Here is a 144,179-nt window from a genome sequence, read left to right on the forward strand (position 1 = left end):
GTCACCATACTCTTGCTCGTACTCCTGGTGGTGGCGTACTTCATCTTCATGGCGACCGAAGTGGCGTTCGTCGATACGTTGTCGTGCATCTCAGAGATTGTTGAGGTGCACTCGGATGTCCTGGTTGACCTCATGGTCATGTTGGTGGTGATGTTTAGTGCGGTTGCCCCTAGCTTCACCCTAGAGGAGTTGCCTGTCATCGCAGTGCTGGTCGGTGAAGCGACTTTGGCAGCGATCGGTTCTTATGGCGACTGATCGGCGAATCAAAGTGGCGGAGTATGAAGGTCTCTGATCCCGGCAAATCTCATTGACCTGGCAGTGCCTCGCTTTAAGCATGGTGGTGACCTTGATGAGCTCGGGCATCTACAGGAGGTAGGCAAGCTCATTGGCGGCCACTGCCAGATTGGCGCTTGGAGTCTTGATGACATCATGGTCATCAACGTAGAGAAACTCTTCGTCATGGTTGTGCTGGAGTGGCCTTCCTTGCGAGTCGAGCTGCTGCTCGGCCATCGCAAGGGCATTTTCGTTTGCTTGGTGTTGTGCACGGTTAACATTTTGGTTCTCACGAGCGGCACGTTCCTCCTCAGTCTTGCCGTTCCGAGGGGCTGTCGATGCTAACGTTGAAGATCACACCACCCTAGAAAGGAGGGAGAGGAAGTTGCTCAGTGAAGGTTTTGGCGAGGGTCACCATAGAGCCTTGGGACTCGGAGACTAGATTCTCCTCCGGGATGGTCTGGAGGGACGCTCTAGAGCATCGGCCGATGTGGAGCATGTTGATGGCCGGCGGAGGCTGGTCGGTGATCTAGTCAGCGTGAGGATGGATGTCTCCCTCATGGTTGGTGAATTTGCCCCTTAGGGTGTCTTGGAAGGTAGCGGCGACATTGGTGAGCCTGAAGGGCAGAGCCGCAACTCCTAGAGTTTTCCAAGCAGCCTCTGATAGATTTGGATCAGAGGGTGGTCAGCGATGAACCAAAGTGTCCAGAGCTGATTCGACGATGAAGAGGCAATCGACGAGCTTCATACTGACCCAATCGATGGATTTGATTAGATCATCGTTGTTGATCTGCCTCCTCTGGTAGCGAGGAAGCGGGCGGCGAGTTGCTGATAAAGGCGACCTCAGAGGTGGTTCTGAGATTGGATCAGTAGTCATAGGTTTAGGCCGTCAGTATGATGTAATACCCTACTCCTGTGGTCTATTGGTTTGTATTAGCTATTGTATGATATTGCATGAGTTTGGAGGAGGTCCCTACCCACATTATATAGTCCGAGGAGCAGGGTTACAAGTCGGTTAAATCTGAGAGATAACTGGAAAGTAATAACTGATTACAGGAATCTTGGAATCATACATATCCTAACAGATCTTGTAGTATCTTTAAGATATCTTCCAGATGTCTTGTGGGAGGTGCCGAGCAGAGTCGTTCCCTGCAAGGCTTCATCTTGAGGGCTGGGCCGCCCCTAGGTGCGCAACCCATGTGGTCTACCGTGGGTATCTGGGGTCATGCCCCCACACCGTCCCCAACTATACATACCTCAAGCTGAAGATGCTAGGCCCCCATGGGGTCATCACCATTGGCACCTCCTTCTAGCTAGCCTACGAGTGCAAGGTCGAGTGACACGGCCATGCCACAGTAATCGTTGCCTCTAGAGAACTCGCCGCCCTCAAGGAGGAGATCACCAAAGAAGTGCCCAACGTGAAGAAATCGACCAGATCATTCAAATTGGTAGAGGGCTTCAAGAAGGTCCTCATAGATCCCAATAGCTTTGAGGGTAAAATGGTATGCACTGGTACCATACTTTCCTCCAAATAGGAAAGCGCGCTCGTTGACTTCCTCCATGGCAACAAAGACTTCTTTGCGTGGAAACCCTCGAATACGCCAGGCATTCCAAGGGAGGTCGCTGAGCATACCTTGAAGATCCATCTAGGCTCCAAGCCGGTGAAGCAACACCTGCATCGCTTCGACGAGGAGAAGTGTAGGGCTATTGGTGAAGAGATAGCAAAACTATCGGCGACTGGATTCATCAGGGAAGTATACCACCCAGAGTGGTTAGCTAATCCCATTCTTGTACGAAAGAAGAGCGGAAAATGGAGGATGTGTGTTAAGTGACTATACGGGTCTCAACAAAGCATGCCCAAAGGATCTGTTTCCTTTGCCGCACATAGGCCAAATAGTCGACTCTACCTCGGGGTGCAAAACCCTCTGCTTCCTTGATGCGTACTCTAGCTACCATCAAATTGCGATGAAAGAGTCTGACTAGCTCACGACGTCTTTCATCACCCCTTCAGATCGTTCTGCTATGTTTCAATGCCATTTGAACTGAAGAATGTTGGGGCTACGTACTAGTGCTGTATGCTTAGATGCTTTAGGGACCTCAATGGGTAGACCATTGAGGCCTACATTGACAACATCGTAGTTAAGTCCAAATGGGCTGACCACCTCGTTGCCGATCTTGAGCAAACCTTTGCGAAACTCTAGGCAAATAGCATCAAACTCAATCCTAAGAAGTGTATTTTTGGGGTCCCGAGGAGCATGCTACTCGGCTTCATCGTCTCCGAGCATGGCATCGAGGCCAACCCGGAGAAGATCTCAACCATCACAAGGATGGGCTCAATTCAGAACATAAAGGGGGTTCAGCGAATCATAGGGTGTCTCGCCGCCCTTAGCTGATTCATCTCACGCCTCGGCGAATGAGGTCTCCCCCTTTATGGACTCTTGAAGAAAGTCAACCTCTTCGAGTGGACATTCGAGGCCCAGGAGGCACTTGACATGGTCAAACTGCTTCTAACAAGGCTGCCAATCCTAGTTCCTCCAAGTGATAGAGAATCCCTCCTGCTATACATAGCGGCCACCACGCAAGTGGTCAGCGCCACCTTGGTAGTAGAGTGTGAGGAATAGGGGCATGCCCTCAAGGTGTAGTGCCCTGTGTAATTCATCAGTGAGGTACTATCTAACTCCAAGACCCGCTACTCCCAAATCTAGAAGCTCCTATACACCATCCTCATCACCAAGAGGAAGCTACGCCACTACTTCGAGTCACACCCTGTGATGGTCATGACGTCATTCCCCCTCGGTGAGGTCATCTAGAGCTAGGATGCCATGTGAAGAACCACGAAGTGGGCACTCAAGTTGATGGATCAAGGCATCACATATGCCTCCCGAATGGTGATCAAGTCCTAGGTGTTGGTTGACTTCATCGCGGAATGGACCGAGGTCCAGACACCACCGATGATCATCGATCAAGAGTACTAGACGATGTACTTCGATGGATCACTGATGAAGAAGGGCACCGGCATGGGGCCGGTCTTCATATCACCCCTTAGGGTCCGCATGAGGTACATGGTTCGTCTCCATTTCCCCTCATCAAATAATGTGGCCGAGTATGAAGCGCGCATCAACGGCCTACGAATCGCCATCGAGTTGGGCATCCGACGCCTCGACATTCAGGGCGACTCCTAGCTAGTTGTCAACCAAGTCATGAAGGAGTTGAGTTGCCATGACACCAAGATGGTTGCGTACTACCAAGAAGTCCGACGGCTAGAGGACCAATTCGACGGCCTCGAACTCAATCACATCCTAAGGTGCCTCAATGAAGCGGCCGACGTGCTTGCAAAAGCGGCATCTGGTCGAGAGCCAGTGCCAATGGGTGTCTTCGCTAGTGACCAACACAAGCCCTCGGTACACGACAAAGGGTCAGAACGGGCCGACAACGGTCCATCCTATCTAGCCTTGGGGGCTAACCAACCAATGACTTCGTCTGGCCCTAAGGTCATGGAGCTTGAAGAGGATCCAGCGATAGAGCCCAACCCTCTAGACAACTAGAGAACACTATACTTCGACTACCTCCTCCATGACACGCTACCGATGAACAAGATGGAAGCTCGATGATTCGCACGTTGTGCCAAGTCCTTTGTTCTTGTAGAGGGCGAACTCTACAAACGAGGCCACACCAGGATCCTGCAGCTCTGTATCCCCATTGAACAGGGAAGCTTCTACAAAGCAATATTCACGGTGGGTTCTATGGTCACCACGCTGCGCCTAGAACCTTGGTTGGGAATGCATTCCGATAGGGCTTCTACTAGCCCACTGTAGTAGCCAACGTCGAGCAGATCATACACACCTATGAAGGGTGCTAGTACTATGCTTGATAAACTCACCTCCTAACCTAGGCACTCTAGATGATCCCCATCACATGGCCCTTCATGGTCTAGGGTCTTGATCTGGTTGGGTCTCTCAAGAAGGTGCCTGAGGGCTACACCCACTTACTTATCACCATAGACAAGTTCACAAAATGGATCAAAGCTTGGCCGATCTCCGTAATCAAGTCTGAGCAGGCTATGTTGTTCTTCCTCGACATCATCCATCACATTGGAGTACCAAACTCCATCATCACGGACAACGGCACATAGTTCACTGATAAGAAATTCCTTCGATTCTGTGATGAACAACACATCCAGATCGATTGGGCCGCTATCGCGCACCCCCGAACAAACGGGCAGGTCGAGCGCGCAAACAGCATGCTCCTACAGGGCCTCAAGCCTAGGATCTTCAACCAGTTAAACATGGCGCACACTAGGAGCCTGAGGACAACTCTCAGCCGGGACACCGGCTACATGCTTTTCTTCATGGTCTACGGTTCCGAGGCCATCCTCCCAACCAACCTCGACTATGGAGCACCAAGAATTAGAGCATACGATGAATAGGGAGCCAAGGCATCCCATGAAGACACCATGAACTAGCTAGACAAAGCTCGCGACATCACCCTCCTCTGTTCGGCCAAGTACTAGCAGGCGCTGTGTCGGTACAATAGCCGATGGGTGCAGGATTGAGCCTTCAATGTTGAGGACTTGGTTCTCCGCCTCGTGCAGAGCAACAAGGACCATCATAAGCTCTCCCTGCACTAGGAGGGGCCATATGTCATCATAGAAGTACTCCGGCTAGGCGCCTACATGTTGAAAACCATCGATGGTGAGGTCTTCACCAACGCCTGGAACAATGAGCAGTTACGTTGTTTTTAACCTTAAATAAACACATACTTTTTCTTATTAGTTTTTGTCCTAAAAATCCCTGATCTTTAGTGACATCCAACTCCTGTAAAGTGCGAGGGGTCGGACCTCACTCGGGGGTTGATGTAAGTATGATTATCTTGCAAACACTCTATGTGTTATCTTTGCAAACATTCTCTAAGTTTTTCCTCTATTCTCATGACAAGTCCTAAGGGCTAGGATTTCAGCAACAAAATCTGTGTATAATTGGTAGGACTGTGGGAAACCCACGCCCCAGCAGCTACGGCCTCCTTGCTCACCAGCGTGATCAGAATTGGCTCATCCGCACTCTAAGTTTTTTGCGACCTTAACTATGGGAAGGGTCGGAAGGCACCAAACCTCTTTTACAAAAAGAGGGAGAAGAGCTAAAAAGCTGTTTGCCGTAACGAAAGTTGAAAACTTATTCATTTTTTGCACAAATTCATCGCTTACAAAGTGATTTCATCATGAAAAGACTGTTGTATTCATAAATACAAAAGACTGTTCACATGAAGGTTTCCCCATGATTTATTCGATTATAGTGTCTGACCAGTTCTACTATAAGCACTACTATGGTCGCCGCGCTATGCTCTCCATCGGCGACGTCCTACCGCTCCACGAGATCTTCAAGGGCGCCATCGTCTGCAACATCGAGCACCACACGCGGTGACTGTGGTGCCTTTACTAGGGTGTCTAGGGACTATGCCATCATGATCAGCCACAACCCTAACAACGGCACCTAAACGGGGGGCCCCCGTCGAAGAGATTTTTTTAATTTTAACACCTTTTGAAAGCTAATTTTAAATCTAACACTGCCTATTTTTTTAACTAACACTTTTGGCCACACCTATTATCCTGGCATGGCTAAATGCCTATGTCGTGCCATGCACTGTGGAGTGGAAGAGGGCTCATGTGGTGGCGACCGGATTCGCTGACCATTGATGTGGTAGGGCCTGCCACGCCATCGACCTTGGCGCGGCAGTGCCGCGCCCTGATCTGTGGTGTGGCAGAGCCGAATAAAACCCCATGGCCAGTCCCGCCTACCCAAGTAGCAAGCCCGCCTGGCCGCCACGCTCGCCGCTTGCCCAGCGGTACCTGGACGGTTTAATCGGAACGCGTCGCGTCGATAGTGGGAGTTATTCTAAGTATTGCTTGACGTAAAATCAATAGTGGATTTATTTATGTCTTTTGTTGTATTTTTTTCATGACCGAATAGAGAATTTTATAAGCCAATGATTTTTTCGTCTTTCATAATACGGTTACCCAACATGCTAACTAATCGATTACGAAAAAATTAATCGGATTGAAACGAGTATTTTTTAAGGGAACTTATTTATTTGGCTTTTTGGCCCCATATTGTAGGATCGGCGATCACGCGACCATGGACCCCGGCTTCCTCGACCCCTCACGCAAGACATCAGCCACCGGCGTCACGATACCCTGAGACTATCGGTTTCTAAACTAGTTGCTACTTAATCTCGCATGTAGTGATGCCGCGACGCATTGAAACGAATATGAAGCAAATAAATGAAGTCCATGCGCAAGTTGACAAGCTACCACATAACATTTTCATTGGTTTGATATAAGTTTGACATAACATAACCAACTAAGCCTACAGGTTTCGAACGCCAATAATAGTTCGACCTAACAAACTAAGACCTAGGAGTGTAAGGATCCCTCGGACGCCTCTGTCTCTTCGGATTTGTTGGCAACACATTAGGAGTGTAGCCAACGTCGGTGTGGTCGTGTCGCTGGTGCGTACAGCTCGTACCCTGCAAGTATATGATATGCACGATTGCTTAGAATTCTTTATGATCATTCATTCATGTAGCATATGTATTTAAAGAAACTACCTTTGTTAGTACCTATGAGGCTCCTTGGGTACCAAGCGGGTCCCATGTATCTTTGAAGCAGGGCTCTCTGTAGCTGTGTGTCCTTCCTAGTGGTAACATCGTACACATCTTCAATGACATCTTCCTCCGAGTCCTCGTCAATCGCCTCCTCAGTGTATGGGGGCTTGATATGTGTCCTCGTAGACCTGTGAAGCCACCATAGACATGCCTATCTCGTCCTGCGGCCAATCGTCCCACTGGTCATGCTATTTGTGGAAGCCTAGGGGGTCATCGTCATCGTCATCATTGTCCTTGGTTGTAGGGTCCTTTCCAATGCCATGATGTGGTGGTGTACGCACTGTGGAAGTGGCACCTATCATCGGCTGAGAAGAGCCGGCTGGTGTCCTTAAAGGGGCTGAAGACGTGCCACCCGACCGCGTCGGGAGTGGCGGTTCCTCATAAGGAGTGTCCATGCAGCTCAGCTTCTGAGCTAGCTTCATGCTGCTCTTCTTCACCTTCTACATAAATAGACGTTAAAGTTAGTGCATTTCCCAAACGCATATACACTAAAGAAATATTTTTGGAACAAACTAGTTTATGTTTACCTCCACAAAAGCCACGAGAACGTCTAGCCCCTGCCCTCTAGACTCATGAAGCTAGAACACTGCTTCGTTAGCCATCCTTAACAATTGTGTCACCTAGGTATAGAAACGCGATTGGACAGTTTTAGTACACATACTTAATACCAAAAGGATAACAAATTGTACCATTCAAGTATCTTACCACGTATCTTTGAAGCAGGGCTCTCTATAGCCGTGTGTCCTCCCTAGTGGTAATATCGTACACATCTTCGATGACATCTTCCTTCGAGTCCTCGTCAATCACCTCCTCAGTGTATGGGGGCTTGATATGTGTCCTTGTAGACCTATGAAGCCACCGCAGGGTACTCGTCGAAGGTGTGCTGGTCACCTCTACATCGTTGTCACTCAAGATGTGTGCTCGGTGCTGGTCGTCGTACTCCACCTCAAGAATGGGGTACAACATGGGTGCTGCGTGGGAGGGGCTATCCTGTTACATAATTGATAAACAAAGCGTTAGAGTATTTAAATTAACAAAATTCAAATTAACATTATGTAGCATTGCAAAATTTGAACTACTTGTTATGCAATACGAACACAATATGAAAGCACATGTATATATTCAAAGTAACATTAACAGACATATCATGCACTAGTAACATAAACAACTTCACTAGGAATATAAGCATTTGACAAAACTTCATGAAGTCATCAAAATCGACTGTATCACCGCTCCAAGTCTGGTCAATATCGCCTGCCGTTGACCAGACCATATCATCGCCGGCTGTTGACGAGCCTCGAGCCAAGCGTAACTACGACAAGCAATACAAGAAGATCCTCGATGGCCTGTGCCCTCTCCACAAGAATGTCAAGCATAAGATGAAGGATTGCCTCAGCTTGCCTAAGGAATTCCAGGCCAAAAAGCTAGATGACGACAACTGATGATGGCACCAGAGGCCGCCAACCACCTAGGGGCAATAACAATGCCTTCTAGGATCACGACAATGGTGGTCGCCACCATCTTCGTGGGCCTCGCCTTCACCGAGAGCAGAAGAGAACGGAAGCACACCGCCCACCGGGTGCTCGCCGTCAATGCAGAAGACACTACCGCCAACCCTAGCTATCGCCCCTGGTCTGAGGTCTCCATCACCTTCAGTAGGGCCGACCAGTGGGTGGACATCCCCTACATAGGGCTTTTCCCCCTCGTCCTCGACACAACTATCTAGAAAGTGCTTTTTATAAAAGTGATCATCGACGGTGGGAGCGCTCTAAACCTCCTCTTTGCTGGAGCCCTAAAGGAGTTGGGCCTCAGGATAACAGATCTCACACCCGTCAAACTCCTCCTTCTAGGGTGTGGTACCTGGCTAGGGCATCCCAACCTGCTTGGAGAGATCACCCTACTAGTACAGTTCAGCACAGGCAAGCAACTACCGCATCGAGCTGCATCAACTTCTACTGTCGTTGACTTCAACACCGCCTATCATGCCATACTTGGTCGGCTAGCTCTAGGCAAGTTCATGGTTGTACCACACTACACTTATCTAGTGCTAAAGATGCCTTCGCCTATAGGAGTCCTGGCCTTGCTGAGTCAACCTCTCCATCGTCTACTGCCTGCGAGACAGAGAGTCTTCGCCCTCGCCGAAGCCACCGACCTCTCCATCTAGATGGATAGTGTGGTCACCGATGCCAAGACGGTGCCCACCGATGACCTGGAGATCCCATCGCTAGAGCCTCCTCGCACCTCCATGAAGTCCTAAGGAAACCAAGTAGGTTGGCCTCGGCCTCGACTGACCCCTCCAAGACCAGTGAAGTGAGGCTCACCTCGACCCCAAATAGGAAAGCGCACTCATCTCCTTCCTATGTGCCAACGCCGACGTGTTTGCTTGAAAACCTACAAACATGCCGGGGTACCATGGGAGAAGATCGAGCACTCCTTGAATGTCTCGCTGACCGCCAAACTGATCAAGCAAAAACTCCGATGATTCATGATAGACAAGAAGGAGGCAATTGGGGTAGAAATAAAATGGCTCCTAGCTGTCGGATCCATATATCATCCTGAGTGGTTAGCAAACCCTGTTCCCGTTTAAAAAAGAATAAAGAATGGAGAATGTGCGTTGATTACACTAATCTTAACAAACACTGCCCTCAAGACCCCTTCAATCTATCTTGGATAGATGAGGTTGTAGACTCCATCGCCAGCTGTGAACTGCTCTCCTTCCTCGACTATTACTCTGGCTATCACCAGATTTCCCTCAAGGAAGAAGACTTGATCAAGACGTCGTTCATCATGCCTTTCGGTGCGTACTGTTATACCACCATGTCCTTCAGACTCAAGAACACTGAGGTGACCTACCAAAGGGCAATCTAGATATGCCTTGATCAATAGATCAGCCACAACATCGAATCCTACATCGATGATGTGGTCGTCGAATCTAAGACCGCCAATAATATCATCGCCGACCTCGAAGAAACTTTCACCAACCTAAAAAGGTACCGATGGAAGCTGAACCCTTCAAAGTGCATCTTTAGAGTTATGTCCAGTATACTCCTAGGCTACATCGTCAGCACATGTGGCATCAAACCCAACCGTGATAAGGTCTCTGCCATCACCAATATGAAACGGCCAACATACATCAAGGATATTCAGAAGCTTATAGGTTACACGGCTGCTCTTAGCCACTTTAGATTGCGCCTTGTTGAAAAGGGACTACCTTTCTTTAAACTCCTCAAGGCCTCCAAGCGCTTTTCCTAGTCGAAGGAGGTAGATATAGATTTCGAGCAGCTCAAGTTGTTTTTAACAAAGCCTCCGATCATGACAGTGCCTTGACCAGACGAAAACTCTACTGATCTACATCGCCGCCACTTCTCACGTCGTCAGCACAGCTATCATCATCAAACATGAGGAGGTCGGGCATGCCTATAAGGTGCAACATCCGGTCTACTTGATCAGCGAGGTTCTTAATGAGCCCAAAACACGTTATCCTTAGGTCCAAAAGCTGCTATACGCCATTCTAATTATGTCGTGTAAGCTCTGCCACTACTTCAAGTATTACAAGATTGCTGTGGTCACCGAGTTCCCTCTAGGGGACATTCTCCGCAACAAAGAGTCCAATGGCTGCATCATCAAGTGGGCTGTCGAGCTCAGCACTTACTCCATCGAATTCAGAAGTAGGCCTACCATCAAGTCTTAGGTACCTCACCATCGCCGCTACTTGCCCCAAGCCCTGGGTGATATACTTTGATGGTGCCCTCAACATCAATGGTGCTGGTGCGGGCACTTTCTTCATTATGCCGACCAAGGATAAGCTCCAATATGTTCTCCGAATATATTTTCTAGCCTCCAACAACACCGCCGAATATGAAGCATGTCTCCATGGACTCCGTATAGCCATTGAGCTCGATGTCAAATGCCTCATGGTATATGAGGAATTCGCGTTGGTCATCAACCTAGCTCAACAAAGACTGGTCCTGCTCCAGTGAAAAGATGGAATGCATATTGCACCGAAATCATGAAGCTTGAAGGAAAATTCTATGGTATCGAGTACCACCACGTGGTACGAGATCAAAATTAGCTCACCAACCACCTATCCAAGTTAGGCTCCTCTCATGCTATGATTCCACCAGGGGTCTTCATTCAAGATCTTTTGGCGCCATCCATTAAGGAAGAGAAGGAAGTTCAAGAGATTCCCCCCGTCGAGCAGCTAGTACTTATGGTACCTTTGCTGACTACCGATTGGAGGGAACAGTTCATTCAGGTACCTCACTAGCGCCGAAGTACCCACCGACAAGACCTGTGACCGAAACCTGAACGCCTAATCCATCGAAGCAAGCATTATGTGCTGGTGGACGGCAACTTGATGAGGAAAAGTGCCTAAGGAAGGGATACTGTAGAAATGCATCACCTAAGAAGAGGGAGTGAAGCTACTTCTCAAAATTCACTCTGGTTCCTACGGCAACCATGCGGCCTCGAGAAACTTGGTCAGCAAAGCTTTTCAATCTAGGTTTTTACTGGCCCACGACCATCTCTGATGCAGAAGACCATGTTCGATGTTGTGAAGGATGTCAATTTTTTCGCCTAAGAAAATACATGTGCCTGGCACAAGAACTACAGACCATCCTAGCTTCCTAGCCTTTTGCATGCTAGGGACTGGACATGATCGAGCCATTCAAGCCAGCGCTAGGTGGTTTCTGGTATGTGTATGTTGCCAGTTGACAAGTTCTCCAAGTGGATCGAGTATAAACCGCTTGTCTCGGCCACTGCAAAGAAAGTAGTCGAGCTCTTCGAAGATATCATCCACAAATTCGGTCTCTCGAAATAGCATCATCATCGACCTCAGAACCACATTCACTGGTCATCATTTTTGGGATTTCTATGAAGACCGATGCATCTCTGTTAAATACGTCTCTATTGCCCATCCCAGAGCCAACGACCAGGTCAAACGAGCGAACGGCATGATCCTTGATGCCCTCAAAAAGAGGCTATATCAGAAAGAAGAAAAGCATCCGGGTAGATGGCTCAAAGAGCTACCAACTGTGGTTTAGGGACTGTGCACTCAAGCTAGACGTAGCACCAATGTGTCTCCATATTTCTTGGTCTACGGCTTAGAAACCATACTACTAGCAGACATTGTCTTCTGAGCACCTAGGGTGGAACATTATAATGAAGAGCAAGCCATAGCTATTCGGATAGAGGACGTCGACTGGGCCATAGAAGAACGCCTGATCACCTACGTCCGCACAGCCAAATATCTAGAAGGCTTGCGGAGATACTACAACCACAACATCAAAGGTCATTCATTTGTTGTCGACAACCTCGTTCTCCGTAGAAAGCAAAAAATCGAAGGGATGCACAAGCTCTCCTCCCCCTGGGAGGGGCCTTACGTCGTCAAAGAGGTTACCCGACCAGGGTCTTATCGCCTATATGACTTGGACAGGAATCGATATCCCTAATTCATGGCACATCGAGCACCTTATACGTTTCTATCCTTGAAATGCTCCTAGATATGTATTCTCCACTCCATGGTGAATAAAGTTTTGATCAGCCATAATTTGTCTCCATTATTTCTCCATTATGATTTAATCTCCACTTACGGTCACCTGAGCTCTAAGCTACTCCTTAATGAACTCCAATATGAGATCGCCATAACTGCTCCGCCACATTTCTCCATATCTCCAACATGTGATCGCCATGAACACTCCACCACATTTCTCTATATCTTCGAAATGTTTTGCTGACCACCGAGCAACACATGTTCTGTTATGTGCTCTATAGAGAAGACCCAGTCTTTCAATCTCTCCCTACACATGCTACTGGGCTTCGTGCTCTACATTATGGGTGAGTCAGCTGCAGTTCCTTGGTTACGCCTATTCCTCCTACACGTGCATGGGCTCCAGTGCTCGATGTTATGGACTATGGGCTAGCCAAGGCCGAGAGCTCAGTGAAGAACTAACTGCTCGATACCACTTATACTATGTTTATCTCCAAGTTATTTTGTCAACCGTCGAGCAGCACACATGTTCCGCTTTGTTCTCTATGGAGAAGACCCAAGTCTCTTATCTCTCCCTACATGTGCTATGGGCTCCGTGCGCTCTACATTATGGGTGGTTGACTGTGGTTCCTTGGTCACAGCCTGTTCCTCCTACACGTGAACGGGCTCCAGTGCTCGATGTTATGGACTATGGGCTAGCTAAGGCCAAAGAGTTTAGTGACAAACTAACTGCTCAGGACACTACTTATACTACGTATAATTGTGTTAGGATTAATACTACAATGATTTTTTTCACCGCAACATCAACAAACTGCATAAACATGCACTTGTTACTTTACAACATTTATACATATCCATAAAAGTTTATTTATGCCCCTAGCGTGTTCTAACTACTCTCTCTAGTTAATACAGCATAACTCTCTGAGTAGATCACCGAGCTTCACCATCGCCGTCTATCTGCCGAATAGGTCGATGTCGCCGGCTAGCTTCTTCACCGCATCTTCCACCTCATCTTCTAGCTGCTGGTTCTCTACCTTGCCCATCTCTCTAGCAAAACCTACCCCTATCACCTAAAGGTGAATGGCTGGGTAGTGGGACCGGACCACCACAAGGGCATGAGTAACGGTAGTAACAATGACGTCACGGTTGAAGCTCTTGAAGTTCTCCCACACCGCCTTACACCTCTTGATGATGGTGTCCGGACGTGGCGGCCTACCTTCGGGTTGAGGAGACACCTCTAGGTCAATGCAGTCGAGCATTAGCTTGATTCCAGTAACCACATCATCGAGTTTGTTCCACTGGGTTCTGGCCTCCTGATCTAGCACATCAAACTACGCCTTGACCCTTTGACGGTAGTCTACAGGCATTACACGCATCATCAAGCAAGGAAATTACTCCAACAGTAACTCTGACCATGAAGTACTCACCCTTCAGCTCCTCGGATAGTTTGCCCACACACCCTGACTCTTCGCCGTCTCCTCTTAGAGTTGTTCGACGGTTTGGTGCAGCTGGCTGAGCTCCGCATCTTACTCAACAAGCACGACGGTCATCAGCAACAATAATACTTCAGCAACACCAAGCAAATTCACTGATCTGCCATAGCTTTCTTCTGCTTAGAGACTTTCCATAGCTGCTCGGACTTGGTCTTTAGCTGCTTAGAAGCAGCCGTCAGCTGCTCAGACCTACCACATAGCTGCTCGGACATGGTCACCAGCTGCTCGGATAGGATGCCCTTCTGGTACTCTAGGTCCCACACGTTGGACTCAGCAAGGTCTCGCTCGTGCTGGGCCCTCTAGATGTTCTTCTCCATAAGTTTCATCGCCTCTTTGAGTTTTTCATTCTCCTCGGTGAGGGGCTCCATCCTCTTTATCAATAGGCGCCGCTGCTCGATAGTCCAAGTCATCCCCTACAAAAACACCAAGATTAAGAAGAAGAATGATCTCCAATGTCAAAGATGAACATTACAGATGTAGTACTGACCTTGATCTGCTTTATCACTTTGGCAAGGGTGGACTCTAGTCTCCTGAGCTCCCTGGTGGTGTCCTCCACCTCAACAACCACCACCTCATCACCATGTTTGTGGAGGATTTGGACAGCTTGGGGTTGAGATTCCTCACGTTAGATCTCTTCCACCTCGTCCTCCTCTGTTGTAGCTAGAGGCACCACCGGGGGGCTCTGTGGCCGGACAGTGTGTCTGACCACGCCCTTCGACGCCTCAGGGAGCATCGTCTGCTCCTTGGGCACTACAGGTTTCTCTACTCTGGCCTTCGGTGCGGCATCGACAACTCTAGCCTCCGCTCCCGAAGACCCGATGGCTTCCACTATTGCCCCAAGCACCGTTGTCGACCCGTCCACCATCGATGCCAACCTCTCGCTGCCACCAAGTCCATCAGCAGCAGCGACCGACTCCTCCACCGATTGCCGAGCACCTGGGGACTCTAGGACAGGAGACATCGACATTGCCTTTGCCTCGGGACTAGCCCTCGGCTGCTCGTTAGTCTGGATAGGCAGGGTCAGATCCTCCACATGCCTCGTGCTGCATTAGATCAGCTTGTCCGTTGCCAAAAGAGATAAGGATACGACAACAAAATAACTCCAAGACAAGGATACTTATGTGTCGGCCTACCGGTATACTTTTCTAAACCAACATTGCCTACTCGAGACCCTAGCCATAGCCTTAGGGTCGATTCCTGCGCCTTGGGGTGGAGGTCTCATGGTCTCCACCGTCGGCCTCTCCTTCGCCTACCGCTCTGGGACTCCCCTCGCCTGCTGCTCGGGGACTCCCATCGACTACTACGTGGGGACTCCCGTCGCCTGCTGATCGGGGACTACTTTCCCTCCCTTCGATTGCCCCTCCATGCGAGTGTTGTGCGGAGGTGCCTTAGTGCTTGGTGGAGGAGCCACCATCACTTCATCATCATCCGACCACTCAGACATCGTGGTGCTCCGTGTTCGAGTGGTCTGTTCACCGCCAAGCGGGATGCCGCCTAGCTTGAGGGGAGCAGCACTCGCCGTCTTTCTCTTCTTTTGGGCTGGCTCGTCTGCCACTGCCCTCTTCCCTCAGACTTTCTCTGACACTAGGGATTGACTCTCCATCCGACCAGTGTCCGTGCCTCCAGACTCTGACAAGACGCTGATGGCTCCCTCTTTAGGCTACGTTGGTGGCCGAGCATCCACTGCCTGTGGCCAACTGCCCCTCAACACGCCCGAGAAGTACACCGCTCTTTCCTGTGAATGGATCTTCGCATAAGTGAATCAGTCCACTGCTCGGCAACAACAAAAGATAAAAAGTATCAGGAACAAACAATTGAGATATTTACCTGAGGAGGTGTATTCTTGCAGTTAAAGGGCCTCGTCATCCCTAACACGTTGAACGAGGCAAATAGAGCGAATAGCTCCACAGCTCGCTCTTGCACATCGTCCCTCGACAGCATCTCCGTCCTCTCCCAAGTACCGTCCGTGTTGCTCTAGAAGTCATAGCTCGTGTGGGCCCTCTCCTTGAAGGGCTAGATGTGGCGCACTATGAAGCTCGCCGCCACCAGTCCACCATTGGTTCTCACGCCCTTTATTAAGTCAAGGAACTCCATCACCTGCTCCATGTCAGCACTACTTGGCCTCTCCGACCAGCTTTTCTGGCTCTCTGGGATGTGGTCAGCGTCGTAGTGGATTGCAATGTGGCTCTGTTTCATGTAGAACCACCTGGCGTTCCACTCCTTCAGCGAAGTATTTAGCGATACAGTGATGTACTCGCTCGCCATCCCATCCTAGAGTTGTAGATATACGTCACCGACCACCTTGAAAACATTGCTGCCTTTCTTCTTCAACCAGAATAGGTATCTAAAGAGGTTGAAGTGCAGAAGAATCCCCAGATACGCTTCGTAGAAGTGGATAAAGATCGAGATGTGTAAGATGGTGTTTGGGTGGAGATTGCATAGACTAAGTGCCCAGAACTCCAACAGATCCCTCAAAAATGGATGAATAGGAAATCCCAACCCTCGCTAGAAATAATCCTCAAACAACACTACTTCATCAGTATGAGGCATTAGGAAGGGCTCACCGCTGGCTGGCCGCCATCCGGTGGTGACGCGGTCAGGAAGAACACTCGCCTCCACCAATCTATTGAGCTCCGCCTCCCCCGTGCGTGACGGCACCCATTCTTTGTCACGGCTGGCTCTGACGCTCGCCTTCATTGGGCTCGCCTTCTTTGGGTTCGCAGCTCCCCTCTTAGGTGCCATCTCTTAGATCCGGATGGAGACTGGTGGTGAAAGTGCGTGTGGATGTGAATCTAGAAATGCGAGGGCTGAGGAGGAAGATGAAATGGCAAAGTGGCAAAGGTGGGAGCATGGGGTGCGGCGGCGCAGTTATAAAGTACTCCCCCACCCTTTCGCATTCGAGGGTTTTGGGAAACCATTACCATGATTGGCGCCTCTCTGAATTCTCCGCAACAGCAAGGTGCGCCGTTACCTGGGCTTTCGTGCAACCGTGGTCCGTATCACCGATTTATCTCCACAATTTGTTACGGCTCGCCGAATATTCGCTGACTTCTCCGCAAACCATTGCGGCTCAGTAATTACTACTGTACAACCATTACTCCGGTATTTTCTCCATGATTTAATTTCTCCAAGATTTCCTCTTGTGGCTCGGGGACTGCGTCAGCACTACGTCTCGGTTCCTCGCCATATTGGGGACTTTCTTCTGTTGACTACTATTTCTGACCCTGGCACCACGTGACCATGTCACCTAGTGTCAGGCTCGGGAACTAAGTGGGCACACTTCACCTTGCGGTGAATGTGCTTTTTTCTCATCTCGAGGCTATGCCCGGGGACTGGTTGTCTACTCGGCTGGTCTTCTGCTATTCTTCTACTTTGGACCCTGGCACCACATGACTGTGTCATCTACTATCAGGCTCGGGGATGAAGTGGGCACACTTCACCTCGCGGTGAGTGTGTTTGCTTTAATTTGGAAGACGCCACACCTCTTGAAGCTGAAGAAGACTATCTTCCTTTCTCATGGTTGGACTCTAAGTGAGCACACTTGGTCCACTACGAGGAAATTTTTGATTTTGAACTTGAGCTCCTTACACCCTTATGGCAAGCCATACTTGGGTTACGCCGATCGGCGATGGTTGACGTTGCTCGGCGATGGTTCATGTTGCTCGCCGATGGTTCACGCTGCTTGGCCATGGCTCACAACTACTTGACAACTCATCACGGTGGTCAGGTCATGAGTTTGACTGCTCGGCTTTGTTCGTACCTGCTCGGACAAGCTCAAGACGATGTTGTACAACGGATACAAGACGCTCGGGGATTAGCTGTGGAGGGTACGACCCCGGATACCCACGGTAGACCACATGGGCTGCGCCCCCCGGGATAGCCTAGCCCACAAGACGAAGCCTTGTGGGGCACGACTCTGCTCGGTGCCTCCCACAAGACATCGAAAATATATCCTAAAGATACTATGAGATCTGTTAGGATACGTATGATCTCATGATTCCTATAATCTGTTATTACTTTCTGGTTATCTCTCAGATCTAACCAACTTGTAACCCTGCCCCTCGGACTATATAAGGCGGGCAGGGACCCCTCCAAACTCACGCAATATCATACGATAGCAAATAAAATCCAATAGAACACAGGAGTACGGTATTACGTCATACTGATGGCATAAACCTGTCTAACTCATATGTCTCTGTTGCCTTCTTGTTCTTGATTACACGCATCTCTGTCAATCAATCTACCTTCGTGTGATACCCTCAGAGGACTGCCGACAATATTCTGTCGACAATCTCTATTTATATCAATATGAAGGGATATAAAAAGTCTCTACGAAAGTATATAAAAAGTCTCTTGAAGTCCATCTCTCCCAAATGGTTCCTTTAGATAAATTGCCTACAGCCTAGATAAATTGCATCGATTGTGTATCTAGATATTGTATTCAAAATACAAGAGAATTGAGTTTGCCAGAACGATGACAACAACAACACTATCTGCGAACACAAGGTTGATAAGTACCCTTGTGTGTTCGTTTTGTGATGAGTGATTGTCAATGTGATCCATGAAGTAGGTTGAGTGGTGACTAACCCTACCATGGTGAAAGCTATGTGTGCGACATGTCTTTTGGCTTGTGTTGTGTAGGTGTGGAGCTCGGATGCGGTGGTCGACGAAGAGGTGAAGGTCAAGGAGGACGTGCCGTGCCGATAGACCAGGAGCGGTGAAGGACGGAAGTGAGGCTTGGACCGAAGGACCCAGAGGCCGGGTGACTACCCACGGTGGCTAACACTTGGGACATCGACAAGTGCAAGAAGACATGGAGTGACGGTGTTGACCGGGTCAAGACGGTGGACGCGTGAGTTGAGCGAGGCTCAGGAGGACTTGGTGGGCTGGCCGGTTAAGGACAGCGGTGACACGCGTCGGATGGCGGAGGACGCGTATGGAGTACGCTACTCGCGGACGGTTTGATGGTTTGGACCTCAAAACCATCGGATGGACGGTTTACGGGTTTGGGCCTCAAAACCCGGGCGGAGGTTCCGAGGAGGGACGGATGGCACGTGGCGGCATCGGGGAGTTCGCGTCGAGGCGAAGCTACCGATGAGAAGGTGCGGTGGCCGTCGGATCAAGATTACACCGGGTTGGACAACAACGCCCTTGGGCTTAGCGGTTCAACTCATTTGTATCCAGGGGCAAAACTAGGAATGTGTAATAGCCCTATTAAATAGGATGAGGGAGCCCCCATCTCCCTTACCTCCTCCAGTTTTCATTTTCTCCTTTAGGGTTTCTTCCTCTAGTTTGCTTCCATGTATGAGAGAGGTCCACAACTCAAATTGTGACTTGGTTTTGAAGAAATCGGTGGCCATAACCACCGTATGCCCTCCGGGATTCATGATTTAGTTGTGTTCTTGATGTGATTTTGGTGTTCTTCATGAGCTCCTTTTGTCCCCTCTTGTTTTCCCTCTTGTTTCTTCATTTTGGGATGGCTTTGGTTCGTTCTTGTTGCCTTGGATCGATCAATGATATGAGTAGAAGCTTTCCACTGAAGGAAATCCACTAATTCCTCACGAGATCGTAGATCCGAGCAATTTAAGTTATTGACCTATTTTTGGGGGGATTCTTCAATTCCTTTGATTCACAGAGTTAGAGTTTGTTTCGGGCCATGATCCTTTAGAGGTTGCCTTTCTACTCGCTTGTGAACCCTTGTGCAAAGTTTCAAGTCATTTGGAGTTGATTTGATCAAGTTATGGTTTGATTTGATTTTTCCCGAGAAACTGCTCGTTCATACCGGACGTGTCTGATATGATCTAGGATGTGTCCGATATTTCTCACTTTGGAGTTTTGAGCTGAAATTTGGTGGAGACCTTCCCTTGGTGTCTAAAGAGCTATGGTTAAAATTTCATGATTTTTGGACACCATTTGATGGGGTTTTGGATTTTTCTCTTTTGGTCAGCTTGCTGCTAAAAATACCGGACGTGTCCGAGATGATACCGGACGTGTCCGATATAATACCGGACGTGTCCGATATTTGCAGGAGCAGTGCTATTTTCTTTTGGGAGTTTGCTTGTTTAGGCTTCGATCTGTGTTCCGTTTGCTCTGTGGTGACCCGCTGTGTTCTGAGGGAGCATCCACCCTTCTCTAGGGTCGTGGTCATCAAGTCTTTCATGTATGCTTTTTGGGGATTGATGTTGGGACAGTGGTCGAAGATTTCAAAAGAAATTTGAGGCTCCCATTCACCCCCCCCCTCTGGTCGTCGTTTCTGGTCCTTCAATTGGTATCAGAGCCGGTTAAGGATCATTCCACCTTAATCGGTCCGTGATCCATGAAGGCGACATGGAGCGTGGTTCTGGCAAACCACCGCACTTTGATGGGTCCAACTATCCTTATTGGAAGATTCACATGTCTGCGCATCTCCAGGGGATTGATTGGCTCGTCTGGGAAATTTGCGAGGATGCTACTTACGTTGTGCTCCCTATTGCGGCCCGTACCACCCAGGATCACAAGGATCGGCACAATGCAAATAGCAAAGCTCGCAGTGTGCTTTTCTCGAGTCTTTCGCTTTCTGAGTTCGAGCGTGTCTCCGATTGTACTACAGCTCGAGAGATCTGGGTGAGGCTTCAGAGCTATCATGAGGGGACCGCACAGGTCAAGACTAGACTCTACGAGACATACAAGTGCGAGTACGAGAACTTCTCTCAGTTTGATGGCGAGTCCATCGATGCCATGTTTTCCTGCTTTCAGACTATCGTCAACAAAATGAAAGCAAACAAGGCCAACCTACCTTATAGTGATCATGAGAGGGCGCTCAAGCTTCTCTATGCCCTTGATCAAAAGGTATGGGATGTGAAGGTGTCGGCGATCATCGAGTCGGCCAACTACAACACCCTCACCGTCGACGAGCTTTTCAGCAAGCTCAAGTCCATAGAGATCGACTACCAAACCCAAGCCAAGCTCAAGAATCCTTCTGCACCAACCATGGCTTTGTTCTCAGGTAGTGGTTCAAGTTCATTGACTAACCCTTCACAAGCTTCTTTCTCTTTGTCGTGCTTGATGTCAGTCACAGAGGAGCAGCTGGAGTCTCTTGGGGATGATGAGTTGGCACTCATCATCAGTCGGTTCTCTCGGTTTCACAACAACCGTTTGAACCACCAGCGCAGTGGTGGCCCGAAGGAGGGATGCTATGGATGTGGAGATCCGGACCACTTTGTCGTGCACTACCCCAAGAAGAAGCCCTTCACCAACAAGTATGACTCTGGCAAGCGCAAGGATAAGCATGACTACACCTCCGGCAAGCACAAGGCCAAGGGCGGCTTCGACAAGGAGGCGATCAAGAAGGCATACTGCAAGAAGGCCAAAGCTCAAGAACGCGCCTTCCTCGCCTCCCTCAGCGACCTCGACGACGACTCCGACGATGATCACTCTTCTTCTCCCTCGACCGACGATGAGTCCGAGAAGAAGCGCGAGGACAAGCTCAACGGTCTCTGCTTTATTGCCAGTGCAAACCGTGGTGGGTTTTGCACTATGGCGGTTGACGGTGGAGCAAAGCTCAAAAAGGACGTCGACGTCGACGACAACGAAAATTAGGTACCGCCCACACTTGACTCACTTATGCTTGAACTTGATACTACGAATGATACATTGATGAGTCAAGATAAGTTGCTTAAGCGTGCTACCCACGAGAGAAAAGAGTTTAAGGACCAGCTAGAGGTTGCTTTGAAGGAGTTGGAGCTTGCCAAGAGTGGTGTAGTGGTGTCAGAGGAGGAGGAGTGCAATGAGTGCGCTATACACATGTCTAACCTCTCTGACTTGCAATCCAAGTATGCTGTTTTGCTTGATGAATGTGATGAGCTGAAGTCTTGTTCTAGTTTGCTCGGTGCATGCAAGTCCTGCTCAGGCTTGCAATCTGAGTTGGCAGAGAAGGTTGCCAAACTTGCTGAGTTTGAGAAGGCCAACTCAGATAGCACCACCACTACATGTGTTCGATGTGAAGCTTTGGTGTTGGAGCTTGAGTCCTGTAGGCACGACAAGATGGGAACTGAGGAAGAAAACACACAACTTCGGTCCATCTTGAGCTGGGTGTCGTGCAATGAGCCTCAGTTGGGCATGATGGTGAGCCAGTTCAGGTGGGGAACTAACTCATCGGGAGTAGGCTTTGCTATAGGTGGGAAGGGTGAGCATGTCTATGGCAAGGTTGGTGAACATAGTGGTTTGAACCCAAGTGAGAAACCCACCAACACTCCCAAATTGATCAAGATCCCTCCACCAGAGTCTACCAAGCCTATGATCAAAGATGGTGTGTTTGAAGAACCACCAAAAGCTCCACCATCCAAGCAAGTTTGGGTTCCCAAATCGAACCACTTTCAGAACTCACTCGATACTCTACCCAACATCTCTAGTGCACCCCTTCCTAAAGCCAAAAAGCCTCAGAGAGTGAACCACATCCACAAGAGAGTGAGTCAACCACCATCCAAGAGAGAGGTGAGGTACCACTGTGACTATTGCCATAGAGATGGTCATTTGGCTGAGTTTTGCTTTAGGAGGAAGAGAGATGAGCGGCGTGAGTACGAGTTGAACAACCGGAACATGTACCATCCTCCCCATGGCGTACATGTACCGCCTGTTCAGAGGCACAGTGTTAGGCCTAGAGGTGCAATGCCTCAAGGTGCTAGGCCTCAGGTGGTGAGACCACGTGGTGGTCATGCCCGGCGTGGCCCAAGTCATGATCTATATGACTCTGGACCTCGCAACGGTGGCTTTCAGTCCCACACTCCTAGCGGACCACGTTTCCCCCCACGTGGTGATCGCTTCTCTCCAATGGGACATGGCATGTATGGTGTTTTTCCTAACACTTTTCCAGGGCAAATGACTCAACACTGGTATTCTCCTCATTTCACTAACCCCAGTGTTGTGCCATTTGCTCACACCCTATCTTTCTATTGATGCAGAGCAGAGGCCTAGAGAACACGTGGCTTGTTGATTCCAGCTGTTCGCGCCACATGACCGGAAGTTCCAAATGGTTCTCCAGCCTCGACCCCATACAATACAAGGAGTACATCACATTTAGGGACAATAGCAAAGGTAAGGTGTTGTCTCGTGGGACCATTCGGGTCAATGAGTCTTTTATCTTGAAGGACGTTGCTTTGGTTTCAAGCCTGCATTTCAATTTGCTCTCTGTTTCGCAACTCCTTCAAGATGGGTTTGAGGTGCGCTTTAAGACTGGACTTTCTCGTGTGCTCGATTCTCAGGGACATCTAGTTTGTCAGATCGTTCCTTTTGGCCGAGTTTTCAGAGCTGATTTCTCTTAGTCTTTCGGTTCTTCATGCTGTTTGGTTGCTAGATCTTCTTCTGATTTGTGGAAGTGGCATAGGAGACTTGGTCACTTGAGCTTTGATCTCCTAGTGAGGTTGAGTTCTCTTGACATGATCCGAGGATTGCCCAAACTTAAGTTTGAGAAGGATCTGGTATGCCATCCCTGTCACCACGGAAAGATGGTGGCTGCTTCCCATCCTCCAGTGACTCAGGTCATGACCACGAGACCCGGTGAGCTACTCCATATGGACACTATTGGTCCAGCTCGGGTTCGGTCAGAGGGAGGGAAGTGGTACATTCTTGTGATCGTGGATGATTTTTCTCGTTATTCTTGGGTGTTTTTCATGGAGGGCAAGGATGAAGCATTTTCTCATGCTCGTGACTTGATCTTGAGGTTGCAAACTGAGTTACCAAAGAATGCCATACGAGCTATCCACAGTGACAATGGCACTGAGTTCAAAAACTCTCAGTTTGACACCTTTTGTGCTTCCTTGGGTCTTGAACATCAGTTTTCTTCACCCTATGTCCCTCAGTAGAATGGTGTTGTTGAGCGCAAAAATCAGACTTTGGTTGAAATGGCCAGGACGATGCTCGATGAGCATAGGACTCCTAGGCGTTACTAGGCCGAAGCCATCAACACCGCCTGCCATGTTTCAAACCACATTTTTCTTCGTGCTTTCTTGAAGAAGACATCCTACGAGTTGCGGTTTGGGCGTCCACCCAAGGTGAGTCATTTTCGAGTCTTCGGTTGCAGGTGCTTCATTCTTAAGCAAGGTAATCTTGACAAGTTTGAATCTAGATCTTCGGATGGTATATTTCTCGGTTACGCTTCTCATTCACATGCGTACTGTGTGCTTAATCTTGAGACTAACCGTGTCGTGGAGACTTGTGAAGTCACCTTCGACGAAACCATGCCCTCTTCTATTTCGGTCTTTGAACGTGTAGGTGATGAAGAGATGGGTGACAGCATTTTCATTGAGGATGACGATGACGTCGATTGGGATGATCCCAAGCCATCTCAACCGGCTGCCCCGATCGAGCCAGCTTCGACCACTTCGGCTCATGGCCCCGAGCCCTCCACCTCTACTTCATGGGGTCCGTGCGAGCCGCTTCCTCAATCGACTGAGGAGGCCCTAGCTGTGGATGAGGGGGAGGCAACTTCGTCTTTGGGTGCACCTCGACATATCCAGCGACGCCATCCTCCTCAGACCATGATCGGTGACATCGACGAAAGGGTAACGCGTTCCAAGTCTTATCATATTTCCCATTTTGCTCATTCTGCTTTCGTAGCTTCTTTTGAGCCTCGAGATATTGGACACGCACTATCTAATGCCGATTGGGTTAATGCTATGCATGAGGAGTTAGAGAACTTTGAGCGGAACCAAGTGTGGATTTTAGTTCCACCTCCACCAGAGTGCCACCCCATAGGTACAAAGTGGGTTTACAAGAATAAGCAGAGTGAGGATGGGGTGGTGGTGAGAAATAAGGCGAGATTAGTGGCTCAGGGTTTTTGCCAAAAAGAGGGAATAGACTATGAAGAAACATTTGCTCCTGTTGCCCGTCTAGAAGCCATTAGGATTCTTTTAGCATTTGCAGGTTCGAAAGGGTTCAAGCTGTATCAGATGGATGTAAAGAGTGCCTTCTTGAATGGGTACATAGAGGAAGAGGTTTATGTGAGGCAACCCCCTGGCTTTGAAAATCCAAAGTACCCCAACCATGTTTTTAAACTCCACAAAGCCTTGTATGGTTTGAAACAAGCCCTGAGAGCCTGGTATGAGCGTTTAAAAGCTTTCTTGCTTGATAAGGGTTTTAGGATGGGTTCCGTAGATAAGACTTTGTTCCTCCTCAAGCAAGGCACAGACATCCTTTTGGTTTAGATATACGTGGATGATATAATCTTTGGTGGCTCTTCTCATGCTCTTGTTGCCAAGTTTTCAGATACTATGAGCAGGGAATTTGAGATGAGCATGATGGGCGAATTGACTTTCTTCCTTGGGCTGCAAATCAAGCAAACTCGTGAGGGGACGTTCATGCACTAAGGCAAGTACACCAAGGACGTGCTCAAGAAATTTGATATGGGTGAGGCCAAGCCTCTTTCGATGCCCATGTCAACCACGATGGCCCTAGATGAGGACAAGGAGGGAGAAGCCGTGGACCAGAAGGAATACCGAAGCATGATTGGGTCCCTGCTGTACCTAACGGCGATGAGACCAGACATCCAGTTTGTAGTCTGCTTGTGCGCGCGCTTTCAGTCTTCGCCGCGCACGTCTCATCGTCAAGCCATCAAGCGGATCCTCAGGTACCTTCGTTTCACACCCAAGTTTGGTCTTTGGTTTTCAGCTTCCTCCTCTCTTTCTCTTTGTGGGTATTCTGATGTGGATTATGCTGGTTGTCGTGTTGAGAGGAAGTCCACTTCGGGGACTTGTCAGTTTCTTGGATCTTCTCTTATGTCTTGGTCTTCTCGCAAGCAGTCTAGCGTCGCCCAATCCACCACAGAAGCTGAGTATGTTGCTGCTGCTGCTTGTTGTTCCCAGTTGCTTTGGATGATAGCTACTCTGAGAGACTTTGGGTTAGAGTTTAGACGAGTGCCTTTGTTTTGTGATAGCACCAGTGCCATAAGTGTAGCAAAAAACCCAGTCCTTCACTCAAAGACAAAGCACATAGAAGTTCGCTTTCACTTCTTGCGTGACCACTATGAGAAAGGTGATATCGATTTGCACCACATTAATACCCAAAACCAGCTCGCAGATATCTTCACCAAACCACTTGACCAAGCCCAGTTTGCTCGCTTGCGAGGGGAGCTTGGAGTTTGTTTCCCTTTTTAGAGGAGGGGAACTTTGGTTGTTTTATTCTAGTTTTGCTTTTCTTTGTAGTGTAGCCTTTGTTTTTGTTTTTATATCATTCTTGCATATCATATCATCATGTATCATATTGCATCCTGAGCTTCATCCTTATAGTAGCTAGATTGACACTATGCTCTTGTTGGGGATGTTATGGATATACAATGATGTGCTTTTGGCTTAGGCTCCTTTTGATCAATTGATACATGTTATGAGCTAAGCTTGTTTTCCAAACTGTGAACTTGATTAAAACTTGTTGAAACATGAAATGTGTTCACCACTACTTGTGGCACTAGCATGTGTAGAATGTGTCGAGATCTTTTTCTTGCTTCATATATATGCTTAGTTGCTACGGCTCATACCTTGAGTTACACACTTGCTTGAGAAACTTGAATTTGTGCTAAAACTTGAAAATCAAACTAAGTGATTTGAAAAGATCAGGATGGGTCTGTACTATCCTATGTCAGAGTATCGAGACAGCTCCAACTTGCACTTATTGGTGAACTTGAGCTCTGTAATGGATACCGAGATCATTGTCTTAAGCTTCTGATTGCCTTTGGCATAGGCTTGACATGGTCGCTAAGTCAGGTTTTGATGGCACAGATAACCTCCCGCACACACTTGTCTGACAAACTTTGGTAATAAGCTACATAACTCCGATAAATTTCAATTGGTGTCTAAAATTTGATCAAACCACAAGTTTGTCTCGTGACATGATGTGTGAACTTTGTTTGGGGTAGTTCACTTTGCATACATGTGTAGCACAAGGTCAATCTCCTGTCTACTTTTGCTATGTGCTCCTTTGGTGGTGAACCCTCTTTTAAAATTGCTCAAACTTGATCAAAATTGCTTAAATGCCATATTTCATCTCATTTGGTCACTTTGAGCATTTGCTAGCACTTGTATGTGTTGCTATATATACATGACAGCATCAACTAGAGCCTCTTTTCAATCTACTTACTATAATCTTGAAGCTTCTACATTCGTGCATTTCTGCATTCATAGCATGATTTGAGGGGGAGATGCAATCTTTGGGCTCTAGCTTGATAAGTGCATGTGTCAACAAGGGGGAGAAGTTTTCCACACTCACAATGACACAAGGGGAAGAAACTTCTAATTTCACTTAAAGTTGAGAGATATGCATTCATTTGAGAGAGATTGCACTTGTTCAGGGGGAGTTGCATTTGAGGTGTTTTGCTAGATGTGTTGAGCCTTTGCCTCTTCTGGAGGGTCTAGCAGTTTTTCAGTTTTTCGAGCTTTGCTAGTGGTGTTGAGCCCGTTGCCTCTTCTTGAGGGCTAGCTTTGTTTCACTTGGTTGCGTCGAGCCGTTGCCCATGTCTTTGGGGACCAAGTTTTGCTCATTTTCAAATGACCCGTTTCTTAGCTTTTCTTTGGCTTTTGGTCATTTGGGTGAGTTCTTTCTTTTCTCTTCTTCTTCTTTTTCTTTTGCTCAAGCTGTTCGTGTATTGGTGTTGACAATGCACTCATCAAGGGGGAGATTGTGAACACAAGGTTGATAAGTACCCTTGTGTGTTCGTTTTGTGATGAGTGATTGTCAATGTGATCCACGAAGTAGGTTGAGTGGTGACTAACCCTACCATGGCGAAAGCTATGTGTGCGACATGTCTTTTTGTTGTGCAGGTGTGGAGCTCGGATGCGGTGGTCGACGGCGAGGTGAAGGTCAAGGAGGACGTGCCATGCCGATAGACCGGGAGCGGTGAAGGACGGAAGTGAGGCTTGGACCGAAGGACCCAGAGGCCGGGTGACTAGCCGCGGTGGCTAACACTTGGGACATCGACAAGTGCAAGAAGACATGGAGTGACGGTGTTGACTAGGTCAAGACGGCGGATGCGTGAGTCGAGCGAGGCTTAGGAGGACTTGGCGGGCCGGCCGGTCGAGGACGGCAGTGACACGCGTCGGATGGCAGGGGACGCGTATGGAGTACGCTACTCGCGGACGGTTTGATGGTTTGGACCTCAAAACCATCGGATGGACGGTTTACGGGTTTGTGCCTCAAAACCCAGGCGGAGGTTTCGAGGAGGGACGGACGGCACGTGGCAGCATCGGGGAGTTCGCGTCGAGGCGAAGCTACCGATGAGAAGGCGCGGTGGCCGTCGGATCAAGATTACACCGGGTTGGACAACAACGCCCTTGGGCTTAGCGGTTCAACTCATTTGTATCCAGGGGCAAAACTGGGAATGTGTAATAGCCCTGTTAAATAGGATGAGGGAGCCCCCATCTCCCTTACCTCCTCCAGTTTTCATTTTCTCCTTTAGGGTTTCTTCCTCTAGTTTGCTTCCATGTATGAGAGAGGTCCACAACTCAAATTGTGACTTGGTTTTGAAGAAATCGGTGGCCGTAACCACCGTATGCCCTCCGGGATTCATGATTTAGTTGTGTTCTTGATATGATTTTGGTGTTCTTCACGAGCTCCTTTTGTCCCCTCTTGTTTCCCCTCTCGTTTCTTCGTTTTGGGATGGTTTTGGTTCGTTCTTGTTGCCTTGGATCGATCAATGACATGAGTAGAAGCTTTCCACCGAAGGAAATCCACTAATTCCTCACGAGATCGCAGATCCGAGCAATTTAAGTTCTTGACCTATTTTTTGAGGGATTCTTCAATTCCTTCGATTCACGGAGTTAGAGTTTGTTTCGGGCCATGATCCTTTAGAGGTTGCCTTTCTACTCGCTTGTGAACCCTTGTGCAAAGTTTCAAGTCATTTGGAGTTGATTTGATCTGCTCGTTCATACCGGACGTGTCCGATATGATCTAGGACGTGTCCGATATTTCTCACTTTGGAGTTTTGAGCTGAAATTTGGTGGAGACCTTCCCTTGGTGTCTAAAGAGCTATGGTTAAAATTTCATGATTTTTGGACACCATTTGACGGGGTTTTAGATTTTTCTCTTTTGGTCAGCTTGCTGCTGAAAATACCGGACGTGTCCGAGATGATACCGGACGTGTCCAAAAATACCGGACGTGTCCGATATTTGCAGGAGCAGTGCTGTTTTCTTTTGGGAGTTTGCTCGTTTGGGCTTCGATCTGTGTTCCGTTTGCTCTGTGGTGACCCGCTGTGTTCTGAGGGAGCATCCACCCTTCTCTAGGGTCGTGGTCATCAAGTCTTTCGTGTATGCTTTTTGGGGATTGATGTTGGGACAGTGGTCGAAGATTTCGAAAGAAATTTGAGGCTCCCATTCACACCCCCCCTCTGGTCGCCGTTTCCGGTCCTTCACTATCAATGAGATATGTTTTTTTTATAATTTCCATGTCGGTTCTCTATAAATTAAATTTTATCAAATTTTGAATAATTGGACTTTGGACAAATGTTAATTATTTCTTATATTTTAGGACACACAAAGTATTAATATTTATCCTATAAATTTGTTCACAATTTGATAGTTTTGATATTTTTCCTATAAATTTTATCACAATTAGATAAGTTTGACTTAAATAGAACTAAAACGACATACATCTTCTAAATGGACAAATCCAATCTACTTCCCTTCCTCCAAAATCTCAAAGCAATCTAACGGTCTGTCTCCCATGATCTTGTCTGTCATCTTCGTCGGTTCTCCTCTTTGTCTCTCTGTCTCTAAAGAGTGAAGGCCTATACTCTCCAATAACAACAATCGAATTGGTCGAGGGCAAAGTGAAGAGTTCGCAGGTCGAGCAGATAGCGCTCTACGAGAGTGTCAACAGTCAACACTTATTTTATCTGTGCAGCATTTGTCCGGTTCTCCCTCGTCTCTCTCTGCCAGGAGCTGGTGCATGCACTCGATTATTCTGTTCTAGATCAGTTTCTTCTTTCTTCTCCGTATAACAAAATTTCCCTGGATGAAAGGAAAATGTTCAAACGTGTGCGATCAAATGATTTGTAGTTGCATATGCTATTTGTTTTGACGAACATGTATGTATACACGATATGTACTATTCTCCATTCACCTTGGGGCTTACAAACTAGGACCAAGGACCAAGCGAAAAGGAGGAAGAAGGCGTCACATGGTCGCGCGAGGCCCTTTAGATAAGAATGGCCTCGTTTTCCTTTACACATCCTTTAGCTAGACATTTTGTTTCTCTTCGAGAGACTCGTGACAAACTTTTAGCCATTTAACTCGCCCTTTGCTACGCACAAGTGTTCGCCTCCGAACGGACGATTTCGGTTGCACCAATTGAAATATTTGCCAATCTTACGTACTACATCGTTTCAAAAGAAAATGATACTCTACATACTTTCCAGATCGACGGTTTCTTTTGTCACACTCACACCTGATCGTCGACAAATGGTAAGCCCAGCTTAGGCCCTGTTCGCTTGAACCTATGAGTCGTACCGTTTTAGTGAAATAGCAGTATTTTTCCTCTCAAAATAAATCAGTATTAGCGTCGGCATCTATCGTTTTTTTTGGCCAGCCCAACGTGGCCTTAATCGTCACTCGTCACGGACGACCTGCACACGGCACACGGCACACGGCACGGCGCCAATTCCTTCGTCCGGGAAGCCATCTCGTGAAGCAGGTAGGCAGACTGACTGACAGGTACCTCAGTGTAGAGAACTCCGTTCCACGCGCTAAATTTTAGTTCTTGTCACAATGTATGTTTGACACTAATTTGTAGTATTAAATATAGACTAATTATAAAATTAATTACATAGATTGAGACTAATTTACGAGACGAATATATTAAGTCTAATTATTCCATAATTTGACAATGTGGTGCTACAGTAAATATGTGCTAATGATGAATTTATTAGGCTTAATAGATTCATCTCGTAAATTAGTCTCCATATGTGTAATTAGTTTTATAATTAATTTATTTTAATTCTCCTAATAAGCATCCGAACTTTTGATGCGACAGAAACTAAACTTTAGTCCCGAAAGTCACTACACTTCCACATCAATCATTGAGAAACGCATAGAAAGCCGCCGTCGCTGGCAGTGACGAGCCCCCAAGTCACTGCACTTCCACATCAATCATTGAGAAACGCATAGAAAGCCGCCGTCGCTGAAAGTGACGAGCGCTCGCAAACAAAGGTAGCGGCGTTTTCTACCGAGGAAACGATAAAATTTTGCGCGGCCGCGATCAGCGCCGACTCCACCGAGAAATGTCGTGCACGGGCGGAGAAAAAGCCCGTACGGGTCGAGAAGATAGGAGCCAGGTTACCGCGTGCTGCCCCCATCCCTCTGCAAGCAAAGAAACCTCGCTTCATTCGTGGATTTCAGCATCAGATGGATCATGTCACCGTCTCAGACTGTGCAGCTTCGAGAACTATGCGTGGAGATCGATGCACATGCACATAGGAGTGCAAACCTCCATTTTGACTGACTTTATGCAATCGCTTAACGCATAAGAGAGGTCATCTGCTTTTCATTCAGATGAAACTCCTCTTTTTTCATGTAGTCATTAAATTTACTAATATGTCATAATATTAAATGCAAATAAAACTCCCACCGAGACTACTCTAAAATCAAAATCAAACCCAGAGTTCCTGCGTAGCATTGCGTGTTTAAGCTGAAGTTATACTACCATTTAAAACGGTACTTGTGGAAATTTTCTGCCAATCACGTACGTCACGCATGCATAGTTTATACTTAATTTCTTAAGGATACACTGCTCTCGTAGTTATCGTAGAGTAATTTACACGTCAAGCTAGAGACGAGAACGAGGAGAAAAGTGGTGCCATGACACATGAGATGACTAATTCTGCACTGGCAGGGCGCGATCCTCCTAGCTTGAGTACCCATGCATGGGTCAGCGTGCAAAGACGTCGTCGCTCCCCGCCTTGACGGCGCCGAAACCCCCGCGGCGCGACGGCTTCATCGAGGAGACAGCGCAGGCGCCGCCGTCTGGGCCGAACTCGCACGGCGCATCCTCGGCGATGGTGTCCATGGTCGCCGCCACGGGCCTCTTCCGCGAGGGGGCCCTGACGGCCGGCACCGCCCAGCCGACATGGCCTCCGGCGCTGCCCAGCATCTTACCGGCCCCGTAGCCGACGGCCTCCACCGTCGCCGGCTCCGGCTCCGCCGGCTCGGCCGCGACGCGGCGCTGGCGCCTGCTGGACGCGGCCGCGGCGCGGAGAAGGTCGTCGGCCTTGTCCGAGCTGACTCGGAGGCGCAGGGACGCGGCGCCGGAGCCGCCGAAGCCGCGCCCCACGATGCCCGCGGACGACCCGGACGGCAGACCGCGCGCGCACCCGGACATGCCGCGCACGTAGAGGTCGCAGGCCGAGTCGCACGCCCGCGACAGCGCGCGCATCGGCGCGGCAAGGCACCCGCAGCCGCCGCCCTTCTTCTTCATCCGCGCGCGCGTGCTGCGTGGACTTGGCTTCGGATCCAGGATCCCGAGAGAGACAAGGACGAAGACTGCAAGCTACTGCGAAGCTAGCGTGTCTATGACTATGAGGCGTGCCGATGAGGCTCGCGGCACTTTTATAGAGCAGCAGCAGTAACAGAGATGAGGTCCAGGCGCGCGATGGCTATAGGCATGTGTGGGGCCGGGCAGTGATGAGCACAATGATGGCAACCCTGGGTGTTTCCTCCGGGCTGCCAGTAACGTACTCGTCTAGAACGCGGCAAAATTCCTCCATTTCTTTTTTTTTAATCTGAATGCGGCAAAGTCCAGGACTCCACGTGCTGCTCTTGGAAAAGTACCAGCGATTTGCTTCGTTTGATGGGTCTGTGTACATAGCCTGTTCGTTTGGCTGTGGCATGTCGTAAATGATCGTAAATTTTAGCTGGAATAGTATTTTTCTCTCATATAAATTAGTCAGCAGTATTTTTTTTATGAACCAGCAACGATACGAACCAGCGAACAGGCTGATACTTTGTTTAACGTTGGTTCGCTTCGGCGAATGGCGTGGCCGCGTGGGGCCGGCAGTTTTCAGCAGGGGCCGTACAGGGAAATGGTCAGAATTCGCGCATATTCTGCTGGAAATCGAGAGGTGTTTGTCCACGGTTTTGGGACAGGGTCCATATCAATTGTGAAGCTGTTTGAGTTGAGCTGGCCGAAGAGAACGGGGCCGCGGGCGGCGGCTGATGGGCCATCGACCATTGGTGGCCGGATACGCTCATGTGTCGGTCGAAGTTGATGGTTTAGCGGTGCTACCTGATATCACGACTGTAGTAGTGTTGCCTGTAGGCGGTAGCGTTTCTTCAACGCTGGTACCCTAGTGTAGAAAAACAGAGTTGTCAAGTGTCAGTCAACCAATGAAAAAAAGAAATCAACGGCCCAGTTGGGGCTGTACTAATCATGCCACGCCAGAAATCGCCGTGAATTGGCCGCTAGTTTCGGAATTTTGAAGGGAAAGACTACACAGACAAATGGCACAGCCACGGTCATGCACGAGTGACAGTTATTGGCGTCTAATTTCAATCGAGAGGCGGACTTCGATATCCGACAAACCACTTGACAAAGCCGGAGGGAGAGAGACGACTTCTTTGTGTGCCAATTGCCAAACCATTTCATCAGAAAAGAAAAAAAAATTACGTAACCCCCTGAGATTTGGCACTCTGGCCGGTCCACCCAAGGAGCTTAAAACCGTCTAACCAGCATATTAAAGTTTGCTAAACCATTTAACTAACCCCCTGGAATTATTTTGGCAGCTGGCATTCCAACCTGGCAGACTATCGGACCCGTGCGACCCCAAATACGGGATTCCCCTCCTTCTCTCACCCTCTCGGCTCGTGTCTCTCGCCCTCTCCTGCCTCACTTGACTAACTGCATCAATTTTTTTTTTCCGTGCCCACCCACGGGTAAATACCTAGTGAAGAAACAACTCTACTTTTCTACTGGTTACTTTATGTTTTGTCTGACGAATTGTTTTTCTTACACTATTGAAGGCGCAAGCTTTGATTATTAATCTATATTACTAATGACAAAATATAGTGTGAAGTATGATGTAGATGCACATTGACAAACACTCATGCACTCATCCTATAAACACATTCAAAAGCTTATATTGAACCCATCACGATCACCTATCACTTTGGGACATTTAATTTTTTACCATCACAAGGAACACCAGCATAACATGTGTCACTGACACATGAATCACTGATATGGTATTTTATGTACCATCCGCCACCTTAAGATGCAAACCATGTAAAACTTCCTATCACTTTAAATAATTAGTTGAAAAATATAAACAACTACAATTCTAATTGCAGTTCGCTAATAGAAATGTGATCCTAACATGCACTCTAACTTCTACTTAACTTGAGCATATGTAACTAGCTTCAGAATTTCGTATCTACACACCCTTCAATATACTAATTATTATAAGTCTATCTAAGCTCCTTTCAAAATTTATTTATGATAACTATAGATGAGTTTTTCTTTATCTTTCATATTACTAATTACTCCATTCAATATGATGAGCAGCACTATCAGCTATGTGCGCAGATTGATTGGACTTGTCCACACGCCTCCTCCTCCTTTTTTGCTCCTCCGCCACCTTCTCCACCCCTCGCTAAATCCAAGGAGAATTCTCCTATGTCAGGGCAAGAGCCCTCGTCTTCATGGTATTCCGCCAACCTCGATGGCGCACTACCACCACCGCCATTGCTAATCCTGGACACTTTCTTTCTCCGGTCAATTTACCCTCCTCCTTTAGCCGGCATTGCCTAACTTATTAACCAGCCTCTCCCATCGCCGATGAGCGACGCCCCGCCCGCCGCCCCACCTTACCAACCGCTATCACCGGTCTGGTGGCCTCCGCTGTAGCCCCTAACCCCCGAAGCCTGAAACCTAACTCTGACAAGTGGTGAGGTCTTTGTCTGCACCCTCATCTCCCCATATGTGTTCCTTGTCTCCACCTATACAATGGGATCAGATGGTAGTGGTGTGCAATCAAAAGCTCTAAGATCCGTGCATCAAAAATTAAGCATTTCTAATTCAATATATTTAGCATTCATCTTACTTCCGATAATAACTGATGTGCAATATAAACATTGTGTTGCTTGACTTTAATTCACGTGCCTAAATTTGATCGGAGAGAGTATACAATTTGGGTCTGTCTCTGTGGCAGGTGACTGATGGTTTGCTTAACCATTAGTCATGTTTTGTGATGTATTTTTTGATGTTTGCATAATATACATGTTGTTCTATAATGTCGTGATGTTCACGTAGTATATATGTGATGTTCTATGATGTATTTTGTGATGTTCAAGTGATACACATGTAATGTTCCATTATGTTATGTGATGTATTTTAATGTTCAGTTATGTTCTTAGGTGGCTGCTAAAATACATGTGATGTTCTATGATATATTTTATAATGTTCTGTGATGTATTTTGTGATGTTCGGATAGTATACATGTGACGTTCTGCAAAATTTAACTGACAAGAAAATAAAATATCAAGCAACTACATTTGAGTAAAACTCATACAATTTTGGTTGTCTTGGTACTACTATTGGTAGAGTCGTAGAATCACTCCGTATATCATGAGCGAGCATCATGACTGTAGGCTTTTTTATGGGTTAATTGGATCTATGCCATTATAACTTCTTCATTTCTGAAGAACGCCATTACTATTCGCCTATTTGGAAGTATGCCATTACAATTCTTCGTTTCCCATAAAAATGCCACTGAATACGTATGGACATAGCCTGGGCCTAGCTGCAGGCATATACGAAGATGTATACTTCATCTCCCTGTCACTGACACGTGGGCCCCACATGTCATCTTCTTCTTCCTCCTCTCCTCATCTCTCTCCATCCCGACGTGGCCACAGCCACGTCCACGTCGAGCAGCACGCCTGCAGCCCGCGAGCGGCAGTAGCAGCACGCATAGCAGCAGCAGCACATCGGTAGCCCACGAGCAGCAGCAGCAGCATGCATAGCAGAGGTGGTCGGTGGCCGTGAGGCGCATGGCGGACTTGGTGTTCCGGTCACCGAGGAAGGCCGGCGAGTGGCAGAGGAGGAGCGGTCCACGGCGAACACACTGGTGGGGCCCATGACACCGGGAAGGGTACTGGTCATGGCTGTTGCTGCGCAGAGCAGAACTTGGCGACGACGGCGAGATTCGGTGAGGATGGAAGGAGGTGCTCTAGGCACGGATTGATGCCAAAGAGCTGCTGCTTGGATGCGTTGTCTCCTTGCGATGCCAACGGAGGAAGCGGCGAAGTGAACGGTGGTGTCTCGGGGCTAATCGAAGAGCTCGACCCCGGTGCGGCCATGGCGGCGGTGGCGCTTGGGAGAGCGCGGCAATGGCGCTGTGGGCACAGATCGACGACAAGAAGCAGTGGGGCGGTCTCGTGGTGTCGCTGTGGTGCCAACGATGGAGCGTATGGAACCGAAGGTGGTCTATGGTGGGAGGTCGGGGAGCTCGGGCTAGGCCCGGCAATGGTGACGCGGCGGCCTGGCGCTCGGGATGGAGAGAGAGAATAGGAGAGAGAGATTCAGAGAAGATGAGGAAGAAGATGACATGTGGGACCCGCATGTCAGTGATAGGGAAGATGAAGTATACGTCTTCATATACGTCTGCAGCTAGGCCCAGGCTATGTCTACGTATTCAGTGGCATTTTTATGGGAAACGAAGAATTATAATGACATACTTCCAAATAGACAAATAGTAATGACATTCTTCATAAACGAAGAAGTTATAATGGCATGGATCGAATTAACCCTTTTTTATCCGTATCCAATATGCATCCGTGCCGAACACGCACCGATCCTCGCCCCCACCTCACCTCACCTCACCTCCTTCGTCGGCCGCCACGCCCAATTTTTTTATTTTTAGACCTTTTTTGAAAAAAAATCACAAATATGCCCCTGGAGGTATGATTTCAAAATCTAGACCCTTAGTTCGGCGCCATCGATGGTGGCGCTGAGGTTACACGTCTCAGCATTATATATTCTGGCGTCGAGCTCAGCGCCACGTTGGTGGCGTGGACGCTGACATGGCAGCTAGCTCGGCACCGTGGATCTTGGCGCCGAGCTCGGCGCCAACAATTCTGACGTCAAGCCCTCTCTTACGTATGGGCCCTCCCTTCCGTTCTCTCTTCCTCTCTTTCTCTCTACCAAGCCGTTACCGCTGCCGCAGCATCCCCGCCCATGCCCACGCTACCCTGCCCGCCCCCGTGCCACAGCGCTCGAGCCCGCATGCTCGCGCCCTCGGCGGTCGTCCCCGCCCATGTCTCCGCTCCTGCGCCTACCGTCCCCAGCCCCGTCCGCACCCTCAGCGGCCATCCCCGCCCGAGCCCACGCCATCCTCGAGCCCTGCAGTGCCTGGTAAAAATTGTGAATATGCAATATAGGTACTTAGCTTTGATTGTAATGTAGTAGTTCGATTATTTGTTATTTACTAGTTAATGTGATGACTCAGGTAGTTGATTTAGTTAGTGATCTAGTGAGATAGATATATTGATGGATAGAAACATAGATACATAGGTACATAGATATAGTTAGATATGTAGATAGATAGAAACATATATACATAGGTACATAGACATAGCTATTTTATGAGTGCACTATATATATACATAGTTATTATCTTATTTACTTAGTTTGTAGTTAGAAAGTACTTGTTAGGTACTATCTATCGTCTAATTTGGACTAAAGGACATGTGTTCCATTATGTGTTTGAACTAGATGGACAACCTAGTGACCATATATCATAGAGGCACTGTTGAATGCAGTCGCTATGGATATGTTGAGTTTGTTGACATACAAAGCATGCCTGTGCTATTCAATGATAGGCCTTCATTTAGTGAGATTATTGCAATGGCTTGGGAGGAGTTGCATTGCCTTGGATATGATGATGGTATTGCAGTTGAGGGTGTACTGCACCTAGGTTCTCCCAACATCCTTAGGCGAATGTTCCCAATTGGGTGTGCGGATCAGTGGGAGAACTATGTGAGATCGGCTATAAAGAGCCATCTGCAATGTTTGGACGTGGTTGTGCATTGGGTGTTAGTTGATCCCATCCCTCATGGGTTTTCCCCACCAATGGGTCAGCGGGCACACTTTGACCTTCTTGTCCTAGAACCTGATATGGATGTGGAGGTTGCACCTATGGTTTCTGATGCTCAATCTGCCCCCAATGAGGTAGTTGAAGATGCTTGTCAGACTCATGATGTTGTGGTAGATCCTCCTCATGAGATCCCTTTGACACAGAATCATCCAAGTAAGTGTCTTATCTGCATGGTTATTGGGAGCTTACCCCCTTCCTTACATCCATTTCTTTTATTCTTTCCTTATTTTTCTACTTATGTTGCAGGAGACATTCCCGACAATGTGGATGTGCCCCCTGTTGCTACACAAGTGCACTGTGAAGATGGATTCCGTGGCTTCAATAGTGTTGAAATTATGAATGATTCGGAGCCATATGAGATGGCAAGGGCTCTTGATTCTGATGATGATCGCCCTATTGGAGAGCTGACAGAGAGTGATGTTGAGATGCTGAGGCGTATCTTTCCTGACCGCCATGATCCAAGAGTTCACGAGTTCAGCGATCTTGCTCATTCCGATCAGGCGTGTGCAGAAGGACGTGATGATGAGCTCATAGAAGCTCCTGAGGCTAGCCCTAACATGGTAATTGAGAATGGGAGGGTATTCAAGGACCTCCCTGCATTGAAGAGGTGGTTGTAGGCATTTATAGTGATATGAAAGAGACTTTATAAGGTCTTGCATTCATATGTGAAGCACCATTACATAGTTGTGTGTGACAAGGAACGTTGCCCATTGAGGGTTTGTGCAAGGAAGCAAAAGGTCACTAGAAAGTGGAAGATCACAAAAGTTGTCAGGCCACATAATTGTGCTGACCATGTGCTGACACTGAAGCATCAGTAGTTGACATCTACCCTCATTGCCAAGTGGTTGATGGGAATATTGTAGAGAGAACCCAACATGAAGGGTAGGACAATTATCAGGACCGTTGAGGCGTTGTATAGAGGTTATGTGATAACTTATGGTAAAGCTTGGAGGCTAAGCAGCAAGCATGGAAGATGATATATGGAGACTGGGAGGATAGGTATGAGCAGCTGCCAGTACTTTCCAATGCAATCAAAGCGGTGAATCCAGGCATGCATTATGAGTACATCCTAAAACTAAATGCATGGAAGGATGGGAGGCAGATATTCTTCCATGCTTTTTGGTGCTTCTCTCAGTGTGTCGAGGCCTTTAGGCACTGTCGTCTCGTCTTCTCTATTGATGGTACGTTCTTGATTGGCAAATACCAGGGCACACTTCTTATAGCCATATCCTATGACGCAAACAACAAGTTGGTTTCTTGGGCATTTGCTTTGGTTAAGAAGGAGAATAATGATAGCTGGGGATGGTTCGTTGTGGTAGAACCGCCTAATCTAATGCCTCCTAGGAGTACTTATCTTCCATTAGACACTAAGTACACAAGGAAAGACACTCAATTACACGGTTCCGTCGAGCACACCTCAAGGGAGAACCAAAAATCAACATTTTTCCATCAGGATCATAAATGAGAGAATAAAGCTTACAACATTCTTAAATCATTTCTTACATCACTTTTCATGCAGCATCAGAGTATAATATTTGTTGATTATAACAGCGAAATATACCCATGCTATTAGAGTTATGAATTATTTAATTTAACAGTGGAATATAAACATGTGATCAGAGTTACAGCGGAAATAAATATTTATTCATGATATGATGAAGCATTGATATATAAACTATGACAATAGATTATAAAACTTACATTTATAAAACAATAAATGAGAGTTATAAATAAAGACTATGATCATAGCGTAAAGGAATCCTCTCTGAGCCCATCAGGAGGAATCCACACACAAGAGTCAGCTCTAGCATCCGTCTGTTACCTAAAATAGGGAGAAATAAAACCCTAAGTACTTAATTATACTTAGCAAGACTTACCCGATAGGAGAAAATAAAAGACTCCAAGGATATGCAAGGCTATCTGGCTTGTGGGTTTATTGCATCTATATGAGCATTACTAAACGTGCGTCCTTATATTCAATTTTATTAGCAGTCATCATTAGTCATTAACTAACCATTCTATGTAAGCACCTGTGCTACTTTCAAACAGGTGGTAAGCAATTAGAATTATTTTACCATCTTTTATCTTCTAGTTCTTACTACGTTGCTAGACTATAGACAAGTCATACCAAATCGCCGATGATTTGTGAATCAATGTGCCCAGCTGTGTACCCCAAAACACACACCCCGCTTGTACCCTAGGCACAAGCAGGACTAACCCGCCACTCTCCTGTCATGAGGTCTAGGTCCCTGTCCAAACTTGGACTCTAAGCCCCCGCTCCTAAGTCTCGGACTCAGTGCGGTGCTTAGACCTCCACCATTCTCGTCTCCAATTAGTCGGTCCAAAAAGAGCCAGAACCCACGACAAGAGAGCAACAAGCCTTCTCTGCGCCCATACACAAGTATGTGCTCGGGATAATAAGTCTGTGACCTGCCTAGAACCCAATGCAACGACTGGTCTTTAACCGACATAGGCAGAACAAATGCAATCCGAGCCTCGCTCGAATGCCAAACCAAGTCTAGATCCAAAGTACCATTCCGCCCGATCTCCAATTATCATATATATATATATATATATATATATATATATATATATATATATTCCAGGTGATAATAACATAGTAACAACAATAATATATTTCCTATTTCTCATGAGAGGCAATCACTCGGCTTCTACTAGAATCTTATAGTATAGCAATCTACATGATCCTGTCATACTAGTAAGACTCATAGGATAAAGATATATATGCAAGTGGGTTCCATTTAACTCCTTAAAACTTAATGCACAAGCAAAAGATAAAGTGCAGAATAATAGGGGTTATGCACCGGGGCTTGTCTGGGTAAAATATAACCAAAAGTTAGTATTCAATCTTTGTGTCCTGATCCCTGGTACCATCTTTTTAGCTACTCTGTTTGATACCATCGATCCATCATCGTCCCTATTATGGTATGCAAAGCGATGTAGAGATGATACAATAATTAATTAACAAGGCAACAACAACAACTTTTAAAATAGGGTACATACTATGAACTAACAAGCTAGCTCTGATGATTAACGTACTAATCTGCATATCAACATCGTCGAGAAAGGTGTAATTTCCCAACAAGTGTTTTAGTTATACAAACCCAGTTGTTTTGTTATTCCATTCTATCGGTTTAATCTTTATTCGAAATAGGGCATCATTATCTATCTAGCAAACTAATTATTCTAGAGCTACAAAAATTACAGCGAGCAGCTAATAATATTAGTACTTTACTGTGAATTTTTTAGAGTCAACACTATCATCGATTTATCACAGAAATTCCTAAAAGTTAATATTTTAACAATACTAAACATTTTAAAATAATTAGGGCAACCCTGGAAACATTTTAAAACTAGATGAACCAATTACGCTAATAGATAGATCATGATTTTAGGAACTTAACAAAATTAGTTTCATAATTTTTGGACAACTACACAAATTTATATTGATTTTACAAGTTTATTTCTGAAACTAAATTAGCAATTGCTTTAGAAAACTAAAAGGGCCAGCGGGCACCAAATCGGCCCACGCGGACGCGCGGCCTAGGCACACAGCACACGCACGCGGCCCAGGCGGGGCGCCGAGCAGGCCACGGCCATAGAGGCGTAGGACGAGTGGCCCAACAGGCCAGCACACGCGGCATGGCCTGGGCACGGGCGCGCATTTTTGCAGAAAGGACCCTATAGTTTTACCAAACCGATCCACAGTCTAGCATACACTATTCATGTGAGTCACGTTAATACACTTAGAACCCTATATTAGTTTCTATTTACACTTTCTCACCTTCTCCCTCCTTAAAAACAGAGCACGGTAGGGGAAACATTCCGCCGACCGATAGGACGGCTCACCGGCGGTGGTGCTATCATGGGGCGGCGCGTGGGGCATCAGCGGCTCTGACCGTACCCGTGGACGGCAACAACATGACCGGGCGGGGCTGGTGGAGCACCTGCCATGCGCGTAGCGGCGAGGCGGCAGCGGACTGGTGCGACAACAGCGGTGGTGGCCAAGCTTGGGCTCGCGTAGGACAACGCTGCTGGGTGCTACAGTAGAGACGGAGCGGTGTGGGTGAAAGGTCCTAATGGCTAGAGGGGGATGAATAGACTATTAAAATTTTCTACAACAACACTTAACAAACCGGTTAGACAATTATGAGGCAAAGCGAGTGTTGGGCTAGCCTACTAAAAATACAAGCCACCTACCATAATTCTAGTTTATGTAGTTTCTATCCATACAATAACTACGTCACTATACTAAGTTAGTGTGCTCTCAAAGGCTAACTAAAGAGCCACACTAACCAAACTAACAAGCTCTCACAACTAGCTACACTAAAGAGCTTGACAACTAGTTTGTGGTAATATAGAGAGAGTGAGCAAGATGGTTATACCACCGTGTCGAGGAATGAGCCAATCAATCACAAGAATGAATACCAATGAAGACCAATCACCTTGAAATCAAATGATAACACAATGATTTTTTACCGAGGCTCACTTGCTTGCCAGCAAGCTAGTCCTCGTTATGGTGATTCACTCACTTGGAGGTTCATGCGCTAATTGGCATCACACGCCAAACCCTCAATAGGGTGCCGCACAACCAACACAAGATGAGGATTATACATGCCATGGGCAATTCACTAAAGTACCTTTTGGATCTCCATCGGGGAAAGGTCAAGAACCCCACACAATCACTACGATCGGAACTAAAGACAATCACCAACCTCCGCTCGACAATCCTTGCCGCTCCAAGCCGTCTAGATGGTGGCAACCACCAAGAGAAATAAACGAATCCCACAGCGAAACATGAACACCAAGTGCCTCTAGATGCTAACACTCAAGGAATGCACTTAGACCCACTCCCAATCTCACAAAGATGTTGAATCTATGATGGAGATGAGTGGGAAGGCTTTGGCTAAGCTCACTAGGTTGCTATGTCAATGCAAATGGCCAAGAGAGTGAGCTAGAGCCAGCAATGGGGCTTAAATAGAAGCCCCCACAAAATAGAGCCATTGTACCCCTTCACTGGACACAACACAGGGTGATCGGATGCTCTAGTCAGATCGACCAGACGCACCCTTCTAGCGTTCGGTCAATGGATGGTTGCCACATCACCCCTCTCTTTAAATATTGAGCGCCCGATCCCAATGGTCAAGTGATGACCAAACGTAGCATAGTGCCACGACCGGACGTAGGACCCCAATGTCCGGTCACTTCTAGTAAGGTTCTAGCTGTGACCGGACACGTCAGTTGAATCATGACCGGACGTAGGACCCCAGCGTCTGGTCATTTCCAGTAAGTCTCCACTCATGATCGGACGCGTCTGGTCATACTCGACCGAACTCACCCAGTGTCTGATCACTCATTGTCTTCTCTGTGCACTGCCACGTTAGTAGGACCGGACGTAGCCAGCCAGTGTCCGGTCATGAAGTGACCCAGCGTCTTCACTGCTTCCATTGACCGAATGCTCTGGTCTAGTTGAGACCAATGTTCGGTGCACTTTGTGGCACCCTATCTTCTCTGTATAGGGCGCTGATGGCACCGTCAGACTGTCCACACTCTACGGGTAGACACTCCGCTAGTGAAGTTTCTAACCCTTGCTCAAATGTGCCAACCACCAAGTGTATCACCTTATGCACATGTGTTACCATATTTTCATAAATGTTTTCAAGGGTGTTAGCACTCCACTAGATCCTAAATGCATATGCAATAAGTTAGAGCATCTAGTGGCACTTTGATAACCGCATTTCGATATGAGTTTCACCCCTATTAATAGTATGGTTATCGATCCTAAATGTGATCACACTCACAAAGTGTCTCGATCACCAAAACAAAAATAGTTCCTACCACTTATACCTTTGCCTTGAGCCTTTTGTTTCTCTCTTTCTTCTTTTCAAGTCCAAGCACATAATCATCACCATGGCATCACCATCATCATGTCATGATCTTCATTTGTTTCACCACTTGGAATGTGCTACCTAACTCATGATCACTTGATAAACTAGGTTAGCACTAAGGGTTTCATTAGTTCACCAAAACCAAACTAGAGTTTTTAATCTCCTCCTTTTTGGTAATTGATGACAACCCTTTTACAAAGATATGAATTGAAATTCATTTGAATCCATGTTGCTTGCCCAAGCTTATTTACCATGTGTAAAAGGATATGGATAAGTTTTATAAATCCCATATGTTAGCAATTGCTCCCCCTACATATGTGCTAAGAGTTTGGATTGTAGCTTGCACATATGCTTAGATAGAAAATATAGGAGACAATAACTACCAAATGATGCTAGGGTATAAAAGATGGACATTTGAAGCATGATACCAATCAGAGTGCACCAATATACCATCCTTAGCACCAAGGTTAGCTCGATACCACTTGGAAATGAAATCACTAGATAACCTATGCATGCTACTTTTTCATTTCATCATTCAAACCTACAACTAGCATACACCACACAAGCATGGATATTGAAATTTAAAACTTATGCCATACAAGCAAACATATGAAATGCACATTCAAATACACCATACAAGTTCATGAGCTTGCTCCCCCTACTTATGTGCTCAAAATTTTAATTGATCCCCTTCCTTTGTTATATCTCTCCCCCTATCACTTATATCTTTATTTTTTTGTTGTCTTTTTACTAATATCTTTCTTTTTCTCCCCATGTACTAGTATCACTAATATCTTTGTTTTTCTCCCCTTTGTCATCAAAGACCACAAATGTTCAAAATGTGGATAGGTTGAGAGTATCAATGTCAATCAACGGGGTAAGGATCATTTTTCTAAATTTGGTTCAATCTAGAATACTTGCCAAAGATATTTAACTCAGTTTGATCCAAGAACAAGCTTCTTCACACCTTCTTGTACCATGTTGAGTTAAACACTTAGAGCTCATTTTCTAGATCAAACACTAGGTTTATAAGCCCACAAACATGTCATATGCTACCACTAGATCAAAATAAGCATAGAAGCAATAGTGGTACCATATACTCATCAAATTCATTTGATTTTCATGAATGAGTCTATTAAATGTGAAAAATGACTAGATGCACTAAACATGTCCTTAGCAAGGATGTATGTCATGTCAATCAACTTCTACCTTGGATTGCTCAAAGAAGAGGCATGTCATATAAGTGGGGAGGTGCATCAACACATATTTAAGAAATCCAATATGTTCAACTCATTCCTTAGTATGCAAAACCTTTTCTCATCCAATGGCTTAGTGAATATATCGGCATGTTGATCTTCGGTGTCTACACTCTCAATGCAAATATCTCCTTTTTGTTGGTGATCTCTTATGAAATGGTGGAGGACATCAATGTGCTTTGTTCTTGCATGTTGAACCGGATTGTTGGTTAACTTGATTGCACTCTCATTGTCACACAGCAATGGCACTTTCTTGAACTTGATTCCAAAGTTACTCAAAGTGGTCTTCATCTAAAGTATTTATGCACAACAACTACTGACGGATATGTATTCGGCTTCAGCGGTTGATAATGCAACACTATTTTGCTTCTTTGATGTCCATGAAACAAGTGATCTTCTCAACAATTGACATATGCCCGAGGTGCTCTTCCTTTCAACCTTGCATCCTGCATAATATGAGTCGGAGTAACCAACCAGCTCAAACTTTGCTCCTTTGGGATATCACAAACCAATATTTTGTGTATGCTTCAAGTACCTCAATATTCTCTTTGTAGCCTTCAAATAACTTTCTCTTGGTGAGGTTTGAAATCTTGCACACATCTATACATTAAACATGACATCCAGCCTTGATGCGGTCACATAGAGTAGGCTTCCAATCATAGACCGATACAATTTTTGATCCACCATATTTGCACTTGCATCACTATCCAAATTGCCAGTTATTCCCATTGGTGTGCTAATGGCTTTGTTATCACTCATGCCAAATTTCTTGATCATGTCCTTGATATACTTGTCTTGACTCATAAAAGTACCATTTTTCAATTGCTTGATTTGAAGACCAAGGAAGTAACTTAACTCTCCAATCATGGATATCTTAAACTCATTAGCCATCATCTTTCCAAACTCTTCACAAAAGTCTTGATTGGTTGATCCAAATATTATGTCATCAACATAGATTTGCAACACAAATAAATCTTTTCCAATCTTCTTAATGAAAAGAGTGGTGTCAACCTTGCCCCATCATGAATCCTTTAGAGAGTAGGAAGTCCCTCAATCTCTCATACCATACTCTAGGTGCTTACTTCAAGCCATACAATGCCTTCTTCAACTTGTACACATGGTCGAGCTTTTTGTCATCTTCAAAACCGAGAGGTTGCTCAACATATACTTCTTTATTGATGTAACCATTGAAAAATGCACTCTTAACATCCATTTGATAAAGCTTGATGTTGTGGGCACACGTATAGGCTAGCAAGATTCAAATTGCTTCCAATCTAACAACCAGGGCATATGTTTCTTCAAAGTCAAGACCTTCAACTTGTGTATATCCTTGTGCTACCAATCTTGCTTTGTTCCTTACTACTATCCCATCTTGATCTTGCTTGTTTTTAAAGACCCATTTTGTTCTAATCACATTATGTCCCTTTGGTCTCTCTACTAATTCTCATACTTGATTTCTTGTGAAGTTATTCAATTCTTCATGCATAGCATTCACCCAATCAACATCCTTCAATGCTTCATCTATCTTCTTTGGTTTAATAGATGACACAAATGAGAAATATTCACAAAATGAAACCAATCTAGATCTTGTTTGTACACCTCTAGAAATATCACCAATTATAGTCTCCAATAGATGATCTCTTGCAATATTGGTTGGTTGGAGGATTGGAACTTGATTGATTGTATTTACTTGATCATTAGGTTGAGATGATGTACTAGCCACTTGATCTTGTTCATTGTCATGAGAGCCACTTGTACTAGTTTGAGTTGTATCATCTTGCACATTTGAGTTAGAGAGCACTTGTACTTGATCATCTTCATCATCATTCACTTGCTTAGGTCTTAATTCACCAACATCCATATTCTTTATGGCATTTGAAAGTTGAATGCCTCTAACATCTTTCAAGTTCTCATTGTCTTCTTGTGAACCCTTGGTTTTATCAAATTCAACATCATGAACTTCCTCAAGAGTACCACTATCTAAATTCTAAACTCTATATGCATTGCTAGTGGTTGAGTATCCAAATAAGAATCCTTCATCACATTTCTTGTCAAACTTGCCCAATCTAGTGCCTTTCTTCAAGATATAGCATTTGCAACCAAAGACCCGAAAATATGTAGTGTTGGGCTTTCTACCATTCAAGAGCTCATATGGTGTCTTCTCTTTCAATGGATGATAATAGAGACGGTTGCTACAATAGCAAGCCGTATTGATAGTTTTAGCACAAAAGGATTGACTCACATTGTACTCACTAAGCATAGACCTTGCCATATCAATGAGTGTTATATTCTTGCTTTCAACAAGGCCATTTGATTATGGAGTGTACTTGGCCAAGAATTGATGTCTAATTCCAAATTCATCACACAACTCATCAATTCTAGTGTTCTTGAACTCACTACCATTGTCACTTCTAACTCACTTGATGGTTGTTTTAAACTCATTGTGAATGCCCTTGACAAATGATTTGAATGTTGCAAACACATCACTTTTGTCCACTAGAAAGAATACCCATGTGTATCTAGTATAATCATTTACTATCATAATGCCATATTTGTTGCCACCAATGCTAGTGTATTAAGTTGGCCCAAACAAATCTATGTGCAATAACTCAAATGCTTTACTAGTGCTCATTATGTTTTTCTTATGATGTGTGTTTCCAACTTGTTTGCTGGCTCGACAAGAGCTACAAAGCTTATCCTTCTCAAACACAACATCTTTCAAGCCTCTAACCAAGTCATGCTTAACCAATCTATTCAATTGTTTTATTTCAACATGACCAAGCCTTCAATGCCATAACCAACCCATGCTAGACTTAGTGAACAAACATGTAGATAATTTAGCTTCACTAGCATTGAAATCAACCAAGTATAGATTCTCATATTTAAAGCCTTTGAAGATCAAGTTAGAGCCATCTACACTTATGATCTCTACATCATCTATCCCAAATATGCATTTGAATCCAAGATCACACAATTGAGCCATAGATAGCAAGTTGAAGTTTAAGCTCTCTACTAGCAACACTTTGTAAATGCTCATATCATTGGATATTGTAATCTTACCAAGCCCCTTGACCTTGCCTTTGCTATTATCACCAAATGTGATACTATCATAACCATCATTGCCATTGGTGTAGATTGAGTAGAACATTCTTGCATCACCAGTCATATATTGAGTGCACCCACTATCAAAAACTCAATGCCTTCATCCGGCTTTATAATTGCCCTATAAAAGAAGATCAATTCTTCTTAGGAACCCAAACTTGCTTAGGTACTTGAAGGTTAGTGACCAAGCTCTTTAGCATCCAAATGGCTTTCTTCTTTGAGCCTATCCATGGTTTACCAATGAACTTAGCCTTTACACCATTTGCACCCTTGGTAAGCATATATAAAGAATCAAGCTTAATTGAGGATATATTAGTATTTTTGCTTTTGTTCTTGCACTCATGCTCTTTATGACCAACTTGCTTGCAACTAGTGCAAAACTGACCATTGTTTTTCACAAAACTAGTCTTGTGAGGAGCAAAGGCCGCCTTGCCTTTCTTAGGGGTATAGCTCAATCCCTCTCTGTAGAGAGAAGCTCTTTGGCTACCCAAGCACATAAGCAAGCGGTCCTCACCACCATAGGCCTTAGCCAAGGTGTGAGTGAGCTTATTGACCTCCTTTTTGAGGTTCTCATTCTCAACCATTAGTGAGGCATCACTACTAGATAAGGTGGAAGTAGAAGTACTACAAAAAGGGTTAGCGGGAGCAACAATGATAGGCATAGATAATGATTCATCAATTATATCACAAGTTAAGCCTATATCACAAGTCTTAACATTCTTCTTTTTATTTTGTTCATTAAGCAATGAGGAATGAGATTTTTTAAGCTTCTTGTGAGCCTTGCCAAGCTTCTCATGGGATTCCTCTAGCCTCTCATGAGTTGCACTGAGCTCATCAAAGGCTTACTTAAGGGCTTTTAGTTCCTTACGCAAGCTTTTGCATTCCCTTCTCTTAATGTCAAAGTGTTCTTTAGAATCTTCTAGCATGTCAAATAGTTCATCCTTAGTAGGTTCATTATCATCACTATCACTATCATTTTCATTATCATGTTCTTCATCACTTCCATCATCATAAATCTGTACCTTAGTGGCCTTAGCCATGAAGCATGATGAAGTGTCAAAGAGAGAAGGCTTTTCATTGATAGCAATGCTTGCAAGTGCCTTCTTCTTGGTGGTTTTGTCATTGTCACTATCATCATCAGCACTTGAGGGAGCATCACTATCCCAAGTGACCACATACGAACCACCCTTCTTCTTCATGAAGGTCATCTTGTTCCTCTTCTCTTTCTTTTCCTTCTTTTCCTTCTTTTTGTTCTTCTTATCATCATCTTTGTCACTATTGTATGGACATTGAGCAACAAGATAATCCTTGCTTCCATAATTGAAGCACCTTCTTGACTCTTCCTTGTTCTTGGATGAAGATTTCTTTCTTCTAGCACGATAGCCCTTCTTCACCATAAACTTGCCAAATCTTTTGACTAAGATAGCCAGCTTTTCATTATCATCATCCCATGAACTATCATCTTCACTTGATGTTTCTTGCTTTGCCTTGCCCTTGGATGATGTGGCCTTGAATGCCACACTCTTCTTCTTGTCATCCTTCTTGTCATCTTTCTTCTCCTTCTTTTCTTCCTTCTCATTGTCACCTCTATATGTATCATCGGTCATTATATCTTTCAACACTTGGTTTGGTGTCATGATGTCCAAACCACTCCTTACTAGAATAGTGACTAATGTGCCAAATCTTGAAGGTAAGCATCTTAAGAACTTGTGGAAGAAGTCCTTGTCCTTCACCATTTTTCTAAGTGCTTTGAGATCATTGACAAGCACTTGAAGCCTATGAAACATCTTCGGCATACTCTCATCCTCTTTCATCTTGAAGCTTGCAAACTTTTCCTTGAGAATGTATGTCTTTGCACCCTTCATGGCTTGGGTGCCCTCAAATGATTCCTCCAATTTCTTCCATGCCTCATGAGCTCTCTCAATGTACTTGATTTGCTCAAATGTCCTCTCATCCAAAGCATCATGGATGGCACTAAGAGCAATGCCATTATTTTGGAGTAGTATTTCTTCGACAGCGGTGGGAGCCTCTTCATCATCAATCTCAATCCTGGTCTCTACGACCTTCCAAGCCTTCCTATTGATTGACTTGATATAAGTTGTCATCTTAGCCTTTCAATAGGGATAGTTTGAGCCATCAAATTAAGGTGGCTTCTTGGTGTTGTTGATTTGAGCCATTTTTACACCGAAGGTTGTTAAGCCTCAAATCACGGTGACCTCAGCTCTGATATCACTTGAAAGGTCCTAATGGCTGGAGGGGGATGAATAGCCTATTAAAAATTTCTACAACAACCTCCGCTCGATGATCCTCGCTGCTCCAAGCCATCTAAGTGGTGGCAACCACCAAGAGTAATAAGCGAATCACGTAGCGAAGAACGAATACCAAGTGCCTCTAGATGCAAACACTCAAGCAATGCACTTGGACTCACTTCCAATCTCACAAAAATATTGAATCTATGATGGAGATAAGTGGAAGAGCTTTGGCTAAGCTCACTAGGTTTCTATGTCAATGCAAATGACCAAGAGAGTGAGCTAGAGCCGACAATGGGGCTTAAATAGAAGCCTCCACGAAATAGAGTCATTGTACCCCTTCATTGGGTACAACACATGGTGACCGAACGCTCTGGTCAGATCGACCGGACGTACCCTTCCAGCGTCCGATCAACATATGACTGCCACGTCATCTCTCTCTTTAAATACTGAGCGCCCGATCCCAATGGTCAAGTGATGACCGGATGCAGCACAGTGCCACGATCGGACGTAGGACCCCAACGTCCGGTCACTTCTAGTAAGATTCTAGCTATGACCAGACACGTCAGTTGAATCATGACCGGATGTAGGACCCCAACGTCCGGCCATTTCCAGTAAGCCTCCACTCACGACCGGATGTGTCTGGTCATGCTCGACTGGACTCACCTAGCGTCCAAGCACTCACTATCTCCTCTGTGCGCTACCACGTTAGTAGGACCAGACGCAGCCAGCCAGCATCCGATCATGAAGTGACCTAGTGTCTGGTCAAAGACCGACGCCAGCGTCTTCACTGCTTCCATTGACCGAACGCTCTGGTCCAGTTAAGACCAGCGTCTGGTGCACTCTGTGACACCCTGTCTTCTTTATATAGGGCGCTGATGGCACCATCGGACCGTCCGCACTCTACGGGTAGACACTCCATCGGTGAAGTTTCTAACCCTTGCTCAAATGTGCCAACCACCAATTGTATCACCTTGTGCATATGTGTTAGCATATTTTCACAAATGTTTTCAATGGTGTTAGCACTCCACTAGATCCTAAATGCATAGGCAATGAGTTAGAGCATCTAGTGGCACTTTGATAACCACATTTCGATACAAGTTTCATTCCTCTTAATAGTACGGCTATCGATCCTAAATATAATCACACTCACTAAGTGTCTCGATCACCAAAACAAAAATGGCTCCTACCACTTATACTTTTGTCTTTAGCCTTTTGTTTCTCTCTTTCTTCTTTTCAAGTCTAAGCACTTGATCATCACTATGGCATCACCATTATCATGTCATGATCTTCATTTGCTTCACCACTTGGAATGTGCTACCTAACTCATGATCACTTGATAAACTAGGTTAGCACTTAGGGTTTCATCAATTCACCAAAATCAAACTAGAGTTTTCAGCGAGGAGGTGCGCGGCCATGACCAAGCTCGCCTGGCCATGGCACGGACTGAGGCGGAGCTCGACATGGTGGCCACATGCGGCCGTGGCAGGGGAGGTGACGACGGGCGGCCACGGCGCACCGGGGATGGTTGTGGTGACACAACCACAGCGGGGGACACGACATGGGGCAACGCGGGGCTCGGGAGGGGCAGCGCTGTGGGCCTACAGAGCGCTCGCACGTGCTCGCGAGGGGGTGGGGCGATGGGCGGACTGGAGCTAGGGTGCCTCCTCCATGACAGCAGAAAAAGAGAGGGAAGGGGAAGCAGCGTGAGGCTCGGCCTCCACGTGAGCATGAACACAGGGGTAGGTGAAACGAGTAGCAGTTGTAGCTCGATGAGGTGGAGGAGAGCAGCCCGGTGTTGGCTAGTGAGCGTCGCATGCCCGTGACGATGGTGGCACTGAGGCGACGGAGCGTGCATGCGGAGTAATGACGCCGCAGAGGTGGGTCGAGCGGTCACCGGCTTAAGTGTGAGCTCAGCGCTATGCTACCTGCCCGCGCGCGTGCTTGCTTGACTTGTTGTTCACTGCTACCGCGGCCAAAGGCCCAATGACCGAACCCGTTTCATTTTCTTGATGTTTTAACGTAATTATTTAGTGGCCAAAACAAGCTCCAAACATACCAACCACCATATCATCACAACGTACTTAGTTTGGTGCAACCCACTAAATAAAAATATAGCACTAGTGTTTAACTAGATTTTCTATAATTAATTTGTCAAAATGGCATTGCCTACCAACATTTTAAAGTTAAGGCTCAGTTTTAGACTAACAGCTACTACCACTTTTATCGAAAATTTTGGGATGCCCAAACATTATTAATTTCACCCAACGAATATTTCACTCATTAGCCCGCACTACATACTAACACATGAAGCGGGATACTTAAGCATGCTTTAGCTATTTTGGCCCAAATACTCTACCAAAAATGGTATCCGCAACATAAGTTCATTGCCCCGCCAATTGAATGAAACGTTCTAGTTTGAATTACGGATTCGATTTCGAAGCTCTCAGTATACTATTGAACAACATTTACTCACCAAAACAAAAAATGCATTCTCAACTACTAACTTGCACTTCAAATTTTATTTAAGTTCTAAATACAAGTTATATTTTACTTTGTTTATAAAAATTGTTTTTATGCTCAATCCAACAGAACAAGCCATTCGTCATGTACTTGCTAGAATCGTTATTGGACATTTTTAAATACTTTTATGCACTAAGTGAATTAACTTAGATATTTAGTTTAGTCCATCAAAGCGAACCACATAAGACTCACTCATCATTACATGTGTGTTTTAAAACCCGAAAATTTATTGGCTGATTTCTCTTAGGTCTAACCTAGGTGCTAAGTGAGCTCGTAACACCAGAGGTGTTACATTCTTGATGCTAGTCCGAATACATGTGTTGGGCCTAGCAGGGAGGTTGGCGTCATATCTGATAGGCACCAGTGCATACTTAATGCCGTACGAGAGCAGATGGAGGGGTATGCACCTTTACACTATCGTTGGTGTACTCGGCACCTTGTCAAGAATCTACTCTAAAAGGATGGTGTGAAGGATAACTTTAATCTGTTTTAGGAGGCTGCTCGACAGCTTGAGGACAAGTACTTTTAGAAAAAGTTGGAGCAGGTTAGAACCTCATTAAATGCAGAAGGTAGACAATGGCTCACATATTTGATGAGGGATTTGGAAAAATGGACAAGAGCTCACGACGCCGGTGGATGGAGGTACGAGTTTCAGTGTAGTAACATGGCGGAGCCATTCAATAAGTTGCTATTGAGGATACGTGGTATGCCCGTGAATGCAATCGTTCAATTCACCTTCTACAAACTTGTTGCCTAGTTTAACGATAGACACGCCTCTTTTTCTCCTCTTCCTTGTGCTTCTTTTTTACAGCTTCCTCTCCGTGTCCTTTCTCCATCATCTCCTTGTTCTCTGCCTCCCACCGTAATAGTTCTACATCAATTCCTTGTCTTCAGGCTTGATCCCAGTGTCGATCCACTGCTCAAATCACAGAGCGGTTGATGGGTCTACAAAAAATACAATGTTACAAAACACAAAAATCATGCAAGATGTCATATGACACAAACATCAATTCCTCACTATCTTGTTAATGCGGCGCTGACGAAGTGTAGGCTTAAACGTAAAATTGGAACACATTCAATATCTCTACCTATATATGTCATTTTCATCGGACTTGGCTACCTTGCAAGGATCGTCGCAAAAGCACATGGGCACTGGAACACCACTAGACAAAGGCAATGGGTCAAAGGCATTTTCGGTCATCCGCCATAACTATAATTCAACACATTTCATTCTAAGAACCAAAAGTAATTAACATTAAACCCTAAACCTATGGTTTTCCATTTGATGCACAACAATGAACCCATAACATAACAACATGCGTTGCGTTTACCTTGGTTTGTAAGCTTTTTCACGCATTGGCATCCTACGGTTGTATAATACAAATATTAAAAATTATATGAAACCATAAGTCATGACGATTCTTAGGTTGAAGAATTCGACTAATATATACCGAATCTATACGAAAAAACTAGGAGGAGAGCGATGATACCTTGCTCTCGAAGATCTACGGATCAAATCAAAGTTTATAAGGTCCAATAAGCCGATTCATGAGGTAGGGCGAAGTGGGGAGAGAAAAAATCCGAGAGGGAGGAGAAAGAAGAGAAAGAAAGCTCGAGCAGAAAGGTTGGGGAGCGGGTTAAAATATCACCTCGTCGCCATAGATCCTGGCGTCAAGCTCGATGCCAAGATCTACGACGTCAAGATTGACACCAGGATCTACGACGCCAAGCTCGGCGCCAGGATCTACGACGACGAGCTACCTACTAAGACACTGCCACATCTACATCGAGTCCAAGACCTCGGCGCCAGCAACAATGGTGCCGAGCTAAGAATCCGAATTTTAAAATCATAACTCCATATACATACGTCTTGTTTAGTTCCACCCCAAATTCATAAAAAGTGCTATAGTACCTATCACATCGAATGTTTACGGCCCGTGCATGGAGCATTAAATGTAGATGAAAAAAAAACTAATTGCACAGTTTGGTGGGAAATTGCGAGACGAACGTTTTGAGCCTAATTAGTCCATGATTGAACACTAATTGCCAAATAAAAATGAAAGTGCTACAATAGCTCCAAATTCCAACTTCCTGAAACTAAACACGCGTATATTTGTGAAAAAAAAAATTAAAAAAGAGCTAAAAAAATAAAAAATTCGGCCGCCACGCTTCCCGTTCTCCGCTACTCCACTCTACCTACCGCCCCCACGCTTCAGTGCTCGGCCGCCGCCCCGTCCGCACGCACGGCACGAGCTCGCCGCGATGTCATGGCTCGTTCGCTCCATCGCCGCCACACTCTCCTCCGCCCACTCTGACGACGATGAATCCGAGTGCCCCTCCGGCGACAAGAGCCCGCCGCGCGCCTTCGACCCCACCGGCGCTGACACCGGGGAGTCCGACGAGCAGCCAGACACCCCGAGCCGTGGCGTCAAAGGCGATATCTCGGAGCTGACCGAGTCCCTCACCCGCCGGTTCTGGGGTGTTGCCTCCTTCCTCGCGCCACCGCCGGTTGAGGGAGAGACCGAGGAGGAGGAGGAGGAGGAGGAGGTGGAGGAGGAGGAGACGGCCGCCGCCGCGGAGGTGCCTCAGTCCCCACGGATCGACGGGATCCGCAGTGACCTGGCGGAGATCGGGGGCAGGGTGAAGACCGGCATCTCGATGCTGTCGAACGCCGGCGCAGTGGCGGAGATCTCCAGGATCGCGTCGTCGTTCTTGCCATTCGGGCCCGGGGATCAGGGGGAGGAGGAAGAGGGCGAGGCGGTCGGTGTGAACGAGGAGGTAGTGGTGTTCGTCAGTAACATCTCAAAGCATCCAAAGACATGGCTCGATTTCCCCTTGTTTGTTGATGACCGACACACGGATGGTAAGAGCAAGTGGCATCAGATCAGAGTGCCTGAACTGTTTATTTTGTTGCTTTGATTCATAGATGGTTTGAACCGATTGTTTTGGTGCAATTCTGTGCTCATTTTGTTGTAGTAGTAGTGGATAAGGGAAGAAGAGGGTTGACTTTAGTTGCTTAAGCTTGTTTGTCTACAATACAGTATTCTCTTACTACTGAAATTACGGTTTCTAGAGTGTAACTAAATCTATTCATCTTAATTTAGCATCTGGACTCAAGTCATCATTGTTTATGTTGGAATTGAGTCTATTTTGCTTATATTTACAAAGGTTTTGCTGGGGAAGTGTTGTTTGCAACTGGTTGTGACGCTGCAATGTTTACCGTACTTTTGTTCAAATTCAAACTTGCAACTGGGTCAGAGTTGTTTTTGGAGTTGACAGTTATAGGTTCAACATCTGTGAGTTGAATGAGTTGACACAATTTTGTATGTCATTCCTTCATGTATGATTGATGTCCATTGTTCCTTACCATACCAGATTGATTTCCTCAGTTTCTTACCTACATTTGATATGCTTCTATGTTTTTAGATTTTGAACTGTCAGATGCACAGTATGGACATGCAGTTGCTATAGAGCGCCTTGTGCCAAGCCTATCATACCTCAGGACTGAGCTTTGCTCTACCAATATGAGTGAAGCATGCTTCTGGAAGATATATTTTGTGCTTCTCCATTCGAAACTCAGCAAGCAAGATGCTGAAATTCTTTCAACACCACAAGTATACTCCCTCTCCTTTGTTCTGTTTTTTTTCTTTCTAATTTTTTTTTTATCATGTCTGTTTCTTGCTGTTCATGCGGACTACAATTATCCAAACAGAAGCATCTGCTTATAGGCTTGATTTGGAAGACAACTTACATAGATCTTGTCAGAAATAAAATTATTTGTTTATGTGTTATGAACTGTGGTCTTTTTTAATGTGAGATATGCTATCTGGAAACCATTTTCTTACTCCCTATAAGCTGTCATTTTGTTTAATTGGCTTATTGTCTATCCTTTCTCTGAAGTATGAGCCAGTCAATTCTCCAGTGTGACTTTGTGAGTAGCCTGAGCTCAAGTACTAATACTAACCTGAGGCTGGGGTCAACCTTGGCTAAAATATTAATGGACCTCAATCTATGTGGGAAAAATTGGCTAGCCTGACTTTTATATATTGTATTGTATCCTAAGATGAGGTTAACACTATCTGTAGAAACTTAGCCTTCGGTCTTGTGGATCCATGTTATTGTACATTAGTACTACTCCATCCATTCCAAATTATAAGACGTTTTGGCTTTTCTAGATACATTGCATTTACTATGTATCTAGACATAGCGTATATCTAATTGCATAGCAAAAGCTATATATCTAGAAAAGCCCAAACGTCTTATAATTTGGAATGAAGGGAGTAATTGTTAAGGAATCATAAATCCAGCATGTATCATGACAGTTACAGAGTATCTTGCTTGAAGCTTAAGTGACTTCTTTATCGCTGAGCTGATGGGAATATGGCAACAACAAAAGTTATAAGCAAAACTGCCCCAATTGATACCGTTGTATGATAAATTATGTGAGCACATAAAGCTTGATGAGTACTAGACAATGTAGGAACACAAAATTTGATGATTACGCTCGATGCAAGTGTTATCTTCATATGTGAAGTTCATTGATCAAGAACCATTTGTATGCCCATTTCCAAGTGGCAGCTCTTATCAGACTGAGTGAGATTCAGGACATGCATGTCCAACGTAGAACTATTTGTATGTCCATTTCCAGGTTGTAGCTCTTATCAGATAGAGTGAGATTGAGGAGATGTATCTCCAACGTTGACGGTTATTTTTTCTTTTTGATATTTATGTCGTGGGGGTGATTTTGATTTCTGAAAACTGAAGCGGTGAAGCCTTCCAAAGGTAGACCCCAGTTTTTCAAATGAAGTACTGCCTAACTAGTATTCTGGATATCCTTCATTAATTGCTTGTTTTCTCAATTAAACTAAACTTTCTAATTAATATAGTTAAATTTGCATATCATATATGAGAACACAAAGCATTCCATTATTAATATAACTACTACACATGCTAAGTCTATGAATCATATTTTCACATCATACTGCTGTTAGTACCATTATAATAAATATGGAAGTCGTGAATCATGCGGCCTGTTCAGGAGGCCGTAAACGATCGTGGATTATTTACTGCTGGCTAGTTTGGTGTGAGAGAAAAACACTGTTCCCGGCTGGAAATTTACGATCGTTTACGAGCAAGCGAACAGGCTGTCATACCTTTCTTTTTGTTATTAGTAACTTTGGAAGGGAAGATTCTTGTTGCACTTTTATTTCATTAGGAGCTTGAATCGTGCATCTATACTTGTTGGATTTTCCTCCTAAAATTTTCATGTTTCACGCAGATCCTGGAAGCAAGAGAAGGACTATTGCAAAGTTCACCAACAAAGAACAAGCTGTTATCAGAAAACAGGAATACTACAGAACCTGAAGAGAGTGAGTTGTCACCGTCAAGCATCCAAAACAAGCATGGAGTATCTGAAGCGCCGTCATTCCAAGAACTAACTTCTGACCCTGTGCCGAATGTTGAGGCTGACAAGCATCTTATCTCAAGTACCGAGGCAGAAATAGTTGACAAGTCTGTAATTCAAGAAGAGTTGGTGATGAAAACTGAGGCCAAGAGTTTACCCACTGAGAAATCTAACCCTCACCCTGCGGAGGATGATGATGAAAAAGAAGTAGATGATTGGCTACAGGATGTGGATCATGTGCCCAGCAAAACTGGCAACACCACTGCAGTTGGGGAGGAGGAAGATGTATCCTTCAGCGATCTAGAGGATGACTAGGGGGCTGCTATCGCGCGAACCAGCTATCAGCACATTGCTAGATGGTGGCTTCATGAAGAAATGAAGAACACTTTGCTCTGTGCCTCTGGCTTTACCACTTCACTGTCTGGTTCTTTGATTGCAGTAGCAGAATCACGTAACAATGTCTCTCGGCGCGTCCCAATTCCAAGTTGTATCTAAGCAGTCAATCTTTTTTCTCTGTAGATAAAGTTCCAGACGCACTGACGCAGTTCTGCATTCCTGCTATATCGCTGTCCTTACGAGCTGTTTTTGATACGAGATTCTGAATGTAATATATTAGAATCATCTATAAGCTGTCAGATATCATGTATCACTTACATGTTGATATCTTCAGAGTTCCTTTTTTTTAAGGAACATGATACATCATACATGTAATCTCAAGGATGAACTCTGCATGCTAAGCTTATGAGCGTTGAGCAGGATACACGTTCCATTTTCTCTTCCTTGCTGAGAGCGGTCACGCTCAACAGTAATTACAGTATCACACATCCGATTAACGGTGGATAAATTGTGCCCTGCCCTGTTCTTGGTAGTGCTATATGCACTTTATTTTTTTTTTAAAAAAGAAGAAGATCGGAGTGCCCTGCCCTGTAGTATGATTCTATTGATCTCGATCAAAAAACAATAATAACTTGGACAACTAGTTGTTGGTTACTATATTCAAAAGTACGGATACAAATGCTGGTTACTATATTCAAAAGTACGAATACAAATGCTCACAAGACGATATCGTAGCTCACCATGTACGCACATCATATGTATCGAGGATATATCATGGTCTGAAAATAATAAAAAAAAGTGTTCGTACGCGTTGTGATGATGAAGCATTAGAAGTGTTCGTACGATTTTTCAGAACGGAACACAACCTGTTCTTCTCTGTACATTTTGCATTAACGTTACAGGAAAGTTCGTTTTCACAACAGTATGCCGAAAAGAATTCACTGTTCCGAATAGGATTGGACCAATCAAGGGCAAATACAGTGATACATTAGCTTGACACAAATCAAGAGCAATTCCACTGGTACAGACTGTCCAAAGTGCTCACAGGCGGACTAAAATCAACTCCGCAATGCCGTGTATGATATTGTTCATCAAGATTCAAGAATGCTCTTCCTTGGCCACACCATATTCCTCGACAAGCTTCGTCACGAGTCCCATAAGGTCGACAAATGCGCTGAACGATGCTCGCAGAAACCGGGCCTCCACGGCTGCAAAGTGCCTGAATTCCGAAAATAAGAGGACTTCAGTCTTATGGCTTGACACAGCAATGCATAGACAACAGTTAGAGATGACAGAGCGGATATACTAACACGGCCAGCTTGCTGCCTGATAGAGTCATCTCCCTCTTCACCTTGTCAGGCTGCAACTGCAATATAAAGTTGCAAAGTCGTCGGCAAAGAGAAAACTGGATGAGTTCATGAGAAAACTAGTAGAATACAGCTACTTTACCTCCTTGTCAACTGCTAATGTTTTGTAGACTATGGATGCATTTTCCTCAGACCCATAATCAACTTCAAGGTTACTGCCAAACAATATGTCAGTGTTGCACTGTGCCTCGTACCCAGAAATCATTTACAGCAGAAACAAAATGCGCAGTAGGGCAGTAGGGGTAACATGTATCAAGTCATTGCATTTCTTTTTTGACACGTCAGTAAAATATCATCTCAAATTATCATCAGAGCATGGTGTCGAGGTCAATCGGGGAACCAAGCAAGCTATGGATAGTGATATCAAGTTACCTCTGGTCCCTCGATGTTATAATAAGGATGGACTTGCCAAACACCTACAGGCTACCAATTCCCACAAGCTCAGTCAGTTTTCCCCCAGCAATCATTCATGAAAATACACCACAAGCTCAGTCAGTTTTTCCCCCAACAATCATTCATGAAAATACACACGGTAATACATGGAGAAAACACATACTATTTACTTCGATTTTGCATCAAAGAGGATGGTCTAGGCATTCATTCACACATAGGCATTTTCTGCCTAATAATAACGGTTAAGTTTCTTTTGAGGAAATCCGTCGAACAAGAAACAAGCATGACGTTGCAGAGTCAACAGCAGTCTCACCGCATAAGGATGCAAAATGGCAAATTGGCTGAGCAAGGAAGCTACGTACCTAAACGGCATGCAAATGTGACTGCATCGGCACACGGCCGACCAAGGATAAAAGGGAGGGAGGACTCACCAGGTGAAGTCCCAGCCGCCGGAGGAAGATGCTGGTGGAACGGAAGCGGCAGCCATCGTGGCAACGGGCGGCCGGGCGGGCTGGGGCGCGAGAGGTCCACACGCCGGTCGGACGCCTGGCTGCAGCGCGCGAGGATCGAGTTTTCGAGGCGGAGGCGGCGCTTGGAGTTGGAGGCGCCGTGACCGTGATGGAGGGGGACTGGGGGAGGGGAAGGAGGCTTGGCGGGCCTGGGGGTCCGCCGAACTGAGGGATAAGTGGGCTGGAAGATAGCGTTCGCCGACCCTCATGTGATCTGGGCCTATGTAGGCCGCTTAGTCTATAGGGCTGTGGACGGGCTTTGGAACTTTACTGGACGGGCCCGTCGTGTCGCACCATGGCAGTAGGCAGCATATAATGGAAAGAAAAAAGTCCATTTTACCCCCCTAAACTATCCTTAAAGTCTAGGTTTTCTCCATGAACTTCAAAATCGGGTAAACCACCTTCCTCAACTTTTAAAACCGTTCATTTTACCTCTCTGACCCGGTTATAGGTAGTTTTTAAAGGCGGTTTTGCTTTTTTCTTTTTAATTTATTTCGGCTGAATTTTTAAAAAATCATAGTAAATCACAGAAAAATCATAAAATAGAAAATCTATTTTTTGGACTTCACATGAGTAGATCTACACAGTGAATATACAATATGGTATGTTTAGTAGAAAGTTTTTGTTGTAGCTTTATATCTATGCTTTTTTATAATTAATTCAAAGCTGTAGTTTTTATGGTCCAATTGTGGTGAAATTTTTATGGTGGGCTAATTACTATATGATTGAACTATAGTAAAAATTTCATGCTCATTGGATCATGTATAACTGAGTTATAGATTTATTTAGTTTTATACTTGCTAAATGGTTTTAAAATAGTTAAAAGTGTGTAAAAATAGAAACAAGTATGAAATTTTTACTACAGTTAAAACATACAATAATTAGACCACCATAAAAATTTCACCACAATTGGACCATATAAACTGCAGCTATGAATTAATTACAGAAAAGCATAGATCTAAAGCTACAACAAAAACTTTGTACTAAGCATACCTGTCGGAGACCTAATACTGAGGTACCCCAGGAGGTGGAACCAATAACCATCGAACGTTAAAAACTTCTGGACGAACAAGGGCGCCGCTACGTTCCTTGCCCGAATGACGGAAGTTTGGTTTCGTCTCGCCCGACGCCTTTGGGCCAGCCCCGCCTCGTCCGAGGGCTAAGGGCTAGTCTCCGCCTCACCCAACGTCTTTGGGCCAACCTCGCCTCGTCCGAGGGCTAAGGGCTAGCCTCCGTTCCGCCCGACGCCTTCGGGACAGCTCCGCCTCACTCGTGGGCTGAAGGCTAATCTCCGCCTCACCCGACACCTTCGGGACAGCTCCGCCTCGCCCGAGGGTTGAGGGATAGACTCTGCCTCGCCTGACCCCCAGGGGGTGGGCTCGGTCACGCCCAAGGGATAAGGACTGGACTCTGTCTCGCCCGACGACCGAGGACGAACCTTGCCCCGTTCGATGTCCAAAGACTGGTTTCATCTTACCTGATAACTTCTCCCCGTTCCCTCATGATGATGGGTACAGAGCAAGACAAGACGTTCGGGTCAACCACGGCTTCGAGGACCATACCCTGCGTCCCGGCAGAAAAGGTACTGCCAGGGAGCGACTGGACGGGTGCTTTAGACCCTTCTGGGCGCCGCAGAGCCCAAAAGGTATTGTAGGCGCGTGCTCCTCGCCCTGTAGAGTTGTAGGCGCCGCCTTCAACTCTAGGACACGGAACCCGACGAAGATATACGACAACCGCTACGCTCCAGAAAAGGATTTGCTATCTCCACGAATGACGGATATTCCGTCACCACGCTATGGACCCAAGGGAGCGGCGCCCGCTTCCCGACCCCTCGGGTCCACCAAATCAGAAGACCTTGCCCACGGCGCTACTCCGGACCCTGACCCCGCGTCCCTCCGACAGAGACTCATAGGAACCAGAAGGCGTGCAGAGCAAGGCTGGGGGAGGCTCATAAGTCAAAATCACTGTACTACAGCCCGTACCCTATGTAGGGCAGCATTCTGTAACCGACCTGACATTCTACAGAGACATCGACAGTATTGTAGGCGCTTATCATCCTTTCACACCCATCAGAATGGGTAACCGAGCTGGGTAGACGTGAGCCACAAGTCTAGGTAGAGCACGCATCCTAAGCCCTTACCCTTGTAAAGCCGTCCCCTTCATCTATAAAAGGGGATGCGCTTCCTCCAACAAAGAAGAGACCGAAGGACACAAGACACACACACAGTCAAGCTGCTACCAAGCTCTTGGCCTCCTTTCGACCCTTCCGTCAGAGACTTGGGACATGTCCCTCTCTCAATCGTTTGTATCCCCTACTACGAACCATTCACGGTGCTAATAACACGAGCAGCAACAAACTGGACGTAGGAATATTCAGCCCGAACCAGTATAAATCTTGTGTTCTTTAGCGCACCATCCGAGCCTAACGCGCATTACTATAAATTTACTTGCCGGTGCTTGTACGAAACACCGACAATACCATACTATATGTTTACTATGTAGATCTACTCATGTGGAGTCCAAAAAATTGAATTTTCTAGTTTATGATTTTTCTGTGATTCACTATGATTTTTTAAATATTCAATCAAAATAAATAAAAAAAAAGGACAAAACCGCATTTGGGAGGTAAAATGAACCGTTTCAAAAGTTAAGGGAGATGATTTACTCAGTTTTCGAGTTCAGGCAGAAAAACTAGACTTCGAGGATAGTTCAGGGAAGTAAAATGAACTTTTTCCTAAACGAAAACACATTAGCAAAGTATCGCCATCGCACGTGAAAATCATGCTGCTTAGCTTAGCTAGTCCCACTCGCACACGGACTGTTGCGACACAAGTGACAGATCGTTTGGTCCTTAAGCTCTGCCTTTTCCCCATGACAGCGCGATACAAATCAAACGCTTGAAACTCTGAATAATAATACAGATGGGAAGGATAAAAACAGTACTTCAAAGAGGTTAATATTCATCCCATAAACCATACTTGCCCTCTTGCATTCACAAACCGTAGGCAATCTAAGTTTACTACTGATGCACTCATGCAGCACATCTTCCCTTTTCTGGGTCCCTCTTAGTCCAATCCTCTACCCACAGGTGCGAGTTCAAGAAACGAACAAGTATCAGTCTCAGTAATTCAGTATGCATTCGTAGCAATTGGCCAAATTACATGGACCCCAACAGTATCCCCCTTTGAAGGTAAACCGTCAAGTAAGCAAAATAACTCATGTAACCACTGAAGATTTTCTTACAAAAGAATTAGACCCCCAAGCCTTTCACAGTCCAGAGTCCCAAGCCATATATCTACAATCCACATTTCACCGTTTCAAGTATCCCTGACCAACTATAACCCCTCTTAATCCGGAATCAAAATCTTCTCGTGTAGTCGTGTATGCGTTGAATCATGTACCGTGCTTGCCTTTACCTGAAGTGCTCTTTGGTCGCATTGCTCCCCACACACACCCACACACTCGCAGCAAAATAAATACCCCATTACTCTCCCTTGTATTCCCATCACTCAACTTGCTCACCGATTAGATCGAGCCCAACAACCAAGAATGATACCCCTTGGAAGAGAAGGAAGTAGAAATGTATTCCTTGCACCGATAGCAGGCTCCGAGCAGCTGCTGTTAGGAGGAGGAAGGAGAGTGCTAGCTCCTTCCTGTATATCCTATTGTGTTTCTTCTTTTTGGAGTCCTTTTTAAGATTGGAAGACTCCTTTGTAAGGGAATCAAGGTTGGGTGCAGACCCTACCCTTTGCTGTTTAGACTGCTTCTCGACGAGGGAAATGAGATCGCCCTCGGAAGAACGGCCTGATTTCTTGGTGACGACCCACTCGTAGGCACTCCCGAGCTGGAACAAGCCAGAAATCATGGCGTTGAATTTGGTTACTGACATGGTATTCTCAAATAGGAGATAGGGGACAATAAATGGGAAGGATTTGGGGGCTGGGAGGATGTTCAGCAAGGACATGGTTGCCGGAATGTAGCACACAACCCAGGCAGGGAGCTCAGCTTCAGGAATAAACATTGTCATGGGAAGGATGATGCAGAAAAGAGTGAAGGAATAGAAGGGCAAAATAAGCTTGCGAAGGAGAAAGAAAAGAAATATCAGGTTGAACTTCTTCCAAAATCCAATCTGCAGCAAAAGGGAAGAAAGTTTAGCCCCAGCATAAAAAAATGGTCCAATTTTTTTGAAAAGAAAACATGTTAACCTATTGTTGAGAATAAATTCATAGAGAGCAACTATATTAGTTTTTCTACGAGTGGCACAAAGGATATATAAGAATCGAGTCCCACAGAACAAAGAAAATTTAGACATCAGTAAGTGCTTGAAATGTCACTGGTTAGCTTTGTATTTTGATACTATGTTCTTTGCTAGAAGTGCGCTGCCCAAGTGCCCAGTTGTTTGCACATTTTATTTTACCCAAAACTTAGCTATAGCCTATATGAAACATTTAACCAATAAACATCACTAAAACATTAAAAATATGAGCAGACAATAAATAAGTAATGAGGTTCAAAAGGAGAGAGAGAGAGAGAGAGAGAGAGAGAGAGAGAGAGAGAGAGAGAGAGAGAGAGAGATGCCATAAACTAGAATATGCGAAATTGGAATTACATTTCTTGAAGAAAAAAATAGCAACAAACATAACTGGCACTGGCATATGAAAATAATGTACTCAATATAAGTTCCTTTTTTTTCTCTCCAGTTTTTGCTTCTGCAGCGTATTTCAAGGGTTCAAGCAAGTCCTCAAAATTGTGGCCAATCACAGTATGAATAATGGAAGATTGAAGACACATAATTACATAAGTGACATTCAGTCTCTAGAAATCTATTTCACAGTCCATAATGCTAATTATCACATTGAGTGGGCTGCTAAAACATTCTCGACAGGAAGAAAAGGAAGAATGATCCTAAATCATGCACGAAAAGAGATCGCAACCATTTAAAAAAAAATAAAATTTGAAAATATGCATCCAAGGAAAGGTCCACACCTTTGACTTAATAATATCCACAAAGCAGAGTCTAAACAACTGCATGGGACCAGAATGCCATCGGTGTTGCTGTTTCCGGTATGCCTCATATGACTCTGGCAATTCACACTGGCACTGAAAGGATAAACATGCAACACTCATTTGTAATCACAAGTCTCAACACAATATAATATAACCATAAAGTAAAATGTTATATATGTAAGTACCTCAACATCGTTAAGGAACAGAAACTTCCAGCCCTTGAGGTGTGCTCGGACAGCAATATCCATGTCCTCCACTGTTGTCCTCTCCATCCATCCACCTGAATCCTCAAGTGCCTTTATTCTCCACACTCCTGCCGTTCCGTTGAATCCAAAGAAATTGAGGAAGATCCCATTAACCTGCTGCTCCACCTCAAAGTGGAAGCAAAGGTTTATGTTTTGCAGCCTAGTTAACAAGTTCTCATCCTTGTTCACAAAAGACCACCTTGCCTGAACTAGCCCGACATCCTCATTGCCCTGGAAACCCCTCACACAATGAGTCAGACAATTGAATTCACAAGGACTCATCCTTAGATGAAAATGCACGCAAAAGATGTCCGCCAAACCTTGAAATGGGGCACAGTTCGCTTCAGGAAGTCTGGCTGGGGTTGAAAATCAGCGTCAAAGATAACAACAAACTCATAATCTTTTACATAGCTGCAGTTCATGGCTGACTTGAGATTTCCAGCCTTGTAGCCATCACGAATTACTCGGTGTCGGTACAATATGCGAACGCCTTCACGTTGCCACTTCTCCACCTCCTCTTTAATAAGTGCTGAAGTGGCAGCATCATCAGAATCGTCTAGCACCTGCACCAAGAAGTTGGGCCTTGGCCAGTCCAGACCGCAAACAGCACCAATAGATTGCTGGTACACCTGCACACAAATAAATCAAAGGAATGGGACATTTTGTTATAGTTCAAAATAACTGCACAATTAATCGACAATTCCCCGCTTTCAAGATTGTTAAAAAAATTCTAATCTTAGCCTTTCCTGAAGTAGTAATTTACTAAAACGTAAAAAGATGCTAACATAATAACCATTTGTTTCAGTGGTTTCCTCCTCCAAGCCTACGATCAGTTCAATGTTTGGTAGTCCTCTTTTGCAAAAGATAAAAAAAAATGTCCAAAACTCCTGAGAATTTTCTGTTCCTCCCACTTGCTAAATATGTTTGGAGGGCCAAGGTGCAAAACAAGATAGACACGAGTGTGTTTTAGAATCCCGTCCCCCAACCCGAAACCGACTTTATTTTTCTTTGACCAATGACCACAAATTCCAATTTCAGAATCGAAGTTTTAAACCACCAACACTTGCAGAAGAAAAAACTCACCAAAATGTCGGTAGTAACTAGTAGTAGTAAGCAGTAACCGTGTACTGGTGCTTTCGGGAGTTGTTTGCCAGAAACTGAAACCGTCCCATACCATTTGATATGCATCACACCCAATCCCCAAATGATACCTAGAAACTATCGCCCCTTGTTTTCCCACTAGTGGCACTACAGCCTAGGTTTCCCCAATCTAAACTATCCCATCGACCATTTGTTGAGTCCTCCCAGTTTCAGCTTGAAAACCGAATCTTTCGATCTCTGCAACCACCAATGCGGCTAGGGCACTCAAGGCCCAATCCCCAAATGCGACCTTGAACACATCCCAACAAGGAATCGGGCAGGGAATCGAAACTTTGTTTGCTTTTGTTTCCAGCTCACCTCTTCTCGTTGCACATTGGAATCTGCACGAGCACCATGGGGAACTCCCCGGTTGTGACGGCCTCGACGTCGTCTGACCCTTTGCCAGCAGCCTTGGGAACAGGCCTTGATGCCCTTGAGCTTGATCCAGAGGCAGCCGAGGCAGAGGATAAGGCGGTCCGCGCTCTGGATCAAGAAGAGCACGACGCAACGCGTCGCCATGAACTGCAGCGCCGGCGCGAGGTACTCGAGGCGGACGCGCACCCAGGACGCGTACCCGGCGGCGAAGAGGCCCTCGACGGCGAGCAGGTCGGGGACGTCGACGGCGAGGTGCCAGCCCTGGAGGTGCGCGGCGACGTCGACCGGCGAGGGAGGAGCATGGAGAGCACGAGGGAGGCGCGGAGGAAGCCGTAGAACCTGGTGCGCAGAGCGGGGCTCTCCTCGTGCGGCGCGGCGCCGCCGTCGGCGTCGGTCCGCCCGCCGCCCACCCGCCTCCGCGCGGCGGCGGCGACGGACCAGCGCGGCGGAGGGCGACGCCCGTGAGCTTCCCCGCGGCGCGGTGCGCCTTGAGCAGCAGCACCCACGTGATCTGGCGAGCGTTCTTGCCGCGGCCGGCCTTGCCCCCCGGCCGCCGCCGACTCCGGGACGGCCCAGTCCGGGCTCTCCATCTTCACCACCACCGACGTGCCGCCGCCGCCACCCCGCGCCTCCCGGCCCCACCACTGCGCCATTGGCACCTCGAGGCAGAAACCCAAACCTAGACGCCGCCGCTTCTTGGCTTTGGGCTTTGGCTCCCCCCAGAGCACAGCCCCTCACCTCACCTCATCAACAAGACCACCTGTGGCCGAGGTGAGCGACGGAGCACACTCACAAGAGAGAAGAGGGGGCCAAGGATTAATACAAGGGAGGGAAATGCTGGTGAGGTCGGAAGAGGCCGGCCCGGACAGGACCCCACGAAAGCGGGGAGCGCGCGCCGCACGCACGAGGAGAGTGAGAGCAGGTAGCAGCAGATGGAAGCTCACACTGCTCACCACGTCGCGGCCGGGATCCAAATCCGCCTGGGCTCGGACAAGTCCAACCTTTATGAGCCCCTATGATTACCGCGACCACCACCACCACCTCCTAATAATCAATTACTCCTACTGCGTACAAATCTCATCTCTTTCTTTCCATTTTTTTTGTTCTCTTTCGCTTCTGCTTCCAGCTGGAGTAGAGTCGGTAGGAGGCTGAGGAGGGAGAGAGGAGAGGCGGCCTTTACGCCACTCGGCAGGGCTAATCAGCTCCATCAATTAACTAATCCGCCATGCAAAGAAAGATTAACCGTGCGAAGACGGTGGTCTCGGGATCCGGCAAGTGTCAGTTGTGCTGTCAGGCGCCGGGCGGGGCTTCGTCGCGGGGCCGCGGGCACTGGCACTCTGGCAGTGGCAGCGACGACAGACAAGGTGAGGCGTGAGGGCGAGCGTGCGACGCAGGAGACGCAGACGGCAGACGCAGCTAGCGCGAGCGCAACCAACCGCACCGGCAGCACAGCAGGCATCGGAAGCGACGGGGCACGTGAGGTGCGGGCGAATGATTCGTTGGTGGAGCCGTGGAGCCGGACGCGGGCTGTCGGTGGCGACCAGGCCCTGCCCCAGCCGGCCGGCAGCAGCTAGTAACTGATGACTGCGCTGCACGACGATGTTTACGGCCGCGGCTCTGGGGGGTCTGTCTGTCACCACACAACCGCCGTTTACCCGTCCAGGAAAGCGCGGGGCCCCCTTGCCCCCGCGGGCCGCCGCTCTGTCGGTCATGCCCTGCGCTGCCGGGCTCCTGCAGGCCCGGCGGCCGTGGAGGCAAGCTGCAAGCAGAAGCTGTGCCTGCGGGTGCTCGGTGCTCTGTCCCTCCGGAACCGCGGGGTCCGGCTTTCTCCGAGCAAGCAGACGTATCGCCATTCACGTGTTGGAAATCGGCAGATCAGATATTCAGATGAGATAAAAGCGTACTCCGACAGTCCGACATGAACAATTCAACCGACGTGCTCTTTGGCGAATCACGCGAACGATCTCTAGTTGTCTGCGATGTACGGAGTACTAGCTTACAGTCCGACGTGAGCAATAACACCAAGCCAAGTACCACAGCATATGTTGATAAAACCTGGATTAGTTTCTCCTCTAAAGTTTAGTTCATATCACATCGTATGTTTGACGTATGCATGGAGTATTAAATAAAGATTAAAAATAACTAATTATACATATTGCGACTACTTTGTGAGACGAATTTTTTAAACCTAATTAATCTATGATTTGATAATGTGATGCTACAGTAAATATGTGCCAATGGCAGATTACTTAGGCTTAATAAATTCGTCCCGTGGATTCCTGATGACTTCTATAATTTGTTTTATTATTACTATCCAAACACTCCTACGTGACACCCCAACTTTAGCCCCTGGATTTAAACACCACCAAAATAAAAACAAAAAGTACCACAGCATAAATATAAACGGATCAAAGTTAAAAGCCGGGATAGCAGTGGTGTTGGCCTTGTGCGAATGTTTCTTTGACACCCGGTGCAGGGCCGGGCCGCAGGAGCGCGCCCATGACCCAACCAAAACTGCTGTTGCGCTGTACAACGACTGCGAAGCTGACAATAGGTAGCAGACCCACACTGAAGGCTATGATGAGATTTCTGGCTTCAGAAGAAGGTGAGTCTGCCGGCGTCAGTCCTTTTCTCAACCTGTTTGGGTAGTTCGGTGTCGAGGCCATGGACAAATCTGAGCTAGTAGTAGTTCTGAAGAACGATAAATAAAATAGACATGTGAAATTAAAATAAGTGGAAGAAAAGAGGCGTTAACTTTTGACGGTAGGACAAACAAGAGATGTTTAGACAACAGAAGGAGCCCAAAACTAACTTTACATGAAACAAAAGGAAGAAAATTGGAACAGAAAGAGAATGGATTTAATATTTTTCATAAAAAAGAGAATGGATTTAATAATCTTCAAGTGGTTCGAGTAGACAAAGGACAGCAAGATCGCGAGATCCAATCAGGGAAACAAGGATCAAACATGAAAGGAATCCGTCCAGGACAATGGTTTCAGGAAACGGAGCAAAATACAGTAGTATACTAGATCTCGATTGATCGACCACTTGGCTGGACTAGACATGTTTCATGGCGATACAATGCGTGATCTATTCAGTCTGTTACGATCAAATTTCAAGGATCTCTGGTTGCAGTTGCCAGCGCATCGCTTGTTGCTGGATCCATGTGGCGCCGTTTCCTGCATGTTTGAGGCCCTCCATGCACGTTGTGCAACACTACAGGTGTACATGTCGACGTAAAGGGACCAGCCTCTCTTTTCCCGTCATTTTGTTTTCGATGCAAAGACGGCCATCCATGAAATTGGGGGCAATTTCATTTACTGCTCCTTTCTCATGAATCTGTGACAATCTGCATCCCAAGTGCGGACGTGCTCTGTCTGTAGTATGCTAGAACGTCATCTATACTTACTATTTTCATCGATGAGTAGAGAAATCTTTTGTAGAGTAGGACTGTAGGAGGAAGATGAGAGTTTACTAATAGCACGGTCCTTGCTCGCTCTCTATCTATCTATCTATCTATCATCATCTAAACCCAACACCGGATTGAGGAGCTAAAAATACGCTAGAAACAAGCCACCCAAGATTGGATCTTGCAGAATGCAGATGCTCCACTCCACTGTGCGTCTGTGCGCAGAGCGCAGGCAGCGACAACTCCGCCTTGCCCCATGGGCACCACCCCCTGACCACCACCTCCCACGCCTTGCATGCCTGGCTCCACGAATCCTAAACCCAACACCGGCACTTTGGATGATTACTAACTAGTTCTCCATTGGTTGCGCCTGGTAGATGTAGATCCATGGAACTGCAATTTTTTGCAGCCATGTTGCGTGCATCATCAAGCTGGACTTGTCTGTCAGGTGCAGCTAGCCGTGCAGGCAAAGGCAGAGGCAGAGGCAGTTGTAGAGGTGGAGGTCCCCGGACGGACGGGACGAATATACGGCGTGGCCACGTACTGGCCTGCGGACCTGGCCATGTGTGAGTGCACAGTGTGCACCAGCGCCCCGGCGGCTCGCTCAATGGAATGGGATACGAGGACATGCCCTGCCTCTGCCTGCCATGCCATGGATCGCAAACCTGAGAGAGATTTTCGCGATGAAGCTTCGTCCTCCGCTGGCGCCAGCAGCTAACAGGTGAAACGAATCGTTCAGGTTTGTGTCTGTTCCATTCCAGGCATGTCAAAAGGTTTTCTCAGCGAGCCATCCACAAAGATTATCCATGGCTAGGCTAGCTAGGCCACCAAGCCTGATGCCAGCATATTTACACCGTGTCTCATCTCGAGTTCGTAGGTCTTTTTAGAGACTCATCGCCAATGATGCAAATAATGACAGTACATGTTATATATACCGATGGTACCATGATCATACACCCACACGCCACGTCTGAAATTCTGAACGGTCTTACGGAGGAGGCAAAGCCAAAGCTTCATCGGGCCCAGGGTGTGCCTGGCTTTTGTTTTTTTCTTTTCATCTTTGTCTCTATCTTCCTTTCTATGAAACCCTGACGAATCTGACATTGAAAGCGTACTGTACGTGCTACGCGAAAGCTCTGGCAGTGATTCATTCAAAAAAGCTCTGGCAGTGCGCGGTGCTCCGAGACGAAGCTAGTTTTCTCGCACGACGATGCCCGGTTGTCTTTGTGTTGGCGCATCCGAGGGAGGATTCGTGTGGGGTGCACGGACATGGACATGGACATGTTGTTTGCAGCTGCCACAGATCCAGGAGAACCTAGCGGCATAAACTGAGAGCACACCGCACACGCATCGCATCAGCGAAACACAACAGCACACGTAAGAGTACAGTAGGTCGTAGGGCAGCGAGCGGGCAATCGAGCATGGGTCGCCAGCGCAGCACGCAGGCAATGATCAGGCAGATTCGGATGTGCTCGATCGATCACGTTCACGTTCAGCGCCATCCATCGTCGTAGCAAGTGCCTTGCTTGCACATAGGCTCACTTCGCTTGGCAGGGCCAGCGACATGAGTTCCACTCCTGTCGCCTGTACCGTGATGATGATGCACACACACCACACGCACAAGCAGCAGCGATACGTTTGGAGGGGCGTGCTAATGATTTGCGTCGATTAATAATAATAGATAAAAAGTCTGGCAAAATACAAGCGGCAACAAATACCGCAGTTTCAATTCAGCCAATTCCTGTCGCCGTTTCAATCGGTGGGAGGTTCCAGCTCCGACCCAGATAAAACAGCGTGATTTAAATTTCACGTGTCAATGGGCTGGAGGTATATACCGTATAGACTTTCAAGATTTGCACTCAGATATTCATTTTTTACCAACAAGAAACGAAAGTGAATTTAAAATATAAAAAAAGCATGGAGAAGCGTCCAAGGGGGACAATGGTAAATAGGCCAAGTAAGGCTCATCACACCAATAAGAGATTTTCATCAATATACTAACACATGGATTGTGGTGGATTCAAGTACATCCAAACAAGGCAAGCCACAAATCATGGCCAGATCACGACGTTAAGTCACTGGAACAGCTCAAACAAACAGAAACGCGAGCGCTAGGACTTCTGGACAATGGTACTAACCATGCAGGTCTGACAACGACCCATCATTTTTACACCAACCTTGGAAACTGTCAACCACTTTACATGTTTTCCTGGGGCAAGAAAACAGAAAAAAGAAACATACTGGAGGCAGGGGCCAGTCCACAGCGCCTTCCAAAACCACCACGCTGCTCACAACACCTAAAGCACACAACCAAACCAGTAAGCCTTCCTCTACAAACCAGAAGGTAAGGCATGACAAAGCCAATGGAACTAGTAGAGCTTTGAATGCCAAAGGGGCCGCTGCTCACAATACCACATATCATCATAGGGACAGATAACTGTCAGCCTACAGTTAGCCGTGTTATTTATCATACGACGAAGATAATCATGTGATGAGAAAACGCCAAATCTTCTTTGCTGATGACGTCTTCTCTTGCTCCTCGTCCTTCATCATCAGAATCCTCATCTGGTTCGTCCTTGTCCTCGGAGTCCACAACACCATGTCCGTTTGATGGCTCAGCTGCAGACTGTCAAGGCAAAAAATAGCAAAACAGTTAGATAAATGCTACCGAAGAGAATCCATGTATGACTAATCATGCATATAACTTCTAAAAAATATGCTCAATAACATAATGGTAGCTCAGACAACTTCATTTCACACAAATTCCACTAAGAAAATTAGCAACTCCATATTGCATAGTTTAACAGTAAACACAAACATGGGTTTTTACTGGTGCCTCCAAATTTATATAATCACAATGTACAATTTTCCGAACATGGGATGCCATAAGTTCAAGCAATATCTACGATTAATAACAATGTTCTGATTAATCTGTTCACGGAAAGTTAGATGAATTCCTTCTAGTAAAACAAACCTGTCCTCGTATGTACAGATGCAAATACTAAATAAGGGGGGATACGCCACAATGCTATTATTGCACTAACATTACTCGTTCACAAAACAAGGTGGAAAACATTAACCAGGAATATATAATGAGCATCGAGTAGCTACCACTGAAATATCCTCTGAATGCTGGGAAGCATCTGATTTCCCATTTACTAAGAGTACATCATCAGATGAAGCCAGTTCGCCTGCTTGGGGATTATGCGGTCCCTTCTCACATAAACCAACTGGGACTGCGTCATGTTCATTCTTTGAACATTTTTCTTCTAGAACTGAATGGACTGCTGGCATTAGACACGACGATACATAGTAAGAAAAAACTAAATTTTTATCATAAATTGAAACAGTTCAGTAATAAAAAAAAGGAAGGATACCAGTTGGAATCAATTTCTCCTCCAATCACTCTCAAAGTCTGAGTAGTGCTCCTTTGCTGCTTTCGTTTTGGCTGTAAAATTTCAGAGTCACCATGAGAGAGTGCATTATGAAGCCTCTTTTTCCCAACTTTCAGGCCATCGACAGTTTGTGGTACTTTCCCAGCACCATTTTCCAGCTGATGAGCAAATAATCCATCTGAATAGGCAGCAGCTAAGCTAGAGTCAATGACATCGGCCAACTTTGCAGGTACCAATCTATCATTGTGGGGATCAGCACTCTTCTCTAGAGAGCGTTTGAATATAAACACCTGAGCACATTTTCTGACCCAAGAAATTGGTGTGGAGACTGAAGGGGACACTTCCAATTTCTTTACACTAGTTTGTTTTGTACTAGCATTTTGATCCTCATCAGGAGACAGGTTACCATTCTCTTTCAGGTTTTCCACACCAACATGTTTTGATTTCCCACACTGTCTCAAAGACAGTTGCTTGTTCTCAGATTCAATCTTCAGCTCTTCTAACTCATTTAGCTGCTGGATTTGCAGTGTAATTGATTCTCGGTCTGAATGAAGCAGATTTTCTTTGCTCTTGCAACTTCTCGCGTTGCTCATTAAGCGCGTCTATAGTGTTCTTTATTTCAGTCAGCTCTTGCTCTCTCCTCTCTCGCTCCAGCATAGCTCCTTTCCTCTCTTCCTCAAGATTTTGCAATTCAAGCCTGACGTGTTCTAGTTTTGAGCTGATAGTTTCCTTTTCAGAATTGATGTACTCAAGTTCCTTGGATTTTTTCTGCTCAAACTCCTCTTCTTTTCCCTTAATATGAATCTATTTCCATTTGCCTTGCCTTTGCAGAATTCAGTAACTCTATTCTCTGGATATCAATGTCTTTCTTCAGATCTTCTCTTTCTTGTTGTATCCTGCTTAGCCAACTAGCACGCTCTTGCTGCATCTTATTCATGAATTCATCATGTTTACGAGCAAGAGATTCTGCACTACTTTTGAACTGAACACGGAGATTTTCCTTCTCTTGTTTGAATAATATCAAGTTCGTTCTATGAGATGCTCATCCATTACTCTTCGTTCTTCAGCAATCCTGGCTGCCTCCTTTTGTAGTTCCTCCTTCTTCTCATCGATCAACTCCCATTCAATCTCAAACCTTTCTTTTTCTGCTAATAGCCTTTCTGCATCAACCATTAGGTCAACTTTTTGGGGCTCTTAGACTGTCAATTTCATCTTTAAGTTTCACCTGCAAACTTTGTAAATCTTCTCGTTCATTTTGGGTTATTGCTAGATTCTCCTGAGCTTCAATTGCTTCACGCTTCTCCTCCTCAAAGAAAGATTTTTCCTTCTCTAAATCCATTTCATGTTCCGAATTTCCTCTTTTTCTTTTGGCAGTTCCATGTGCAGGTCTCTCTCTCTGAGGAGAGCCTTTTCTCTTCCTCCCTTAACTCATCTGATTTCTTCACCAAAGATTCTTCCTTGTTCGCTAATTCAGCAAGCCCAAGGTTGAGATTTTGTTCCCTTTGTGCCACTGCATCCTCCTGCTCGTTGATGGCAGTTTCCCTCTGATCCAGCAAGGCTTTCCTCGCATCAATCTCTTCCTCAAAAGAAGCAAGCTTAATTTCCATCTCAGTGTCAAATTCCTGCCTTCTCACCAAGGCAACTTCTTGCTCTTGACGCAGCCTTTCTATTTCAGCCTACAGCAAATATCATAACGATTCAGAAGTGGACTCAAGATAAATTGTGCACACATCATACTGATTCAGAAGCATGAACTCAAGATTAACTGTGCACGCATCAAATGATACTAGAACTAGAAAACCATACCCCTTCTTTGCTTGCGATGGTCTCTTGGAGAACCAATAGTTCACTTTCACGTTTGTCAAGTGTGGATTCCTTCTGAATTATAGCCTACAATACAGCATTATATGTCAAAATCATAATCTCAGTAACAAAGTACTGCTAAGAATAAAAGAGTGAAACAAACTTCCTGTCATAAGCTTCACAACAGAATTCTGCTAGCTAACAAAAGAATAAAGTGAAACAACACATACTTCCTCCCTATAAATAATTGCCTGCATGTTCAGATCCAGCTTATTTTTCTCTTCCAAAAGAACCTTTCTTTCATCTTCGAGATTTAACTTTTCCTCCTCCAACCTTTTCTCTGAGCGAGTTATGTATCCAAGTCTCTCAAGGATGTTGTCATCCCTCTGATTAAGAAGTAGTTGTTCTTTCAGTAAAGATTGCTCCTTTACATGCAAAAGTTTTTTGGTATCATCCAACGATTTCCTCAGGAGGTTAATCTCTTTCTCTTTCGATGCATTCCTGCAATAACATGTTGATTTAGATAAATCGTATGGAAGCTATTTCCACAGATAAAATCATCATTCTGAACAAAAGATCAGACTGCACAATTCACAAATGACTAAATCAGTAAGACATGTGCAATTGATAATGAATGAACTCAAATAAACTAGGAAATCCAACATAATTCCACAAGAAAGTTGAGTACATACTCAAGTTCTAAAGAAGTTCGGTATCTTCTTAGCTGATCTTCACGATCTTCAATGTCTTGCAGACTTCTCAGAGAGGTATTGCGAGTTCGAATGCACTCTCCTTCTAAAGATTTTGCAGTGAGAAGTTTCTCTTCTGCTTCATCAAACTTTTTCTGCGCCGTCTCTATCATTTGAAGGGCTTCAGCCAGTTTTGCTTCATATGAAACTTTTACTTCAGCTGTTTCCCCACGCATATCATGAAGTGCCTTTTCAAGCTACATTGAAAACACGATGTCAGTACCAGAGTTTAATTTGAGAGTCCCATCATCCCATGCAATTCTAATTGAGAGAAATCAAATACCACAAAAAATTCATACAACAAATATTGCCTACATGATTTTTCAAAATGAGCCTATACTCATGTCCAGCAAGAAACAGAAGGAAGTTTTAGTTGCACACAAAACTAAGATACTAGTGGAAATAGGGACTTTACTATCAGACGTTCTTGTTTTAGATCTCCCAGACTTCACTGCCTCACTACACTTTTACATGAAAAAGTTGATATATCAATGTCACTATATGTTATCATGCACCAAAACCACAACTCTTCAGAGACATCTCATTAAAAAAAATATATAACAAGCTTAGGATTCGGTGTATAATTTGACAAACCAAAGGAAAACATCATTTTTCAGGTTTATGACATCAGCTTGCAGTGCATATTTTGACAAACCAAGGGAGAACATCATCTTTCAGGTCTATCACATCTCGATGATTAATTGAAATGGAATCTTACATTTGATATGCACTCTTTCTCAATGGCTAGATTTCTTTTGAGGTTTTCTTCCCTCTTTCTTGTTTCAGCTAAAGCAGACTGCTGGGATGCTCGTTCTCGCTTGAGCATGATCTCAGTGGCTTCAAAAGAACCTTTAAGCTGTTCATATTTGGACGTCAACTCCTTCCGCTCCAATAAAATAAGCCCAAGATTGTGCTGGTAATCATAAATCTGCAGAAAAAAGATTTGCACTGAATTAAAAAATCGAACAACTAATGGCAAAACATGAGTTGTCTATCTTCCGAGAGATTAAAGCAAGCAAAGTTTAAAGCTGCCTAAAAAGATAAGCAGAAGCAACCAGTTAAACAATATAGTGCATAACAAGACAATTTTTTCCACCACCCGGCCACGGAAAGGAACACATCACATTATCAATGGGAAGACAACGTCATTTTCTCAGTTAATATGTAAAGAATGTTAAGTAACTGATACCAGAAATCATTAAATAAATTCATGTTAACACAATAACTGTGGCAAGACATTATTTTAAACAACTCATCCGGCAATGCGCAGAGCCAAATTGTTCAGCTACAGAAAAATGACACCTCCGCATAGGATTAGTAGGAACTGATGGATTCAGCTTCTGAGGCGGCCTTGGAAGTAAAAGAAAATCACTCCAAAAATAGTTCGTAAAAAATGCAGTTATGATATGCTAGAAAAAACAACTGCATGGCGAGCTAGCTGCCGCAGCTACAGCAGTTGAAAACGCGAATCATCGCGGCCTATACCAAAAAGAAAACCAGGGAAACACGAAGGAAAACAGCAGAACTTGAGCAACTACAACCCTGTAACTCAAACTGCAAGAGCCATAGAAGAATCGTTTCGAATACAGGAATACCAATAGCTAATTGAAAATACGGCTTCTTTCACTCTTGGGCAACTCATCTGGCACAGCACTCGTCGTCGTACCCAACAAATGGGGAAAAAACAGGGCAACGAGAAAGAAACGCCAAAATCAATTTTCCCTCCCCTAAAAAATCCTCCCCTCCCCCCGACGACACAATCTCGCCATTGCTTTCCCAGATTCTTGACCGGGCAACCCTACTCGCCTCCCTTCGAAAGAACAGGACTAGTAGAAGCACTAGGCCAGGTAACCAAGAACCGCACACCACCACCAAGCCAAGAAACCAAAACACCGCGCGTCGACCGCGAGGAGACTACCTCTGACTCGAGCCGCGAGATGTAGCCGATGAGCGCCGCCTTGTCCCGGCGCCTGATGGCGTCCTCGTCGAACCCGGCCTCGCGCAGCTTCCTCCAGATCGCCTCGTCCCCCGCGACGCCGCCTCCGGCCAACCGCGGGCTCGCCATGGCCAGGGGACCCCGGCGGCGGGGAACCCTAGCAGATCCTGACTGCGCCGCCCGCCCAGCCGCAGCCGCAACCGCGCGGCGAGGTCACGCGTTCCTCGCGGCGGAACGCGGGGAGCTCAGTGCTTTCCCGGCCGTGGGGGTGAGTGGAGGCCTCTCTCTTCCCCGTCCTGTCACGACCCTCCTGCTTTTCTTTTCTTCCTCGCTTTCTCGCGGCAGCGTTTCCAGGTCCGGCTGGGGTTTTTACTCGGGTTCGGCGGGGCAGGAGCCGGCAGCCGCAGGAGGGAAGGAGGGAGAAAATTGGTTTGCTTCGATGCGTCATGCGTGGACAAGGGGGGCCCAAATCGGATGCCACGTGAGCCGTGGCGTGGACAGGGTGCACGTAGTCGTAGCGTAGGTGATCGTTGCTGTATCGGTCTGGATTGATTATTAGGGGATTCTTCTCTGATTTAATTTCCGTTTATTACGGGCCAACGCCAGCTGGGATGAACTGTGGTGTGATACCGTTATCTTTCTATGATACGATTCTGTTCCTTTTTATTTTCCCGCTCTATTTTTTAATAAAAATAATAACATTTAAAACAAGCTAAAATTTAGTTTAAAAACAAACTCATGAACTTTGGGGTGCGCAGATTATATATATCTTGAAGCTTTTTAGTTTTGGGATGGGGACTGTGGTGTTGATACTGTGTTCGGCTGGTGCCTTCAACGGTGGATTTTGGATGGTTCTGAATGATTCAATCGTGTTATGTGATAGCGAATAAAATGAAACGAAACTCATAACGAAATGTTCGTCGAGCAGAGTTTCTGTCATATCCTCGGCTCAACTGTTTGTCTAAAATCTCGTGTTTCAATTTCTTGCTGGTGTCGTTCAAACCTTCGGATGAAGCCCCACTTGACAAGAAGAGAGAACAGATCGATCAACTTCACTCAAAGGATCAGGACAGTATGACCCGGAGGAAGACTTTTGGTGATTTGGTAACGAAGTTAAGCCGGTTCGTTTATGCTGAAATTTAACGTATGCTGATGCTTATGCTAATTTGTTGTAAGAGAAAAACATTATTCGTTGGCTGAAAAATAGTTCAAGCGAATAGGGTCCAGTTGTTTTCTTAGTTGTAGTTAGCTTGATTGTTTTTTGTTGCGTGTATTGTCTCTTTTGTCGGTGTAAATTTTCTTTTTACTCATGATTGTGTGTTGGTCTCTCAAGTCCGAACTGTTTCGGAGCTCGTAAATCTTATAGCTTACTTTCTACTCTATCCATTTTAAATTATAGGTCGTTCTAGCTTTCGTAAATACATAGTGGTTTTTAGGGCATGTTCGCTTGAACTTATCAGCCGGCTTATCAGCTAGAATATATAATATTTTTCTCTCATAATAAAACAGCTTCAGCCAATTTATCAGTCTGCATTAATACCAGCCGAATAGACCCATCTAAATGCATACAAAAACAATATACCGTAATTTCAATAACTGATGTAGCGATGGGAGTGGCTTCATTCTTCACAGCAGAGGACGACGCGGCACTTGAATACCACTATTAGACATTAGTAGAGCACTACTAATCATCAACGGTTCTCTCTTAATTCCCGTTGATCGAAGATTAATTAATTAGGGACTGCTGTAATCATCAATCAACAGTTGGTGACTCTATTGATTCTCGAGTACCAGCTCTACTAATGGAGTACCAACAATGGAGTGGTCTACGTGCTCTTGTGCACAACACCCCGTGTGGTAGTGTCTTATCAAGTCTGACGAAGGAACGTGCAGCTCCTACGTGTTTCTCCTGCAACAGTTAAGGATGACAACAGGTTCCCCACTACGAAAAATTCATTCCGTCCTCGTCCTCGTCCCTGTTAACTGTCTCGGGTATAGATTCTTACTCATCCCCGTACCCATCGGACATCGGTCGGGCAACAGATACCAGACGGGTACTGCATACCCGATAAACAATGACACTTGGGGTTGCAACTTTACAATCGGAGACGTTTCTTCTTCACCGGAGTATAAGTGTCGGAGTCTCGGAGATGCCGAGAAGAAGGAGCGAGGCTGCGAGGAGGATGAGCAAAGGTGGTAGAGAGACCGAACTGAGAAAGGGAGGGGCACGAGCGCTCGTGAGGCAAGCGTGCTTGTGCTGCTGACAGAGATGGTGAGAAAAAATTAAACTAAGGTTCCTAGAACACACAAACTATATATATGATTGTTCAGTTTGGACCAAAATACCTATATTGAGCTTCTTTGGGTCTAATATTCGCATGGTAGCTCAAATAGTCGAGTTCCCCAACGGGTAAACAGGGAACGTTCCGTACCCGCTATACCCGTCGGGGATGGATTCTTGTCCATTTAGATGCCCACGGATAAAGATATGATATCATCCCCATTCCTTAATGGATCAAATACCCGTCGGGTATCGGGCCCGTTGCCATCTTTAGCCACAGTATGCATTCTAGGCCAGGTTTAGTTCTACCAAAATCCAAACTTTGGCACTATGCAAAAAGAAGATTCACCGTCACATCAAACTTGCGGTACATGCTACAGTGCGCTACAGTGCCGTGCAAACCGCTGTGGACGGACTGTGCGCGAGGCCGAGGCTTGGTCGGTGCCGAGGCTGCACCGCAATGGGGGGTCTCGGCGGGCACGATCCCCAAGATAGCCGAGACCTTGGTGCACAGTGCCGAGGCCCCAAGTGGGCGGCTGATCTGGTACGTCGGCTTGGAGGCGGTGATGTCCCGGGACAAGTTGTCCGTGCGATGTTATTTTTGAGGCGGGGATGGCGGGACACAGTGCAGTGTGGGCGCTGATCGTGGGCACAGCGTCAGAACACAGTGGCCGGTAATCCCCGCCGTGCCCTGCCCCGGCCGGTATGGCGCTGATGTGACCTCAGGTCCCGTCGGCCATTCCGTGGCGTCGAGTCCTCGTCCGGCGGAGATTGCGGGAGTGGTTGAAGTATTAATGAGACACGACGTGCTGTCGGGAAGACCGGCCGAGGCGGGGGCGACGGACTATGGATAAGCTGGTCTCGTGCGATACGGGGAATGAGGCCTCGCGCGAGACGGAGAGCGGAGCCTCGCGCGGGACGGAGATCGGACTCCTTGCTGAGGCCTTTCGTGAGAAGCCTCGCACGATACGGAGAAGGCACCCCCTGCCGAGGCCCTCCATGGAGAGTCTCGCGCGAAGCGGAGATCGTGTTCTCTGTCGAGGCCTTCCGTGGAGAGCCTCGCGCGAGGCGGAGATTGCGTCAGGACGCCGAGACCTCCTGCGCGAGGCTCGAGGCGAGGCGGAGGGCCTGGTGGGCTCGGATGTGGCGGGTGAGGGGCCCACAGCTTACCTTCCAGCTTTGTTTTTTTGATGGAACTTAAGTGACCCCTTTGATTGTTCGCTCGGGGTACCTCGTTCTAAGGTACCCGACAAACAACAAAAGTGCTACAATACCATTTCGCCCAAAATTTCGTCAACTAAACCAGGCCTTGCACAAATGATATTATGCCATTATTTCACCTATAAGTTATAGGCGATGCTAGTACGTTACCAAGGTCAGCTGAAATTTATATATTAAAAAAACAGAGGGGAGGCTCAACACAACATCACCTGTGACTCCTTGTACCAAGCCTGTGTCAATAGCAGCCATGGTACGAGGGGAGGCATTAGTATCACTATTATTTATGACGGTGAATAAATATTGTTAAATTAATTATGAATATTTTTTTGTAGTAAAATCTATTTTGAGATATGAATGTTGATTGCATTTTTTAAAAATTAATCAAATGTAAAGAACTGACTTGGTTCAAAACTAGAATTGTTTTTTTCTACAGAGAGTATCGTTTCCGAAGAGAAAACAACAAACCTTTCTATAGCTCGGTTGTACACCGTTCCTAAAATAATACAATTCTAGCATAGTATCACGTTTTACTACCTTAAGTTTAATCAATTATAAATAAAAATAGTATCCATATTTATGATACCAAATAAATATTATTAAATTAATTACAAAATATATTTTTATAATAAATTAATTTAAAGTTATAAATATGAATATTATTCGCTAAAAACTTAGTGGTGAGCCACTTTTTATGACACTTAACTCGTGGCTGCATTCTTTACCCTTTCGTTCCCGGTGGGCGCTGCAGCCGTGCTAACCTGCACGGTGTACGCTGTATGTAGGCTTGGTCCATAGAATCATCCGAGGGAGGAGAATTTTCGAGCAGGAAGTAGCCTGACAAGTGGGGTCCAACAGTTTGTGGCCCGCACGTCAGTGAATCCCCCTAGGTACAGGCTGTGGCGGCGGCTAAGTCCTTTTCCAACGCCCCGCTTCGGGAAAAGCTCGCCTTTACTGCTCGCTTGGCGCCTTGGACCGGAAAAAGAATGCTTCTCCCAGCCGGCTCCGCTTCCGCAGCAAGCCAAAGACCCCAAAGTCGGCGCTGCGCACGTGGGCCCAGGCAGTCAAAGGGCCCACGAGAAAGCGGCACGGACGGCGGAACCGCGCCAGGATGGAAGGACTCGGCAGGCTGGCTGTAGCTGGTGGCTGGTGCGGTGCGGCGCGGCTGCCGGCTGGTGGCCGGTGGCCTGGTTCCCAACAAACCAGTCAACAGTATTTTTCATCAGTTGGTTTCGGCGTGCCGCCCGCTGGCCGCTGCGTTTCGAGCTGTGATGGCGGAAAAAGAAAGGGCAGAGCAAATTGGCCGGTGCGGTTGTTGTGGCGCCCACATCTGAGTGCATTGGATAAACTGGAGTACTGCTCGAGTTGGACTTGGGCCGCGTTTAGTTGCGCTCTAAATTGGCGTCGTCGGATTTCCAGCGACACTGTAGTAGTAGCATTTCATTTGTATTTGGTAATAATTGTTCAATTGTTGATTAATTAGGCTCAAAACGTTCATCTCATAAAGTACAACCAAACTGTACAATTAGTTTTTGATTTCGTCAACATTTAATACTCCATGCATGTACCGCAAGCTTGATATGATGAGAAATCTTCTTTTTACATAGTGTCAAGGTTGAAAATTTGGTGGGACTAAATATGACCTTGGTTAATTGGTTATCTGGAATTCTGGATGAGAGAGAAAGAGAGAGCGTGTGGTGCCGGCCGCTCGCATCCGAGGTGGGTTTTTGACTTTGACGGCTCCAGCCGGGACCCAGGGCCCGTGGCGGCTCGTCATCTTTTATCCCCACGCTCCGTCGTGTACTACTCGAGTGCGACACCAAACGCAAACTGGCAGCGTATGTACGGCCGTACACGTACATGTCACTAACATTTTTAATAAAAGAACAAAAAAAAAACAGGAGCAATTACGTTATTTACAGCGGCACGGCACATGACATCAGACCTCCATCCAGCAGAGTACCTGACCGCCACTACCACTGTGAAAGAGTCGTTACGTTATCCAGTGTTTTTCCTAACCTTATCAGCCATGTACACGCGCGACGCGCCATATATACAGAACAATGCTACTGAAATAGTGAAATGGCACAAGGCAGGAGCGGATTCAGCGTCAGAATCAATACGAGGATCTTCGTTCTTCATGACGCAGCACTGCGGCAGTGACGGTGGTTGGCACTCGTAGCAACGCGAATCGGCCCTTTTATTTCTGAGATCAAGCAATTGAATTTGGCTGGAGTGTAGTTCCTCAGGATGGAGAGGAGCCCTTGGCAGCTACAGGCTGGAAGAGTGACCCTCCCGCCCCGTAGTAATCCGATAACCAGCCAGATATGATCTTCAGTTCTGATTCTCTTAGGGCCACCAGCCAATCTGGGTCGTCTGGAGTTGAGGGGCGCAGATCGATGTGATGTGCTCCTGCGTGCAAGTCAAAAACAAAACCATTAATTACAACTATTTCGGTATATTTCAACATTTGCCTCGCAAAAAACGTGCCCGGTTATGGCATATCCTCCCTCAATAAAAAAGCAAATTTAAATCTAACTAAACCTATAAAAAAGTACAAATATTTATGATCCTGAATAAATATTATTAAATTAATTATAGAATATATTTTCACAGTAAACCTATAAGAGGACATAAATGTTGATATTATTATTTTTTCTATAAACTTGGTAATACTTAAGGAAACTTGACATGTTTTAAATCTATGATTACATTCTTTTTGGGACAGAGGAAGTAAATATTTACATCATAAAATTCAAGCGTAACAAAATGTAGTACATTGAAGGAATAAACTCAGTTTAGTCTACAATCAATTTACTCTGTCTTTTCCGTGTAAAAAGGGTGGAGTCGAGCACCCAAGAGTACTCATTATCCATTCAGACTTAGTGTTGATATGGTGTGGGTGGCGTGGGGAGAGCAGAGGATAGCGAGGCAATGCTGTGGTGGGTTCGTCACCGGTGGCCACGGCTCAATCGCCGGCAGCCACCGTCGAAGAAGACCCGCCGCCTTGGGAGGTCCTATTTCCATCGATGCCTTATTCACACCGGATCCAATGCCCTTTATACTCAGGTGCACTCCTAACAAACTAGGAAACCAACTCCTCATAATCCTCCCGACTCCTTCCTTCCGAACCAAAGGATGGCGCATGCGCCTTCTAACCAATGATGCCGCATGCGCCTTCTTATTTTAGCCTCTGGACCTGCGTGCATGCTCCTAGAGACCTCTTCCACCGCCATAACACTACTCCACCCCTCCAAGACAACTCGTCCTCGAGCTGTGGCAATTGGTGGAGCGGAAGACTGTGTAGTCCAACTGAAAACCGAGATCTGGTGGAATCTAATATGCTCGGATCGAATCCATAGAGCGCCCGCACGTGGAGTCGATGGTGCCCTCCACGAGCAGCCACCCTCACTATGGGTGCAGCAGAGCCCAACTAAAAACCGAGATCTGGTGGAATGTAATCCGCCCGGATCAAATCCATAGAGCGCCCGCACGTGGAGTCAATGGTGCCCTCCACGAGCAGCCACCCCCACTATGGGTGTAGCAGAGCGGGGCTGCACTAGAGACGTACTCCAAGCGACTGATGGAGCTTGCAAGGCTTGCTGCGAAGCCGACGTGGAAACCGTGTGTGCAAACATCCACGGCCCTGCTTGTGATGGCTGCAACGCCGGCGGATGAAAAGGGATTGGTGCTGCGGCAGGTAGAGGCAGCGACAAAGGCACCATGACTGCCAATGTCGGTGTAGGGGAGATGACCTGCGTTGGTGACGCTAGTGCCAACGGGGTTGTTGGCGAAGCTGGTGATGAGACTCCCGGAGTCATGGCCGCCTGGGCCTTCGCTGGTGGTGTCAAGCATTGGATAGCGCCGCCCGCTGGAGCAGCCACCTGGTTGTTGTTCACATTGGCATGGTTAGCAATGGCCATGTCACCCTCCAAGGCCTTCATGGGGACGAGGGAGCGGCTGAAGGCGACCGTGGCGGTGGGTGTCGCCATTGCCCCCATTTTCTTGTCTTGCTGGAATTTCTCCAAACGCGCAAATCCGCTCATCATACGAATTCAATCGCTCGTTCATGGTGGAGATTTGCGCAAGGATGCGGTCGAGCTTGGCATCCATTGCCACTGGATCGATGTGGAGGCCGGGCATGGATGGCGATGCCTCTAGAGTGGTCTTTGATACCAAATTGATATGGCATGGATGGCGTGGTGTAGGGTCGAGATGACAGACTAAAGAGGGTAAATAGTCCTTTCTATAAAATTTAACCGCGTCGGCTAACCAAAATAAATGCGGAATTAAAAATATCGGTCTAGCCAAGACTACAACCCTCTATCTAAGTTCACAAGCACCATACAAAGATACTAATTAAGCAACTAAGGTGACGGGCTAGCTAGAGCTCACCTAAAATAATTCTAGAGCAAGGTCACCCAAACCTATGCACTAGTACTTTGCACAACCGAGGGAGCTCCTACACAACTAGTGAAGCAAAAGCACAAAGCTCCTAAGCTCATTAGCAATGCTACACAAGCCAAATTATATATCGCAAGACACTTAGCTACACAACTAAGAAATGTGACTAACAAGGTTACTAAAACCAAATTAGCCACGTAGGGGAGCTACTTCTATGCTACACAAGCAAGTAGGCAACTAGCAAGCTACTAAAGTTAAACTAGTCACAAGAGCAACTACACAAGCACAATGTAAATGAAAGTAATACAAGCTTGTGTTTCGCAGAATGCAAACCACTGATAAGATAATGAAGACAATGTTGACACGGTGATTTTCTCCAGATGTTCACTTGGTTGCCACCAAGCTATGCCCTGTTGTGTCGACCGCTCACTTGGTGGTTCGATGGCTAATTGGTATCACCCACCAAGTCTGCATGTCGAGCACCGCAAGAACCTACCCCGAAAGTGAGAGTAGCTCAATGACACGCTCAACTAGAGTTGTTCCTCGTGATCCCCGTGGGGTGAGCACAATTCCCCTCACAAATCCTCCTCCGGAGCACCATAGAAGCTTCTCGCATGCTTCAACGGAGTCACAAGCTACCAAGCCGTCCAAGAGGTGACAACTTCCAAGAGTAACAAGCACCACCGGCTTGCAACTCGATCACCTAGTGCCACTCGATGCAACCTCGCGATGCAACGCACTAGAATCACACTCACTCACAATCGGATCGCACTCTTGCAAGCACAAGTGAGTTATAGGGCATCCAAGCACCCCAAGCATGGACGCTCAGTCCCATGGGTGCTCAACTAGCCAAATGCCTGAGCTCCACCTCTATTTATAGCCCCCAAGCCAAATAGAGCGGTTGGAGCAAAGCTACTGGTTTCTGCGAGGGCACCGGACACAATAGTGCCCTCCCCAATGATCAAATTCCAACGGATACTTCACTTAGCCGTTGAGGTCTTGGTCACCGGACAGCTAGGGGTGGTGCACCGCCATGCGGGTGGCGGTGACCACCCGGGTCAACTCCCCGAGATCCCCAGCCTCTGGAAATTTAGGGCGGTGCACCGCCGTCACCATGGCGGTGACCCCCTCGCTCAACCACCGAAATAGCCAGCCTCGGATAAAAAGTGGCGGTGCCACCGGACAACACCTGACGGTGTACATGGTCACCGACGGTGTACACGGTCACCGGCGGTGCCAGCCACTAACTTTGCTGCTCTCGGCCAAGAGGTGGGCACCGCCCTAGGGGTGGCGGTGCCACCGGACAGGCAGTGGCAGTGCCCCCAGGGCACCAGCCAACTCCTCCCTCTCGGCCTCCAGGTGGGCACCACCCTAGGGGTGGCGGTGCCACCCAGGCAGCACCCCGAGCCCGGTTTCGCTTCCTTTTCTTTACCAACTTCTTCACCTTTACAAATGTGCTAACACCACCAAGTGTTCACCAACTTGTGCACATGTGTTAGCTTTTCACAAACATTTTCCAAAGGATTAGCCATTTCTTTCACCACACCACTCAATTCTAACACGTATGCAAAGTTAGATCGTTCAAGTGGCACTAGATGTCCGATATACAAACAAGTTTGCCCCTCTTGATAGTACGGCCATCTATCCTAAACCCGGTCACGCACTTCTCTACACAACCTTTGACCAGTGAAATAAAATGCCCTAGGTTATACCTTTGCCTTGCGCATTCCATTCAATCTCCAATGTTGATGTAACATATGCACCAACCAATGACAAATGATATGATCCACTTCATATCATCACGTAACCGTATTGGTTTATTGATCTTGACTTTAATTGCTCTTCACCGTTGCCTTTGTCCATCGACGCTAAGTTTTGCTCAAGCTTCACCGCCACGCGGTCCATCGCTCCAAAGCCTCCAACTTGCCCTTCACGCTTGCAACCGGTCCATCAAGTCAAGTCTTGTCTTAATCTTCTCCACCTTAGTCACATGACTCAATGTCATGTCTCGTATGCAATGAGCTCCTTCGTCACATGTGTGAGCCTTGCAACATATCCAAGCCATTTCACCTCTATGACATAGGTTGCTCACACACATGTACCTGTAGACTAATCACATGTGTATTTCACATTAAACATAATTAATCCACCTAGGTTGTCACTCAATCACCAAAATCAAACAAGAACCTTTCAGTGGGGAGCGCAGAGGATAGCGAGGCAATGTTGTGGTGGGTTCGTCGCCGGTGGCCACGGCTCAATCGTCGGCAGCCACCATCGAATGAGAAGACCCGCCGCCTTGGGAGGTCCTATTTCCTTCGATGTCTTATTCACAGCAGATCCAGTGCCCTTTATACTCAGGTGCACTCCTAACAAACTAGGAAACCTTGGGAGGTGCTGGCTATGCAAAGAGGAGTTCTTTTTTGAAAGTAAAGCAAAGTGGAGTTCTTCGTCGGGGAAAACAACTTGTCTCTGCAGTCCAGCACGTGAGCCATCCAATTTGCATTCATCCGTGAGCGAAGCAAGCTAATGAAACAAACCAATCTCATGCACCGACCCATACTAGCTCAGCGTACCGACTTCCCTGAGTGCGACTCGTTCGACTCCGCCTGTCCGCCGTCGCTCGTTCTTCTTCCCGACCGGCCGCCACCGGCCACCGTGACGCTCAGATGTGCTTAGGCCGCCGGGTGTGCTTGCTCGATCTGCTGGCCGCGTGTGCGCTAGCTCGCCGCCGCAAGTGCTCGCCCATGTCGCCATAACCTGCGCTCGCCCACGCTGTTGGCCTGCCGCGGAAGGTCGCCGGTCACCTCGAGTGCTCGTCTGTGCCACCGTGCTCGCCAGCCGCCGCAACACGCGCATGCCGGCCGCCACCGCGCCACCGCATGTGTTCTGCGTGGCCACCGCGTGTGCTCGCTCGCTCCGCTGGCCGCGCGTGCGCTTGCCCACTCCGCGAGCGCTCGCCCACGCTGTCGACCTGTCGCGGAAGGTCGTCGGTCGCCTCGAGTGCTCGCCTGCGCCACCATGCTCACCAACCGCCGCAACGCGCGCTTGTCGGCCGCTGCCGCGTGTGTTCTGCGTGGCCGCCGAGTGTGCTCGCTCGCTCCGCTGGTCACGCGTGTGCTTGCCCGCTCCGCGAGCGCTCGCCCGCCGCCGCAAGTGCTCGCCCGCGTCGCCGTAACGTGCGCTCGCCCACGTTGCTGGCCTGCCGCGGAAGGTCGTCGGTCGCCTCGAGTGCTCGCCTGCGCCACCGTGCTCGCCAGCCGCCGCAACGCGCACTTGCCGGCCGCCACCGTGCCGCGTGTGTTCTGCGTCGTGTGAAGTTCAAAGAGTTTCAGAGAACGAGAGGAGAGAGAGTATCGGAGGGAGAAAGGGATAAGGGAGAGCACTGGGAGCCTAGGACGGGAAAGGGGAGCACTGATGAGGTGGAAGCCCTGCTGACATGCCATGTCGCCGGGTCAGGGAGGGGAGGAGAGGGTAGCGCCGGTGGTGTAGGGACCCTGACTCCAAGCGTTGCGGTGGCCGGTGGCGGCCGGTCGAGAAGAGGAACGAGCGAAGGCGGACAGACGGAGTCGCACCCAGGAGAGTTGGCACGCTCAGCTGGTATGGGCTGGCCCATGAGATTGGTTTGTTTCTAGAGTTTGCTTCGCTCACGGTTGAATATAAATTGGATGGCTCAGATGCTGAATTGGCAGAGAATAGTCGGTTTTTTTTTCTAACTTCGGAGGATCTGATTCCGTCGTGGGAGCAGGGGACCGGTGGAGGCTGCGAGAAACTGGGGGCACTTCTGACGTGGTGCGTGACGTGTATGCCTTCTGTGGTTTCTGCGCGGGCCCTCGCACGACGCACGCTCGTTCTCGCCGTCGCCGCGCACGTGAACATAGGCAATGGGCCTTGATTTGTGCTTGCGTGCACTATGCACGGACCGTCATGTTATTTGGGCCCAGAATGGATCGGACACGGGTTGCGATATTGCTCCAATCAACACAAACTCAAAGTCAGGCTGACAATACGTTTGGATCCATAATTTTAGGAGCTCACATAAACATATTATTTGACTAATAAAAAATAAAGAGTTAAATACATCATTGACCCATTAACTTTTGTCCATGTTTCACTTGAATCCATCAACTATAAAAGTGGTTTTTTGGATCCATAAACTTTTGAAGTGATGTATCTCTAATCCATATCTCTTCATTTCTTTTTTTAATCCGACGTGGCAGCTGAATGTCCTTGGAGGCAGTTGTGGCTCACGTAAGCAGTAGACGAGGGCGATGAGTGAGGGCGTGCGGAACACGCGGCAGTTCCTCGGCGCGTCGAGCAGCGGCGCGGGCGGTAGCGGGAATAGCAGCGCGAGCTACCGGAGCGGCGGTGCCGACTACCAACGACGTGAACACGGGGATCCTGGACGAGAACGTCCTGGCGCTGGTGTTCCGGTCCCTCAACTTCGACCCCAAGGCGCTGTGCACCGCCTGCTGCGTCAGCCGGCGGCTGCGGGCCGTCGTGGAGCGCGTGCTGTGGCGGGAACTCTGCATCTCCTGTGCGCCGCGGATGGTGGCCTTGCTAACGGGCGCAGGCGCAGGCGGCGTGCCTCGGCCCCGGGGCGCGTCGTGGGCGGGTGGCCGGCGCTGGCGAAGCTGCTGCTCTTCTGCTTCGGCGCGGCGGCGGCGGCGGTGCGGGGCCACTTCACGGGGGTGTCACGCTTCTCCAAGACGTCCAGGCGGAGCTTCCTGTCGCGGCGGTGCCGGGGCGACCTGCTCTACGTGTCGGACCCCTGCGAGCACGCCGTGCCGGGCGCCGACGACGACATGGGCGCCTACCGCGGCGTGTTCCGCGGGTTCATGCGCTCCCAGACGCGCGCGTGCCTAGTGGGACACAGGCCCCGCTGGAGACACGCGTGCGCTGCCCCTACTGCGGCGCGCGCGCTGTTCCGGCGTGGGGAGAGGTCGTCGAGGTCGTTCGCGCCGCTGCGCCGGGTGTTCGGGGACGCCACGCTCCGGGACACCGTGGTGCCACAGCTGGTGCCCTGCTACGACCTCGCCACAGCGGCGCCGTTCCTCTTCTCCCGCGCCGACGCCGTCGAGAGCGACAGCTTCGACTTCCGCCACCGCTGCTCAAAGTTGGCGAGCACGTCCCACGCCGTGGCACCTTCCAATGTGCAGTGCACATCGTGCCACGGCTCCTGCGGGCCGCCACGCTGCAGGGAGGCGTGCTTGTAGTTGTTCTGCATGAAGTCGTGGAGTACGTCGTGTCGAGGTCCCTGAACAGCGTGTGGTTCTCGTCGTCGTACCTGGTCGAACACCTCGCATCGTTAGCTCAGCTTCGGGCTCTGTTGTAGCAGCCAGAGCAACTGCATTGCGCGAGCAGAGGAAGCACCTCACATTGGTGCCCTCGAAGAACCTCCGGGTCTCCTCGTCGTGCGTCTTCATCAGGCCGGCGTTGCCGAGGAACGACACGGACGTGTTGTCCTGCCACGGCATCACCAGCACGGCCACCCCCTCGTCGGCCTTCCGCTTCAGCAGCTCGCCCAGCGTGACGCCGTCGGCGCCGGGGACCACCACCCAACGGCCCACGTCGCGCACCAGCGTGATCTCTGTGTTCACCGACCACCCCGCAACGTACACGAACCGCCGCGCGCCGCGGATGGCGGCGAACAGGTCCTCCCACAACCGCGCCGGCCGGTACGCTAGCCCGCCGTTGAGGCGGACCCCCGGGTCGAACGCGTCGGATAGGTGCGCATTCTGGTACAGCGTGACGCTGCAGTTGGTCCGCTCCGGGAAAAACACGGGCTTGACGCCCGCGAATTCGGGGAGGCGGACGCCGGCGCCCCAGTACGGGTCACGCTCCACGTCAAAGAAGTGTAGGCGGACGTGGAGGCTCGGCGTGTGCGTCTCGTGGGCATGCTCACCACCGCGGAGGTCGAGCCAGCACTCGAGCGCCTGTCCGGAGGCGACGCGGGCGGCGGGCATGGACCCGGCGCCGAGGACGCCCGCGTCGATGAGGTGCTGGTTCTTGACCGTGAAGGTGACCGCCGCGGCGGCGTAGGCGCAGTGCAGGCGGAACGACTGGTTCCAGACCGGGCCGGTGGGGTGGAACTCCACCTCCCGAGTGCGCGCCACCCGCGCCGCGCCGACGTCGATGTCGACGTAGAGCCGGCTGTGCTGGAGGCAGTGCACGCCTGGGGACTCCTGAATCTTCTCCGTGGCCGCAGCCGGAGCTCCATGGCGTCCAGTGGTAAGGCGACAGGGTCGTCCCCGTCTTGTGGTTGGTCCGCCTGGTCCACGTCGCCTTCCTATACAACGACGACGTGCTACATCAGCACGAGAAGCCAACATGGAGAGGTATGGATCTAAGTGATACGCCGTATAAAGTTTATTGACCAAAAAACCACTTTGAAAGGTGATGGACCTAACTGAAACATCGTCACAAGTTAATGGATCTCTGATGTATTTAACTCAAAAATAAATATATTATGCAGGGTATTACGTAGGATCATCTAAATTTAGACAGGAAAGTTAGAAATGGCACAAGCACAAGTAAGCAATTCAAGGGCCGTTTGCATTCTTCATTTTAGAAGAATTGAAATCTACTTAATGGATTAGGCTATTTGACTTAGAATTTGACATTCCATAACTTTCACAAGCTCACAAATAAGCCTATATCAAATTCATAGGGTGGGAGATAAAAATGAATTCTATAGATCACTATACTATAATTCTACTCTCCAACTTATAGCACACTCTTCAACTCACTTCCCTATAATAAAAATACAACATATAAGTATATCCCTTATATGCCTAACAATAAATATACAAATATATTATATATGCAACTATATTAGCTTAATTAATCTATATCTAAATTATAATTATTAGGAAGAATTCAATTCCAAGGATCAAACGGGCCCAATAGAATTTCATCGGAAGAGGTTTGCAGTCTGCACCAACAACAATAGTGGCACGCCAAACTTTAGCGGCACGAGACCGACAATAGAAACTAAGACTATCAAACAATTTTTTATGATTTATGGATTTAGAAAAAGTTAATTTCGAAATAAACAAATGCATGCAAATCATCATTTACTTTCAAAATACAACAAACACTTTATAAGTCCATATATTTTATCATCTGAAGGAACAGTGTGAATCTATCAAATTGATCTCATAATCAGATATATGATGATTTTTTCCCTACGAATTTCAAAAGATATGCATGTGTGTTGGGGTGATGATGATGATGTAGCTAGACTAATCATTAATGCCTAGTGTAGGGTCGAGCAACGCTGAGCCATAAAATCCATGCCCAGCAAGTTGTCCACTTTGGATGCGGATATCCACGTGGTGTGCTACTCACGCTTGAGTGCTTTCCGACAGGTGATCCACTGCTACGCCTCTTCGCCCCGATGGATGCGAAATTGCGACCAAGACTTGTTGGATGGCCTCATCGTCATCGACCCTTTCGGATCAAATAGCCTGAACTCTGAAGAGACAAGGATCCATAGCAAATACTAGCAATGCAAACAGGTAGAAACGTAACCGTGCCACGACAGTATGGTATGAACTATGTATCGTCAGCTTTAGCTGACTGCATAGCGCAGAGTAGTGCTGTGAACTTCGCACTGCAGCGGTAGCCAGTGCAACCAAATATTTTAATCTAATTATTTTAGTTTTGGCAGCGCGAATGGTCCCATGGTCTAGTGGTCAGGACATTGGACTCTGAATCCAGTAACCCGAGTTCAAATCTCGGTGGGACCTTATTTTTAAGCCTATTTTTTTCCTCAACAACGGTTCTTTTTTTGTGTGTGCAAGAACAACGGTTCAACCGTTCAAGCAAGGCTGCAAGGGTAGCAATTAACGCGGACTTCCGTAACTCTGTTTCCCTGAGCCTGAGATCACCTAAGGACAGTCATAACGCATAAACTATGGAGTAAGATATATTTTTTATACTTGTCAAATTATATAGACACTACATAAAAATTATATTCTCAATATATAGTTTCCAACTTTCTAAAGAATAATTTTGTTCAATTAAATATTTTATCCCCATCATCTGTTATCATTTGTCTTCATATCTTGGTTCTTGTGTAGATATGGTTTCTTATCTAAGAAATCATTTTCTCCTCTCTCTTCTTTCATTTTAGTACCACATTATCTTTTTTTTGCTTAGTTAGCACCTTAACTAATGAACATATAAATCATATAGTTTGTTGGTTGGGAGTCCCATAAACCAGTTAGATTGCCGTTGCCCTAACTTGTTATAATTTATTTGGCTGCTTCGTTCGGTCAGGATTTTAGCATAACTTGAACAATGTTGTAGATAAGCGCGAACATATTTAGTTTTTTTTTGGTAGTGAAACAATGGTGCTGAGTAGAATTGGGGAAATCACCTCACTTCTTTTGAGGGGACTATTGTTGTATCTCTAATATGCTGACCTTGCTACTGATTCTTCCATTTTTGTTATTTACAAAGTGTGTTGGATTATTGTATGTTATAATAGTTTGCAGCACCCATTACCTGACACACTGTTTTCACTTGCTGGTGTGATTTTGGCTGCATTGGGTTTACAATACCCTGTTGTGGATGGACCTGAACCCGCATCCTAGAGCATATGGGAGCAAGACTGCTGACAGCAACTTCGTAATTGATCTTCCGGATACAGCTTCATGAGAATAGGTCTTCGTTTCTTGGTTTATATAGCTTCTCAGAACACATCAACTCTTCTGGTTTCTGGTAGTTTTGTTGGAGGGCGAACGACATGTACTCCACGTTTTTTGGGCCTGTTGCCAGGCAACAAATCCTGGCCGCAGGCACAAGAAATTGGACGCCTGGCATTTTTGCCTGGCTTCTGAGTTGCCTGCCAGTCACCAACCAAACAGGCCCGTCTTCACCGCCAGGCGGCAGCCTCTGCACGCACGAAATAGTCGATCGATCAAGTTACCTGATATATCTAATCCAATAAATAGATATGTACAGTACATGCAGTGGAATTAATCGATCGGAACGTACCATGATGGAGAGCTTCCGCCCCTGGTCGTGAAGCGTCGGGATCGACACCAGTGCCACGACTGTTGTTTGGGGACACGAGCAACAGCCAACAGCCTATGTCGTTGGCCATAAAAAATTTCGGAGTGTGTTTAACGGCGAGAAACAAAGACAGTTCCAGATTATACCATCCTTTTGGTTATATATGGACATGCAGCCCGTGGCACGATGGCCCACATTTTTGACCCGGCCCAAGCACGGCCCGGTCCGATATTGTGCGGGCCCGAGCCGGCACGACCCGATGCACCAGTCCGTGCCTGGGCCGCACCCAGGCACGCGGGTAGGCACAGCACGACCCGTATTTTAGTGGTCGGTCCGGTGGCTACTTTAGCCTGGTGGCCAGCTAACAGCCCACTGCCCACTCATTTTCTATATCCTAACTCTAGCTCTATTCCCCACCCGGCCACCCCTTCGGCTCGCGCAGTCACGCCGCACGAAGACCGCACCTCCGCGAGTTCCTCCCTCCTCAGCGCCTCCTCCCTTGCCTCTGCCTCCGCTCTTCTGAGGCCAAGAGCTCTGTGGCTCCTCCTCCCTTCTTTGATGTGGAAGGTAGCGGCGCTCCCTCTCGGCTCCACGCTCCCAGCCCCCAGCAAGCCAGCACCGTCGGCGTCCTCCCTTTTTGGTCCACGCCCCCCCGGTAAGTGGCTGCAGACCTCCCGGATGGCCATATCTCAGGCGAGCGCGGCATCATCGAGCTCGCTGTCCGTTGCCGCCAGCTGCGAGCGCGCCGGCGAGGCCGCCGCCGCCAGCTCCCGCAGTTGAAGCCGGCCGCTTCCTCTCCCCCCTCTCTTTGCTGGCATTTGGTGGGCCTCGGGCCGGCCTGGCCTGCTAAAAACACTGTGTTTATTGGGCCGTCCCGGCACGAAAAGTGGCCCCCGCAGGCCATGCTTGGGCCGTTGGCTAGGCACGATGAACTAGTGCGGCATAGCCCAGTGGCCTGGCGGGCCCTTCCGTGCCGTGCCCTATCGGGCCATGCCTGGCACGGGCTCGTGCCGTGCCGTGTCGGACCGGCCCGTTGCCCATCTATGCTTTTGGTGGACATGCACATGCCTATTGGTAAGTGCCGTTTAAATAGGTCGAAGAGGAATTCTGATTAAAAAAAAAAATCTGCGCATCATTCAACCGAGAGAGATAGTAGGCTAGATTCTTAAAGTCACATATCTCAAAGCTTGAAAATCTCAGATTCCCTTTTATGATACTCTAGGTAATCTGGATTTTTAGAATCCAAGCGGCACCTTGTCTGCGGTCTGGCACACTCCGGCAGAGACGGTGCGGTGCCCGCTTCAAGAATCCTTTTCACAACAAGTATATTGATCTTATCTCATAAGTGGTCTCGTATAGTGGTATGTAATTTTAACAAGACTTAACAGAAAATATATATAATGGTTGTTTTTTTAAGTTGTCTCACGATTCCTTAATTTATGCATAGAATAAAGATAAAGTTGTGAGTTGCATGGCAACAATAACTCATACAATAGTAAAATACTTGTCTTATAGTCCTAAATTTTAGCTCATGAGGTGGTTGTTTCGTGAAACAACGACCTCGTTCTCCCTTCACTCTCTCTTTCCTCGACATCAGTAAAAATCATGCATGGCACTACATGAGACAGCGTACGAGACCACTAACCGTATAGCAATGTACCTGCTCATACGCTCGACGTCTACATGAGACAGCATATGAGACCGCTTACGTATAGCAATGTACCTGCTCATACGCTCGATGTTATCGCGAGCAATCAAAGACATTACAAATTCTGGGAGAGGGCTAGCCCACACATGGCTATCAAAGCTTGGCTAAATTATGAGCTAACCCATTACAAGTTCGGGGAACAGAAAGAATTTTACTGCATATAAAGTGCTCATTCAACATCGAACGGGCATCTCTTATCAGCATACTGCATGTCGCAAGGTCCATGGAGGATGATTGAAGAGCTTGCTGCAGCGAATCCACCTCCACTTGTACATGCGAGATGCCTTGATCTGTGGACGCTTGCAGTGCTTGTGCACAAGCCGCTGCTTCAGCTGTGATTGCGTCTGGAATTAATCCTAGACGTCCAGCTCCTGCAAGCACCGCTTCACCATCATGGTCGCGGACAACGAAGCCCCAGCTACCCTGCATTGTCTCCTGTATGAAAGAACCATCAGAATTGATTTTGAGCTAGCCCGGTGGTGGAACGATCCATCCGGCCTCTCCCGTCGGACCGGCTCCACCCTCTCCAATTTGTTCTGGTCACTCAATAGGTTAAGCACCTCTGCAGCAACTTGTTGACCGTTCTAGCTTTTCTCCCCTTTATTGATCTTGTTTCTCACGCTCCACCACTTCCAAAGGAGCAGCGCTGTTTTTGTTCGGACCTCATCATTCAGGGCTAAAATTTCAGTCACAACCTCCCATGCCGATTGTTTGAGTAACAATTGCTGACGCGGCTCAAGGAAAGGCTAGATCAGCATCGTTTCACCATCTTGCACTTGAGAAAGCAGTGAGCCAGTGACCACCATCCTCATCGAACCGGTGACACACTGGACATCTTGTATCAAGCTGCACACCTCTCCTCTGGATGTTCATCTTGAGAGCAAGGCTGTTTCGCGCCAGCCGCCATAGAAAATGACGAACCTTCGGCTAACAAGGAAGCTTCCATAATTTTCGCCAAATAGCACCTCTTCAGTTTACAGTGTTGCTGCTATTACTTCCCACCCCCTTTGCCGAGGCTTCACATGATTGTTTTCGTCATCTAAGACATGATAGGCAGACTTCACCGAGAATTGCCCTTTATTATCAAAGTGCCACGCTATTTCATCTGCATGATCTGGATTGGTTGGTGTTGCCAATATATGTTGTACATCCTCCTTCCAGAAACTCTCGCGCACCAATTGAAAGTGCAATCAAGCTCTAATTATGAATTTTGTGATAATGACTACATAATTAGAGGTCTAATTAGATTTATCGAGATGACACGACGATGTTGTTCATAACGAAGGAGCCCCCAATTATAAAAGGTGACGGCATCAAAACTCAAAAAGAGTTTTATCTCACTCTATATTTTAAATTTGAGTATAGGAAATACCGTACTATAAAGGGGGGCATAATAAACTTGCTAAAGTGTGCAACTAAGTGCTCAATCTCATACACATACATCCTCAATTGCTCAGCCAAGATAGCCAGCTCAACTTCCTTCTGTCTCTTGCTGTCTACCTTGGTGCGGCAGTGCCGCACCTAAAGCGCGGCTTATCTGACCGTTGGGACTAGGGCAGGGTATTTATACCTCTTCTCTTCCCTCACAACGGTCTTTTTCGACCTCTGCCCAGCAGACCGACGCCCAACAGCTCTTAGCTCTTTCTCTCTCTTCTCTATTGGTGACCTTGAGCTCCAACATTTCTTTGTGATTTGCCCAACAAATCTTGAGAGAAAAAAGCTCCAAAACTCGATTAGAGAGCAGATCCATTGTTTCCCAAAGCCTAAGAGCACTTGGTTCGTGTTTTACCCGGTGGATTGTGTTTGTTATTCTTGGAGCTTGCTTCTAGCCAGCTAGAGCATTGTCCGTGTAGCTTACCAACTTATGTCGTAACCCCGGGAGGTCTGTAACCATCTCTTGAAGCTAGTAAATTCACCCCTCAACTCAAGAGTTAATTCTCTTGAGAAAGGGTAGCAAAGCCCTAAGCCTTAGTGGCTAATCTCAACAACGTGGACTTAGGCAAGCCTTACTGGCGAGCTGAACCACGAGATAAATACTTGTGTCACCTTGTGCTTGATTTACTTCCATTGCATTTCATATTGTTGTTGAGATGATTTTTTGGGTTTGAGGTCGATCTAATTATTTGCACTTGTGATACCACTTTGTGCTGTCAATCTGTGATCTACTACCCTGCAGGAAGCTCAGTAATTTCTCTGATCTAAGTTTCCATCCTTAGATTTTGAACTGCATCACAAAATTATCTACAGGTGCAGCAATGCCGCTGTTCTAGCTCGGCAGTGCCACGGGTTGAATTTGACGTTTGTTCGTGTTTTATTTTAACAGGCCTATTCACCCCCACAAGGCTAACTAGAGATCCTACAAGTGAAATCGGAGCAGGTTACCTCGTGTACGCTTCATCGCGTGAGGTATGGAGCCCAGAGGAGGATCTAGTGGCGTGAAGCCTATAGACGTCGATCCGGAGGACGTGAGCTTACACGACACCGATAGCAGTGAGCTCAATGCATCTACAGCGAGCAACACCATGCTCCCACGGCTAGAGGCCACCGATGCTGAGAAAGCTCTAAATGAAGAAGAAAGAAAGAAAAGAAAGTCTGCAAGAAAAGCAAAAAGAGAAGCAAGAGAGAAGAAGAAGAAGGAGCAACAAAGGCTTGAAGATAAGAAGCAAAGAAAAGAAGAAAGAAAGCTCAAGAGAGAAGTAAGAAGAAAAATAAGAGAAGCTAGGAAGAAGAAGGAAGAAGAAGAGAAGGCAACCAATGCATCATCAAGTGACATATCAAGTAGTTTCGAAGATGAAGATGATGATGAGTCCTACCAAGTGACCAAGGGGGCAAGAAGGAGAAGAAGGGAAAGGGCAAAGCCGACTCCAACAACAAATATGTCGTCGTATCCTTCAACTATTCTTCTATGCCTATGACCAACCATGATCGAAGGTCTTTCATCAATATGCCCGCAGGCAAGTTACCTTATTTCGATGGGACTAACTTTGCCAAGTGAAAGCATTTGATGAGAGCCTATATTATAGGTCTTCACCCTGGCATTTGGGAGGTTATTTGCAATGGATTTGAGCCACCGGTTGATCCCAAGAATCCAACTCTAGATCAAATGAGAATTATTCATCTCAATGGTTAAGCCACAAGTGTGTTGCTTAGTGCTTTGGATGGTGATGAGTACAATAGGGTGATGGGTGTTGATGTTGCCAAGCAAATATGGGACACCTTACACCTTGCACATGAAGGGGTTGACAAAGTGAGGAAGGCTAGAATTGAGTTGTTGATGGCCAAGCTCAACCGGTTCATGATCTTGGAAGGAGAAGGGCCACAAGAGATGTTTGATAGGTTGATGGTGATTGTTGGAAAGATTAGAGGTTATGGTGATGATGAGTTAGATGATCACAAGGTAGTGAAGATTATATTGGAGGCTTATTCACCAAGAAATAAGACCGTGGTTACTCTAATTAGAGACAAGAAGAGGTTTGAGTACTTCACACCTATCGGCATGAAATTTTATCCCATGCCGAGGACACACGAGCAAGCCAGAAGGGTTCGCTCGATGGAGCTATAGATCCGCCTAGCTTCAGCGTAGGGATTATCGATCCTGCGCACTCCTCCCAAGATATGTCAGTCAATTTAACCCTGCAATTGACAAGGAGAGAAAGCTAATCAGTAATTTAAGGTGGAACATGCTTGTGTTGCCAGACAGTCCCGAATGTGTGGCTCTGAGAGCCGGTATGAAAGGAGATCGACTAAATAGTCGATTCCAGTATATTCATAAGAATAAATCAGTTAAAGCTCATAGAATTATGGAAGGCAAATCGGTTATCGTTCAGGATGAATCTTGTTATTTAGACAAATATTAATCAATGGCAATAGGATGTCAACAGTAATCAGTTTATACTAAGCCAATGACTGTAAGTAACCGAATCCCTTTTTGTATAAAAGAAGCAGTTCATCATCATTTAACCATTTAATAAAGATAAATCTAATAAACATATTAGATCTCATCTATCGGCATGATCAGTGGGGCATGAGGCAGAATCATGCAGGCCATAGAAACAACAATAGATTTGATGACCCTAACTTATTACTAATATCAGTGGGGCATGAGACAGAATCATGCAGACCATAATACAATAATAAGATCATAGAGCTAACATATCTTTCAACCTATCTTTACTTTAACGGTCTCGTAACATGAACCACGTATGTGAAAGCGCTCGATATCGGCTAAAACAACTGATTCAGGCATAGCGCACAGTTAAGGTCATGCCCTATTAGGAATAGATCTACCAAATAATAATCCCTACTCCATGGTGCTAACAGTAGGGTGTGAGGCAGAATCACACATGCCGTGATAACAGACCACGGAACAATTTTTGTTAGCCAATAGATCTATTCAAGACAAAACCTACCTTAATCGCACACTATGCACGATCAAGATTGACATAAAATAACCAATGAAACATAACTCATCATTCAAGGTGCATATTAGATCAATTTAGATTAACAAATGATGGGTTAAATAGGATATAAGGCCGATCTAGATCAATCTCAATCGGGCGAAGTGATATTACTGTAATTAAATAAATAATGGAAGCAATAAGCAATATCGGTAACTTAATGAATCTATCCAAAGGAACACCACCCTTAGATAGAGCCGATAACTTGGCCTTAATCTAGTTCGAGCAGTGGAGGTCGATCGAATCGATGCAGTCGTACTTGAACTAGACAAGAGTCGATAACTAGCTTATACTAGAGTCATAGTGGAGGTCGATCGGATCGATGCAGTCGTACGAACAGAAGTATAAGCCATAATGGTACTTAAAAACAAGCCAGAGGTCGGTCGGACCGATGCAGCCCTGCTCCCTGAAGAACTCACCGAGATCTACTCTACTTCTACTCCTAAGGGGTGGCCGGAGCCAAAAAAAGTAAGGAACTTATATTTGATTGATTGTGTGTCCTTTTACAGTAGCCGGTGTCCAATATTTATACCCGAAGCTTAAACAAGAATCCTACTCGAGCACGACTCGTTACAATCTTCGACATAGAAGAAAATATTTCTAATTTAAGATAACTTGGACCCTAATCTTTTCCTTTTTGTAGAGTCCAATATATAGTTTCCTAGCGCCAACCGTAGCTCATCATCGCTATCTGCTGACATCATCCAAAGAGATCCAATTCTAGAGTCGTATCTGAATCAGCTAATATCGATCCTCATACAATCGATTCCTTGATGGGCACAATTTTTGGAAGCCTTTGAATTCTCGCGTTCTTCTCCAAATTTTGGTGTAAACAACACCAAATGATGTACTTGGGAGAATCTTGACCTTTGACATGCAAAGAGAAGAAGCAAATGAAAGAAAAAAGCCTAGTGAGTTGCAAGCAAAGTTAGATGGCATGAAGATCAAGGATGTAGCTCTCAAGGCAAACAAATCAAGCAAGCAAGGCTCTACTAGCAAGTCCAGGATCAACAAGCAAGCTTCAATAAGCAAGCCTAAAGCAATCAAGCAAGTCCAAGAGCAAGTCGAGACTACATCATCCTCAAGTGAAGATGAAAATGATGATGAACATTATGAAAAGGTTGATGATGTTGCTCTCTTCATGAAAAGATTTCAAAAGGGACTAAAGAAGTAAGGCTACAAGGTAGTGAAGAGAAAGTTCCAAACAAGAAGAAGAGGACATGCTACAATTATGGTAGCACCGAGCATTTCACTGCCAAGTGTCCACATGAGATCGAAGACAACAAGTACAAGAAAGAAGAAAAGATTGACCATAGAAAGAGCAAGAAATACATAGGAGAGGCTCACATTGAGCATGAATGGAACTCAACTAGAGAGAGCACAAGTGAAGAGGATGAGAAGATTGCAACAATAGCTATCCACAAGCCATCCTCTACACCAAGGCTCTTCAACAACATGTCCGATGATAACTACCACTCTCCTCACATTTGTCTCATGGCAAAGGATGAGAAGGTAAAATCAAAGGCTAAATCTCCTCCACCTCCTAGTGATATCTCTAGTAGTGATATTAGTGGTAGCTCTAGTGATGATAGATCTAATGATAAAGAAATTGACCAAATAACTAAAAACTTGGATAGAAAGACCAAATTATTCATCACTAAGTTAATAGAGGATTTAGAGAGTGTCCAAGCCGAGCTAGAATCTAGAGAGGAGGCTTTTATCCAACAAGAGGATCTCTACATTGCTAGCAAGGAAGCTCTTGCATTAGAGAGAAGTGAGGTGAAATCCTTATACAAGGCCCTAGCCAAAGAGCAAGAGCACCATGCTATCACAAAGAAAGCACATAATGCTCTCAAAAAAAAGTATTGTGACTTGGATGAAAAGCACAAAGAACTTGAGGTGCAATATGGCATTCTTTGGGATAGCAACTCACATTCCTCTAAGGCAAAGGAAACCTCTACTCCCTCCACTAGCCAAGGTTGTAGAAAATGTTATAATCTTAATTTAAATGCCTATTCCACTAACCTTGCAAATATAGAGGCTATGAGAAAGAAGATTGCTAGGATTAATGAGATCATTGGAAAAGAGTGCATGGATGGAAAGGGCCAAGTTAATGACAAGAATAAGGATGAACCAAAAAGGTCACAATACAAGGAGGGAAGGCATCCCTCAATTAAGCATGGGCTAGGACACACAATAGAAGCCAAGACAAATGGAAGAAAGATAGTGAATGACTATGAGTGTGTGCAGTTTGAGAGGAAGGGTAGAATTGGTGTAGAGAAGCCTGCACAAACCATGGCAGTGCCATGGTGAAGGGCAGCAGTGCTGCGCCCCGCAAGAATAGGAAGGCTACCTCTTCTGCACTAGATTAGATTAAGCCCATGAAGAAGGTGTTCCAGCAGAAGTAGGTTTCCCAGAAGCCAAAGGAATCAATGTAGGGCACTAAGAACAAGTATGCCTATCAACCAAAGACCCATGCACCTCGACAAAGCTTGACATCATGTTTTGTATTAAAGAACAACAACAGTGTCAAGTGGTTGCAAAATATGTTGGAAAAAAACTAACATATATAGGAATACTTCTATTTGGGTTCCTAAGTTTCTTGTGACTAACATGCAAGGCCCCAAGTCAAGTTGGGGACTAAATCTAGCGACTAAACTTGTTTTGCAGACATACTCCTCTGGTGGATCAAGTTGGGTGCTTGATAGCGGATGTACAAATCATATGACTGGAGAAAGGAGTATGTTCTCATCATATTCCCTGATGACACACTCTAATGAAAATATTGTCTTTGGAGACAATTCAAAGGGGGATGCGATTGGTCTTGGTAAAGTTGCTATAACCCTTGAGCATTCAATTACAAATGTTTTACATGTTGATTCGTTGTGTTACAATTTGTTGTATGTTTCTCAATTGTGTGAGATGGGCTACAACTGTCTCTTTATGGATAAGGGTGTGTAAGTCTTTAGAAGGAAGGATTCCTCTATTATCTTTATGGGTCGATTAAAGAACAAGCTTTACCCAATTGATTTTAACAAAAGTAAAGCTAAGCTTGAGACTTGTTTAGAGGCAAAATCTAGCATGGGTTGGCTTTGGCATCTTTGACTAGCTCATGTTGGGATGAGGAACTTGACCAAACTTCTAAAAGATGAACACATTCTTGGACTAACAAATGTTCACTTTGAGAAAGATAGGATTTGTTACGCCTGTCAAGCCAAAAAGCAAGTAGGCGTATCTAACCCACCAAAGAGCATCATGACCATCGAGCAACCATTGGAGCTAATTCACATGGATCTCTTTGGACTAGTCGCCTACCTAAGTCTTGGGGGTAACAAATATGGTCTTGTTATTATTGATGATTATTTCCATTTCACTTGGGTATTCTTTTTGTATGACAAGTGCCAAGTTGAAGAGAAGGTGAAGATATTTGTTAGAAGAGCACAAAAGGAATTTGGTCTCCCAATCAAGAAAGTGAGAAGTGTCGGTGTTTTCGGACCACCAATGAGTAAATTTGTATTTGCACATTTGGCTCAGATGGTGTGCTCAGAGGACACAAGGGTTTATACTGGTTTGAGCGGAATGTCCCTACGTCTAGTTCATTGATGCTTGTATTACCGGCACTTGATTTGTAGTAGGGGTTACAAACAGGTGAGAGAGGGAGAGGATCACAAGTCTCTGGTGGAAGGAGTGAACAGGTGCTGAGAGCTCACTTGCCGCTCAGCCATGTGCTCATGTCATGCTCTTGTGTCAAGATCCCCCTTTCATAGGGTGCTCTGCTTCCCCTTTTATAGGCAAAGAGAAAGCGTCGGTTACAGAGGAGGAAAAGGAGAAGAACGAGAGAGAGAAGAAGGCTTCCAGGGTTGCCGAGTCCTTCTTCTCCTTCATGTGGGTCCTGCATGGTCCTATAGATGTCAATAGGTATGGCTCCATGTCCTAGCCCTGTTTGTCACTGGTGCCATGCACAGGCATCATCTGCCGGTCATGGCGTTCCACTCTGTCTCAGCGAACATCGTGGTGAACTGATATGCCTGTAAGCGTCCGTACGAGGATTAGGTAGAACAACATTGGCACACCTGACACTGTTCTTGATGTGAATCCCTAGGTATGGCCCATCATAGCCACGGGTTATATTGAGGCATGCTAGCCTCTTCCCTGGCGTTAGAGTTTTGACCCAGGCCCATACGCTTGGACCTAGAGTGGTTGGCGGCGGTATGAGTCCCTGTCAGATGACACAAAAAGCACATCCTTAGGGTCAGGCGAGATGGAGCCCGTGGCCTCAAGGCCGGGCAAAACAAAGCCTATGGCCTCGAGGTTGGGCGAGACAGAGCCTGCGGCCTTGGGCAAGATAGAAACCACGTCCTTGGGGTTGGGTGAGATGGAGCCTGCTCTTGTGCCTCGCCGACCGCCATCGCTACTCTTGGGTGGAGCAAGTTCTCCTCTTTTCTCTCCAATCCATGAGAAACCAAGGTGAAACCCTATCCTTCCCTGATCTATGCAATGGAGTTCGTTCTGCATTGGATGATGGTTTCTAGTGACTACATGATTAGAATAGAAGTAGCTTTGATGGATAGATTGAATCAAAAATGGAGATTCATGGTTGGAGTGTCACTTGTGCTTCTGATAGTGCCACATGCTGGGCGCGGCAGTGCCATGCATTGCAGTTTCTTTCTATAGTTTAAGTTGACATTCTATCGATGACACTCTATTATGATTGGATTTGTTTACCAGATCTATTACTATTTTAAATATGAAGTCACTTTACCTATCAATTGCTCAACTCCATGCCTTTGTTTAGATCTATATTCCTGAGATTGTGTAGTGGCTTAGAAGAGTATTTGAGGAGTGGTTTGAGCAGGCAAGAAGAAACTAATCTTGAGCATGGTGAAGCACCAGGTGCTGCAGTGCCGCCCCTAGGGTGCGGCAGTGCCGCACCACCTGAATCACTTTTGTTCAGAGTGTTTTTCTAACTCAAGATTTGAATCATCTGGCCTATTCAAACCATTTCACAAGTGTTCTTCTAAACTCCATCTATATAGTTTCTTATTTGGGTCTAAATTTTGCATAGATGGCCTCTGGAGGAGATGATGATCGAAGGGTCCAAAGGAAGTTTGATGCCCCAAAGGAGAAGCTTCTCCCTCGTCGTGGTAGAGGTGCAGCTAGCAGTAGCAGAGGAGCAGCAGGCTCTAGTGGGGTTGCTCATGACAGGGGAGCTGTGATGAGCAGATCTGGTAGGAGGAGGCTTTGGAGACAGCTAGACGTGTCATCCCTCCTGATGCTTGTCTAGAGACACCACCTCATCTAGATGAGTTCGATCCTTCATATATCAGGAACTATGATGATGATGTGGTGGAGAAAAGGGCCAATGACACTCATCAGCATCCAGTTGTTGACTATATGGGTAAGCAGAAGATGGTTGAGGAGGCTACAGAAGAGAACCCATACCTTGTGTCAAAGGACTTGGGTGTTGATTATAGATTTTGGAATGTCTTTCATTCCAACTTCTATATCTCAGTCATTTTCAACAATAAGAAGTCCAAGATTGTGAAGATGTAGTACATTGACTAGAGAAGTTAAGAGAGAAGAATGATCTTGACTTCAATCAAGTGATTCAAGCTTGTGAGAGATTTGGACTGATAGACATTATGGCCTTTAGGTATGATTGGAACATAGAGGTCCTAGCTCAGTTCCACGCCACCTACTTCTACAACGGAGACATTGATGAGATACATTGGATGATAGAAGGTCGACACTATCATGTTGACTTCATGACCTTCAGCCGCATCCTTGGCTTTGATGAGGAGCACCATGGGTTCTCTTATATTCATGATGAGAGGAGGGCTGAGGTTAGAGAGATTGCATTCATATATCTTGACAGTAGAGCTACAGATGGCAAGATGAAGGGTCTGAAGAGCTACTATTACATTGTCAACAACCTAACCAGGCACACAATCCATCCCAAAGATGGAGATGCATCTAACCTTAATGGATATGTGAGGAATGTGCTTGCTAGGTTTGCCCCTAGTGGTGACAAGTTCAATGTTCCTCGCTTCATGTGGTAAGAGATTCGAGTGGCAATGGATGATGCAAGAAAGGGGCTGCCCTATGCTCCTTACTTGATGTTTGTGATAGAGTGACTAGCTACCAGTTCTTCAAGGATAGATTGCATAAGCAATACAAGATTGAGAAGGCAAGACATGCTAAGGCTAGTGAGACCTTTGCCACTCCCTCTGAGTCCTCTCACAGTGGGAGGAGGAAGAAGAAGAAGAACAAGATGGTGTAGTGGATCGAGGCACTCTTCAGGAAGTGCACCTATGTAGCGGATAGGGCCTATGAAACCTAGTTGGAGCAGCGAGAGATGCGTGAGGCTACAAATCTTCCACCTCTACCTCCAGCGCCACCACGTCCACACTATGACTTGCCTAGTCTTTTAGATATGGAGGATGAGGATGAGGATGAGGATGAGACCGAGGAGGAGTTTGACTACCAGTCGACCTTGGGTTTGACTTTGCGCTCTATGCATCGCACTCGCCACACTTCGACCACTCATCACCAAGGAAGGGCGGTGGTGTCTTTCGACGATGATGATGGTAATGGTGGTGGGGCTGCTCATGGAGATGATGGCATTGACTGGGAGAACATCCAAGAAGATGATGATGAGGAGGAGGAGGAGTGAGTTGGTTGATTTCTCTTATTTTCTTCTCTTTTTTGGTGCTTTATGCCAAAGGTGGAGAAAATTAGAGGGGTCAACTTCTTTTCGACGCCATGGTGGTTGCTGTAGCCAGATCTTCATGTCATATTCAATGAGAGTTAGTTTGTTAGGTGTGAATTTGAGAGCCGCTCTAAACTCTATTTGTGTAATATTGCTACCTAAGTACTCTATATGTATAGGATATGGACATGTATCATTTCTGTGCTATAGCTTATCATATATCTATGCTAGATTGCTCTTCTTTTTATATATTATCTATTGTGTGGTGCTTGATTTGATCTATGCTATTGCAGTAAGTGCGGTAGTGCCGCACCTTTGGCCTGGCAGTGCCGCTCTACGGCAGTGCTGCGACTTAGGAATGGCAGTGCCGCACCAAACCGTCACAGCAAACTCCCATATGCATAAACTATCATTTGCATCACGATTATATACTTGACATAGTGTGCAGCACCCTATAGGAGCTTGGATATAGGGGGAGCTGAAAGGTCCTAATGGCTAGAGAGGGGGGTGAATAGCGTATTAAAAAATTCTACAACAACACTTAGCAAACCGGTTAGATAATTATGAGGCAAAGCAAGTGTTGCGCTAGCCTACTAAAATTGGAAGCCACCTACCACAATTCTAGTTTGTATAGTTTCTATCCACACAATAGCTATCTCACTATACTAAGTTAGTGTGCTCTCAAAGGCTAACTAAAGAGCCACACTAACCAAACTAACAAGCTCTTACAACTAGCTACACTAAAGAGCTTGATAACTAGTTTGCGGTAATGTAAAGAGAGTGAGCAAGATGTTTATATCACCTTATCGAGGAGCGAACCAATCAATCACAAGAATGAATACCAATGAAGATCAATCACCTCGGAATCAAATGATGAACACAATGATTTTTTACCGAGGTTCACTTGCTTGTCGGTAAGCTAGTCCTCGTTGTGGCGATTCACTCACTTGGAGGTTCACGCGCTAATTGGCATCACACGCCAAACCCTCAATAGGGTGCCACACAACCAACACAACATAAGCATCACACAAGCCATGAGCAATCCACTAGAGTATCTTTTGGCTCTCCACCGGGGAAAGGTCAAGAGCCCCTCACAATCACCACTATTGGAGCTAGAGACAATCACCAACCTTCGCTCGACGATCCTCGCTGCTCCAAGCCATCTAGGTGGCGGCAACCACCAAGAGTAATAAGCGAATCCTATAGCGAAACGTGAACACCAAGTGTCTCTAGATGCAAACACTCAAGCAATATACTTGGATTCACTCCCAATCTCCCAAAGATGTTGAATCTATGATGGAGATGAGTGGGAGGGCTTTGGCTATGCTCACAAGGTTGCTATGTCAATGAAAATGGCCAAGAGAGTGAGCTAGAGCCAGCCATGGGGATTAAATAGAAGCCCCCACGAAATAGAGCCGTTGTACCCCTTCACTGGGCACAACACGGGGTGACCGGAGCTCCAGTCATATCGACCAGATGCAGGACGCCACGTGTCCCCTCTCTTTAAATATAGAGCGTCCGATCCCAACAGTCAAGTGATGACCGAACGCACTGGTCCGAAGTGACCGGACGCTGGACCTCAGTGTCCGGTCGTTTCCAGTAAACATCCAAAAGCAAGAAATCATGATGCTTGACCGGACACACCCAGCGTTCGGTCACTCTACGTCATCATACGTTAGACTGACCGGACTTAGGCCCTAAGCATTCGGTCAGTTTTTGTGCTAGCGTCCGGTCATAAGACCGAAACTGTGTGCCCTCTGCTGCCACTGACCGAACACGCTGGTCCAACCGAGACCAGCGTACAATGACCTCCGTCTTTTCTATATACAGCACCGGTGGCACTGTCGGACTGTCCGCACTCTACAGGTGGACACTCCACCGGTGAAGTATCTTACCCTTACTCAAATGTACCAATCACTAAGTGTATCACCTTGTGCACATGTGTTAGCATATTTTCATAAATATTTTAAAGGGTGTTAGCACTCCACTAGATCCTAAATGCATATGCAATGAGTTAGAGCATCTAGTGGCACATTGATAACCGTATTCCGATACAAGTTTCACCCCTCTTAATAGTATGACTATCGATCCTAAATGTGATCACACTCACTAAGTGTCTTGATCACCAAAACAAAATGGCTCCTACCATTTATACCTTTGCCTTGAGTCTTTTGTTTTTCTCTTTCTTCTTTTCAAGTCCAAGCACTTGATCATCACCATGGCATCACCATCATCATGTCATGATCTTCATTTGCTTCACCACTTGGAATGTGCTACCTATCTCATGATCACTTGATAAACTAGGTTAGCACTTAGGGTTTCATCAATTCACCAAAACCAAACTAGAGCTTTCAATCTCCCCCTTTTTGATAATTGATGACAACCCTTACACAAATATACGAATTGAAATTCAATTGAATCCATGTTGCTTGCCCAAGCATATTTACCACGTGTAAAATAATATGGACAAGTTTCATGAACTCTATATGGTAGCAATTGCTCCCCCTACATATGTGCTAAGAGTTTGGATTGAAGCTTGCACATATGCTTGGATAGAAAATATAGGAGACAATGTCTACCAAATGATGCTAAGGTATAAAAGATGGACCTTTGAAGCGTGATACCAATCGGAGTGCACCAATATACCATCCTTAGCACCATGGTTAGCTTGATACTACATGGAAATGAAATCACTAGATAACATATGCATGCTAGTTTTTCATTTCATCATTCAAACCTACACTATCATATACCACACAAGCATGGATATTGAGATTTAAAACTTGTGCCATGAAAGCAAACATATGAAATGCACATTCAAATGCACCATACAAGTTCATGAGCTTGCTCCCCCTACTTATGTGCTCAAAATTTTAATCGATCCCTTTTCTTTGTCATATCTCTCCCCCTATGTCAAGTTCTCCCCCTTTTACCTATATCTTTGTTTTTCTCCCCCTTTGTCATCAATGACCACAAAGGTTTAAAATGTAGATAGGTTGATATTATCAATGTCAATCAATGGGGTGAGGATCATTTTCCCAAATTTGGTCCAATCTAGATCATTTACCAAAGATATTTAACTCGGTTTGATCCAAGGACAAGCTTCTTCACACCTCCAAATAAGGGTTATCTTGTACCATGTTGAGTTAAACACTTATAGCTCATTTTCTAGATCAAACACTAGGTTTACAAGCCCACAAACATGTCATATGCTACCACTAGACCAAATCAAGTATAGAAGCAATAGTGGTACCATACAATCATTAAATTTATTTGATTTTCATGAATGAGCCTATTAAATGTGAAAGATGTCTAGATGCACTAAACATGTCCTTAGTAAGGATGTATGTCATGCCAATCAACTTTTACCTTGGATTGCTCGAAGGAGAGGCATGTCATATAAGTGGGGGGGGGGGGTGCATCAACACATATTTGAGAAATCCAATATGTTCAACTCATTCCTTAGCTTACAAAATCTTTTCTCATCCAATGGCTTGGTGAATATATCAGTAAGTTGATCCTCGGTGCCTATACTCTCAATGCAAATGTCCCCTTTTTGCTGGTGATCTCTTCTGAAATGGTGGCAAACATCAATGTGTTTTGTTCTTGCATGTTGAACCGAATTGTTTGTCAACTTGATTGCACTCTCATTGTCACATAGCCATGGCACTTTCTTGAACTTAATTCCAAAGTCACTCAAAGTGGCCTTCATCCAAAGTATTTGTGCACAACAACTACTGGTGGATATGTATTCGGCTTCGGCGGTTGATAATGCAACAATATTTTGCTTCTTTCATGACCATGAAATAAGTGATCTTCCCAACAATTAACATGTTCCCGAGGTGCTCTTCCTTTCAATCTTGCATCCTGCATAATCCAAGTCAGAGTAACCAACTAGCTCAAACTTTGCTCCTTTGGAATACCACAAACCAACATTTTATTTATGTTTCAAGTACCTCAATATTCTCTTTGTAGCCTTCAAATGAGTTTCTCTTGGTGAGGCTTGAAATCTTACACACATGCATACACTAAATATGACATCCGGCCTTGATACGGTCACATAGAGTAGGCTTCCAATCATAGATCGATATAATTTTTGATTCACCATATTGCCACTTGCATCACTATCCAAGTTGTCATTTGTTCCCATTGGTGTGCTAATGGCTTTACTATCACTCATGCCAAACTTCTTGATTATGTCCTTGATATACTTGCCTTGACTCACAAAAGTACCATTCTTCAATTGCTTAATTTGAAGACCAAGGAAGGAACTTAACTCTCCAATCATGGACATTTCAAACTCATTGGCCATAATCTTTCCAAACTCTTCACAAAAGTCTTGATTGGTTGATCCAAATATGATGTCATCAACATAGATTTGCAACACAAATAAATATTTTCCAATCTTCTTGATGAAAAGAGTAGTGTCCACCTTGACCATCATGAACCCTTTAGAGAGTAGGAAGTCCCTCAATCTCTAATACTATGCTCTAGGTGCTTGCTTCAAGCCATACAATGCCTTCTTCAACTTGTACACATGGTCGGGCTTCTTGTCATCTTCAAAACTAGGAGGTTGCTCAACATATACTTCTTCATTGATGTAACCATTGAGAAAAGCACTCTTGACATCTATTTAATAGAGTTTGATGTTGTGGGCACAAGCATAGGCTAGCAAGATTCTAATTGCTTCCAATCTAGCAACCGGGGCATATATTTCTCTAAAGTCAAGACCTTCAACTTGTGTATAGCCATATGCTACCAATCTTGCTTTGTTCCTTACCACTATCCCATATTGATCTTGCTTGTTTCTAAAGACCCATTTGGTTCCAATCACATTGTATCCCTTTGGTCTCTCTACTAATTTCCATACTTGATTTCTTGTGAAGTTATTCAATTCTTCATGTATAGCATTCACCCAATCAACATCTTTCAATGCTTCATCTATGTTCTTTGGTTTAATGGATGTCATAAATGAGAAATGCTCATAAAATAAAGCCAATCTTAATCTTGTTTGTACACCTCTAGAAATATCTCCAATTATAGTGTCCAATGGATAATTCCTTGCAATATTGGTTGGTTGGAGGATTGGAACTTGATTGCTTGCACTTGCTTGATCATTGGGTTGAGATGATGTGCTAGCCACTTGATCTTGTTCATTGTCATGAGAGCCACTTGTACTAGCTTGATTTGTATCATCTTGCACATTTGAGTTAGAGAGCACTTGCACTTGATCATCTTCATCATCATTCACTTGCCTAGGCCTCAATTCACCAACATCCATATTTTTCATGACATTTGAAAGTTGAATTCCTCTAACATCTTCTAAGTTCTCATTCTCTACTTGTGAACCCTTGATTTCATCAAATTCAACATCATGAACTTCTTCAAGAGTACCACTATCCAAATTCCAAACTCTATATGCTTTGCTTGTAGTGGAATAACCAAGTAGGAATCCTTCATTACATTTCTTGTTAAACTTGCCCAATCTAGTGCTTTTCTTCAAGATGTAACATTTGCAACCAAAGTCCCGAAAATATGCAATGTTGGGCTTTCTACCATTCAAGAGCTCATGGTGTTTTCTCTTTCAACGGGTGACAATAGAGACGGTTGCTACAATAGCAAGACGTGTTGATAGCTTCGGCCCAAAAAGATTGACTCATATTGTACTCACTAAGCATAGACCTTGCCATATCAATAAGTGTTCTATTCTTCCTCTCAACAAAACCATTTGATTGTGGAGTGTACTTGGCCGAGAATTGATGCATAATTTCAAATTCATCACATAACTCATCAATTCTAGTGTTCTTGAACTCACTACCATTGTCACTTCTAACTCTAGTAATGGTTGTTTCAAACTCATTGTGAATATCCTTGACAAATGATTTAAATGTTGCTAACACATCACTTTTGTCCACTAGAAAGAATACTCATGTGTATCTAGTGTAATCATCCACTATCACAAAGCTATATTTGTTACCACCAATGCTAGTGTATTGTGTTGGGTCAAATAAATCCATGTGCAATAACTCAAATGCTTTACTAGTGCTCATCATGCTTTTCTTAGGATGGGTGTTTCCAACTTGTTTGCTGGCTTGACAAGAGCTACAAAGCTTATCCTTCTCAAACACAACATCTTTCAAGCCTCTAACCAAGTCATGCTTAACCAATCTATTCAATTGTTTCATTCCAACATGACCAAGCCTTCTATGCCATAGCCAACCCATGCTAGACTTAGTGAACAAGCATGTAGATAATTTAGCTTTACTAGCATTGAAATCAACCAGTATAGATTCCCATATCTAAAGCCTTTGAAGATCAAATTAGAGCCATCTACACTTATGATCTCTACATCATCTACCCCAAATATGCATTTGAATCTAAGATCACACAATTGAGCTACGGATAGCAAATTAAAGTTCAAGCTCTCTACTAGCAACACATTGGAAATGCTCATGTCATTGGATATTACAATCTTACTAAGCCCTTTGACCTTACCTTTGCCATTATCATCAAATGTGATACTATCATAACTATCATTGTCATTGGTGTTGATTGAGTTGAACATTCTTGCATCACCGGTCATGTGTTGAGTGCACCCACTATCAAGAACCCAATGCCTTCCTCCAGCTTTGTAATTGACCTACAAAAGAAGATCAATTCCTTTTAGGTATCCAAACTTGCTTGGGTCCTTGAAGGTTAGTGACCAAGCTCTTTGGCACCCAAATGGCTTTCTTCTTTGAGCCCATCCATGGTTTACCAATAAACTTAGCCTTTACACTATTTGCACCCTTGGTAAGCATATAAAAAGAATCAAGCTTAATGGAGAATACATTAGCATTTTTGCTCTTGTTTTTGCATTCATGCTCTTTATGACCAACTTGCTTGCAACTAGTGCAAAACTGATCATTGTTCTTCACAAAACTAGTCTTGTGAGGAGCAAAAGCCACCTTGCCTTTTTTGGGGGTATAGCCCAATCCCTCTTTATAAAGAGAAGCTCTTTGGCTACCCAAGCACATAAGCAAGCGGTCCTCACCACCATAGGCCTTAGCCAAGGTGTGAGTGAGCTTATTGACCTCCTTCTTGAGGATCTTATTCTCAACCATTAGTGAGGCATCACAAGTGAAACTATCACTACTAGATGAGATGTGAGTAGAAGTACTACAAGAAGGATTAGTGGGAGCAATAATGATAGGCATAGATAATGATTCATCAATTATATCACAAGTTAAGCCTACATTGCAAGTTTCAACATGCTTCTTTTTATTTTGCTCATCAAGCAAAGAGGAATGAGCCTTTTTAAGCTTTTTGTGAGCCTTGCTAAACTTCTCATGGGCTTCCTCTAGCCTCTCATGAGATGCATTGAGCTCATGAAGGGCTTGCTTAAGGGCTTTTAGTTCCTTATGCAAGCTTTTGCATTCCCTTCTCTTGATGTCAAAGTATTCTTTAGCATCTTCTAGCATGTCAAATAGTTCATCCTTAGTAGGTTCATCATCATCACTATCACTTTTATTTTCATTTTTATTATCATGTTTCTCATCACTTCTATCATCACAAATTTGTACCTTAGTGGCCTTAGCCATGAAGCATGATGGAGTGTCGAAGAGAGAAGGCTTCTCATTGATTGCAATGCTTGCAAGTACCTTCTTCTTGGTGGTCTTGTCATCATCACTATCATCATCATCACTTGAGGAAGCATCACTATCCCAAGTGACCACATATGAACTACCCTTATTCTTCTTGAAGGTCATCTTGTCTTTCTTCTCTTTCTTTTCCTTTTTATCCTTCTTGTTCTTCTTGTTGTCATCATCATTGTTGCTATTGTATGGACATTGAGCAACAAGATGATCTTTGCTTCCACATTTGAAGCACCTTCTTGACTCTTCCTTGTTCTTGGATAAAGATTTCTTTCTTTTAGCATGGTACCCTTTCTTCATCATGAACTTGCCAAATTTCTTGACAAAGAGAGCCATCTTCTCATCATCATCATCTTCCCATGAGCCATCATCTTCACTTGATGTATCTTGTTTTGCCTTGCCCTTGGATGATGTGGCCTTGAATGCCACACTCTTTTTCTTCTCAACCTTCTTCTCATCTCCAAGTGCTTTGAGATCATTGACAAGCATTTGAAGCCTATGGAACATCTCCGACACACTCTCATCCTCCTTTATCTTAAAGCTTGCAAACTTCTCTTTGAGAATATATGCCTTTGCACCCTTCACGGCTTGAGTGCCTTCAAATGATTCCTCCAATTTCTTCCATGCCTCATGAGCTCTCTCAATATTCTTGATTTGCTCAAATGTTCTTTCATCCAAAGCATCATGGATGGCACTAAGAGCAATGTCACTATTTTGGAGTAGTATTTCATCGGCGGCAGCGGGAGCCTCTTCATCTTCAATCTCAATCTTTGTCTCTACCACCTTTCAAACCTTCCTATTGATTGACTTGATATAAGTTGACATCTTAGACTTCCAATAGGGATTGTTGGAGCCATCAAATTGGGGTGGCTTATTTATGTTGTTGATTTGAGCCATTTTTACACCGAAGGTTGTTAAGCCTCAAATCACGGTGACCTTGGCTCTGATACCACTTGAAAGGTCCTAATGGCTAGAGGGGGGTGAATAGCCTATTAAAAAATTCTACAACAACACTTAGCAAACCGGTTAGACAATTATGGGATGAAGCAAGTGTTACGCTAGCCTACTAAAATTGCAAGACAGCTACGATAATTCTAGTTTGTATAGTTTCTATCCATACAATAGCTATATCACTATACTAAGTTAGTGTGCTCTCAAAGGCTAACTAAAGAGCCACACTAATCAAACTAACAAGCTCTCATAACTAGCTACACTAAAGAACTTGATAACTAGTTTGCGGTAATGTAAAGAGAGTGAGCAAGATGTTTATACCACCGTGTTAAGGAGTGAACCAATCAATCACAAGAATGAATACCAATACAGACCAATCACCTCAGAATCAAATAATGAACACAATGATTTTTTACCGAGGTTCACTTGCTTACCGGCAAGCTAGTCCTCGTTGTGGCGATTCACTCACTTAGAGGTTCATGCGCTAATTGGCATCACACGCCAAACCCTCAATAGGGTGCCGCACAACCAATACAAGATGAGGATCACACAAGCCATGAGCAATCTACTAGAGTACCTTTTGGCTCTCCACCGGGAAAAAGTCAAGAACCCCTCACAATCACCATGATCAAAGCCGGAGACAATCACCAACCTTCATTCGACGATCCTCACTGCTCCAAGCCATCTAGGTGGTGGCAACCACCAAGAGTAACAAGCGAATCCTACAGCGAAACACAAACACCAAGTGCCTCTAGATGCAAACACTCAAGCAATGCACTTGCATTCACTCCCAATCTCACAAAGATGTTGAATCTATGATGAAGATGAGTGGGAGGGCTTTGGCTAAGCTCACAAGGTTGTTATGTCAATGCAAATGGTCAAGAGAGTGAGCTAGAGCTAGCCATGGGGCTTAAATAGAAGCCCCCACAAAATAGAGCTGTTGTACCCATTCACAGGGCACAACACGGGGTGACCGGACGCTCTGGTCATATCGACTAGACGTAGGACCCCAGCGTCTGGTCGTACGATGCACGCCATGTGTCCCCTCTCTTCAAATATAGAGCGCTCGATCCCAACGATCAAGTGATGACCAAATGCGCTGCTCCGAAGTGACCGGACGCTGGACCTTAGTGTCTCGTCGTTTCTAGTAAGCATCCAGAAGTAAGAAATCATGACGCTCAACCGAACACACCCAGCGTCCGGTCACTCTATGTCATCATACGTCAGACTGACCGTACTTAGGCCTTAAGCATCCGGTTAGTTTTTGCGCTAGCGTCCGATCATGAGATCAAAATTGCGCGTCCTTTGCTGCCACTGACCGGACACGCCGATCCAACCAAGACCAGTGTCCGGTCACTTACAATGACCTTCATCTTTTCTATATAGAGCGCTGGTGGCACCATCAGATTATCCACACTCTACGGATAGACACTCCACCGGTGAAGTATCTTATCCTTGCTCAAATGTGCCAACCACCAAGTGTATCATCTTGCGCACATGTGTTAGCATATTTTCACAAACATTTTCAAGGGTGTTAGCACTCCACTAGATCCTAAATGCATATGCAATGAGTTAGAGCATCTAGTGGCACTTTGATAACCGTATTCCGATATGAGTTTCACCCCTCTTAATAGTATGGCTATCGATCCTAAATGTGATCACACTCACTAAGTGTCTTGATCATAAAAATAAAATGGCTCCTACCATTTATACCTTTCCTTGAGCCTTTTGTTTTTCTCTTTCTTCTTTTCAAGTCCAAGCACTTGATCATCACCATGGCATCGCCATCATCATGTCGTGATCTTCATTTGCTTCACCACTTGGAATGTGCTACCTATCTCATGATCACTTGATAAACTAGGTTAGCACTTAGGGTTTCATCAATTCACCAAAACCAAACTAGAGCTTTCAGGAGCCCCATCACTCTCACTAAAAGTACGAATCTTGGCCTCTTATGCCAACTTAAGAATTCAATTATCCATTCACACATTTAGGGGGAGGCTGTACATTTATGGCTCAAAAAATCTCAGTTATATTTCATATCTTTTATAAGCTCTAATTGGGTTCTCATCAATCACCAAAAAGGGGGAGATTAAAAGTGCAATCAAGCCCTAATTATGGGTTTTTGTGATAATGACCATGCAATTAGAGGTTTAATGAGATATATTGAGATGACAAGTAGGGAATTTAGAACCGAGAATGTTGTACATAACAAAGGAGCCCCCAATTACAAAAGGTGATGGCATCAAGACTCAAAATGAGGTTTATTTCATTTTATATTTTGAATTTGAGTATAGGAAATGCCATACTATAAAGGGGGGCATAATAAACTTGCTAAAATGTGCAACCAAGTGTTCAATCTCATACACATACATCCTCAGTTGCTCAGTCAAGACAGCCAGCTCAACTTCCTTCTATCTCTTACTGACTGGCTTGGTGCGGTAGTGCCGCACCTAAAGCGCGGCTATGTCGAAGTGCAGCACTGCCGTAGATAGGCAGCGGCACTGCTGTGACTTATCTAACCATTGGGACCAGGGTAGGTATTTATACCACTTCTCTTCCCTCACAACAGTCTTCTTCAACTTCTGCCCAGCAGACTAACGCCAAACAACTCTTAGCTCTTTCTCTCTCTTCTCCATTGGTGACCTAAACCTCCCAAGCATTTCTTTATGATTTCCCCATCAAATCTTGAGAGAAAAGGCTCCAAAACTCGATTAGAGAGTAGAACCATTGTTTCCCAAAGCCTAAAAGCACCTGGTTCGCATTTTAGCCAGTGGATAATGTTTGTTACTCTTAGAGCATCCTCCTAACCCGCTAGAGCATTGCCTGTGGAGCTTGCCAACTTGTGTGGCATCCTCGAAAGGTTTGTAACCATCTCTGGAAGCTAGTAAACTCACCCCTCATCTCAAGAGTTAAATCTCTTGACTTGAAATCAAGGAAGGGTTGCAAAGCCCTAAGCCTTAGTGGCTAACATCAACAACATATACTTAGGCAAGTGTTGGTATTTATTAACTTGACACTTGTTTTAGTAGCCACCTAATGTATGTCTACATCTCTTAACATTACTTTACCAGGTTGTCATCCCTAGTGATGATCCAGGAGATGCTTGTTGGTACTACCTAGTACCACTTCTAGAATGACACTAAGAAGTACTTTATTATTTCATGTGACTAGGAAGAATATATATATATATATATATATATATATATGAAAGGAAAGGAATATGCAAGAGCACATATAATATACCATTATAGCACTTCACCCAAGAGTATTCTAGGTATCGTTATTTATATTTTTACCACAGGGAAGGTCAGGCGAGGACATGTATTGACAACTTATACGATTGATGGAGAAGTAAACCATAATCAATATTCTACTCATAATAGGGGTAAGTCAAGAGGTAAATGTATATGAAGAATAAATAATAACTAATCATTGATCACTCAGAGCACTCCTATCTATGGCATTAGCATGGTTAAGTAGAATATTAGAGGAATAATTTCTAAGTCATTCTTAATTACAAGTCAAAGAATACATTGATTAATGCAATTGCACCTAGTAGTCATGGCTAAGATCAACTTCATCCATATACATAAGGGATATTACTAAGGAAGATTAAGAATAGAGCTTGTCTTCCTTCGTAACTAGATCCTACTTGTATACCTATATTCGAGGAGCGGACTACAAAGGACTCAACGGGAGTGCCACATCCGTGATCTACCATATGACCCAGAATATAGGGTGTATCCATAGGTAAACAACATATAAGCACCACGCTTACACAATGTTGACCACTCACCCATGGTACCTTAGAGTGAGCGTTATACGAACTTCTGCGTAAATATAAGGATAATCTAGCTATACTAAGTATATAATCAAAGTAAACAATGATCATTATAACTAGGAACATGAACGATATAATTATTAATCATAACAATTGTAGCAAACATATAAAAGTAATGAGAGATATACAAGAGGGGGTACAAAGATTATACCAAACCACGCTCTTGACATGATCAGGAATCCAAGCGAAACCTGCTTGCCTCCCTCTAGACCTAGCCTAACTAGCTATGCCCTAAAATATGGTAGAGCTCTATGAATGATTAGGGTTTATATCTTCTCAAATGACTTATGCCTCAGGGGGGGTGGTAGGGGTTGGTATATATAGGCCGGCGTGTCAATCCTAAACCCTCGGATCAAACTGACTTGAATAAACGGTGTAGATGCAATCCTTAAGGCAGTGGAGAACCGACATAACAATGGGGGGCTAACATGTGGGCCTAGGGGCCGACCAGCATGCGGCTGGCCCCACCTGGTAGTCTCCTCCTCTCTGCCTTGGTGCAGTGTCCTCTGGTGTCTTCTAAATCCTTCTGGTGTCCATTTTGCTATGGATAAGCGTAATTAATTCTGACATCTAGGTCCACGTTGACGGTTTTCCGGATAAACCCTGCAGAAACACAGATTCACAAAAACTCATAAAATTTATTAGTTTAAACCCCTAGACCTTTGTTGGTGATCATATTTATGCCCTTATACATATTTTATTGATGGTTTATAATGGTTGTTAACTACCATCAATAAACTTCTCCAACTCAGTAAATGGATCAGGACTTGCATAAACGCTTTCACTCCTCAAAAGTACACATGCGTTCAAACAAGAATTCTCCTCTAGATTAGAATGAACCGATCTGACTTTCAAACTTACCCATATTACCTTCAACCATGGGGCTTCTTAGCCTTTACTTGGGTCTTGAGCAATTGAAAGACAGAATGATTAAGTCAAGCACTATATCTCAAGTTCTTTGCTCAACCATTATTTCAAAGTTTTTACATATTTTTAAAATAAAACTCAGAGCTTCTATTGTATGACACTCTCAAGTCTCTCAATGTATGTGGTATTTGTGTATCCTCACCAAGGCAATAATGATGTTATGTCTTTCTCTTCCTACAACTAAGGCTTATGTGGAGCTCATAGGAGTGGAGATAGCATGAAAAAACATACTTGCAATATATTTTTTTGTAAAGTCAAACCTCGGATCCAAAGAGAGTTAAGTCATACAATTAAATCAAGATGTGCATGTGTGTGGATGTATATGGTGGCTAACCTAATTCTACTATGCTCCTTGAAAAACATATCTATCTTTTGAAACTTGGAAACAACTTTGTAAGAGAACATAGGCTATCTTATTCATCTTTTTCTTTTTTTCCTTTTCTTTTTCTTTTCAGACGGGTATCTGAGTAACCATTGTTTTCAATATCTCAGACACTTGTCCATTTTTTTCTCAACTTCTTTTTTTTCATGAATAACTTTTGCATAGCCCCATGCTTCTTTTCAACAAAACTTTTGAGAGGTAGTAACAAGAACTTGGAGCATTTATTTGGTGGATATCCTATCAGGCATATTTTTTGTGTTCACTCCCAGTGTAGGAGTAGTGCATATGTGGGTGGTGTGTACATGGTCTTAATTTTAAGAGCATGACAAACCTCTCATAAGGGTCAACAAAGATTGACAAAACTTAGTGCAAAACAAGCAGCATATATGAGTGGAAGTTTTACTAGTCTACATATCATATTTGGCTCTAGTAGGATTTCAAGTTTTGTCATACAGGATCTCATCATGTAAATTTTTTTGTGTTTTTCAAAAGACAAATCTCTGGAACTCTAGTATCACTTGGAACAAGATAAACAATAGCTCAGACCTTCTCATATCATATCTATCAATTACCTATACTTAGATCAAGCATATGCTACCCATGAGTTTTAAGTTCAGAGTAAATTCTTATATCAAAGCAGTCTTATCTAAAACTTGGGAGAATTCAAAACAGAAAACTAGGTACTTGAAAGAAATTATAACAGAGCAACTATTAATCATTTCCATCGTAAGAGATTATCTTCAAAGTCCTTTTATTCATTCAACTCTTAAAAATCAAATTTAAAGAAACTAAACACACCTTTTATTTTGTTTTCCCACTTTTAAGATCACACCTTATTAATAAAATATATAGCTAGCTAAAATAATTTTTTATTTTGTTTTAGTTTATTATGCATTTTTTATTTTATTATTATTTTTAACAACTATATAGTAAACTTACAAATAGCAAATGTAAAGAAATACTTAGCTAGATACATGGGGGATGCTCCTCCCCCAAGCTGGATGTTGTTGTGGTCTTTCTTAGAGCAGTTTTGCCAGCAGAAGTCTTTCTCATCTAGGAGTGGAGTGGGATGAAGACTACCGAGTGAACTTGCTCGTGATCATGTGTATCATCCTGCAAAAATATCAACAGGAACACCAAAACTCGTGGAATGGATTAGGATAAAGGGTTAGCGGTCAGCCGTCCAGAGATTAGTTGTTCTTAAAATTGGAAATATTTTTGTATTGACATAATTTTAGCAGGATGTCCATCTCATATTTTTTTTATTTTCTAACATAATGCATGCATGGTATTTTTATTTTTTACGCCACCATGATGAATATTCTTGTGGGTTTTTACTCACCGTAAGATTATTCACATGGGGCTTAGGATTTTATAATGCAATGCTAAGATTTTATTTTATTTTTTTAATGCAAGGCAAATACAGAAAAGTAAATATGCTAAAGTAAAATGGTTTATGCAATGTTGAATAGTAAATATGGATAACTACCGATGTTACCTCCCGGCGAGGATTTGGAATTTTAAGTCCTCTGGACAGGACTTTTCTCCTGTCTTATTCATTCCTTGGATGCATCTGTCGATCCTAGAGATGGAGACCTTGATGGTTGCACCTCTTGTGATGTTGACATATATGTTGTCACCTTTTCCTTCTATACGTACTTGGTCTGTGGACTTGACTTTGGTGGAGTAGGTTCATCTTTCACGGGTTCTTCAAGTTCTTCATCTTCTTCCCAACCATTCTTTGGAGATTGATTCTTCCGTTGTTGTGATGATCGACGCCTCCTCCTAGAGAGGGTCTTCTTGGGCTGTTCATGAGTGGAATAACTATTAAAATAACAGCATACCTTTTCTCTAGGGAATTGGAAGTGGACTTGCCCAGATCCGACGTAATTGATTGCATTGGTGGTGTTGAGAAATGGCCTTCCCAAGATGATGGGTGTATCCTCTTCTTCTTCTCCCATGTCCAAAACCATGAAGTTAGCAGGGGCAAACTGGTCATGTATTCTTACCATGACATCTTTTGCTATTACTTTCGAAAATTGGATTGATTGGTCTGTCATCTGCAATTGCATATATGTAGGGAACAAAGGTTCGTCACCAAATAAGTATTCATATGTTACCTTGGACATTATATTAACACCCGACCCAATGTCACAGAAGATCTTTTGGAATATTCTTTGTCCAATGGTACACTCAATCGTGGGTACGCCTAGATCATCCTTCTTAGCAAGGAATGGTGAAGCGAGGAGGTGGTCATACTTTGATCGGAGTGTGTTGATCATGTTGACCGATTCTTCTTATGGCTGCCTAGCTTTGTTCTTCCTCCTTCTCCTATTATTTTTCTTCTTGGTCACAGTTGTATCTTCGGGCTGGTATGACATTTGTGGATGTCTAGGAGATTGTAGGATACTATTCTTGAAAGAAAACTTCTCCTTTTTATCCTTGATTGTGAAATAGATCTTGGCACTGTCCGCGTAGATGATGGCTTTCGCGGTGCTTAGAAAAGGTCAGCCCAAGATGATGGGTGCCCTTTCATCTCCACCTGTTTCCAAAACCACAAAGTCTACAAGAGCATATGATTGTCCCACTCGAACAATGGCATCTTTAAGAACTCCCTTGGGGTAGCAAAGTGACTGATTTGCAAGCTAAAAATGTGTATTTGTGTACAACAAAATATCTCCATTAATTTTATCATAGATTACCTTAGGCATGATGTTGACACTTGCTCTAAAGTCACAAATAGCTTCTTAGAAAATATGAGGTCCAATGGCGATGGGAATGATAGGTCTCCCTAGATCGCTCTTCTTTTTAGGGAAGGTGTAATATATCCACCTTCCTGTCGATGGTAGTATATAGTAGTAAGCTGCATTGTGAATATTGATAAGATTTGCAGTTTCTAGATCTTCCGGTTGCCCTAGAATCTTACCTTTGTTGGTCGGAGGAATAGCAGTAGCCAGCTGAGCTATTTGTGATTCTATCATTTTATTAAAGTCATGCTGGTTCTTAATGGCAAAGGATAGGTTATCAATTTTATTACTCAGGTTTTCTAATATTCTATCATTGGAAGCTAATTTCCTAGATAAGCTCTCTATAATTTTAGTTTGCCTAGAAATCAATTCTCTTAAGGGTGGTTGATTGAAATTATTGAAATTATTACTTTGAGGGTTACCTTGGTAGTTCAGCCTCTGTTGTTGATTCTATCCTTGATTATGTTGAGGACGAAAGTAGTTGTTGTTGACAAAGTTCACATCCTCATGAATTTTAGGACATTTGTTCCCTAAATGCCTAGTGTTTCCACACTCTTTACACGTCATGTGGGAATCATGAATATGCATGACTTCTTGCTTCTCATTGGCTTGATCTTTGAGCTTCTTCATCAGCAGGTCCATCTTAGTAGACAACATGTCTATCTCCTTGAGTTGATGCATACCTCCACCTCTCTTGTGGGTCTAAAGGCGTTCTTCATTCCAACCTTGGTTGGAGGCCATCTTCTCCACGAGAGCTGTTGCAGCTGGGAGTGTGAGTGACATGAAAGCACCTCTAGGAGCAACATCCATAGTCTCACGGGTACTATTGGTCAACCCGTGGTAGAAAGTCTGCATGAGCAACCAATTCTCCATCCCATGATGAGGACATTCTGATATGTAATCTTGGAAGCGTTTCCATGTCTCAGGGATAGATTCATCATGTTGTTGCTGAAAACTTGAGATTCTCCCACAAAGAGCATTGGTCTTGCCTATGGAAAAGAACTTGGCCAAGAACACAGTGGAGCAGTTATCCCATGTAGTGTTTCTATCTTTGTTGGCATAGAACCATTGATTTGCCTTCCCCAAGAGTGAGAATGCAAAGAGGCAAAGTAGTATAGCATCTTAGGTCACTCCTTTGATGGTGAAATAGCTGCAGATCTCCAAGAAGTGTTGGAGATATGCAGTTGCATCTTCATATGCCTTCCCACAAAACTAGCTTGCTTGCACCATGTTGATGAGAGCTGGCTTGAGCTCAAATCCATTGTCTCCGACATTGATCACCGATCCAGTATGGATGTTGGCCATAGTTGGAGCAGAGAACTCATGGAGAGTCTTGTTAGCCATTTGTTCAAATTCTCAAGTTAAGCTTCACCTTTGAAAGGTCCTAATAGCTAGAGGGGGTGAATAGACTATTGAAAATTTCTACAACAACACTTAGCAAATATGTTAGACAATTAAACGGTGAAGCGAGTGTTGCGCTAGCCTACTAAAAGAGCAAGCCACCTACCATAATTCTAGTGACTATGATCACTAAGCACACAATTTGCTAAGTCACTACACTAAGTTAGTGAGCTCTCAAAGGCAAACTAAAGAGCCTCACTAACCACTAGACCCGACACAAGCTAGCTCTCAAACCTAATTACACTAAAGAGCTTAGCTACACTAAGAATGTAATATAAGAGAGGTGATGATGTTTATACCGCCGTGTCGAGGATAGACCTAATCACAATATGATGGAGTGAATCAATAACAATCAAACAAGAAATCCTTGGGACAAGATGACATATAATTTTTTTACCGAGGTTCACTTGCTTGTCGGTAAGCTAGTCCTCATTGTGGCGATTCACTCACTTGGAGGTTCACGTGCTAATTTACATCACACGCCAAACCTTCAATAGGGTGCCACACAACTAACATAACATGAGGATCACATAAGCCATGAGCAATCCACTAGAGTACCTTTTGGCTCTCCATCGGGGAAATGTCAAGAACCCCTCACAATCACCACAATAGGAGCCGAAGACAAGCACCTTCCTCTGCTCAATAATCCTCGCTGCTCCAAACCATCTAGGTGGCGGTAATCACCAAGAGTAACAAGTGAATCCCATAGCAAAACATGAATACCAAGTGCCTCTAGATGCAATCACTCAAGCAATGCACTTGGATTCTCTCCCAATCTCACAATGATGATGAATCAATGATGGAGATGAGTAGGAGGGCTTTGGCTAAGCTCACAAGGTTGCTATATTAATGAAAATGGCCAAGAGAGTGAGCTTGAGCTGGCCATGGGGCTTAAAAAGAGAGCCCCCACGAATAGAGCCATTGGGCTCCTCACTGCAATGGTTTTGGGGTGACCGGACGTGCCGGTCAAAGTGATTGGACAAGCGGCACCCCAGCGTCTAGTTGTGGATCAATGTCCACATGTCCCCGTTCAAAACATGGCCACCCAATCTCCAACGGTCAACTAAGCTCACGCCACTGCTTAAGTTGAGACCGGATGCACCCACAAATGACCTGACCCACAAGCACCGCGTCAGGTTAGTACACCACTATGCATGCCTCAACACACGACCGGACACACCGATCACAGTGGCTCCCTAATATCAGGTCGGTTCTAGAGAGCTCCCAGAGCACCAAACCCACGACCTAACACATTAGGTGCACACAACTAGACACGCCATCGTGTCAAGTCATCCCCGTGCTCACTCAGCCGCTTATGTCACCATACGTCATTAATGACTGGACTCAGCAGCGTCGCGTCTAATCACATTTTGACCCAGCGTCTGGTCACTCCCCAAGGCTGAGTGCTTTACTAACTAGAGCTGACCAGACGTGCAAGTCTAGAGATAGGTCCTATGTCTAGTCACTATTTTTCAGTGAAAATCACCTCCTTCACTTCACCAACTTCTCCACCCTTGCTCAAATGTGCCAACCACCAAGTGTGTCACCTTGTGCATGTGTGTTAGCATATTTTCACAAACATTTTTAAGGGTGTTAGCTCTCCACTAGATCCTAAATGCATATGCAATGAGTTAGAGCATCTAGTGGCACTTTGATAACCATATTTCGATACGAGTTTTACTCCTCTTAACAGTATGGCTATCGATCCTAAATGTGATCAAACTCGCTAAGTGTCTCGATCACCAAACCAAAAAGCTCCTATCAAGTTTCACCTTTGCCTTGAGCTTTTTGTTTTTCTCTTTCTTCTTTTCCAAGTCCAAGCACTTGATCATCACCATGGCCTTCCACCATCTTGATCATCTTCATCCTTGCTCACCACTTGGAATGTGCTACCCTATCTAATGATCACTTAGAGCAAAGGGTTAGCACCTAGGGTTTCATCAATTCACCAAAACCAAACTAGAGTTTCAGCCTTATCTGGTTGTCTTATGACTCTAAAGCTAAAACTTTCTTGAGTTGTTCTCTTAAGTAATGCTTTTGGATCGTCAACGTAGTTTGTCGGGAGGTCAAAACCGGTCATACATTACTCTGCATAAGATTTGAAAGTAGACAAAACAAGAGTAATCCTGCTTGAGCAAAGGTTAACGGTTATCTTGATCACATCAATAAGTATAAGTTTATCATACTTCCTTTGCCTAGCTACCTTCCTCTTCAACGGCGCTAGAAATGCTTGTTGGTATTTATTAACTCGACACTTGTTTTAGTAGCCACCTAATGTATGTCTACATCTCTTAATATTACTTTACCAGGATGTCATCCCTAGTGATGATGTAGGAGATGCTTGTTGGTACTACCTAGTGCAACTTCTAGAATGACACTAAGAAGCACTTTATTATTTCATGTGACTAGGAAGAATATATATATATATAAGGAAAGGAATCTGCAAGCGCACAGATAATATACCATTGTAGCACTTCACCCGAGAGTATTCCAGGTATCGTTATTTATATTTTTACCATAGGGAAGATCAGGCGAGGACGTGTATTGACAACTTATACGATTGATGGAGAAGTAAACCATAACCAATATTCTACTCATAACAGGGGTAAGTCAAGAGGTAAATGTATATGAATAATAAATAATAACTAATCATTGATCACTCAGAGTACTCCTATCTATGGCATTAGCATGGTTAAGTAGAATATTAGAGGAATAATTCCTAAGTCATTGATTAATGCAATTGCACCTAGTAGTCATGGCTAAGATCAACTTCATATATATACATAAGGGATATTACTAAGGAAGATTAAGAACAGAGCTTGTCTTCCTTCATAACTAGATCCTACCTGTATACCTATATTCAGGGAGTGGACTACAAAGGACTCAACGGGAGTGTCACATCTGCGATCTACCACATGACCCAGAATATAGGGTGTATCTACAGGTAAATAGCATATAAGCACCACACTTACACAATGTCGACCACTCACCCATGGTGTCAGGTTCATAAACCCAGGGTCCCTCATGGACCAGCTTCCCAACAAAGGCTCGCCCCAGCAGACGACGTTGCGAACGACGCGCAACTCATGGGCTGGCCCAAAAACCTAAATGATAGGCCAGAAGGCCGATCCAATCTCTAACCGAAAGGCCTCTCTAAGACAGAACAAACGCTCTCTTCTAGCTCTAGCCTACCTCTCCGACCAGAAGGCCTAGCCAAAGAGGAACAATGCTCGCTTTTGGCCCGAGCTAGCCTCTCCGACCGGAAGGCCTGGCCAAATACCGTTTCTAGCTCCGACTCGTGTCTCTGATCGCAGATACACTAAACCTCTGCTCATAGCTCTTCTCCAACTGGCACAATCAGAGCCGACTAGGACCAACCGAGCAGGGACGCCCGCTCAGTAAGAACCAGAAAATGGATGGAGAAAGTAAGGTAGGGCACTCAAGTCAACCATAATACCAAGGACTATACCCTATACACCTATAGGATAGTACCCTATGACCTTCCTGGTATGACAGAACCCAAGTAGTGTTGTGGGCGCCGACATTTTCCCTATAGTGTTGTGGGCGCCATCAACTCTCATACTAGACAAACACGGTAAGGCTCCCCCACATGCCTCTAGGCATCAACAGTGTTGTGGGCACCGGTATTTACCATACCAGGCGAACATGGTAAAAACCCCTACATGCCTCTAGGCATCAACAGTATGGCAGGCAACGACGCCTGCCATACCAGAAGAAGATGACGCAACCTCCCACGTGCATCTGACATTAAATAGTATTGTGGACGCCTACCATTATCTGGTACCTGCTGGCATGGGCAACAAGACTTAGTAGCATACATACTCTCTCTCGCACTTATAAGGCCATCGTCTTCATCTATAAAAGGGGATGCACCCCTTCCTAATAGAGGGATCAATCAGTTCACTAACATGCCACAACAGAACCACTAGGTTCAAACCCCGAGCATACGCTCAAACACTTAGCACATAGTAGAGCTCCGTCACTCTTGGCCCTCCAGACCAGAGTCCAACCGGACCTCTTGTACCCTCCATCTTTTTCCCTTCTGTTTGTAACCCCACAGCAAACTTTGAGCACCTGGGCTCAGGAATAAAGTCACCGACCAACTCAAACTGGACGTAGGGCATATTTCCTGAACCAGTATAAACCCTGTGTCATTGAGTGCTAGGCCACCTTCAATCATAATGTACAGCAAAACTATAAATATTTATGTGTTGGTCACTTTCTGCACCGCCAGTTGGTGCCGTCCATGGGGAAGACATTGTACGTTCACACTTTTTGGTCATCGGATGGCCCACTTTTTCCGCCACCTTTGCCATGGCAGGCACAAACGATAAGACTCACTTCAGCTGACTGGAGTTTCCCGCACTCCCACCTAATGGGAAGTGGATTCCACCCATCTCTTTAGAAGCCTAGACTTCATCGCCAACCGGCTTGACGTACTACACCTCCACGAGGAGGCAATCATCCCGGTGCCTGTCAAAGGGGTGCCCTCCGTCGGCTTTGGGACACCCAACGACTTCAACGACAAGGTGCCTGCGCTTCATTCCAAGCAAACACTCTGCTCAAACCCGACTGTGAGTAATGTACATACTGTTATTCACTCGCTATTTACTATCTTCCACCGATTATCCGGGGGGACCCCATTGACCCTACAACAACCGTTATGTGACTGGTTCCCCTATGGCCTCACATCTCCCACAGATGCATATGCCTAGGGGCTCCGAAGGATGCTGGTGCCGCCCCCTCTCATGTCCAAATTCATGGGGATGGCGAGCTATGCTCCCACCTATTTCCTCAACCTCATGGATGATGATGTTGAGAGTGACATCTCTAGCATCGGCGATGTGGCACCTAGCCACCGTCCATCTCGGGAGTGCACTATGGCAGACGCTTCAGGATAGCCACCGGTGGTAGTGGAGTCCTTGTAGACTCAGTCCCCTCCAGACCCTCATGCGGGGACCCTCGCGCTCACACAAGAGCACTCCGAGGAGCTACGACAACGGCGATAGAACCAACCACCACCTACGCCAGCGCGCTCGGCGCACTACACTATGCCACATGTGCATAACCCGGCGAGCAATGCCTAGGGTCGCACCCGCTAGGTCCATCACAACACCATGGATGGGGGAATGATCCCCCATAGTTTGCTCGAGCTAGCCAGAACATCTCTACTGCAGCAATGCTTCTGTGTGGCCTTCCTGAGCCAAACGACCCCTAGGAATAGGCAATCCACCAAAACCTCTAGGCACTAGTGGAAACCGCCGCTGTTCAATAGGCGGAGATCTCTACATCACGACACCAACTCACAGCCTATCTCCCCACCAAGGGAGTAGGGACACACTAGATGAATTGCTTGACCCGCTCACCGCTATAGCCACAGAGCACGGCATAGGAGGCTGCATCTATGCCCTGGCCTGACCTGGCGCCCGCTTCGCACCAACCACCTGTACGCGAGTGGCTCAGGCCAAACCAAGACGCTCGTAGCGTCATCAGCAACCGGTGTCGGTCCTGGTATGATGATGGCATCCATCGAGTAGTAGTGATGGTAGGTGATAGAGACCCCAGCCGGACCATCGTGAGGAGTGGTGAAACACACCCTAGGCATGGTCGCCGGCCGGATGACTAGAGTCCCAGCCTGGATGGCCCGGGACCACAGGCCTTTGGTTGATGCATCCAGAGAGCATCATTCCCGCAGCGCTTCAATGGAGGCCATGACAAAGGCAAGGCCAAGCACGAGGGCCCCTCCACATAGAGGGGCAAAAACAACAAAAAAGATCATCGCCGACCGGCCAACTCCGCATTGGTTGCTGCTGTTGACCACACGAGCAAGCAGCCCCAGCAGGGCCTTCCAAACCACTTCAATGAGCTCATGGAGAGCCCATGCACCAACCATGCCTACCCTATCAAACACCTCTACAAGGACTGTGAGCTCCTCAGGCACCTTCTACGATAGGTTGGTGGGCCGAAGGAAGGAAAAGGCAAAGAAGCAGTGGCCAAGAAAGGGGGCATAGCGAGCAAGGATATGGATGACTGAAGGTCCCTATATGGCAACCACGGTGATCCGATGGGACACCTACTGACTGATGGACGACAACGGCAACGTTCTCACCAACACTTGGAACAGCGAACAGCTACCTCATTTTCTTCCCCTAAAATTCAGTCTTATCATTTTTTACTTAATGTTTGCTCCTATAGAGCGCCCCAACCCAAACACTTTTGGCCCAAGATACTCGGGGGCTCCATGGGGGTGCAATGCCACCTCTCTTTTTACTATCATATGATAAAATACATTTTCTCCGAATGAAAGTGTAGTCTATTCCTTTAATTACCTTACGTAACTTTGCTTTAAATATTCCAACCGATCGCACCCCGCCTCTACCTACGGTTATGAGTGGCTGAGCATCATGGGCCATGCTCGAGATCTTAAGGTTGTAGCCTACGGTGTGAATGGGCAGGTGCAAAAAAGAAAAGAATAAAAAATAAAGTTATGCTAAGGTAAAAATAAGGAACGGACAGGACAAGCTTCCCCGAACGAAGTAGTTCCATCACAAAAACAAAGTTATTGTATTCATGAATACACAAAAACACTTTACATAGGGGGCTCCCCCATGACATTATCTTCTACATTTGCTAAAGTATTTCTACTCTAAAACTTCTACTATGGCTCCTCGACGGCATCGACTACCGGCTAGATCGGCAAGGGAAGGGGCTGCTCGTCCTCTGACTCTGCAACATTCAGCTCGGTTGCAGGCAGGGCGATGTCCACTTCTGACCCAGGCTCCATGCCATCCGTAGGCTGGGCGATGTCCTCCTGACACACGCTTCCGGCCATGTCCGCATGGCGAGCATCCATCACCCACTACACGGAGACTTGCTCGGCCGCCAACTTTGCGTGTGGCAGCAAGCTCTCCATGAGCAATTGGATGTCCTCCATGCTCTAGCCATTGGCATACCTGCTGCATATGGTGGTGAAGTCAAGGTCTAGGTGGTATGTCGTCACCGAGGTCAACACCCCCGACGTCCCATAGAATAGCTCGTCGGTGATGAGGGCCCAAACCTCATCCGGCACCTCCGCCAGCCAGATGCGGGAGTGCTGGTACTTGGTGGCGATCCGAAGACCTCCAAGACAATGAGCTAGGCAACATTGCGTATCTAGTCAAGTTCCCCCTCAAGAGCATGTCGCTCTTCAAGGGACTTGGCCAGCGCCTCCACATTCTAGACAATCATTGCCTTGGCTGTCTCTAGGTCCTGCTCCAATGACTCCACCTTTCCACCCAGCTCTAGAAGAAGGACAATAAGCTCAGAAGCAAGCTAAAGAAAGAAACCAACATGTTGAAAGCAGAAAAGGTACTTACCGAGGTGGGTGTTCTCGAGGATGGAGAGTCCCTCCGCCTACTGGGTCACCTGCTCACATAGCCAGGCATTCACCTCCTTTGTCCCCATCACCTGGCCCCAGAGCGCGAGCACTTCCTGGTCAGCCTCTGACCGGGCCTTCTGCTCTGTCTCCAGGGTGTTCCACTCCATCTTCAAGGTCTCTAGGGTACCTTAGAGCACCACCTCGGTGTCCACCAAGGACTTTCGTAGCACCGCCTCAGTCTCTGCCTAGCGGGCCTTGGCCGCCTCAAGCCCTCGCCCAGCGGCAGTCGCCTGTTCCACCGCGAGCACTTCTGCCACCCACGCCTCGGTCACCTCAGCTGTCCGGTCCTAGGACTCGTAGCGGGTGGACTCTAGCTGGTGCTCAAGCTCAACCATCCAAGCGTGCTCCATCAGGAGGAAACAGGACTTGTGGCTTGACATCTCCTCCAGACCCTGCAAAAATGAGAAGCAAGCATGCTGAGACAACCGACGAAAGACCAAGGGGTCAAGGATAAGCATGGAAAACTCATCATCATGGCATGGCATAGGTCGACCTTGACCAACTGCTAGATGGACTTAACCCACTCCTGGCCCTCCTCAAGCTTCACCGACAGCATGGCGAGATCGAACTCCATGGCGAATCATCTCCCCCATGGATGTCCTAGAGCTAACACTCCTATGAATCCCAAAGGATGAACCAAACCTTTGTCGGGCCCTTAGGACAGGGCCACACTAGGTTGGTCTCCTCCAGCTCGTTGGAGGGCCCAGCCTTCGACCGGACCACCGCCAGCTCCTATGACGGTGTCGGCAGCTCCACCACATCACCTGCTTTATCACCGGAGGGGATCTCCACCACCTGGGTTTCATGGGCCACCGGCAGGTGTTTTGACTCTATCCCAGCTACATCTCCCCCTAGCACCTCCATCTTCCACTAGGAGGGTGAGCCATGCGCCCCCCCGCCCAACAAGGCTAGGAGTCCGATCTCCCTCTCCTCTTCTGCCATAGCTGGTGGAGGAGGGGCCACAAGGGATACCTCCGACGTAGCCTCCACCTTCACCACCAAGATTGCCACCAACACCGTCACCACCGCAGCCGCCGTACTAGCGATTGACTTGAGGGGTGTTGCCCCTAGAAGGGAAGGACCTACTGCCAGCATCCTGCTCTCCCTGCCGCTCACCATGGCGCGCTGCAAGGTGGGCCTCTAATCCTCCCGCACAGGAGTTGGGGCGATGCTCAGCCCCGTCAACATCCGGCCGCTGTCAAAAAAGTATAGGTCAGTCACACTCCAAAAAAACTCAACAACGAGATCAAGAAAAGAAACAAAGAAAGGCATATCGGGATGTAAGCGGTATGACTCTAAAGCCATGCCCCGATGTCAATGGGCCCACCGGGAGAGGACCACTCTCAGGTCACAACCCACGCCCCCTCACTTCAACAAGGGGGCAGTCAACGCAACCGGCTCCTTCTCGGCCCATGAATCACCATGACCTACGAATCAGGGCGCACTGACTAAAGCAGCAGGTGGGGCATCCCCCTATTGTGGGTCATGTGTTGGCACCAGCCCCGATGACATGCAGGTACGAGCCCACTCTCTCGACCGCCTGGCTTGTCCCACCGCGCCCACGGCAGGCGGGGACAAGGCCGGCGATGCCTCAGAAGGGCACAGGGACCGTGTTCGCTTCACCTCCCATTCACCGATGACATCTACATTCATAGCACACTTCCTCGTCATGGGAACACCACCACGCCTCTCTGCCTCTTGCTCGCCGCTAGCGGACATGGCCATAGGATCGCAATGCTTCGTCGAGGTCGCAACAACCTCTCGGCTTTCCTCTTCCTCAGAGAAGATCACATCATCCCCTACCTCTATGGAGTCCTTCGACTTGAGCTCTGACTTGACATCGCTCCTATTTTCCCCGACCCATACACCTCGGGCGATCTCCATCTCCTTCTCATGCTTCTGCCGAGCCTCCTCGACTTTCTTCCTCTTCCTCTCAACTACCGCCTCCTTCTAGGCAGCTTGCCGTGTCGCGCCCTCTAGCCCCTTCGGAAGGTGTGGCCAGGACTTGTAAACTCTAAGTCCCTACAAAACAGGTGACTCAAAATAAAAAATAGGGGAGCAGAGGGGAAAAGAGCATGGAGTGAGGAGAGGGGAGCATACCAGTTTGGACATCGTTGTGACATTGAGGGCACCAGGCTTTCCATCGAGGGTTTCTTTAGGCCTCCGCTGCAGCACCCGGTCAATGTGACTCTAGACCTTGTCATTCAGTAGCTCCTTTGGCAACACATGGTCGGGGTCTGTCGGGTCGTTGTACTTCCACATCGGCCGCGTCCTCTCTACCAGTGGAGCGACCCGACAACATAAAAGTGTATGTAACACTCGCACCCTGTCAAGGCCATGTCACATGAGCTTCTAGAGCTCCACCTCAATGATCTCCACCTTCTTCTTCTGCCGGCTAGTGGGGGCCCATGACCAGCTCTCCTACTTCTCTAGCCTCTCGCCAATGAAAGGCGGAAACGGCGCCTCCACCGGGTTCCTGATGTAGAACCACTCCCCATGCCACCCTTGATTGGAGTCACAGGGGGTGTACATGGGGTATGATTGGAGTCTTCTACAGCATGAAACCCCCCATCGGTGCAATCATGAGCGGCTTCCCCTCCGACAAAGCTCGCCAAGAAAACATCCACCGGAAGAGGTCTGTGTGTGGCTCCATCCCAAGGAAGGCCTCGCACACAGTGATGAAGCCGACGATGTGCAGCACCCCAGTCAGATTGAGATGCTACAACTCCAGGCCCCACTCATTGAGGAGCCCGCACAGAAACTAGTGCACGGGGTATCCTAACCCGCGCTCATGGAAGGCGAGGAAGGAAACAACCTCGCTATCTCGAGGTTGCGGGAAATCCTCCCTCCTAGGAGCCCTCCAGTGCGCCACCTCCTTCGGTGGCAAAAACCCCTTCTTGGCAAAGGCAGCCAGCATCGACTCCCTCACAAATGATGACCTCTAGCTCGACATTTTGCTCTAGGTTTGCGAATGAATCTGTGAGTTTTCTCCTCTCCCTCGCTATCCCCTTTTCTCTCCTAGGAACTGCTGTGACACTCAGATGCTCTTAGCAAGAAGGAAGAAAGAGAAGAGACAACAGATGAGGAATAGGCAAAGGAACGGGGCGAAAGCCCTCTCCCTTCTCCTACTTAAAGAAAAAGGCATAGTAGTTGGGAAAGGTGCAGCGATCAGGGAAAGGAAAAACATCAAGGGCAAAAAACCCTCTTCCTCCACCATTCAATGTGGATGGGATACAATGGGATGCGCCCTGACTAATGGGATGCACCTTGCCTAATGGAATGACGTCTGGTTAGACGGGATATGGCCTAGGTATAGCCCACCACTACCACATGCCGGGCGCAAGAACCAAAGCACCACCACACGTAGGCAGCCCTCCGCCTTCTCAGGTGGGACATGGAAAGGCCCAACCATAGGATCTCCGCCTAGGAGAGACCATTAGGCTTCCTAGGTTGATCAGACAGCTTAGATAAACACTGAGAGATAGATAAGGAGCAGAGGGACACCCCATGTAGGCCATGCTGACTCTGTCATGAATGATGAGCGCGGATCCCATCACTCGAGTCATCAAGGTAACATTACCAACCCCCACTATTTCTTTATATAATCATTCATACATCTATACATGCATTCACTCATTCCATACATCCAAAGCATTGCATATGCAGTCAAATGCATCACAACGCTCCGTGGTGCATCACGAAGCAGTAGTTGTCTCATTCAACATGAGCAATGACCGACCGGGGTTCAAAGGTCAGCCCACGAAGGGCTCAAGGCTGCCTCGCATCAAATAGAGCTAGGGGAGAAAACACAGATGAGCCCTAAGCGGCCCTCACCCAGTCTACCCTGAGGTAGACAGGGTCATCTCAACCTTCTCGTTCGATCCTAAACCTTTGTCAAACCCATAGAATCTCTATCGAGGGGAGGCCAGTGGGCCACCCAGGTCGGTCTCTGAAACAACCTAGGCATCTGCCGAGTTGCAGGTTAAGGAGCAGTAGAATGTCGCAAGAGGGCTATGCCGACCCCATCATGAACAACGGACCTAGATTTCACTTGATCATTACCATTAGCGAGCTCACCGAGCACGTCACTCGAGCCCAAGCCATCGAGGCAAGCGACATTAGCTTAACCCCTCCGGTTGCGAGAAACCACGGATGGAGTAACGCACAAAACTCAACTAACCCCTACCAAGCCCAAAATGGTTCAGGGGCTCAAGACACCTAAACTGCCTCACGACAGGTCTGCGAGTCCGCCTCAACTGATCCCTCGGCTACGCCCAACGCTAGGATCCATGAGCTCCATCTTGCCTGATCCCTAAAACTGCCTTGGCTATGCACGATAGGTCCATGAGTCCGTCTCGCCCAATCCCTCGGTGGCACCCAATGCTAGGATCCATGAGCTCTCTCGCCCGATCCCTAAAACTGCCTCAACTGCGCATGACAGGTCCATGAGTCTGCCTCGCCTGATCCCTCGGCTGCGCCCGATGTCAGGATCCACGAGCTTCGTCTCACCCAATCCCTAAAACTGCCTCAACTGTGCACAATGGGTCCACGAGCCCACCTTGCCTGATCCCTCGACTGCGCCCAACGCCAGGATCCCTGAGCTCCATCTTGCCCGATCCCTAAAATGACCTCGACTACGCACAATGGGTCCGTGAGTCCGCCTCGCCCGATCCCTCGGCTACGCCAGATGTTAGGATCCATGAGCTCTGTCTCACCCAATCCCTAAAACTATCTTGGCTGTGCATGATGGGTTCGTGAGTTCGCCTCACTCGATCCCTCGGCCGCACCCGACACTAGGATCCGTGAGCTTTGTCTCGCTCGATCCCTAAAACTGCCTCGGCTGCGCACGATGGGTCCGCGAGTCCGCCTCACCCGATCCCTAGGCTGTGCCCGACGCCATGATCCACGAGCTTCGTCTCGCTCGATCCCTAAAACTGCCTCGGTTGTGCATGACGGGTCCGTGAGTCCGCCTCGCCTGATCCCTTGGCTGCACCCGGCACTAGGATCCACGAGCTCCATCTCGCTCAATCCCTAAAAACTACCTTGGCTGCACACGATGGGTCCGCGAGTCCGCCTCGCCCGATCCCTCGATTGCGCCCGATGCCAAGATCCATGAGCTCTGTCTCGCTCGATCCCTAAAACTGCCTCGGCTGCTGACAAAACCCCCTAGGCAATTCTGCCTGAATCTACCAGGGGCTCGGGGACTACACCCATGGGTGCGCTCGCGCGCACCTACCGTCAAGACAAAAATCCCCCAAATAATTCTACCTGAATCGCTCGGGGGCTCCCGTCGGGTTCATAAACCTAGGGTCTCTCATGGACCAGCTTCCCAACAAAGGCTCAGCCCAGCAGATGATGTTGCGAACGACGCGCAACTCATGGGCCGGCCCAAAATCCTAAATGACAGGCCAGATAGGTGATCCAATGTCCGACCGGAAGGCCTCGCTAAGATGGAACAAACACTCGATTCTGGCTCCGGCCCGCCTCTCCAACCGGAAGGCCTGGCCAAAGAGGAACAACGCTCGCTTCTGGCCCTAGCTAGCCTCTCCAACTGGAAGGCCTGGCCAAATACTGCTTCCGACTCTGACCCGTGTCTCCGACCGGGGATGCGTCGAACCCCTGCTCACAGCCCTTCTCCAACTGGCACAATCAGAGCCGACTAGGACCAATCGACCGGGGACGCCCGCTCGGTAAGGACCAGGAAACAGACAAAGAAAGTAAGGCAGGGCACTCAAGTCAACCGCAATACCAAGGATCGTACCCTGTACACCTACAGGACAGTACCCTGTGACCTTCCTGACATGACAGAACCCAAGCAGTGCTGTAGGCGCCAACATTTTTCCTATAGTGTTGTGGGCGCTATCAACTCCCATACTAGACAAATATGGTAAGGCTCCCCCACATGCCTCTGGGCATCGATAGTGTTGTGAGCGCTGGCATTTACCATACCAGACAAACATGGTAAAACCTCCTACATGCCTTTGGGCATCAACAGTATGCCAAGCACCGACGTCTGTCATACCAGAAGAAGATGACGCAACCTCCCACGTGTATCTGACAATAAACAGTATTATGGGCGCCTACCATTATCTGGTACCCGTCGGCGTGGGCAACAAGACTTAGTAGCATACGTACTCTATCTCTCTTACTTATAAGACCATGCCCTTCATCTATAAAAGGGGATGCGCCCCTTCCCAACAAGGGGATCGATCAGTTCACTAACGCGCCACAGTAGAACCACTAGGTTCAAACTCTAAGCATACGCTCAAACACTTAGCACATAGCGGAGCTCCCATTACTCTCGGTCCTCCAGACCAGAGTCCGACCAGACCTCTTTTACCCTCCATCCTTCTCCCTTCCGTTTGTAACCCGACAGCAAACTTCGAGCACCTGGGCTCAGGAATAAAGTCACCGACCGACTCAAACTGGATGTAGGGCACGTTGCCTGAACCAGTATAAACCATGTGTCATTGAGTGCTAGGCCACCTCTGATCACAACGTATAGCAAAACTACAAATATTTACGTGTTGGTTACTTTTTGCATCAACAGATAGTGTTGGGAGGTACGGGCGTGTGGCTCACACCCTCCTAAGACAGCATAGTGACCTCTGAGGCCTGGTACTACGTCTCACAGTCTTAGCATTTCGGTAGACTCCGGGGTGGCCCAGGGCTAAGTGGTAGGGTGGCATCGCACCGGTTAGAAAGTAGCCCGGTATCAGCCTAGGTGGGGCACCACCGATGATGGTGATCTTGTAGTTCCAGGTGTACACGCTCTGCAGAGTTGATCGATCTATACGTATAGCCGCGTCCTCGGATATGGATATTCTTATGACCTACGCTTCCCTTGATTAGTGAGTGGAGCCCCTTCTTCTCTCCTCCCTGGGATTCTTGTGTTGGATTCCAGTTTTGGCCGATGAGGCAAGGCACGAGAGGAAGTCGTCCTTGTCGCCTAGAGAGTGTGAGAGTGGTGAGATATGTGTGATGGGATGGGAGAACGTGCGGATGAGATGGGTTAAAACTTAATGAATTATTATTAAAATTTGACATACTCGCTTAAAAAACTACAGCCACCAATTGGTCTTTTGCTCTACCCTTGCATTCCACTACCACAAAGCAAACATAAGCATAGGGTAGGAGCCAGTGGCCAGTACAAATCATATTGATAATCGTTTGGCAGGTTTTGAGTCTGAGTGTGACTTCCAGGGAGACGGTTGGGAGGATTAGAGGTCTTGTTCCTGTGTTCAAGTTTTTGTTCGTGAAGATGGAGTCGACGCCCGCTACCATTCTACTTGATGATGTTCTAGTTGCTACATGCTCTGAGTGATTCCGCGAAGTGGCGATGTAATAATGAGTAAACCTTGCTATTTGTACTCTCTTTAAAACAGGTATTCGATATATGACTGTGATGTCGACTGTTATTGGATAATGTGATGGAATGATCGTCTGGAACTATCATGTTATACTTCGTATCTGTGAATTTTCTTTCGTGGAAATCGAGATCGTTTCAGCGAGTCAGCACAGTATGACCCCTAGGGGTAATCGGTCTCCTGGTGGTCCTATTTGGGATCCACGGGTCTTCCCAAATTTTAATTTGAACAACATCCCCAATTCTGCAGATCTGTTCTTTTTTCAGCGCTTGGAGTTCACGCACAATGCTACGCCAAGTATAGGAGGTACCTAGCCCTTAACCTGCAGCAAGGAGTCATTTGTGCCATACTTTGCCATCCGCAGCTGTGCACATAAAGAATCAGGATTCTATAAAATTCTCCATCCCTGCCGTGCAAGCATCGCCAGATTAAACAGATGAAGATCTCTATAGCCAAGCCCACCTTTCTCTTTTCTTCTACACATCTCCTCCCAAGAGACCCAATGCATCTTATTCTCTTTATCTTGTTGCGCCCACCAGTATGTACATATCATTTTGCCCATTTCGTCACATAAAGATTTAGTAAGGTCAAAACATGACATGGCATATGAAGGAATTGATTATGCCACTGCCTTAATCAATGTTTCTTTGCCAGCTTTGGATAGCAATTTTTCCTTCCATCCCTAAATGCGTTTCTAGACTCTCTCCTTTAAATATGCAAACACACTCGCCTTTGATTTTCCCATATTTACCGGCAACCCCAAGTACCGTGCATTCATCGACTCCTGTGACAGGTCAAGAATTTCCATAAGCCTTCTTCTGGCCTGAGACACAAGAGAGGAATTTTCTTTATTTATTTTCTGCCCCGAGCATGTCTCATAAATTTGTAGAACATGTCGCAGATGTTGTGCATTCTCTTCATTTGCTTTTAGGAGAAGCAACGAATCATCTGCAAACAAAAGGTGAGTTATGCTAGGAGCTCCTGCACACATCGAGACCCCCTGAATCCTTCCATCCATCTCAGCATCATTTAACAAGGCTGAAAAACCTTCCGCACAAAGCGAAAATAAATACGGGGAAATTGGATCCCCTTTGCCGTAAACCCCTGGTAGGAAAAATTTGTTCAGTCAAGCCGCCATTCACCCAAATAAGATAAGTGATTGTTGTAATACACTTCATGATCAAGCTTATCCATCTCTCAGGAAGCCCCAGTCTTCTCATAATCTTCTCTATAAAAGGCCACTCCACCCTATCATAGGCCTTGCTCATATCCAACTTCAACGCCGCATACCCGTCCTCTCCACTTCTTTTATTTTGCATGAAATGATTCATCTCATATGCTATCAATACATTATCAATAATCAAACGACCAGGGACAAACACACTTTGATTTTGCGAAATAATCTCAGGCAATAGGATCTTCAATCGGTTCGATGCAATCTTATACACGACGTTGCATAGACTGATCGGTCGAAGATCCTTGAGTTTTTCTGGGTTTTGAACTTTGGGGATTAATACCACCACTTTATCATTCCAAGCATCCGGCATTGGCCCACCACTCAAAAAATTCCGTACCTCTCTAATGATATCATCTCCAATTGTTTCCCAAAAAGATTTATAATACAAAGCAGGCATTCCATCAACGCCGGGAGCCTTCAAGTTCCCAATGCTGTCCAAACCCTTTTTAATTTATTCATCAGAGAAATCCTTCAACAAAACATCATGAAAACTTTAGAATTCCATAAAACATTATGTACCTGCCCTTATGATACTCCGATAATCTGTAAATTTTAGAATCCCAGGTCCAAACGGCACATCGTCTGCGGTCTGGCACACTCCGGCAGAGACGGTGCGGTGACCGCTTCACCTGCCTCCCGCTCTCGGCTTGCGCCATCCACGCAATCTATTGCTCGCATCTGATTGGTTTGCTACACGTGTTCCTCGTCACAGTCTCACAGCCGCGAAGGAACGCCGCCCCGAAAGGGGAAAACCGGACTACACCCTCTGGAGACTTCCACGTACTCCATACACCGAGCCGGGGAAAACTGGACTACACCCTCTGGAGACTTCCACGTACTCCGTACACCGTTGGCTCGCGGCGGGACCCACCAGCTTCAAGGGCCCCACGCGTCGTCCTTCTTCTCGAGAGAGATCGTTTTTATAGGAGGTTTTTACATGTATGTCATTATGAAAGTTTGTAATTACACATAAGTCATAAAAAAAGGTGATTGCACACAGGTGTCACTGCTCTAAACTTCTTTGTCTTACACGTTATTCCGTCCTTGTTCTGGTTGTTTTTCGTCGTTTGGTAGCCCTTACAGGTGGGACCAGCCAGTGAAATTGTCCATGTTGCCCTTGGACGGTGGTTGTCCATCCTCTGCCTGCCTACCCCGCTTGCACGGCGCGTCTGCTCTAGGGGAGATCTGCCAGAGATTGAGGAGAGGGACGGAGGCGTCGGGGCCGGGGAGCGGCGGCGGCGAGGGATGGACGGCCACGGCGACGGGACGGGGGGCGGGCCGGGGCCGGGGGCCGGCAAGCTGACGCGGACACCGTCCTCGCTGCTGCGCTCGCC

The 144,179-nt window shown here is 46.1% G+C and overlaps 4 protein-coding genes, 2 non-coding genes and 3 pseudogenes across 6 annotated transcripts; 4 read left to right on the forward strand and 5 right to left on the reverse strand.

Annotated features, from left to right (window-relative positions):
* Positions 1-31,584: 31,584 nt before the first annotated feature.
* On the reverse strand, positions 31,585-32,458 carry LOC136459090 (uncharacterized). Its single transcript, XM_066458995.1, has one exon. It carries the CDS (start codon positions 32,339-32,341, stop codon positions 31,796-31,798), a length of 546 nt encoding a protein of 181 aa, XP_066315092.1. The 5' UTR covers positions 32,342-32,458; the 3' UTR covers positions 31,585-31,795.
* A 22,791-nt stretch (positions 32,459-55,249) lies between these two features.
* LOC136459091 (uncharacterized) lies at positions 55,250-59,160 on the forward strand. Its single transcript, XM_066458996.1, has 3 exons — positions 55,250-55,917; positions 56,481-56,668; positions 58,333-59,160. The coding sequence occupies exons 1-3, from the start codon at positions 55,317-55,319 to the stop codon at positions 58,771-58,773; spliced, it is 1,230 nt and encodes a 409-aa protein (XP_066315093.1). The 5' UTR covers positions 55,250-55,316; the 3' UTR covers positions 58,774-59,160.
* Positions 59,161-59,615: 455 nt separating this feature from the next.
* On the reverse strand, positions 59,616-61,227 carry LOC136459092 (EKC/KEOPS complex subunit PCC1-like). The gene is made up of 4 exons (XM_066458997.1): positions 60,986-61,227; positions 60,244-60,316; positions 60,105-60,160; positions 59,616-60,013 (listed from the first exon to the last, which is right to left on the reverse strand). Exons 1-4 carry the CDS (start codon positions 61,039-61,041, stop codon positions 59,893-59,895), a joined length of 306 nt encoding a protein of 101 aa, XP_066315094.1. The 5' UTR covers positions 61,042-61,227; the 3' UTR covers positions 59,616-59,892.
* Positions 61,228-64,183: 2,956 nt separating this feature from the next.
* LOC136461030 (probable xyloglucan glycosyltransferase 1) lies at positions 64,184-68,686 on the reverse strand (annotated as a pseudogene).
* Positions 68,687-73,219: 4,533 nt separating this feature from the next.
* LOC136456614 (nuclear matrix constituent protein 1b-like) lies at positions 73,220-79,498 on the reverse strand (annotated as a pseudogene).
* An 11,795-nt stretch (positions 79,499-91,293) lies between these two features.
* LOC136461031 (EID1-like F-box protein 3) lies at positions 91,294-92,238 on the forward strand (annotated as a pseudogene).
* A 92-nt stretch (positions 92,239-92,330) lies between these two features.
* On the reverse strand, positions 92,331-93,354 carry LOC136461032 (phospholipase D alpha 1-like). The gene is made up of 2 exons (XM_066460509.1): positions 92,401-93,354; positions 92,331-92,348 (listed from the first exon to the last, which is right to left on the reverse strand). Exons 1-2 carry the CDS (start codon positions 93,352-93,354, stop codon positions 92,331-92,333), a joined length of 972 nt encoding a protein of 323 aa, XP_066316606.1.
* A 1,347-nt stretch (positions 93,355-94,701) lies between these two features.
* On the forward strand, positions 94,702-94,773 carry TRNAQ-CUG (transfer RNA glutamine (anticodon CUG)). Its single transcript has one exon. It is a non-coding gene; the product is annotated as a tRNA-Gln (tRNA).
* Positions 94,774-126,273: 31,500 nt separating this feature from the next.
* LOC136461974 (small nucleolar RNA R71) lies at positions 126,274-126,380 on the forward strand. The gene has a single exon (XR_010760507.1). It is a non-coding gene; the product is annotated as a small nucleolar RNA R71 (small nucleolar RNA).
* The last annotated feature ends 17,799 nt before the right edge of the window (positions 126,381-144,179 follow it).

This window comes from Miscanthus floridulus, chromosome 6 (genome assembly GCF_019320115.1).
Source record: "Miscanthus floridulus cultivar M001 chromosome 6, ASM1932011v1, whole genome shotgun sequence".
In the NCBI taxonomy this organism is placed as follows: domain Eukaryota; kingdom Viridiplantae; phylum Streptophyta; class Magnoliopsida; order Poales; family Poaceae; genus Miscanthus; species Miscanthus floridulus.

Coding starts and splice junctions, on each gene's coding strand:
- LOC136459090 (XM_066458995.1), bottom strand. CDS start 32,341: ATGAAGAAGAAGGGCGGCGGCTGCGGGTGCCTTGCCGCGCCGATGCGC.
- LOC136459091 (XM_066458996.1), top strand. CDS start 55,317: ATGTCATGGCTCGTTCGCTCCATCGCCGCCACACTCTCCTCCGCCCAC. Junction 55,918..56,480: donor TGATGACCGACACACGGATG/GTAAGAGCAAGT, acceptor CTATGTTTTTAG/ATTTTGAACTGTCAGATGCA. Junction 56,669..58,332: donor AAATTCTTTCAACACCACAA/GTATACTCCCTC, acceptor TGTTTCACGCAG/ATCCTGGAAGCAAGAGAAGG.
- LOC136459092 (XM_066458997.1), bottom strand. CDS start 61,041: ATGGCTGCCGCTTCCGTTCCACCAGCATCTTCCTCCGGCGGCTGGGAC. Junction 60,161..60,243: donor CATTAGCAGTTGACAAGGAG/GTAAAGTAGCTG, acceptor TTTATATTGCAG/TTGCAGCCTGACAAGGTGAA. Junction 60,014..60,104: donor TCAGGCAGCAAGCTGGCCGT/GTTAGTATATCC, acceptor TTCGGAATTCAG/GCACTTTGCAGCCGTGGAGG.
- LOC136461032 (XM_066460509.1), bottom strand. CDS start 93,354: ATGTTGGCTTCTCGTGCTGATGTAGCACGTCGTCGTTGTATAGGAAGG.